We start from the raw sequence: 144,179 nt of genomic DNA on the forward strand, positions 1-144,179 counted from the left end.
CCGTCGAGGGCTCTCCGGCGGCCGACGCTCCCTTCTACCGCTCTATCATCGGTGCGCTTCAGTACCTCACACTGACGCGTCCGGACATTCAGTATGCTGTCCAACAGGTGTGCCTTCACATGCATGCTCCTTGTGACACCCATTGGGCTCTTGTGAAACGTATACTTCGGTATATACGTGGCACCACAGCCATGGGTCTCACCCTGACGGCCTCGCCAGACACTAACCTTGTCGCCTACTCCGACGCCGACTGGGCTGGGTGTCCCGACACTCGATGCTCCACTTCCGGCTACTGCGTCTACCTCGGACCCTCTCTGATTTCGTGGTCGTCTAAACGACAACCCACGGTCTCACGATCGAGCGCCGAGGCCGAGTATCGGGCCGTGGCTAACGCCGTCGCGGAGTGTTCCTGGCTACGACAGCCACTCCAGGAGTTGCTATGTGAGGTCACCAAGGCGACGCTCGTCTACTGTGATAACGTCTCCGCGGTGTACCTCGGTGCCAACCCTGTCCATCACCGACGGACGAAGCACATTGAGCTCGACATCCACTTCGTCCGGGAGCACGTCACACTTGGTCGTGTTCGTGTTCTCCATGTGCCCACCGATCAGCAGTTCGCCGATGTGATGACGAAGGGACTACCCACCTCGACTTTCGAGGGCTTTCGGTCCAGTCTTTGCGTCACCGGCGACGCTTCGACTGCGGGGGCTGTTGAACATGTGTACATGTACGTCCGGGTTCTGTATGCAGTACCTGTAGTATCTGTCTCCCTCTGTATGTACGTGTATCTTAGGAGACAAGATACCGGTCGCACCCCTTGTACCTATATATATGTGCCTAGTGCACGATCAATCAATTATCGATGCACCAAATCATTCTCTACAGACGGGATGTCGATCCCAAGCTTCTATGAGGATCGATTGAGTCACTGCATGACCTCCGTGAGGGCATCTCCAACGACAACAATTGAAGAAAGGAGTAGGGCATCTCCAACGGTGCCGCCTCTGTGGACACGAATACGAGAGACGATTATCTAACGACGTGTCTGAAATGTTCACCCACATTTCAAAAATGAATTCAGCGAACCAGATGAATTTGATGTAAACTGAATGATTCCCACTTAAAACGGACACAAGTCATGAAAAGTTCCACGTGTTTGATTAAACAAAAGCGGACTTGGCATTTATTTAACATAGCAAAAGTTTGTCATAGTCTAAATTTTCATCGGCCGTGGGCACTTATGCGTCCCACGTCCTACTCTTCCCCGGATGTGGCTGGTTCTGTCTCCCACGTTGCGTTGGAGTTCGCCAGCTGGCCGTGGACAGTTCCGTCTCCCGCATTCTACTCTTCGCCGGAGTCCGTCGCCTAGCCGTGGACATGGACGATTCCGTCTCCCACGTCCTACTTTTCGTCGTAGTCTGCCGCGGTGCCGCCTGGTCGTGGACGGTCTGGCTTCGTGGTCATTGCGCCAAGGCGTGAACGACAAGGAGCTGCCGACGTTGGCAGCGTTCCAGTCCATGATCGCATGTGCCATCGCCGCGTCCACCTCCACTGCGAGCTAGCTGTCGAACAGGACGCCGCATTCCGCTTCCATGATGCGCAGCCGCTATCGCTCAGCGCGGATGGTGCAGGGGTTGCACGTTAACTCGTTGCTTATCCACAAAGGCCAGGTTCTCCGGGACCTCCTTGTTTGCCCGCTCGCCGGTGCTGCTCGAGAAGTTGCAGGCAGGGCGGAGGTGCATAGCCTGACAAGTGGTGAGCGGGTGCCAGTCCCCCCTCCCCCCGGGGCGGATCTAGTGGAGGTGTCGTGGGTGCGTTGGCACCCCCTCCAAAAGTGCATAATTTTTTTACCTAGTAGAGATAGTCCGATGTTATTGTAAATGCCAAGATTGTCACCCCCTGTGGTCAGAATCTACATCCGCCACTGCCGCCCCCTCCCCCCACCCCCAGGTCATGTGGATAACCCAACCAAGTATGACGGCTTGATCTAAAGAAAGTGAATGCCTAGCTAAATTGTGAACTTGGTAATTATTGTTCCTACTTTCAAGACTAAACGTACGTGAAATAAAAGAATGCTTCCAATCTCTAATCTCGTTGATAACCATTCCATGAGCTGCATATGATCCATCTTGGATGTCCTTCACCACCGACTTGCAATCAGATGCGACATATGAATTCTGAATGCCAAGGTCAGGGCACTATAGTTGTAGTATTGGATTGTAACTTGTGATTAATTAGTAGTGTCGGTCATCATTAGCAGACCCGACAACTGGGAAAAAGAAATAAAGAAGAGAAAAAAGGGCTTGCGCGAGGTTCAATCCTTAGAGTTTCAGCCCTTCTAGCCAGTAAGCCATCGCTCAATTCGTGTTAAGTAGGGCGCGAACAACTTGAAGTAACTGGAATTCCACTAGCTTTTCAGGGTTTTTTCTTGTTTTTTACTGGTTTTATTCGTTTATTTTCTCCAATTTACTGGTTTCTTTTTCTTTTCATTGGTATTCTTTGGTTCATTCTCGGTTTTCAATGTGGTTTTTCTTTTCTTTCATTTTTCTCTATTTTTTCTTCAAGATTTTTTGTTTCTTTCTCGGTTTTTCATCTTTTTTTCCCTTTTCCCTAGGTTTCAATGATTTTCCATATACATTTTAAGTATATATCTAATACATGTTTACCATCTTTCAAATACAAGTTTAACATTTTTTTAAATACATGGTCAACCTTTTTTATATACACACTTTTTAACAGTTCTCAAATCCTTCGTTAACATTTTTCAAATACATGATTAACATTTTTGAATTCATAGTCAACATTTTTCTAAACATTTTAACATTGTCCTAAATGCTTGATTAAAAAATTTCAAGTAAAAGATTAACATTTTTAATACATGGTCAATATTTTTCCATACATAGTTCAAATTTTCCAAATGCTTGATTAAAGATATTCAAATACTTGTTCAATATTCAACTGCTTGATTAACATTTTTATATAAATGATAAAAAAAATCATCATTTTTTCTGTCCACATCTAACATTTTTCAAATGCTTGATTAACATTTTTCAAATAGATGTTCAACATTTTTTATCAACTGCTTGATTATCATTTTTGATAATACATGATCAATGTTTCTCAAACACATTGTGTTTTTTAATACATTTTTCGTATACGTGATAAACATCTACTCTACACACATTTAACATTTTCAAATGCTTGGTCAACATATTTCAAATGTTTTTTGTTGACTGTTTTTAATATATATATATATATATATATATATATATATATATATATATATATATAATATTTTAAAGTATAAAAAAGTAAAAAATAAAGCAAAAAACAAAAACAGAAAACAGAAAAACGAGGCTGTGGCCTGCATTCCTGGGCCGGCCAATTTGCTATCCCCTTCAGCGAGGGTTCCCTAGGTCTCGGTCTGGCCGAACGCGAGATATAGGGGCGCCCTTAGTTCCGTTCCGATCACCTTTTCTGCTTTTCTTCGGTTCGTGCTAGGATTAGCCTTGTTCAGTTTGGGCAAACTTCCTCTAGTTGCTTTCTTTTTCCTTATTCTCTTCTTTCCTTCTTTCTGTTCACTTCATTCTGTTAGGTTCGTTCCTTTTGTTTTCAAACAAGTTTTTTTTTTATCATACACCATATATTCAGTACTCCGTCCGTGCTGAATTACTTGTCTTAAATTTGTCTAAATACGGATGTATCTAAACGGAGGTAATATATTTTAGAGATACATGAAAACCTAATTTATCTTTAGTGTTCATGTATTTAATTGAAAAGTGTCCATATGCTCCAAAAATACATTCATGCTTTTTTAGGAAACGTGTATTTTACAGATACATGAAAACCTAATTTATCTTTAATGTTCATGTATTTAAATGGAAAGTGTCTATATGCTTCAAAAATATATTCTTGCTTTCTAGAAAAACATGCATCTTTATAGAAGTGGTCTGTATATTTTAGAAAAAAATGTTATTACATATTTAAAGAATATTCACCAAGTATTACAAAATTGTATGTGCATTGCCGAACTGTTCGTTGTGTGTTAAATATAATTTCTTAAGAAAATATTCATTATTTATTTCAAAACAATTCAGATAATATAATAAAAAACTTTATTTTTCAATGTTCATTGTGTATTTAAAAATGTTATTCATGTGTTTTGGAAAATTCTTAACATGTATAAGAAAATTAGGTTTATACAAAAATGTACAATGTGTATGAAAAAAATGTAATCATGTATTTGAAATTGTTAAACATGTATATTTTTTTCAAATGTATAAAAATGTACACTATGTATAAAAAGTGTAGACATCAAAACTTAGATTTGACAAAAATTCATGTACCAAAAAAAGTTAAACGTGCATAAGAAAAATGTTTCTTTTGTACACAAAAAATGAACAATCGGTATATATGTAAAAGAATCATGTATATGAAAATTTTAGACATGTATAAGAATTTTTTTTCTTATGTATATGAAAAATATACAATGTATATGCAAAAAAGTAGACATAAAAAATACGTGTTTCAAACATATTAACCGTGTATTAAAAATGATCCTAATGTATAGAAATAATGCAGAATGTGGAATCAACAAATTAGATTGAACTAAGCTTTGTTCTAAACCGCGAAACTTATTTTACTTTTTTTTAAAGGAGGATCACCCCGGCCTCTGCATCAATCGATGCATGCAGCCATATTATTAAAACAGAACGAACCAGAGTCATGAGGTCCATAATAGCTCATAAAATGAGCAATAGTCTGACAATAAACTGAAAAGCGCCACAACCGGTGATAAAAGCTGAAAAGTGCCATATCCGGCGATAAAAACAACAAGCTACGATGCCTACACACCTAATCTATTATTAGATCGACATTTATTTTACTAGATTGGAGGAAATACGTTTCAGTCATCTCGCGCGGTGTCCATGCGTTGGGCGCATAGCCACCGGTGCGTGGTCACCTACCCAAGGATCCAGACCATACAGCGCTTCATACGTATGCACGGACATGTCGAAGGTGGAACAGCATGTGAACACGGCAAGGCTGTTCGCGGCAGCACCGACTTGCCACAATCATTCATGGCGATCGACCGACGACGGCACCCTGCCATGCCCTCGCGGACCGACGACGGCCGGCCGGGGCGATCTCTGGTCTACGTACGTTGGCTTCTCGCTGGACGGCATGGTTTGGCATGCATACGTAACGTACCCCGGTGTCGGTCAGCTTAACCGCAAGTACTCCCTCTGTCTCATAATATAAAAACGTTTTTAACATCAAGATCAAAGAAGTACGTAATTTTGCCAAAAGTTTGACTTCAGTTAAAATGAAAAGAACCTTTATAGGTTTGGTTCCGCAAAGTTCTTCAGTGATAAATAATGTGTAACCTCTTTGTTATTGTTTTTTTTAAGATCCGGGGTTGCCGGCTTCATTGATTTAGGAGAAAGCGGCGGGAAAAACATCGGTGATCAAGTGATCATGGTTACAAGAGACGAGAGCAGCGACTGAAAAAGAAATGAAAAAGAAGGAGGAAATAGCCTATGGACTGCTATCTCGCAACATCTTCCCCGAAGAGGGGCTCAAGGCATCGCGCTCCTGCTAGTCGCCACAGTTCCAGCGTGCCCTTGATGGCGTGCTAGACATCTTCAGTTTGTGGCGGTTTCCCTTTGAAGATGCACGCATTTCTCTCTTTCCATAGCTCCCAGGTAATCAGCAGCATCATTGACCTGAAACCCTTTCTAAAGCTTGGTGGCGTCAGGGCAGTTAGCCTTTCACAGTGCCTGAGGGAGTTGTGATGCGTTTCCCGCTTCTCCTTCATTGCTGCACAGCCGGACCTTGAGGACGCCATCTGCAGATCGAGCGAGAGAAGGGGCAGCCCCAGAAGAGATGCGTTGAGCTCTCCAGGTTTCTGTTGCAGCAGACACAAAAGTACCCATTCGTCCATCCACGCCGTTGCAGACGATCGTTGTACCATAGCCTGTCATGGTGAAGCAGCCAGGCAAAGATTTTCACGGAGCCTGGAGCCCAAGCCTTCCAGACTGCTGCTTTGATTCCCGATGATGGGGCTCCATTAATTTGGAGATTGTATGCAGCGCTGACCGAGTAAGAGCTTCCTCCTCCGGCCACCCAGCTGATCTTGTCCTCTTCAGGGGAGAGGACAATGCTTGCCCATCTGCAAGAACTCGAGAACAATTCTTTCTGTCTCTCCATGCCGCAGGTCACGTATCCATCTGTCATCTCTCAAAGCATCCTCAACTGTCCTGTTCTTCCTTCTTGTGTGCTGAAACAAGTTTGGAAATTCACGGTACAATGCCATGCACCCCATCCAAGTGCTTGTCCAGAAACTTGCAGTTTTTCCGTTGCCCAGCTGCACCGAGGTAGCGGATGCAAACAACTCACGGTCCTCTTCGTCACATGGGCCTGGGAAGTTCATCCATGGCCGCCGCGGTTGCTGCCATGCGAGCCACATCCATCGCATCCAAAGTGTCGTACTGAACTGATGGAGGTCCAGTATGCCGAGCCTGTTGGGGAACGTAGCATGCAATTTCAAAAACATTCCTACGATCACGCAAGATCTATCTAGGAGATGCATAGCAATGAGAGGGAGAGAGTGTGTCCACGTACCCTCGTAGACCGAAAGCGGAAGCGTTAAGTTAATGTGGTTGATGTAGTCGAACGTCTTCACGATCCAACGATCTAGTACCGAACGTATGACACCTCCGAGTTCAGCACACGTTCAGCTCGATGACGTCCCTCGAACTCTTGATCCAGCAGAGGGTCGAGGGAGAGTTCCGTCAGCACGACAGCATGGTGACGGTGATGGTGATGTGATCTGCACAGGGCTTCGCCTAAGCACTACGACACTATGACCGGAGGAGTAAACTGTGAAGGGGGGCACCGCACACGGCTAAGAAAACAACTGTTGTGCTTTGGGGTGCCCCTGCCCCCGTATATCAAGGAGGGGAGGAGGAGGCGGCCGGCTAAGAGGGGCGCGCCATGGAGGGGAGTCCTACTAGGACTCCACTCCTAGTAGGATTCGCCAACCTTTTTCCTTTCTCATCGGAGGGGGAAAAGGAAGGAGAGGGAGAGGGAGAGGGAAAGGGGGCCGCGCCCCCTCCTCATTGTCCTATTCAGACTCCCTTGGAGGGGGGCACGCGCCACCCCTTGCGGGCTCCCCTCTCTCTCCACTAAGGCCCATGTAGGCCCAATACTTCCCTCGGGGGGTTCCGATAACCCCTCGGTACTCCGAAATATACCCGAACCATTCCGAAACCATTCCGGTGTCCGAATATCATCGTCTAATATATCAGTCTTTACCTCTCGACCATTTCGAGTCTCCTTGTCATGTTCGTGATCTCATCCAGGACTCCGAACAATCTTCGGTCACCAAAACACATAACTCATAATACTAATCGTCATCGAACGTTAAGCGTGCGGACCCTACGGGTTCGGGAACTATGTAGACATGACCGAGACATATCTCCAATCAATAACCAATAGCGGAACCTGGATGCTCATATTGGTTCCTACACATTCTACGAAGATCTTTACCGGTCAAACCGCAATAACAACATACGTTATTCCCTTTGTCATCGGTATGTTACTTGCCCGAGATTCGATCGTCTGTATCATCATACCTAGTTCAATCTCGTTACCGGCAAGTCTCTTTACTCGTTCCGTAATGCATCATCCCGCAACTAACTCATTAGTCACATTGCTTGCAAGGCTTATAGTGATGTGCGTTACCGAGAGATCCCAGAGATACCTCTCCGATACTCGGAGTGACAAATCCTAATCTTGATCTATGCCAACCCAACAAACACCTTCGGAGACACCTGTAGAGCATCTTTATAATCACGCAGTTACGTTGTGACGTTTAATAGCACACAAGGTGTTCCTCCGGTATTCGGGAGTTGCATAATCTTATAGTCAGAGGAATATGTATAAGTCAGAAATCAATAGCAATAAAACTTAACGATCATTATGCTAAGCTAACGGATGAGGCATGTCCATCACATCATTCTCTAATGATGTGATCTCATTCATCAAATGACAACACATGTCTATTGTTAGGAAACTTAACCATCTTTGATTAATGAGCTAGTCAAGTAGAGGCATACTAGGGGCACTCTGTTTTGTCTATGTATTCACACATGTACTAAGTTTCCGGTTAATACAATTCTAGCATGAATAATAAACATTTATCATGATATAAGGAAATATAAATAACAACTTTATTATTGCCTCTAGGCATATTTCCTTCAGTCTCCCACTTGCACTAGAGTTAATAATCTAGATTACATTGTAATGATTCTAACACCCATGGAGTCTTGGTGCTGCTCATGTTTTGCTCGTGGAAGAGGCTTAGTCAACGGGTCTGCAACATTCAGATCCGTATGTATTTTGCAAATCTCTATGTCTCCCTCCTTGACTTGATCGCGTATGGAGTTGAAGCGTCTCTTGGTGTGTTTGGTTCTCTTGTGAAATCTGGATTCCTTCGCCAAGGCAATTGCTCGAGTATTGTCACAAAAGATTTTCATTGGACCCGATGCACTAGGTATTACACCTAGATCGGATATGAACTCCTTCATCCAGACTCCTTCATTTGCTGCTTCCAAAGCAGCTATATATTCCTCTTCACACGTAGATCCCGCCATGACGCTCTGCTTGGAACTGCACTAACTTACAGCTCCACCATTCAATATAAATAGGTATCCGGTTTGCGACTTAGAGTCATCTGGATCAGTGTCAAACTTGCATTGACGTAACAATTTACGACAAGCTCTTTGTCACCTCCATAAATGAGAAACATATCCTTAGTCCTGTTCAGGTATTTCAGGATGTTCTTGACCGCTGTCCAGTGATGCACTCCTGGATTACTTTGGTACCTCCCTGCTAAACTTATAGCCAGGCACACATCCGGTTTGGTACACAGCATTGCATACATGATAGAACCTATGGCTGAGGCATAGGGAATGACTTTCATTTTCTCTCTATCTTCTAAAGTGGTCGGGCATTGAGTCTGACTCAACTTCACACCTTGTAATACATGAAAGAACTCTTTCTTTGACTGATCCATTTTGAACTTCTTCAAAACTTTATCAAGGTATGTGCTTTGTGAAAGTCCAATTAAGCGTCTCGATCTATCTCTATAGATCTTGATGCCCAATATATAAGCAGCTACACCGAGGTCTTTCATTGAGAAATTCTTATTCAAGTATCCTTTTATGCTATCCAGAAATTCTGTATTATTTCCAATCAACAATATGTCATCCATATATAATATTAGAAATGCTACAGAGCTCCCACTCACTTTCTTGTAAATACAGGCTTCTCCAAAAGTCTGTATACAATCATATGCTTTGATCACACTATCAAAGCGTATATTCCAACTCCGAGAGGCTTGCACCGGTCCATAAATGGATCGCTGGAGCTTGCACACTTTGTTAGCACCTTTAGGATCGACAAAACCTTCTGGTTGCATCATATACAACTCTTCTTTAAGAAATCCATTAAGGAATGCGGTTTTGACATCCATTTGCCAAATTTCATAATCATAAAATGCGGCAATTGCTAGCATGATTCGGACACACTTCAACATCACTACGGGTGAGAAAGTCTAATCGTAGTCAACTCCTTGAACTTGTCGAAAACCTTTCGCAACAAGTCGAGCTTTGTAGACAGTAACATTACCGTCAGCGTCAGTCTTCTTGAAGATCCGTTTATTCTCTATGGCTTGCCGATCATCGGGCAAGTCAACCAAAGTCCACACTTTGTTCTCATACATGGATCCCATCTCAGATTTCATGGCCTCAAGCCATCTCGCGGAATTTGGGCTCATCATCGCTTCCTCATAGTTCATAGGTTCGTGATGGTCTAGTAACATCACTTCCAGAACAGGATTACCGTACCACTCTGGTGCGGATCGCACTCTGGTTGACCTGCGAGATTCAGTAGTAACTTGATCTGAAGTTTCATGATCATCATCATTAACTTCCTCACTAATTGGTGTAGGCATCACTGGAACTGATTTCTGTAATGAACCATTTTCCAATTCGAGAGAAGGTACAACTACCTCATCAAGTTCTATTTTCCTCCCACTCACTTCTTTCGAGAGAAACTCCTTCTCTAGAAGGATCCATTCTTAGCAAAAAAATGTCTTGCCTTCGGATCTGTGATAGAAGGTGTACCCAACAGTTTCTTTTGGGTATCCTATGAAGACGCACTTCTCCGATTTGGGTTCGAGCTTATCAGGTTGAAGCTTTTTCACATAAGCATCGCAGCCCCAAACTTTAAGAAACGACAGCTTAGGTTTCTTGCCAAACCACAGTTCATATGGTGTCATCTCAACGGATTTAGATGGTGCCCTGTTTAACATGAATGCAACCGTCTCTAAAGCATAACCCCAAAACGATAGTGGTAAATCGGTAAGAGACATCATAGATCGCACCATATCTAATAAAGTACGGTTACGACATTCGGACACATGGTTACTGAGGGAAATATACCCTAGAGGCAATAATAAAGTTATTATTTATTTCCTTAGTTCATGATAAATGTTTATTATTCATGCTAGAATTGTATTAACCGGAAACTTAGTACATGTGTGAATACATAGACAAAACATAAGTGTCCCTAGTATGCCTCTACTTGACTAGCTCGTTTATCAAAGATGGTTATGTTTCCTAGCCATAGTCATGTGTTGTCATTTGATGAACGGGATCACATCATTAGAGAATGATGTGATGGACAAGACCCATTCGTTAGCATAGCACTATGATCGTTTAGTTTGTTGCTATTGCTTTCTTCATGACTTATACATGTTCCTCTTACTATGAGATTATGCAACTCCCGAATACCGGAGGAACACTTAGTGTGCTATCAAACATCACAACCTAACTGGGTGATTATAAAGATGCTCTACAGGTGTCTCCGATGGTGTTTGTTGGGTTGGCATAGATCGAGATTAGGATCTTGTCACTCCGTGTTTCGGAGAGGTATCTCTCGGCCCTCTCGGTAATGCACATCACTATAAGCCTTGCAAGCAATGTGACTAATGAGTTAGTTGCGGGATGATGCATTACGGAATGAGTAAAGAGACTTGCCGGTAACGAGATTGAACTAGGTATGATGATACCGACGATCAAATCTCGGGCAAGTAACATACCGATGACAAAGGGAACAACGTATGTTGTTATGCGGTTTGATCGATAAAGATCTTTGTAGAATATGTAGGAGCCAATATTAGCATCCAGGTTCCGCTATTGGTTATTGACCGAAGATGTGTCTCGGTCATGTCTACATAGTTCTCGAACTCGTAGGGTCCGCACGCTTAACGTTCGATGATGATTTGTATTATGAGTTATCTGATTTGATGTATCGAAGGTTGTTCGGAGTCCCGGATGAGATCACGGACATTACGAGGAGTCTCGAAATGGTTGATACGTAAAGATCGATATATTGGAAGGCTATATTCGGACATCGGAATGGTTCCGAGTGATTCGGGTATTTTTCGGAGTACTAGAGAGTTACGGGAATACGCCGGGGAGTTAATGGGCCTTCATGGGCCATGGTGGAAGAGAGGAGGAGGCGGCCAAGTGGTGGGGTGCGCCCCCCAAGCCCAATCCGAATTGGGGAGGGGGGCCGGCCCCCCTTTCCTTCTCTCTCTCCCCTTCCTTCCCCCTCCTAGTTGGACTAGGAAAGGGGGGAAACCTACTCCTAGCAGGAGTAGGAATCCCCCCTTGGGCGCACCCTAGGAGGCCGGCCGTCCCCCTCCTCCACTCCTTTATATACGGGGGAAGGGGGTACCCCATAGACACACAAGTTGATTTTAGTCGTGTGCGGTGCCCTCCCCCCTCACAAAAACACACCTCGGTCATATCGTCGTAGTGCTTAGACGAAGCCCTGCGCCGGTAACTTCGTCATCACCGTCACCACGCCGTCGTGCTGACGGGACTCTCCCTCGGCCTCAACTGGATCAAGAGTACGAGGGACGTCATCGAGCTGAACGTGTGCTGAACACGGAGGTGCCGTACGTTCGGTGCTAGGATCGGTCGGATCGTGAAGACGTACGACTACATCAACCGCATTGTCATAACGCTTCCGCTTTCGGTCTATAAGGGTACGTAGACAACACTCTCCCCTCTCGTTGCTATGCATCACCTAGATAGATCTTGCATGATCGTAGGAATTATTTTGAAATTACTGCGTTCCCCAACAGTGGCACCCAAGCCAGGTCTATGCGTAGATGTTATATGCACGAGTAGAACACAAAGAGTTGTGGGCGATAATAGTCATACTGCTTACCAGCATGTCATACTTTGATTCGGCGGTATTGTTGGATGAAGCGGCTCAGACCGACATTACGCGTACGCTTACGCGAGACTGGTTCTACCGACGTGCTTCGCACACAGGTGGCTAGTGGGTGTCTGTTTCTCCAACTTTAGTTGAATCGAGTGTGACTACGCCTGGTCCTTGTTGAAGGTTAAAACAGCAAACTTGATGAAAAATCATTGTGGTTTTGATCGTAGGTAAGAACGGTTCTTGCTAAGCCCGTAGCAGCCACGTAATACTTGCAACAACAAAGTAGAGGACATCTAACTTGTTTTTGCAGGGCATGTTGTGATGTGATATGGTCAAGACGTGATTATATAAATTGTTGTATGAGATGATCATGTTTTGTAACACAATTATCGGCATCTGGCAGGAGCCATATGGTTGTCGCTTTATTGTATGAAATGCAATCGCCATGTAATTGCTTTACTTTATCACTAAGCGGTAGCGATAGTCGTAGAAGCAATAGTTAGCGAGACGACAACGATGCTTCGATGGAGATCAAGGTGTCAAGCCGGTGACGATGGTGATCATGACGGTGCTTTGGAGATGGAGATCAAAGGCACAAGATGATGATGGCCATATCATATCACTTATATTGATTGCATGTGATGTTTATCATTTATGCATCTTATTTTGCTTATTTGGCGGTAGCATTATAAGATGATCATTCACTAAATTTCAAGGTATAAGTGTTCTCCCTGAGTATGCACCGTTGCGACAGTTCATCGTGCGGAGACACCACGTGACGATCAGTGTGATAAGCTCTACGTTCACATACAACAGGTGCAAGCCAGTTTTGCACACGCAGAATACTCGGGTTAAACTTGACGAGCCTAGCATATGCAGATATGGCCTCGGAACACTGAGACTGAAAGGTCGAGCGTGAATCATATAGTAGATATGATCAACATAGTGATGTTCACCATTGAAAGCTACTCCATCTCACGTGATGATCGGACATGGTTTAGTTGATATGGATCACATGATCACTTAGATGATTAGAGGGATTTCTATCTAAGTGGGAGTTCTTAAGTAATATGATTAATTGAACTTTAATTTATCATGAACTTAGTCCTGGTAGTATTTGCATAACTATGTTGTAGATCAATAGCTTGCGATGTAGCTCCCCGTTTATTTTTGATATGTTCCTAGAGAAAAACTATGTTGAAAGATGATAGTGGCAATGATGCGGACTAGGTCCGTGATCTGAGGATTATCCTCATTGTTGCACAGTAGAATTATGTCCTTGATGCACCGCTAGGTGACAGACCTATTGCAGGAGCAGATAACAGACGTTATGAACGTTTGGCAAGCTCGGTATGATAACTACTTGATAGTTTAGTGTACCATGCTTTATGGCTTAGAACCGAGACTTCAAAAACGTTTTGAATGCCATGGAGCATATAAGATGTTCCAAGAGCTGAAATTGGTATTTCAGACTCATGCCCGAGTCGAGAGGTATGAGACCTATGACAAGTACCTTGCCTACAAGATGGAGGAGAATAGCTCAGCTAGTGAGCATGTGCTCAGAATGTCTAAGTACTACAATCACTTGAATCAAGTGGGAGTTAATCTTCCAGATAAGATACTGATTGACAGAGTTCTGTAGTCACTATCACCAAGTTACTAGAACTTCGTGATGAACAATAATGTGCAAGGGATAACGGGAACGATTCCCAAGCTCTTCGTGATGCTAAAATCGACGAAGGCAGAAATCAAGAAAAGCATCAAGTGTTGATGGTTGACAAGACCACTAGTTTCAAGAAAAGGGCAAAGGGAAGAAGGGGAACTTCAAGAAGAACGGCAAGCAAGTTGATGCTCAAGTGAAGAAGCCCAAGTCTGGACCTAAGCCTGAGACTAAGTGCTTCTACTACAAAGGGACTGGTCACTGGAAGCGAAACTGCCCCAAGTATTTGGCGGATAAGAAGGATGGCAAAGTGAACAAAGGTATATTTGATATACATGTTATTGATGTGTACTTTACTAGTGTTTATAGCAACCCCTCAGTATTTGATACTAGTTCATTTGCTAAAGATTAGTAACTCGAAACGGGAGTTGCAGAATGAACAGAGACTAGTTAAGGGTGAAGTGACGATGTGTGTTGGAAGCGGTTCCAAGATTGATATGATCATCATCGCACACTCCCTATACTTTCGGGATTAGTGTTGAACCTAAATAAATGTTATTTGGTGTTTGCGTTGAGCATGGATATGATATGATCATGTTTATTGCAATACGGTTATTCATTTAAAGTCAGAGAATAATTGTTGTTCTGTTTACATGAATAAAACCTTCGATGGTCATACACCCAATGAAAATAGTTTGTTGGATCTCGATCGTAGAGATACACATATTCATAATATTGAAGCCAAAAGATGCAAAGTTAATAATGATAGTGCCACTTATTTGTGGCACTGCCGTTTAGGTTATATTGGTTTAAAGCGCATGAAGAAACTCCATGCTGATGGGCTTTTGGAATCGCTTGATTATGAATCTTTTGATGCTTGCGAACCATGCCTCATGGGCAAGATGACTAAGACTCCTTTCTCTGGAACAATGGAGCGAGCAACTGAATTATTGGAAATAATACATACTGATGTATGCGGTCCGATAAGTGTTGATGCTCGCAGTGGGTATCGTTATTTACTAACCTTCGCAGATGATTTGAGCAGATATGGGTATATCTACTTGATGAAACACAAGTCTGAAACATTTGAAAAGTTCAAAGAATTTCAGAGTGAAGTGGAGAATCATCGTAACAAGACAATAAAGTTTTCTGCATTTGATCGCGGAGACGAATATTTGAGTGACGTGTTTGGCCTTCAAACAATGTGGAATAGTTTCACAAACTCATGCCACCCGGAACACCACAGCGTAATGGTGTGTCCGAACGTCATAACCGTACTTTATTGGATATAGTGCAATCTATGATGTCTCTTACCAATTTACCACTATCATTTTTGGGGGTTATGCATTAGAGACAACTACATTCACGTTAAATAGGGCACCATCTAAATCCGTTGAGATGACACCGTATGAACTATGGTTTGGCAAGAAACCTAAGCTGTCGTTTCTTAAAGTTTGGGGTTGCGATGCTTATGTGAAAAAGTTTCAACCTGATAAGCTCGAACCCAAATTGGAGAAATGCGTCTTCATAGGATACCCAAAGGAAACTGTTGGGTGCACCTTCTATCACAGATCCGAAGGCAAGATATTCGTTGCTAAGAATGGATCCTTTCTAGATAAGGAGTTTCTCTCAAAATAAGTGAGTGGGAGGAAAGTAGAACTTGATGAGGTAATTGTACCTTCTCCCGAATTGGAAAGTAGTTCATCACAGAAATCAATTCCAGTGATTCCTACACCAGTTAGTGAGGAAGCTAATGATGATGATCATGAAACTTTAGATCAAGTTACTACTGAACCTCGTAGGTCAACCTGATTATGGTCCGCACCAGAGTGGTACAGTAATCCTTTCTGGAAGTCATGTTACTAGACCATGACGAACCTACGAACCATGAGGAAGCGATGATGAGCCCAGATTCCGTGAAATGGCTTGAGGCCATGAAATCTGAGATGGGATCCATGTATGAGAACAAAGTGTGGACTTTGGTTGACTTGCCCGATGATCGGCAAGCCATAGAGAATAAATGGATCTTCAAGAGGAAGACATATGCTGATAGTAGTATTACTATCTACGAAGCTAGAATTGTCGAAAAAGGTTTTTGACAAGTTCAAGGTGTTGACTACGATAAGATTTTCTCAATCGCAACGATGCTTAAGTCTGTCTGAATCATGTTGGCAGTTGCCACATTTTATGAAATCTGGCAAATGGATGTCAAAACTACGTTCCTTAAGGGATTTCTTAAAGAAGAGTTGTATATGATGCAACTAGAAGGTTTTGTCGATCCTAAAGGTGCTAACAAAATGTGCAAGCTCCAGCGATCCATCTATGGACTGGTGCAAGCATCTCGGAGTTGGAATATATGCTTTGATGAGTTGATCAAAGCATATAGTTTTATACAGACTTGCGGTGAAGCCTGTATTTACAAGAAAGTGAGTGGGAGCACTACAACATTTCTGATAAGTATATGTGAATGACATTGTTGATCGGAAATAATGTAGAATTTTCTGGAAAGCATAAAGGAGTATTTGAAAGGAGTTTTTCAAGAAAGACCTCGGTGAAGCTGCTTACATATTGAGCATCAAGATCTATAGAGATAGATCAATACGCTTAATTAGTTTTTTCAATGAGTACATGCCTTGACAAGATTTTGAAGTAGTTCAAAATGGAACAGTCAAAGAAGGAGTTCTTGCCTATGTTACAAGGTGTGAGGTTGAGTAAAGACTCAAAACCTGACCACGACAGAAAAATAGAAAGAGAATGAAAGTCATTCCCTATGCCTCAGTCATAGGTTCTATAAAGTATGCTATGCTGTGTACCAGACCTATTGTGTACCTCACCATGAGTTTGGCAAGAGGGTACAATAGTGATCCAGGAGTGGATCACTGGACAACGGTCAAAATTAACCTTAGTAGAATAAGGAAATATTTCTCGGTTATGGAGGTGATAAAGAGTTTATCGTAAAGAGTTACGTCGATGCAAGCTTTGTCACCAATCTGGATGACTCTAAGTCACGATCTAGATACATATTGAAAGTGGGAGCAATTAGCTAGAGTAGCTTCGTGGAGAGTATTGTAGACATAGAAATTTGCAAAATGCGTACAGATCTGAATGTGGCAGACCCGTAGACTAAAACTTCTCTCACAAGCAAAACATGATCACAGCTAAGTACTCTTTGGGTGTTAATCACATAGAGATGTGAACTAGATTATTGACTCTAGTAAACCCTTTGGGTGTTTGTCACATGGCGATGTGAACTATGGGTGTTAATCACATGGTGATGTGAACTATTGGTGTTCATCACATGGTGATGTGATCTAGATTATTGACTCTAGTGCAAGTGGTAGACTGAAGGAAATATGCCCTAGAGGCAATAATAAAGTTATTACTTATTTCCTTATTTCATGATAAATGTTTATTATTCATGCTAGAATTGTATTAACCGGAAACTTAGTACATGTGTGAATACATAGACAAAACATAAGTGTCCCTAGTATGCCTCTACTTGACTAGCTCGTTTATCAAAGATGGTTATGTTTCCTAGCCATAGACACATGTTGTCATTTGATGAACGGGATCACATCATTAGAGAATGATGTGATGGACAAGACCCATCCGTTAGCATAGCACTATGATCGTTTAGTTTGTTGCTATTGCTTTCTTCATGACTTATACATGTTCCTCTGACTATGAGATTATGCAACTCCCGAATACCGGAGGAACACTTAGTGTGCTATCAAACGTGACAGCGTAACTGGGTGATTATAAAGATGCTCTACAGGTGTCTCCGATGGTGTTTGTTGGGTTGGCATAGATCGAGATTAGGATTTGTCACTCTGTGTTTAGGAGAGGTATCTCTGGGCCCTCTCGGTAATGTACATCACTATAAGCCTTGCAAGCAATGTGACTAATGAGTTAGTTGCGGGATGATGCATTACGGAACGAGCAAAGAGACTTGCCGGTAACGAGATTGAACTAGGTATGATGATACCGACGATCGAATCTCGGGCAAGTAATGAAGGAAATATGCCCTAGAGGCAATAATAAAGTTGTTATTTATATTTCCTTATATCATGATAAATGTTTATTATTCATGCTAGAATTGTATTAACCGAAAACTTAGTACATGTGTGAATACATAGACAAACAGAGTGTCACTAGTATGCCTGTACTTGACTAGCTCGTTGAATCAAAGATGGTTAAGTTTCCTAGCCATAGACATGAGTTGTCATTTGATTAACGGGATCACATCATTAGAGAATGATGTGCTTGACTTGACCCATTCCGTTAGTTTAGCACTTGATCGTTTAGTATGTTGCTATTGCTTTCTTCATGACTTATACATGTTCCTATGACTATGAGATTATGCAACTCCCGAATACCGGAGGAACACTTAGTGTGCTACCAAAAGTCACAATGTAACTGGGTGATTATAAAGGTGCTCTACAGGTGTCTCTGATGGTACTTGTTGAGTTGGCATAGATCGAGATTAGGATTTGTCACTCCGATTATCGGAGAGGTATCTCTGGGCCCTCTCGGTAATGCACATCACTATAAGCCTTGCAAGCAATGTGACTAATGAGTTAGTTGCGGGATGATGCATTACGGAACGAGTAAAGAGACTTGCCGGTAACGAGATTGAACTAGGTATTGAGATACCGACGATCGAATCTCGGGCAAGTAACATACCGATGACAAAGGGAACAACGTAAGTTGTTATGCAGTTTGACCAATAAAGATCTTCGTAGAATATGTAGGAACCAATTTGAGCATCCAGGTTCTGCTATTGGTTATTGACCTAAGATGAGTCTCGGTCATGTCTACATAGTTCTCGAACCCGTAGGGTCCGCACGCTTAACGTTCGGTGACGATCAGTATTATGAGTTTATGTGTTTTGATGTACCGAAGGTAGTTCGGAGTCCCGGATATGATCACGGACATGGCGAGGAGTCTCGAAATGGTCGAGATATAAAGATCGATATATTGGATGACTATGTTTGGACATCGGAAAGGTTTCGAGAGAGTTCGGGCATATACCGGAGTACAGGGGGGTTACCGGAACCCCCGGGAAGTATATGGGCCCTAATGGGCTTTAGTGGAGAGAGAGAGGGGCAGCCAGGGCAGGCCGCGTGTCCTGTCGGTGTCAAAACCGGCGGATCTCGGGTAGGGGGTCCCGAATTGTGCGTCTAGGATCGATGGTAACAGGAGACGGGGGACACGATGTTTACCCAGGTTCGGGCCCTCTGTATGGAGGTAATACCCTACTTCCTGCTTGATTGATCTTGATGAATAGGAGTATTACAAGAGTTGATCTACCACGAGATCGTAACGGCTAAACTCTAGAAGTCTAGCCTATGGGAATATGGTAATGAGTATATGTGGTATCCTTTCCGGACTATCCCCTTCAGTTTATATAGACACCGAGGGGATCTAGGGTTTACATGGAGTCGGTTACATAAGAAGGAATCTTCATAGTTGGTCGCCAAGCTTGCCCTCCACGCCAAGTAGAGTCCAATCCGGACACGATGCAGTCTTCGGCCTTCACGTCTTCACAGCCCATCAGTCCGGCCCATGGATAACATGCCGGACGCCCGAGGACCCCTTAGTCCAGGACTCCATCAGTAGCCCCCGAACCAGTCTTCAATAGCGAGGTGCTCGGCACACATATTGTCTTCGGCATTGCAAGGCGGGTTCCTCCTTCGATGATCTCCAAGTAATGTATTCGGCCATTGATCCAATGCCGCCTCCTTGGCTCCTGCGCGTTTTAAATAATCTTCATCCTCCACGTGTCGAGCGAATGTCGAAAGTCAGGGTATTTTTGCGAATAACACCCCATCTATGCAAGGAAGAGCGCCTATTTAAAGAGATTGGATCCTAGATCCATTCAGCGCTACGCAGAAGAAATCCCCAGAGACTGCTTAGGAGAGACCATTCCAGCATGGCCAGCGTTCCCAGCTCCTCCGCTCGTCCCAACCCAGAGAAAGGCGAGTGGGAGAGGTGTTCTGTGTCTCATAGCCAATTGATGAAGTTGCAAATGCAGGGATTCCTTCCCCCTACAGATCTAGTCCCTGTTCGGACGGGGTTAGCTTCCTTCAATGAGGGGACTCAGGCAGAGGACTTCCCCAATCCGTCCGGGGGAGAGCGAGTGTGTTTTGTCCCCTATCTGCTAAGAGGCGTTGGATTTCCAATCCATCCGTTCCTTCGAGGGCTTCTGGAGTACTACGGCCTCCAGCTGCACAACCTCACTCCGGCCTCTATACTGCACATTGCGGGTTATGTCGCTTTGTGCGAACTATTCCTGGGCGTCGAGGCTCATTTCGAGTTGTGGAGGAAGTTGTTCTGTCTCGTCCCGCACAATCATGAAGGGTCAATATTTGAAGTGGGCGGAGCCGAAGTATGGCGCGTCGCCGATACCGGATATCCATCCGGCACACCAAGGAAGGCACCTGATGGATGGCCCTCCGAATGGTTCTATATTGAGGACGTCCCACTTCCCGACCCGGTTCGAAAGGGTCTTCCCGAATTTGCAGGCGTCCCACTGAAGAAACGCCATAGTTGGCGTCCCCGGAGTCTTGAAGAGGAAGATGGTGCGGAGGTTCGTCAGCTGATGAGCAGGATAAAAGAGCTCACTCAGTCCGGACTCATAGTAATCGAGGTTATGGCGATCTCCATAGTGCGAGGGGTTCAGCCGCTCCAATACAGAGGGCTTCCAATGTGGCACTACAATGGGGAGGACGACGCCTCCCGCTGCGGCCGGAAAGGTCTGGGTACTCCTGCCGCTTTGGCTAAGATATTAGCCGAACTGTTCAAAGGGGAGGAAAAGGAATTTCTTCGCATCAAACTCAGAGACGGGTACTCTGTGTATAACCCTCCCAGTTGGGTAAGGCCCGACCCCTCTGTTTTTACTCCTTCCATCTCTTAATTGCCTTTGATAAATTTCTAGTTTGTTTGCTTATGACAGCACTGGTGAAAGGTCACCGAGGGACCTTATAGTCCCGCCTCACAGCCGGAGGACCACAACCGGGAGCTTGATCCCGGGTTTGAAGAGGATCCGGATATATTTGGGGTGCTCCCGGAGGGGGTGTTTTACCAGACGAGCTATGATGGCACAGAAGTGGCCATCATCGCCGACTACCCCGGTCTTCTTCCTGCTTCACAGGTAAGTAATCAAGAAACACCTCCTTTGAAAGGGTGCTCGTACCCTGCCTCACCCACCGCATTGTCGCGCATTCTATAGGGGAGGCGTTTGACGATACCGAGGAAACAGGTTCCTGCGTCGGGCAGGCCTCCGGTGCAGGCACCGCCAAGCCTTCATCGAGGAGGTACGGATAAATATATTTTTCAGTGGCCGGATCCCACTGCGACCTATGCGCCTGTTTGATCACAGGAAAAAGATTCGCCGAACTGTGTCCGGGGGTCCGGCCGGCCGCGCTCCCAACAACCAAGATTTAGATCCAGTCGGGGAGACGGGGGCCGATGTAGGAACAAAGCCGGACTGCCCTTCGGCCGAGGGTTCGGACAATATGTCTGTTACCAACTCGAAAGTAAAGAGCGCCATGAATCATTGGCGCTGCAGAGCTGTTTTACGAGACCCGAAGTTCTCGGACGAGGCATTTAATGCATTTAGCTCGGGCGACGCATACATCCGAGCTGCTCGAGACGGGCTTAGAAAAGCCACGAGGCAATATCTGACAGATGTGAAGGTAAGTTTTCTTTGTCCAAAAAAGATAGCCATATACCCGCAGCCCCCAAGACTGAAAGCAGTTGGCGCAACTGATTTGAGGATTGTTAAACAACCAGGTCCTCGCAGAGAAGAATAGTCTGCTAGCCCAAGAGCTGAAGCAGTGTCAAGCGCAGCTAAAAGCTGCTACTGCTGAACTGGGAGACTTGAAGAAGTCGTCCGCTGGTAACGTTCCCCTCCTTTGAGGAACAGTAAATGTATACCAACTGTGCTAATACTACCACTGATCGTATAATAGGGTCACCTGATCAACTTGAAGAGAAGTTGAAGATCGCCCAAGAGGGAGAAAGAGAGGCAAAGAGGCAACACGCCGCAGGCGAGCGTGTGCTGACCCGCGTCAGGGACGAGAAAAACAAGCTACAGGATTCCAACACTAAGTTGGGTGAAGAGTTGAAAGATGTGCGGGCCCAGCTAGCCGACTCCGTAAAGGAGAACAAAAACCTGCGGGGCGGTATCTTCAGTATGTGTCCGAACTATTTGTGGATTAGCTCAGAAAATAGATGGGACTGATATAGTCATGTTTGCAGGTGTACTGACGGGCCGTCCTGAAGAGGAGGTGTCCGTATCATCAAGTGATCTGCTGCAGAGGCTGTCACAGGTGCATGAGCATGCTCGGCTAGCCATGCGGAGCGTGCTAAGGCCTTATGGCCGTCCGACTCCCCTCCAGGAAGTATGGAGGAGCTTGTAGAGCTGTTCAAGGGAGCACGACGGCGTATCCGACTATGGAAGATATCGGCCTGCCGAGAGGGTGCGCGGGAAGCCTGGGCCATGGTGAAAACGCGATATACCAAGCTGGACCCGAATCACATGGCCAGGGTTGGACCACTAGGGTCAAATGGGGAAGAAATTCCCGTTAGTTTAGTGTATGACCAAGTAGAGGTGGCCGCCAAATATTCCCAACAGGATTGTAAGTTAGACCGCTGTTGGACGGTATAGAGAAGGAAGTGTTTGAGTCCCAGTGACTATGTACTTTCCTTACCCTATGTAATTCTAGCTGAATTGTATAGCATTTGTCATGGCAGACCTTTTCGCTTCAACCTCCAGACTCGATGGTGCGGAGTGTTTCCGAATACCCTCGCGGCCGAATAGACCGGGGTATGCTTGGAAAACTAGGCGTAGGGGTCATAGTTGCTTGAACAGACAAGTTGTATCCGGCTAGTTATGTTATATTACATTGAGATTGTAAGAAACATCTTCCAGGGAGAATAGTTCCGTTAAGGGTTCCTTTCCCTGGGTGTGCATGCATTAGTAGACATGTCCGAATTGTGATGTAAAAATCACAGTGTGTATAGCTTCTGGGGGTTCACAATAGAGTGAGTGCAAAGAGTATTTTTCATCCACCGACCGAATATTCCCTTAAGAACGCTAGCTTTCGGCTTCACCCAGTCTGAGGTACACATCCGGATAACCCGGCAGTAACAATCGCAGAGGTGCTCCCTTTACCACCTAGCCGAACAATCGGGAACGTAGGGGTAAGCACAGGAGCCAGGCAACCCAGCTTGGCCAAAACTTAAGTCATATCGATGCATATAATGGTGAAGAAAAGACATACGGGAAGAACGCGTATGTATGATGAGCTTGATGCTCGGAAAATAGTATTAACAAGCTTCTGTTAAAGAAGCCCCCAGGTATGATGGGCGTACATATGTAAAATGTGTACGTCAGCAGTGTTCGGTCAAGCCGAATGAGAGCTTTAAGGCGAAAAGAAGAATTGTGTAAAATGGAGAAAAAGGAATGGAAACTATAGGGGAGAAGGAGACTAACAAAGAGTTCGGCGCTAGGCATAGAACCTTCGGAGTCTGGCCGCGTTCCAGGGGTTCGGCTCTAGGCGATTGTCTGATGCGTCACGAAGACGGTACGCTCCTCCGGTAAGAACTTCGTCAATTATGAAGGGACCCTCCCATTTGGGCTTGAGTTTGTCCTTTTTCTTCTCCGGCAAGCGTAGAACGAGTTCGCCAACATTGTAAGTCTTGGCCCGTACTTCTCTGCTTTGATATCTTCGAGCCTGCTGCTGATAACATGTTGAACGGGCTTTGGCGACGCCGCGCTCCTCCTCCAGGGCGTCTAGGCTGTCCTGCCGATCCAACTCGGCCTCTTTCTCTTCGTACATACGCACTCGAGGTGAGTCATGTATAATATCGCAGGGCAATACAGCCTCTGCACCGTACACCATGAAGAAAGGTGTGTATCCGGTAGTACGGTTGGGCGTGGTCCGCAGCCCCCAGAGTACGGAGTCAAGCTCCTCGACCCAGTGTTTGTCTGATTCTTTCAAAGACCGCACTAGCCTGGGTTTGATGCCGCTCATAATAAGACCATTAGCTCGCTCGACTTGACCGTTTGTTTGCGGGTGGTAGACAGAGGCGTAATCGAGCTTAATGCCCAGATTAGCACACCAGGTTTTCACCTCATCAGCTGTGAAATTGGAACCGTTATCAGTGATGATGCTGTGCGGTACACCATAGCGGTGCACCACATCGGATATAAATGCGATCACCGTTCCGGACTCGGCCGTTTTGACTGGTCTAGCCTCTATCCACTTGGTGAATTTGTCCACCATGACCAGCAGATATTTTTTCTTATGGCTTCCCCCTTTAAGGGGTCCAACCATGTCCAAGCCCCAGACCGCAAAGGGCCATGTAATGGGGATTGTTTGTAGGGCGGTTGGGGGCATATGGCTTTGGTTGGCGAAGAGTTGGCATCCAACGCAGCGCTGGACGAGGTCCTGTGCGTCTGCCCGGGCCGTAGGCCAATAAAATCATGTCCGGAAGGCCTTGCTGACGAGTGCCCGGGCTGCGGCGTGGTGCCCACCGAGACCGGCGTGAATTTCTGCCAAGAGTTGCCGCCCCTCCTCCTCGGAGATACACCTTTGAAGGACTCCGGTGGTGCTTTTCTTGTAGAGCTCTCCCTCGTGAACTTTATAGGCCTTCGAACGCCGGACGATGCGGCGAGCCTCGTTCTGATCTTCTGGGAGCTCCTTCCTATTAAGTAGGCCAAGAATGGTTCGGTCCACGGGGCAATTACTGCCATGATGAGGTGGGCCGATGGTGTTATTTCGGTGGCTGAGCCTCCGATGATATCGGCGTGTTCGCTATCTGTGTTTGTGTTCGGAACGGGACTGTCGTTGCTGTCTCCCCCTTGCCACACCACGGATGGCTTAAAGAGCCTTTCGAGGAAGATGTTAGGTGGGACGGGGTCGCGCTTAGCGCCGATGCGAGCAAGGACGTCTGCCGCCTGATTACTTTCGCGGCGACGTGATGAAATTCGAGCCCCTCGAACCGAGCCGACATCTTCAAGACGGCATTGCGATAAGCTGCCATCTTTGGATCTTTGGCATCAAAGTCTCCATTAATTTGGGATATTGCGAGGTTTGAGTCCCCGCGCACCTCCAGGCGTTGTATGCCCATTGATACGGCCATCCGAAGGCCATGTAGCAAGGCCTCGTATTCGGCTGCGTTGTTGGAGTCTGTGTATAATATTTGGAGTACGTACTGGACGATATCTCCTGTGGGGACGTTAATACGACGCCCGCCCCTAGCCCTGCCAACATTTTGGAGCCGTCAAAATGCATCACCCAGTTGGAATATGCGCCGTACTCTTTAGGGAGTTCGGCCTCTGTCCATTCGGCGACGAAGTCAGCCAGTACCTGGGATTTGATGGCTCGACGTGGTTTGTATGTGATGTCAAATGGTAGGAGCTCGATGGCCCATTTGGCAATCTGGCCCGTTGCATCCCGGTTGTTGATTATATCATTGAGGGGCACTTCAGAAGCCACCGTGATCGAGCACTCCTGAAAGTAGTGTCGCAATTTTCGAGATGCCATGAAGACTGCATATGCTATCTTTTGATAGTGAGGGTACCGGGATTTGCATGGTGTGAGGACGGTGGATACGTAGTATACCGGCTTTTGGAACAGGAATTTGTGTCCGTCCTGTTCTCGTTCGATGACGAGCACGGCGCTCACCACTTGATGTGTTGCCGATATGTATAGCAACATGGGTTCGCCTGCGTTTGGTGCAGCCAAGATTGGATTGCTTGCTAGGAGGGTCTTTATTTCCTCCAGTCCGGCAGTCGCCGCGTCTGTCCATTCGAAGTTATCCGTGCGCCGTAAGAGGCGATAGAGTGGGAGTGCCTTTTCTCCTAGCCTGGAGATAAAGCGGCTTAGTGCTGCCACGCATCCTGCCAGTTTTTGGACCTGTTTGAGGTCTGTTGGTGTAGCTAACTTTGACAGAGCTCGGATTTTAGCCGGATTTGCTTCGATTCCTCTATTGGAAACTATGAAGCCCAGCAGTTTTCCAGCGGGGACGTCGAAGACGCACTTCTCCGGGTTGAGCTTAATGTCATATCCCCGGAGGTTGTCAAATGTGAGACGTAAGTCGTCTATTAGTGTTTCGACGTGCCTAGTTTTAATGACGACGTCATCAACGTAAGCTTCTACCGTTTTGCCGATTTGTTTCTCCAGGCATGTTTGGATCATGCGTTGGTATGTTGCGCCGGCATTCTTGAGCCCGAAGGGCATAGTATTGAAGCAGAATGGCCCATATGGGATAATAAATGTTGTTGCAGCTTGATCGGATTCCTTCATTTTGATTTGATGGTATCCGGAATATGCATCGAGGAAACACAGTGAGTCGTGTCCTGCGGTGGCGTCAATGACTTGATCAATGCGGGGGAGGGGAAAAGGATCCTTAGGGCAGGCCTTGTTGAGATCCTTGAAATCGACGCACAGGCGCCAGGATTTATCTTTATTTGGTACCATCACCGGGTTTGCCAGCCAGTCCGGATGCTTGATTTCTCTAATGAATCCGGCCTCGATGAGCTTGGCCAGCTCCTCCCCCATGACTTGTCGCTTGGGTTCGGAAAAGCGCTGCAGTGTTTGCTTGACTAGTTTAAATCCTTTTAATATGTTGAGGCTATGTTCGGCCAACTTGCGTGGGATCCCTGGCATATCTGAAGGGTGCCAGGCAAATATGTCCCAGTTTTCGCGCAGGAACTCTTGTAGTGCGGCGTCAACTGTTGGTGTCAGTTGAGCTCCGATAGATGCTGTCTTCTTGGGGTCCGTTGGGTGGACCTGGAATTTGACTATTTCTTCCGCTGGTTTGAATGAGGTGGATTTGGGGCGTTTGTCGAGGATCACGTCGTCCCTGTCCACTGTGGAGCGTAGTGCAGTTAATTCTTCGGCCGCGAGGGCTTCAGATAGCGCCTCCAGGGCCAGGGATGCGGTTTTGTTTTCAGCGCGGAGTGCTATGTCCGGATCACTGACGAGAGTGATTATACCGTTTGGTCCGGGCATTTTGAGCTTCATATATCCGTAGTGAGGTATAGCTTGGAAGCGTGTGAAAGCATCCCGCCCCAATAAGGCGTGATATCCGCTGCTGAAAGGGGCCACTTGGAAGGTTATTTCTTCGGACCGATAGTTCTCCGGCGTGCCGAATACCACGCAAGTGTAATTTTGCCCGTGCACCGAGCCTCCCGACTAGGAATAATTCCCCGGAAGGTTGTGTTACTTTGTTTGATGCGGCTCATGTCTATTTCCATTTTGTGGAGTGTGTCCTCATAAATGAGATTTAGTCCGCTGCCACCGTCCATGAGGACCTTGGTGAGTCGAAACCCATCCACGATGGGGCTGAGGACTAACACGGCTGGTGCTCGTACTGTTCTGTACGGTTCGGCACCGGCGTTAAATGTTATAGCCGTGTCGTTCCATGGGTTTATTACAACAATTTGGCATACTTCGTTTAGCTCGCGAAGTGCCCTTTTGCGCTTGTTATTTGAAGCGAATGTCTCGAAGACTGTCAATACTCTTGGGTTGTCATCTTCTGGGGGTACTGTTCCGGGGCGTCCTTTATAAGGATGTCCTCTCCGCTCTTGGCTACCTGACGTAGTATCCAACATGCTCAAAGGCTGTGGGTTGCCACGGTATCTATTGTTGCATGTATTTTGCATGGGCCATCGAGCCACCCCTCCAGAATGGTGCCGTGCCGTATGGTGGCTTTGTGTTTTTTGACTGTTGGACTGGTTGTGCCACGAGGGTACGCCCTTTTCGCCTGTAGGGGGAGTTGGGTTGGGGCTGGTGGTTCCCAGCGAGCTGCCCGAGTTTCTCAGGCGCTTTCCATCGCGCAGTACTTTTGTACGATGGTTGCTAAGTCAGCAAATTTCAGTATGCGGCGGCGATTGATGGCGTTGAGGATACCTTCGTCCACGCAGTTGTTGCGGAATGCCGCTATCACGTCTTCATCGCGGCAATCTTTTACCTTATTTTTGACAAGGAGGAATCTGGCCCAGAAGTGGTGGACCGTTTCCTGAGACTTTTGTTTGATGCTCATGAGAGCGTCTATGTCCGGGTGGGTGGGTGGAGCGAAATCCGAACCCTAACCCGATTTTGGATCCGGAGTTTGAAGATCTACCGAACCTAGTAGTTCGGGCTCCGGGACATCGACTGATTTTTTAGGCTCATCGTCCGAGTCCATGTTCGGGGGACGGGACACGCCTTTCTGCCGAAGAATATCCGGCCCTTCAAGATCAGAGATCCGAACATAGTTCGTCTTCAATATAGTAGAAGAGTTGCTCCGCTCCTCGACTACCTCTATCTGATGGGTGATCGACGGAGTTTTGATTTCTCTCTGGTCGGGTTTAAGCCCAACCCGATCGTAGTTTGTAGCGACCCCCAAGGCGGCCATGCGATCCAGGAGTTCATTTAACAATGACAACTCCATTGGATCCATGCGGGCGCAGTATTCGGGATCGACGCGGAGGCGATTTTTGATGACTTGAGAGGTCACCGTCGGCTTAAGGGCCGACCCGGCGGTCATGACGAATCCGCCCAGCCGGAGAGTTTGGCCTGGGGCCAGGACTCCTCCGGAGATGATATTATCCTTGAAAACAAGGCGAGCCATCAATCCTCTTGGCCACGGCATAGCGGAACTCTCAATAAAAGCACCAATGTCGGTGTCAAAACCGGCGGATCTCGGGTAGGGGGTCCCGAACTGTGCGTCTAGGATCGATGGTAACAGGAGACGGGGGACACAATGTTTACCCAGGTTTGGCCCCTCTCTATGGAGGTAATACCCTACTTCCTGCTTGATTGATCTTGATGAATATGAGTATTACAAGAGTTGATCTACCACGAGATCGTAACGGCTAAACCCTAGAAGTCTAGCCTATTGGAATATGGTAATGAGTATATGTGGTATCCTTTCCGGACTATTCCCTTCGGTTTATATAGACACCGAGGGGATGTAGGGTTTACATGGAGTCGGTTACATAAGAAGGAATCTTCATAGTTGGTCGCCAAGCTTGCCCTCCACGCCAAGTAGAGTCCAATCCGGACACGATGCAGTCTTCGGCCTTCACGTCTTCACAGCCCATCAGACCGACCCATGGATAACAGGCCAGACGCCCGAGGACCCCTTAGTCCAGGACTCCCTCATGCCCCACCCCCTCTTGTCCGAATTGGACTAGGAAGGGGGGCGGCGCCCCCCTTTCCTTCCTCCCTCTCTTCCCCTTCCTTCTTTCCTAGTCCAACTAGGGAAGGGGGGGGGTAATCCTACTCCCGGTGGCAGTAGAACTCCTCCAGGGTGCGCCATAGAGGGCCAGCCCTCCCCCCTCCTCCACTCCTTTATATACGGGGGAGGGGGGCACCCCATAGACACACAAGTTGATCATTGATCTCTTAGCCGTGTGCGGTGCCCCCCTCCACCATAATCCACCTCGGTCAAATCGTTGCAGTGCTTAGGCGAAGCCCTGCGCCGGTAGCTTCATCATCACCGTCATCACGCTGTCGTGCTGACGAAGTTCTCCCTCGACACTCAGCTGGATCGAGAGTTCATGGGACATCACCGAGCGGAACGTGTGCAGATCGCGGAGGTGCTGTACTTTCGGTACTAGGATCGGTCGGATCGTGAAGACGTACAACTACATCAACCGCGTTGTCATAATGCTTCCGCTTACGGTCTACGAGGGTACATGGACTTCACTCTCCCCTCTCGTTGCTATGCATCACCATGATCTTGCGTATGCGTAGGAATTTTTTTGAAATTACTGCGTTCCCCAACAGTGGGATCCGAGCCAGGTCTATGCGTAGATGTTATATGCACGAGTAGAACACAAATGAGTTGTGGACGATAATAGTCATACTGCTTACCAGCATGTCATACTTTGATTCGGCGGTATTGTTGGATGAAGCGGCCCGGACCGACATTACGCGTACGCTTACGCGAGACTGGTTCTACCGACGTGTTTCGCACACAGGTGGCTGGCGGGTGTCAGTTTCTCCAACTTTAGTTGAATCGAGTGTGGCTACGCCCGGTCCTTGTTGAAGGTTAAAACAACACACTTGATGAAAAATCGTTGTGGTTTTGATGCGTAGGTAAGAACGGTTCTTGCTCAGCCCGTAGCCGCCACGTAAAACATGCAACAACAAAGTAGAGGACGTCTAACTTGTTTTTGCAGGGCATGTTGTGATGTGATATGGTCAAGACATGATGCTAAATTTTATTGTATGAGATGATCATGTTTTGTAACAAAGTTATCGGCAACTGGCAGGAGCCATATGGTTGTCGCTTTATTCTATGAAATGCAATCGCCATGTAATTGCTTTACTTTATCACTAAGCGGTAGCGATAGTCGTAGAAGCGATAGTTGGCGAGACGACAACGATGCTACGATGGAGATCAAGGTGTCGCGTCGGTGACGATGGTGATGATGACGGTGCTTTGGAGATGGAGAACAAAGGCACAATATGATGATGGCCATATCATATCACTTATATTGATTGCATGTGATGTTTATCCTTTATGCATCTTATTTTGCTTAGTTCGGCGGTAGCATTATAAGATGATCTCTCACTAAATTTCTCCCTGAGTATGCACCGTTGCGAAAGTTTGTCGTGCCGAGACACCACGTGATGATCGGGTGTGATAAGCTCTACGTTCACATACAACGGGTGCAAGCCAGTTTTGCACACGCAGAATACTCGGGTTAAACTTGATGAGCCTAGCATATGCAGATATGGCCTCGGAACACTGAGATCGAAAGGTCGAGCGTGAATCATATAGTAGATATGATCAACATAGTGATGCTCACCATTGAAAACTACTCCATCTCACATGATGATCGAACATGGTTTAGTTGATTTGGATCACGTGATCACTTAGATGATTAGAGGGATGTCTATCTAAGTGGGAGTTCTTAAGTAATATGATTAATTGAACTTTAATTTATCATGATCTTAGTACCTGATAGTATTTTGCATGTCTATGTTGTTGTAGATAGATGGCCCGTGTTGTTGTTCCGTTGAATTTTAATGCGTTCCTAGAGAAAGCTAAGTTGAAAGATGATGGTAGCAACTACACGGACTGGGTCCGTAACTTGAGGATTATCCTCATTGCTGCACAGAAGAATTATGTCCTAGAAGCACCGCTAGGTGCCAAACCCGCTGCAGGAGCAACACCAGATGTTATGAACATTTAGCAGAGCAAAGCTGATGACTACTCGATAGTTCAGTGTGCCATGCTTTAAGGCTTAGAATCAGGACTTCAACGACGTTTTGAACGTCATGGAGCATATGAGATGTTCCAGGAGTTAAAGTTAATATTTCAAGCAAATGCCCGGATTGAGAGATATGAAGTCTCCAATAAGTTCTACAGCTGCAAAATGGAGGAGAATAGTTCTGTCAGTGAACATATACTCAAAATGTCTAGGTATAACAATCACTTGATTCAACTGGGAGTTAATCTTCCTGATGATAGTGTCATTGACAGAATTCTTCAATCACTACCACCAAGCTACAAGAGCTTTGTGATGAACTATAACATGCAAGGGATGGATAAGACAATTCCCGAGCGCTTCGCAATGCTAAAGGCTGCGGAGGTAGAAATCAAGAAAGAGCATCAAGTGTTGATGGTCAACAAGACCACCAGTTTCAAGAAAAAGGGTAAAGGGAAGAAGGGAAACTTCAAGAGGACTGGCAAGCAAGTTGCTGCTCAAGTGAAGAAGCCCAAGTCTGGACCTAAGCCTGAGACTGAGTGCTTCTACTACAAACGGACTGGTCACTGGAAGCGGAACTGCCCCAAGTATTTGGCGGATAAGATGGATGGCAAGGTGAACAAAGGTATATGTGATATACATGTTATTGATGTGTACCTTACTAATGCTCGCAGTAGTGCCTGGGTATTTGATACTGGTTCTGTTGCTAATATTTGCAACTCGAAACAGGGACTACGGATTAAGCGAAGATTGGCTAAGGACGAGGTGACGATGTGCGTGGGAAATGGTTCCAAAGTTGATGTGATTGCAGTCGGCACGCTACCTCTACATCTACCTTCGGGATTAGTTTTAGACCTGAATAATTGTTATTTGGTGCCAGCGTTAAGCATGAACATTATATCTGGATCTTGTTTGATGCGAGACGGTTATACATTTAAATCAGAGAATAATGGTTGTTCTATTTATATGAGTAATATCTTTTATGGTCATGCACCCTTGAAGAGTGGTCTATTTTTGTTGAATCTCAATAGTAGTGACACACATATTCATAATATTGAAGCCAAAAGGTGCAGAGTTGATAATGATAGTGCAACATATTTGTGGCACTGCCGTTTAGGTCATATTGGTGTAAAGCGCATGAAGAAACTCCATTCTGATGGACTTTTGGAATCACTTGATTATAAATCACTTGGTACTTGCGAACCATGCCTCATGGTCAAGATGACTAAAACGCCGTTCTCCAGAACAATGGAGCGAGCAACAGATCTGTTGGAAATCATACATACTGATGTATGTGGTCCGATAAATGTTGAGGCTCGCGGCGGGTATCGTTATTTTCTCACCTTCACAGATGATTTGAGCAGATATGGGTATATCTACTTGATGAAGCATAAGTTTGAAACATTTGAAAAGTTCAAAGAATTTCAAAGTGAAGTGGAAAATCATCATAACAAGAAAATAAAGTTTCTACGATCTGATCGTGGAGGAGAATATTTGAGTTACGAGTTTGGTCTTCATTTGAAACAATGCGGAATAGTTTCGCAACTCACGTTGTCGGATTTAGGGTTCCGGCAAAACCCTTGAGGTTCGAACACTGGGGTGCGCACGAAGATCTCTCCTCTCCCACGCTCTCATACTCCACGATCTCACGGACTAGCTCGCCGAACCCAAAGAACACGAGGACACAAGATTTATACTGGTTCGGGCCACCATTGTGGTGTAATGCCCTACTCCAGTGTGGTGGTGGTGGATTGCCTCTTGGGCTGAGGATGAACAGTACGAAGGAAGAACAGCCTCCTGAGGAGAGGTGTTCTTGTGCTTGGTGGGTGTGAGGATGAACCGAATGAGTTCGAGACGAGTTGCCTCCTACTATGGTGGCTAGTCCTATTTATAGAGGCCCTGGTCCTCTTCCCAAATATTGAGCGGGAAGGGATGCCAGAACGGCCAATTTGAAAGGGGACAGCTAGTACAAGCTATCCTGACAAAAGTAGTCTTCCCCGCCAAAGGCTCTGGTGGTGACGCCGTCTTGGGCTCCACGGTGACCTTTGTTCTGCCGTCCTGCTGGTCTTGGTCTTGTTGCACTAATATGGAAACCTTTGCCTGATGCCTCAGTACTCTTCGCCTGTGCTTGCCTCCTTAGCACCAAAGGGGAAACGAGGACACTGTGCGCGCTGGCGCCCGCCTGGCCTTGGTCGTCATGGCTTATGTCACGGGAAACCTCGCGAGGTACCCCCTTTGCCTTGATCTCTCCGCCCCTCACGAGCCAGCCTGGTGAGGCCGCTCCCGAGGAGGTCTTGTGTCGTCCGCCTCACGAGGCTTGGCCCCTCGCGAGGGTCTTGAGTGCTTGCTGGCGAAGATGGGTCGTGCGGGCCCGCTTGTGGAGCCACGCCGTGGGCCGCAGGCAGGCAAGTCTGGGGACCCTCGTTCCCAGAACGCCGACAGTAGCCCCCGGGCCCAAGACGCGCTCGAACTTGGCTTTGAGGCGAAGCCAAAGGGCAAGTGCGGAGCGCCGCGGGCCCCAACAGCCTGCGGCCTTGGTCGACGCGTGGCGGTTGATTGGACGTGGGCGTCTCCGCTTCCCCACGCTGCCTTGGCAACTACCCGACTTGACGAGTCCCTGCTGCATGCAAGGAAAAACCATCATTACCTGTGATCATGGGGGGTGCTGGTTGGCCTTCTCCTGCTATAAATGGGGAGGGGGGCAGAGTCCCCGTCGCCCATCTTTCCCATTCCGCTCGCTTCTCCCCCTTTGCTCCATTGCCAGTAGCGACACCAATGGCACCGTCGAAGAGGTTCTCCACCGCGGAGATGGGGAAGGCCCGTCAGGAGGGGCCCGGCTCTCCGGTGCCAAAGCATGGACACGGCCGTCCCGGCAAGCATGGACGCGGTGCCGCTTCGCGTGGTGGGGGTCGCCTCGGTCGTGGCAGCCCTGTCGGTGAAGGGAGACGCGCCATGGTCGTGCGGCCTCCCAGGCTGCGCTTCCACTCGACGGAGGTGCTGCCGGAGTTCGTCGTCTGGTCGGAGAACCCGGCCGGCAACTGGCTTCAGCTCCCGCGCTTCTTCGCCGACGAGCTGTCGGCTGCAGGTCCAAGCGGGCTCTGGCTGCAGGCGGACGGCTACTACAGCAGGGCTTCCTGGGTTGCGGTGGAGGTCTCCGTCACGGGCCTAGCCCTGGATCACGGCTGGCAGACGTTTGCCCATGCGCGTGGCCTGGGCAGGCGGTGCACCCTCCATTTCAAGTACGACGGCGACGCGACCCTCTATGTGAGGGTGTTTGGGGAAGATGGTCGCCGCGCCGGGTGCTGCCCCGAGGTCAACGATGGCGACGAGGTGCTCGGCCTTGGCGATGGTCGTGACGAGGATGAAGGCGAACCCGCCCTTGGTGCCGACCACGTCTCGTCGAGCTACGGCGGTTCTTCCTCTGGCGACAGCTCGAGTAGCGGTGGTTACGACCACCGCCACGCCGCCGTGCCCGCTTCGAAGGCGGCAGCGGGTCGTCTCATCGTCGCGCCTCCGTGAAGCGTGAGGAGGGGTCTGGCTGAGCTCGGGACGGCGTTAAGAGCCCGCCCTCGCGGACTGCTGTGCGGGCACGCACCGCTTTATTTCGTTCTTCCTTTCCTTCCTGTATTAAGAAAGAAACCAGTATGGGGCTCCGGATGGGCGTGCAACGAATTATGATTTCTCAGTTATCATGCTATGTTTATCATTCCTATGTTGTGTCACAGCATAAATGTCTTATATAGGTGCGTAGGAGTAACTTAGCTTGCCGTGTTTGAAGTAGTCTCCGCCTCACGAGGCACGCATTCCTTAGCACCTGGCCAGGCTTTTTGGGAACTGCAAAAAAATTTAGTTAGGGAATTCCGAGCCTTGATCGCATGCGCCGCCACCAGCCATGACTCAGCACCTCGCATCGCGGTACCCGTGGGGCACGGATTAGGGGAGGAGCGCCAGCTTGCGGCTCGAACGAGGGTGCTTCACGAAAAAACAAGACGCTCATGAGGGCACCTGTCCAGCCCCCTCGCAAGGGACGCGCGAGAGAGTATAGGCCAAACAGAGAAAGGAAGGCAGAACAGAGGCAGAAAGTGACAGGACGAGACCAGCAAGAGAACACCAGAAAGAAAATTTCGATTAAAGAGGGGCGAGCCAACTACGGAAAGCAAATGAAAAGCCGCATCTGGTACCTAGTCTAGTCTTCTTGTCTTCTCACCAGCGCGGAGCTAAGTGCTGCCACTAGGACGTGGGAGGGAGCCCTAGAGGCCCGAGGGCGGCACTCCTGAGACTCTGGGGTGTGTACAGCCCGACTCATTATTACGTGAGAGTGTCACGAGCGGAGACCTTCACAGGCACTGGGCCTTCTTCACAGGCGCTGGGCCTTTCTTCATGGGTAGAACTTCTGGAGGTGCTGGATGTTCCAGGCATTCTGGATGGGTACCCCGTCCTGCGTCTCCAGGCGCGTGGCGCCAGACCTGGAGACATGGATGACCTTGAACGGGCCCTCCCACATGGGTGAGAGCTTATGCAGCCCTTCCCTGGAGAGCACCCGCCTCAGGATGAGGTCACCCACCTCGAGCGTCCTGGAGCGGATGTTGCGGCAGTGGTACCGCCGCAGCGCCTGCTGATATCTTGCCGCTCGTAGCGTGGCTTCACGGCAGCGTTCCTCCCCCAGCACGAGGTCGATCCCCTGCATGGCATCCTGCTGCGCCTCATCAAACACCAGGACCCGCGCGGAGCGATGTTTGACCTCGTGAGGGAGAACCGCTTCTGCTCCGTAGACGAGGAAGAATGGGGTCTCACCCGTTGGCTTGGTGGCGGTGGTGCGGATGGACCACAGCATGGACTGGAGCTCGTCGTGCTAGCCCCTGCCGCAGGCCTCGAGCTTCTTCTTGAGGGTCCTGGTCTTGAGGCCCCTCAGGACCTCTGCGTTGGCGCGTTCGGCCTGACCGTTGCTCCTGGGGTGCGCCACCGAAGCATAGCAAATCTGTGTTCGAAGGTTAGCACAATATGTCTTGAAGAGATTACTAGTGAACTGCGAGCCGTTATCGGTGATGATGCGGTTGGGGACCCCGAACCGGCTCACGAGACCCTTGATGAACTTGACCGCGGAGCCAGCTGGGATGGTGCGAACGGCTTCTACCTCTGCCCACTTGGTGAACTTGTCGATGGCGACGTAGAGGTAGCGGTAGCCCCCACGCGCTCGAGGGAACGGGCCCAGGATATCCAGACCCCAGACCGCGAATGGCCATGAGAGTGGGATGGTCTGGAGGCCCTGAGCCGGCTGATGAATCTGCTTGGCGTCGAACTGGCAGGCCTCGCAGGACCTCACCAACTCAGTCGCGTCGTTGAGTGCCGTGGGCCAGTGGAATCCACTGCGAAACACCTTGCCGACGAGGGTTCGTGATGACGAGTGGTGCCCGCAGTCCGCGCCGTGTATGTCGGCCAACAGCTTTCTTCCTTGCTCCCTGGAGATGCAACGCAGGGAAACGCCATTTGGCCGCTTCCTGTATAACTCACCGTCCCGGATGCAGTACGCCGTGGCTTGTCGGGCCACACGCTCCATGTCCTCCTCCCCTTTCGGCAGCGTCCCTTGCGTCAGGTATTCCTTGAATTCCTTGATCCAGCACCCCTCCTGAGGTTCGAGCGCCAAGAGCAAGCGCGCTCCCGAGGTCGGGCCGCAGGCCGGGGCTCCTGAGGCAGGTGGTTGAGGGAGCTCCTCCCGAGGTAGCGCTGTCCTTGAGAGTGGCGGTGTTGCTGATGGTTTGAAGAGCCGCTCCTCAAAGACGCCAGGCTCTTAGGGTAGCCGCTTGGATGCCCTTCTGGCGATGTCGTCAGCTTCCTTGTTGGTGCCACGGGGCACATGCTGCAATTCCAGACCTGAGAACTGCTTCTCCATCTTGCGCACCTCCGCGAGGTATGCCTCCATGTGCTCGTCCTTTGGCTCATATACTTTGTTGGAGAAGTTGACGAGGAGTTGCGAGTCACCCTTGATTGTGAGACGCCTCACCCCCAGGGCCACCGCAGCCCTGAGGCCAGCTATGAGGCCCTCGTACTCTGCTATGTTATTGGAGACCTTCTCGCCCTGCTGGAAGTAGAGCTGCACGGCATAGTAGAGCTTGTCCTGGGTGGGTGAGATGAGCGCCGCTCCAGCCCCCATGCCCTGGCGTGAGAACGCGCCGTCAAAGTACATGGCCCAGCCGTCCGGCGCTTCGCTCCCTGGGGATAGGGATTGGTTCTCGCCTGCTCCGAGCTCTGGGGCGTCAGTCCATTCCGCCACAAAGTCTGCGAGCGCAGCCCCCTTGATGACCCTGGTCGTGCTGAACTCCAAGTCAAACGCTTGCAGCTCGATGTTCCATTCAGCGACTCGCCCTGTAGCATTGGGGCTCCTAAGCACTCTTTCCAGCGGGTAAGCCGAGACGACCTTGATGGGGTGACCCTGGAAGTAGTGGCGCAGCTTGCGCGAGGCCACCGGGAGCGCGAGTAGGATCTTCTGAGGCATGGGGTATCGTGCCCTCGCATCCCGCAGCACTGTGCTGACGAAGTACACCGGGTGCTCGACGAGGGCGGGAGAGTTGACGGAGTCTTCAGCTTCCGGGGGTTGAGGTGTCTCTTCGGGGTCTTCAGCTTCAGGGGCTTGGTGGTCTGTCGAAGTAGCCGCTGCTTCAGGAGCTTCGCCTTGGTGTCGCGCCGCTTCGTCCGGCCCTGAGGTTCCACCTGGCGGGCCCTTGACCTGGTGCTCTTCTCTGAGGGCCACCAGCGCTGCGCTGGCAGAGTGGGGTGTGGCAGACAGGTAGAGCACCAAGGGCTCGAGGGCTCGAGGCGCCACCATCACTGGCGGGCTGGTCAAGTATCTCTTGAGGTCTTGAAACGCTTGGTCGGCCTCCGGAGTCCACTCGAATGGGCCCTTATTCTTCATCAGCTTGAAGAACGGTAGGGCACGCTCTCCCAGCTTGGAGATAAAGTGCCCCAACGCAGTCACACGACCGGCAAGCTTCTGCATCTCCTTGAGGGTCTGTGGTGGGCTCATGTCTTCGATTGCCTTGACCTTCTCTGGGTTCGCCTTGATCCCTCGGTGGGATATGAGGAAACCCAGCAGCTTGCCGGAAGGGACACCTAACACACACTTCTCCGGGTTGAGCCGCAAGTTTACCTGGCGTAGGCTCGCGAAGGTCTCCTCCAGGTCTTGGATCAAAGTTCTCGCCTTCTGAGACTTCAGTCGACGTAGGCCTCCGCGTTTCTCCCGAGCTGCCACCCTAAGGCGATGTGCATCAGCCGCTGGAAGGTCGCACCCGCGTTGCACAGTCCGAAAGGCATGCAAGTATAGCTGTACACCCCACACGGGGTCAGGAAGGCGGTCTTATCCACATATTCTACCGCCATTTTGATTTGGTGATAGCCTGAGAACGCATCCAGGAAGCACAGCAAATCGCACTCGGCGGTGGAGTCGACGATCTGGTCGATGCGTGGAAGCGGGAACGGATCTTGGGGGCAGGCCTTGTTGAGGTCGGTGAAGTCGACACACAAGCGCTCCTTCCCGCCTTTCTTCGGCACAACAACGGGGTTCGCCAGCCACTCGGGGTACCGAACCTCGCGAATGGCACCCGCCGCCTCTAGCTTGCGGGTTTCTTGGACGATGAAGGCCTGCTTCTCCGTGGACTGTCGTCTCGCCCGCTGCTTCACAGGGCGTACGTTGGGGCACACCTTTAAGTGATGCTCAATCACCTCTCTCGGGACCCCCACCAGCTGTTTGGGTTCCCATGCGAATATCTCCTTGTTTCCGCGCAAGAACTTCACCAACGCTCCCTCTTGATCAGGGTCGAGGTCGGCACCTATGGTAAAGGTGGCTCCTGAGGACCCGTCTTCATCAACTAGCACCTGCTTGGTCTCTGCCTTGTCTTGAGTGAACAACTGCTTCTTCTTGGTTGGTGCGGCTCCCTTGGCCTTGGAGGTGTCCGCGTCGGCGGGCTGCACCGTCGCAGCGGTCTTGAGGGCACGCTTGAGTGTCATCAGGGCTTCCTTGGTGTCGCCAACTACTGTGAGGACACCCTTGCTCCTGGGCATCTTCATGAGGTTGTAGGCCGGATGGGTCGCCGCCATGAACTGAGCCAGGGCCGGGTACCCAAGGATGGCGTTGTATGGGAGGCCGATGCGGGCGATGTCGAAGTCGACCAGCTCCGTGCGGTAGTTGTCGCGCGTGCCGAAGGTGACACGAAGGCGGATATGTCCCAGGGAGTGGGCGGTGCCGCCGCCAACTCCTGAGAAAGGCGTGCTGAGGCAGAGCCGCTCGAGTGGTACGTGAAGAAGGCTGAAGGCCTCCACGGAGAGCAAGTTGAGGCCGGCGCCGCCGTCGATGAGGGTCTTAGTGACGGACACATTGTAGATGGTGGGCGTGCAAAGCATTGGGAGCATACCCGAGACGGCGGTGGAGACGGGATGATCCCCTGAGTCGAAGGTGAGGTCGGCCTCAGGCGCGGCCCAGCCCGGGGGAGCCCCCGGGCGCTTGGAAGTGGCACCGATCTGGCGAAGGAACGGCTTGATGTGACGATCCGAGGGCGGCGCTTGCGAGCCACCGAGGAGGGCCGCCACAGCGTGGGGTGCCGGCGCCGCGAAGCGCGCGGTGAAGAGGTCGCGCAACTCCTCCCAAGACGCCACGAAAGATCCTGGGAGGGTGAGTAGCCAGGCACGCGGTGCACCCACAAGGGCCATGGGAAGCCAGTTGGCCATGACCCTGTCGTCGCCGCCACCTTTGAGGACGGGCTCCTCCAATGCCAGCAGGAAAGCCACCGGATCCGCCGTGCCGTCATAGCGCGGCGGCATCTCCGGCTTGAACTTGGGTGGCCACTGCACCTGTCGTAAGGCGGGGGCCAAGGCTCGGAGCCCCCTGGCCCCGCCGCTGGCACCTGTCGTCAGAGCGGAAAGCGCTGCGCTTGCCATGGGGGCGGAGCGCGGTGACGGCGAAGCGCAGATCGACTGAAGGAAAACTCCGGCGCACCCCTACCCGGCGCACCAAATGTCGGATTTAGGGTTCCGGCAAAACCCTTGAGGTTCGAACACTGGGGTGCGCACGAAGATCTCTCCTCTCTCACGCTCTCACACTCCACGATCTCACGGACTAGCTCGCCGAACCCAAAAAACATGAGGACACAAGATTTATACTAGTTCGGGCCACCGTTGTGGTGTAATACCCTACTCGAGTGTGGTGGTGGTGGATTGCCTCTTGGGCTGAGGATGAACAGTACAAAGGAAGAACAGCCTCCTGAGGAGAGGTGTTCTTGTGCTTGGTGGGTGTGAGGATGAACCGAATGAGTTCGAGACGAGTTGCCTCCTACTATGGTGGCTAGTCCTATTTATAGAGGCCCTGGTCCTCTTCCCAAATATTGAGCGGGAAGGGATGCCAGAACGGCCAATTTGAAAGGGGACAGCTAGTACAAGCTATCCTGGCAAAAGTAGTCTTCGCCTGCCAAAGGCTCTGGTGGTGACGCCGTCTTGGGCTCCACGGTGACCTCCGTCCTGCCGTCCTGCTGGTCTCGGTCTTGTTGCATTGATATGGAAACCTTTGCATGATGCCTCGGTACTCTTCGCCTGCGCTTGCCTCCTTAGAACCAAAGGGGAAACGAGGACACTATGCGCGGTGGCGCCCGCCTGGCCTTGGTCGTCATGGCTTACGTCATGGGAAACCTCGCGAGGTACCCCCTTTGCCTTGATTTCTCCGCCCCTCACGATCCAGCCTGGTGAGGCCCCTCCCGAGGAGGTCTTGTGTCGTCCGCCTCGCGAGGCTTGGCCCCTCGCGAGGGTCTTGAGTGCTTGCTGGCGAAGATGGGCCATGCGGGCCTACTTGTGGAGCCACGCCGTGGGGCGCAGGCAGGCAAGTCTGGTGACCCCCATTCCCAGAATGCCGACACATGCCACTCGGAACACCATAGCGTAATGGTGTGTCCGAACTTCGTAATCGTACTTAACTAGATATGGTGCGATCTATGATGTCTCTTACTGATTTACTGCTATCGTTTTCGGGTTATGCTTTAGAGACGGCTGCATTCACGTTAAATAGGGCACCATCTAAATCCGTTGAGATGACACCTTATGAACTGTGGTTTGGCAAGAAACCAAAGTTGTCGTTTCTTAAAGTTTGGGGCTGCGATGCTTATGTGAAAAAGCTTCAACCTGATAAGCTCGAACCCAAATCGGAGAAATGTGTCTTCATAGGATACCCAAAGGAGACTGTTGGGTATGCCTTCTATCACAGATCTGAAGGCAAGACATTCGTTGCTAAGAATGGATGCCTTCTAGAGAAGGAGTTTCTCTCGGAAGAAGTGAGTGGGAGGAAAGTAGAACTTGATGAGGTAACTGTACCTGCTCCCTTATTGGAAAGTAGTTCATCACAGAAATCTGTTCTTGTGACTCCTACACCAATTAGTGAGGAAGGTAATGATGATGATCATGTAACTTCAGATCAAGTTACTACCGAACCTCGTAGGTCAACCAGAGTAAGATCCACAGCAGAGTGGTATGGTAATCCTGTTCTGGAGGTCATGTTACTTGACCATGATGAACCTATGAACTATGAGGAAGCGATGATGAGCCCAGATTCCGCGAAATGGCTTGAGGCCACGAAATCTGAGATGGGATCCATGTATGAGAACAAAGTGTGGACTTTGGTTGACTTTCCCGATGATCTGCAAGCCATCGAGAATAAATGTATCTTCAAGAAGAAGACAGACGCTGACGGTAATGTTACTACAAAGCTCGACTTGTTGCAAAAGGTTTTCGATAAGTTCAAGGAGTTGACTACGATGAGACCTTCTCACCGGTAGCGATGCTTAAGTCCGTCCGAAGCATGTTAGCAATTGCTGCATTTTATGATTATGAAATTTGGCAAATGGATGTAAAGACTGCATTCCTGAATGGATTTCTGGAAGAAGAGTTGTATATGATGCAACCCGAAGGTTTTATCGATCCAAAGGATGCTAACAAAGTGTGCAAGCTCCAGTGATCCATTTATGGACTGGTGCAAGCATCTCGGAGTTGGAATAAACGTTTTGATAGTGTGATCAAAGCATATGGTTTTATACAGACTTTTGGAGAAGCCTATATTTACAAGAAAGTGAGTGGGAGCTCTGTAGCATTTCTATTATTATATGTGGATGGCATATTGTTGATTGGAAATGATATAGAATTTCTGGATAGCATAAAAGGATACTTGAACAAGAGTTTTCAATGAAAGACCTCGGTGAAGCTGCTTATATATTGGGCATCAAGATCTATGGAGATAGATCGAAACGCTTAATTGGACTTTCACAAAGCACATACCTTGATAAAGTTTTGAAGGAGTTCAAAATGGATCAAGCAAAGAAAGGGTTCTTGCCTGTGTTACAAGGTGTGAAGTTGAGTCAGACTCAATGCCTGACCACTTCAGAAGATAGAGAGAAAATGAAAGTTGTTCCCTATGCTTCAGCCATAGGCTCTATCATGTATGCAATGTTGTGTACCAGACCTGATGTGTGCCTTGCTATTCGTTTAGCAGGAAGGTACCAAAGTAATCCAGGAGTGGATCACTGGACAACGGTCGAGAACATCCTCAAATACCTGAAAAGGACTAAGGATATGTTTCTCGTTTATGGAGGTGACAAAGAGCTTGTCATAAATGGTTACGTCAATGCAAGCTTTGACACTGATCCGGATGACTCTAAGTCACAAACCGGATACGTATTTATATTGAACGATGGAGCTGTCAGTTGGTGCAGTTCTAAGCAAAGCGTCGTGGCGGGATCTACGTGTGAAGCGGAGTACATAGCTGCTTCGGAAGCAGCAAATGAAGGATTCTAGATGAAGGAGTTCATATCCGATCTAGGTGTCATACCTAGTGCACCGGGTCCAATGAAAATCTTTTGTGACAATACTGGTGCAATTGCCTTGGCAAAGGAATCCAGATTTCACAAGAGAACCAAGCACATCAAGAGACGCTTCAATTCCATCCTCGATCAAGTCAAGGAGGGAGACATAGAGATTTGCAAGATACATACGGATCTGAATGTTGTAGACCCATTGACTAAGCCTCTCTCACGAGCAAAACATGATCAGCACCAAGACTTCACGGGTGTTAGAATCATTACTGTGTAATCTAGATTATTGACTCTAGAGTAAGTGGGAGACTGAAGGAAATATGCCCTAGAGGCAATAATAAAGTTGTTATTTATATTTCCTTATATCATGATAAATGTTTATTATTCATGCTAGAATTGTATTAACCGGAAACTTCGTACATGTGTGAATACATAGACAAACAGAGTGTCACTAGTATGCCTCTACTTGACTAGCTCATTGAATCAAAGATGGTTATGTTTCCTAGCCATACACATGAGTTGTCATTTGATTCATGGGATCACATCATTAGAGAATGATGTGATTGACCTGACCCATTCCGTTAGCTTAGCACTTGATCGTTTAGTATGTTGCTATTGCTTTCTTCATGACTTACACATGTTCCTATGACTATGAGATTATTGAACTCCCGAATACCGGAGCAACTCCCGAATATGAGCATCCAGGTTCCACTATTGGTTATTGACCAGAGATGAGTCTCGATCATACCTACATAGTTCTTGAACCTGTAGGGTCCGCACGCTTAACGTTCGGTGACGATCGGTATTATGAATTTATGTGTTTTGATGTACCTAAGGTAGTTCAGAGTCCCGGATATGATCACGGACATGACGAGGAGTCTCGAAATGGTCGAGACATAAAGATCGATATATTGGATTACTATGTTTGGACATCGGAAAGGTTTCGAGAGAGTTCGGGCATATACCGGAGTACCGGGGGGTTACCGGAACCCCCCGGGGAGTATATGGGCCCTAATGGGCTTTAGTGGAGAGAGAGGGGCAGCCAGGGCAGGCCGCACGCCCCCTCCCCCTCTGGTTCGAACTGGACTAGGAAGGGGGCGGCGCCCCCATTTCCTTCCTGCCTCTCTCCCCCTTCCTTCTCTCCTAGTCCAACTAGGGAAGGGGGGGGGGAATCCTACTCCCGGTGGGAGTAGGACTCCTCCAGGGCGCGCCATAGAAGGCCGGCCCTCCCCCTCCTCCACTCCTTTATATATGGGGGACGGGGGCACCCCTTAGACACACAAGTTGATCATTGATCTCTTAGCCGTGTGCAGTACCCCCCTCCACCATAATCCACCTCGGTCATATCGTTGCAGTGCTTAGGCGAAGCCCTGCGCCGTTAGCTTCATCATCACCGACATCACGCCGTCGTGCTGACAAAGCTCTCCCTCGACACTCAGCTGGATCTAGAGTTTGTGGGACGTCATCGAGCCGAACGTGTGCAGATCGCGGAGGTGCTGTACTTTCGGTACTAGGATCGGTCGGATTGTGAAGACGTATGACTACATCAACCGCGTTGTCATAACACTTCCGCTTACGGTCTACGAGGGTACGTGGACTTCACTCTCCCCTCTCGTTGCTATGCATCACCATGATCTTGCGTATGCGTAGGAATTTTTTTGAAATTACTGCGTTCCCCAACAAGTAACATACCGATGACAAAGGGAACAACGTATGTTGTTATGTGATTTGACCGATAAAGATCTTCGTAGAATATGTATGAGCCAATATGAGCATCCAGGTTCCGCTATGGGTTATTGATCGGAGATGTGTCTCGGTCATGTCTACATAGTTCTTGAACCCATAGGGTCCGCACGCTTAACGTTCGAGGACGATTTGTATTATGAGTTATGTGATTTGATGTACCGAAGGTTGTTCCGAGTCCCGGATGAGATCACGGACATGATGAGGAGTCTCGAAATGGTCGAGACGTAAAGATCGATATATTGGAAGGCTATATTCGGACATCATAAAGGTTTCGAGTGATTCGCGTATTTTTCGGAGTACCGGAGAGTTACGGGAATTCGCCGGGGAGTTAATGGGCCTTCATGGGCCATGGTGGAAGAGAGGAGGAGGCGGCCAAGTGGTGGGGCATGCCCCCCAAGCGCAATCCGAATATGGGAGGGGGCGCCCCCACTTTCCTTCTCTCCCTCTTCCCTTCCTTCCCCCTCCTAGTTGGACTAGGAAAGGGGGGAAACCTACTCCTAGTAGGAGTAGGAATCCCCCCTTGGGCGCACCATAGGAGGCCGCCCCCTCTCGGTCAGATCGTGAAGATGTACGACTACATCAACCGCGTTGTCATAACGCTTCCGCTTTCGGTCTACAAGGGTACGTAGACAACACTCTCCCCTCTCGTTGCTATGCATCACCTAGATAGATCTTGCGTGATCGTAGGATTTTTTTTGAAATTACTGTGTTCCCCAACAATTACGTACAGACCAAACTCGTAACTCAAATATTCGCCTCTGCGATTAGATCGTAGAAACTTTATTTTCTGGTCACGATGATTTTCCACTTCACTATGAAATTCTTTGAACTTTTGAAATGTTTCAGATTTATGTTTCATTAAGTAGATATACCCATATCTGCTCAAATCATCTAGGAAGGTCAGAAAATAACAATACCAGCCGCGAGCCTCAACACTCATCGGACCGCATACATCAGTATGTATTATTTCCAATAAGTCAGTTGCTCGCTCCATAGTTCCGGAGAACGGAGTCTTAGGCAGTTTGTCCATGAGGCATGGTTCGCAAGTATCAAGTGATTCCAAAAGCCCATCAGCATGGATTTTCTTCATGCGCTTTACACTAATATGACCTAAATGGCAGTGCCACAAATAAGTTGCACTATCATTATTAACTTTGTATCTTTTGGCTTCAATATTATGAATATGTGTATCACTATGATCGAGATTCAACAAAAATAGACCACTCATCAAGGGTGCATGACCATAAAAGATATTACTCATATAAATAGAACAACCATTATTCTCTCATTTAAATGAATAACCGTCTCGCATCAAACAAGATCCAGATATAATGTTCATGCTCAACGCTGGCACCAAATAACAATTATTCATCTATAAAACTAATCCCGAAGGTAGATGTAGAGGTAGTGTGCCGACGGCGATCACATCGACCTTGGAACCATTTCTGACGTGCATCATCACCTCGTCCTTAGCCAATCTTTGTTTAATACGTAGCCCCTGTTTCGAGTTGCAAATATGAGCAACAAAACTAGTATCAAATACCCAGGCGCTACTACGAGCATTAGTAAGGTACACATCAATAACATGTATATCAAATATACCTTTCACTTTGCCATCCTTCTTATCCGCCAAATACTCGAGGCAGTTCCGCTTCCAGTGACCAGTCCCTTTGCAGTAGAAGCACTCAGTTTCAGGCTTAGGTCCAGACTTGGGCTTCTTCCCGGGAGTAGAAACTTGCTTGCTATTCTTCTTGAAGTTCCCCTTCTTCCTTTTGCCCTTTCTCTTGAAACTAGTGGTCTGGTTAACCATCAACACTTGATGCTCCTTCTTGATTTCTACCTCCGCAGCTTTAAGCATCGCGAAGAGCTCGGGAATTGTCTTTTCCCTCCCTTGCATGTTATAGTTCATCACGAAGCCTTTATAGCTTGGTGGTAGTGATTGAAGAACTCTGTCAATGACACTATCATCAGGAAGATTAACTCCCAGCTGAGTCAAGTTGTTATGGTACCCAGAAATTCTGAGTACGTGATCACTGACAGAACTATTCTCCTCCATCTTGCAGCTATAGAACTTGTTGGAGACTTCATATCTCTCAATTCGGGCATTTGCTTGAAATATTAACTTCAACTCCTGGAACATCTCAATGATGGTAAGTTCAAAGATGATGGTAGTTAATATTTCAAGCAAATGCCCGAGTTGAGAGATATGAAGTCTCCAACAAGTTCTATAGCTGCAAGATGGAGGAGAATAGTTCTGCCAGTGAACACATACTCATAATGTCTGGGTACCATAACCACTTGACTCAACTGGGAGTTAATCTTCCTGATGATAGTGCCATTGACAGAGTTCTTCAATCACTGCCACCAAGCTATAAAGGCTTCGTGATGAACTATAACATGCAAGGGATGGAAAAGACAATTCCCGAGCTCTTCGCGATGCTTAAGGCTGCAGAGGTAGAAATCAAGAAGGACCATCAAGTGTTGATGGTTAACAAGACCACTAGTTTCAAGAAAATGGGCAAAGGGAAGAAGGGGAACTTCAAGAAGAACGACAAGCAAGTTGCAGCTCAATTGAAGAAGCCCAAGTCTGGACCTAAGCCTGAGACTGAGTGCTTCTACTGCAAAGGGACTAGTCACTGGAGGCGGAACTGCCCCAAGTATTTGGCGGATAAGAAGGATGGCAAAGTGAAAGGTATATTTGATATACATGTTATTGATGTGTACCTTACTAATGCTCGTAGTAGCGCCTGGGTATTTGATACTGGTTCTGCTGCTCATATTTGCAACTCGAAACAGGGGCTACGGATTAAGCGAAGATTGGCTAAGGACGAGGTGACGATGCGCGTGGGAAATGGTTCCAAGGTCGATGTGATCGCCATCGGCACGCTACCTCTACATCTACCTTCGGGATTAGTTTTAGACATGAATAATTGTTATTTTGGTGCCAACGTTGAGCATGAACATTATATCTGGATCTTGTTTGATGTGAGAAGGTTATCCATTTAAATCAGAGAATAATGGTTGTTCTATTTATATGAGTAATATCTTTTATGGTCATGCACCCTTGATGAGTGGTCTATTTTTGTTGAATCTCGATCGTAGTGATACACATATTCATAATATTGAAGCCAAAAGATACAAAGTTAATAATGATAGTGCAACTTATTTGTGGCACTGCCGTTTAGGTCATATTGGTGTAAAGCGCATGAAGAAACTCCGTGCTGATGGGCTTTTGGAATCACTTGATACTTGCGAACCATACCTCATGGGCAAGATGACTAAGACTCCATTCTTCGGAACTATGGAGTGAGCAACTGACTTATTGGAAATAATACATACCGATGTATGCGGTCCGATGAGTGTTGAGGCTCGCGGAGGGTATCGTAATTTTCTGACCTTCACAGATGATTTGAGCAGATATGGGTATATCTACTTAATGAAACATAAATCTGAAACATTTGAAAAGTTCAAAGAATTCCAGAGTGAAGTTGAAAATCATCGTACCAAAAAATAATAAAGTTTCTACGATCTGAATCTGATCGCGGAGGCGAATATTTGAGTTACGAGTTTGGTGTTCATTTGAAACAATGTGGAATAGTTTCACAACTCACGCCACCTGGAACATGATACGTCTCCAACGTATCTATAATTTATGAAGTATTCATGCTGTTATTTTATCATTCTTGGATGTTTTACAATCATTTTATAGCAACTTCATATCATTTTTTGGGACTAACCTATTGAACCAGTGCCGAGTGCCAGTTGCTGTTTTTTGCTTGTTTTTTACATCGCAGGAAATCAATACCAAACGGAGTCCAAATGCAACGAAACTTCACGGAGATTTTTTATGGACCAGAAGACCAACAGTGGGACAAAGAAGCACCTGGGGGGTGCCCCGAAGAGGGCACAACGCACCAGTGTGCGCCTGGGGGCCCAGGCGCGCCCAGGTGGGTTGTGCCCACCTCGGTGGCCTCCCGCACCCCCTCTTTACCCTATAAATTCACAAATATTCCAAAACCCATCGAGGTTAACCTAGATCAGAAGTTCCGTCGCCGCAAGGCTCTGTAGCCACCGAAAACCAATCTTGACCCTTTCCGGCACCCTATCGGAGGGGGGGAATCATCACCGGTGGCCATCTTCATCATCCCGGCGGCCACCATGATGAGGAGGGAGTAGTCCACCCTCGGGGCTAAGGGTTGGTACCAGTAGCTATGTGTTTAATATCTCTCTCTCATGATCTATATCATGGGCTTTGTTAATATAGATGGATCATATGATGTTTCTCCTCTCTATACTCTTGTTGTGATGAATTGAATCTTTACCCTTTGAAGTTTTGTCTTGTCGGATTGAATATTCAGATATGAGAACACATGATGTATGTCTTGCGGTATGAATACTTGAGGTGACAATGGGGTATCGTATTGATTCACTTGATATATGTTTTGGCACTCAACTTGCGGCTTCCCAAGGTGACATTGGGGTAATCTATGCATAGGGGTTGATGCACGATTTTATTATCTTTTCTCCGATAGAAACTTTGGGGTCTCTTTGTAGTTCTTTGTGTGGATTGAGTATTATGAATATGAATTTGCTTTGGTGTTATTTTAGTACGAACTCTTGATTAGATCGATCGGAAAGAATAGCTTGCGTTATTTTAGTACGAACTCTAGGATAGATCGATCGGAAAGAATAGCTTTGATGTGGTTTTGTACCCTACAAACATTTTCTACCTTTTGCTCTCCGCTAATAGGAACTCGGGAGTGATTCTTTATTGCACTTTGAGGGATGATCTTATGATCCAACTATTTTAGCATTGTTGAGAGATTGCACTAGCGAAAGTACGGACCCTAGGCCTTGTTTTCAAGCATTGCAATACCGTTTTTGTGCCCGTTTACTATTTGCTACCTTGCTGTTTTTATTTATTCAGATTATAAAAATATATTTCTACCATCCATATTACACTTTATCACCATCTCTTCGCTGAACTAGTGCACCTATACAATTTGCTATTGTATTGGGTGTGTTGGGGACACAAGAGATTTCTTGTATTTGGTTGTAGGGTTGTTTGAGAGAGACCATCTTCATCCTACACCTCCCACGGATTGATAAACCTTAGGTCATCCACTTGAGGGAAAATTGCTACTGTCCTACAAAACTCTGCGCTTGGAGGCCCAACACGTGTCTACAAGAATAAAGTTGCATAGTAGACATCAAGCTCTTTTCTGGCACCGTTGCCGGGGAGGTGAGTGCTTGAAGGTATATCTTTAGGTGTTGCAATCGAATCTTTTAGTTTCTTGTTTTATCACTAGTTTGGTTCATAAAAGAAAACTAAAAAATGGAATTTAGGTTGCATCATATTATTGATCATCTTTATAATATCTTTCCTGAAAATGATGGTTTGGAAAATTGTGCTCAATTGTTAGAAGAAGAAGTCATTTAAATGCTTGGCACAAATTTTTTGAATGATGAGCATGATTGCAATGTTGTTAGTGTGAATTCTTTGAATATCCAAAATGCTAATGATGATTGCACAAGTCATGACAAAAATGTTTCTTATAAGCATGTAACTTTTTGTGGAGTGAATTGGGAGTGCAATTGCACACCAAAAAGGGAAGATAGATTTTGTAAGAAGCATAAATATTTAGAAACAAAAAAGTTGCAAGAGAGGCTAGATGATTGTGCTGAAAGATTTAATTTTTTTCGCCATCCTTGTGAACTTTGCAATGTACGTGGTCATTTAAATCTCCAATGCAAATTCTTTCATGGTCAAATCGTATCCAAAAATTGTGATAACTTGATTACCCTTGAGCATCATAAAGAGCTTAGTCTTCTTTTGGGGTATGAAGAAATGAAACGTATAGCTGAGGGTATTCCAAAATTTAATCTCGAGAGATTTCTTGATTTTGATCTAGAGGAAATTTATATGTTTTGTGCGGTAAATTGCATTGATAATCCTTATATTGCCAACTATCCAAAGTCAAGAAAACAAATAGAATACTAAGATAGTACTAATGAAAGGGAAAATATTTCCCAATACCCTCCTAGTGTTTATTATGATGAATCAGGTAACGAGGAGGAGCTTCGTATCCAACCAATCTCATCAATAAGAAGCTTGAAAAGATTAATTAAACCCACACATGATGTGGTGAAGAAGAAGAAAATAAGAAAGAATAGAGGTAAAAAGGTATCTCTCCCAAATAACGTTGCTCCTATTATTGTTGTGCCTCATGAAAATGAATCAAAAATAATTGTGGAAGATGATGCACTTGATGATGATTTTCTTATGCCTATTGCTTGTTGTGATGATTATGATTGGGAAGATAATGATACTTCTTATAATCTTGTAAATCTTTTTGGCACCAACTTTGGAAATTATGATGATAGCTATTGTTATACCATTGGTGCTATTCATACTATTAATGATGAGAGTGATTATGCTTATGATATGCCAAGCCACAAGCTTGGGGATGATATGTTTGATAAGACTGACATGTTTGAGAATTTATTTGCTGCAATTAATGTTTGTCCCAAGCTTGGGGATGATATGTTCAATGAAGATGATCTTTCTAGTCCCCCTACTTTGAATGATCAAGCTTTCTATGATGCTTGCATGCCTCCTATCTATGATGAGAACAAAGTTGCTACTTATGATGATTATTGTGATGATACTTATGTTATAAAAAGTAGTGATAATTATTGTCATAATTTTGAATATCCTTTTACTGAACATTACTCTTTTAATGTGGGAACAATTTATAGTATTCGAGTTTCCTATGATACTCCCACTATTATGAATGAGAATAAAATTGATTATGTGGAGAGTAAGAAATTTTCTATGCTTGTGGATCATGAAAAGAATGCTTTATGTAATGGTTATATTGATGAATCTATTCACTACTGAAAATTATTATGAGAGAGGAACTTATGACTCATGATGCTCTCTTTATGTTTCAATTCTTATCTTTTATGCGAGCATCATTGAAATCATCATGCCTAGCTTAAAAGGCATTAAAGAAAAGCGCTTGTTGGGAGACAACCCAACACTTTTACCTACTGTTTTTATGTGTTAATATGATTAAGCTACTGTAGTAATCATGTTTTATTGCTTTTGTTTCAATAAAGTGCCAAGTAAAGCCTTTGGGATCATGTTGGGTGATAGCTGATTTGACCCTGCTGAAAAACAGAAACTTTTGCGCTCACGAAAACAAGTCTCATTTTTAACAGAAGAGTGCTTTTGAGTTCATTCTTTTTGCATAAGTTTAATATACAAATTTATCACACGGTACAAATTTTTTCATAATTGTTTGAGTAGCAGAAGTATGGTTTTAGGACAGATTACTAAAGACTGTTCTGTTTTTGACAGATTCTGTTTTCAATGCATAGTTTGCTTGCTTTCTAGTTTCTATGGCTTATATTGCTCAATATAAATTGTTGAAATGATATGTAACAGTAGGCATTGTGTGTAAACAATTATGAATCTTTTCTTTGACAGTACCAAAGTGAAATGGTTTGCTCTTTATCATACTAACCTATCTCACGAAGTTCCGTTGAGTTTCGTGTGATTGAAGTTTTCAAGTTTTGGGTGAGATATCGATATGAGGAGAATAAGGAGTGACAAGACCCTAAGCTTGGGGATTCCTGAGGCACCCCCAAGGTAATATTCAAGGAATATCTAAGCAACTAAGCTTGGGGATGCCCTGGAAGGCATCCCCTCTTTCGTCTTCAACATTATCGGTAACCTCACTTGGAGCTATGTTTTCGTTCGTCACATGATATGTGTTTTGCTTGGAGCGTCAATTTATTTTGTTAGGATTTTCTTGCTGTTATTTAGAATAATGTTTTGCATCTTTTATTTCAATAAAAGTGGCATTGATAGCCTTTGCCATGCTTATCTTGCAAGTATACATGTTGCTGTTTGAAAACAGAAAGTTCATCGATGTTGCAAAAATTTCCGAGGGAAGTAAGAATGTGATAAAATGTTGAAACTTTTTGCGTAATAAGCTCTGATGAATTTTCTACAGTGTGGTAGAATTTCATAATGTTTGGAGTTGAATAAGTATAGATACTCTTGCATTCTTTACAGACTATACTGTTTTGGCAGATTGCTGTTATGTTTGCATTGTTTGCATATGCTTGCTTGTTTAATGAATCTATTTGAGGATAGGAGTATTAAATATGCAGAGGCATTTAGTATGAAATGTTGAATAATAATTTTAGTGATTTGCTACAGTAGAGATTGATAAGGTTTTTGCACTAGTTTATACTAATTTATCTCACGAGTTCTTGTTGAGTTTTGTGTGGATGAAGATTTTGAGATTTAGGAAAACCGTGATATAAAAGGAATTAAGGAGACACAAAAGCTCAAGCTTGGGGATGCCCAAGGCACCCCAAGATAATATTTCAAGAAGTCTCAAGCATCTATGCTTGGGGATGCCCCGGTAGGCATCCCACCTTTTTTCTTCAACAACTATCGGTTAGTATCGGTTTAGCCTAAGTTTTTGCTTCTTCACATGAGTTGTGTTATCCTTGAAATGTCATTTTGTTTTGTTTTGCTTGCTGTTTTAATAAAATACTTAGAAATGAAAGTTTTTAAATAAAATAGAATCCTCAAATGGTTGCCAAGGAGGCTAAGTAAGCAACATTCACATCCCGTCAACGAAGCTCTTTTCTTTGGAATTGCTCTAGTGCTTCACTTATATATTTTTGAGCACGGTGTGCTTTAGTATTTTTGAAGAAATTCTCTCTTGCTTCACTTAAATTAATTTGAGAGAAATAAATATTATGCTCATTGTAATGCCCGGATAATTATGCTATAGTGAATCTATGCTAATGATGCCACGTCACCTCCGTTACTGTCGCTAATCTCACGTTAGTTCAAAACGAATCGAACTCAAAATTGAATTTTTGACAAACAATAAAAGTCTTCAAATATCGAAACAAAAATGTTCAGAATGTGACATGATTAAGTTTACAAAATTAGGTGCAACCTATGTAGTTTTCCCAAAACTAAATGTTTAGGAAATGTGAGAAAACAGAAAAGGAAATAAATAAAAAGGAAAAGAACAAAACAAAACAAAAAAATAAAAAGGAAACCCCACCCCCACTGGACCAGACGGCCCAGCTGGCCGACCCACCTGGCCCAACCCCTCCTCCATAACCCCCCACTACCCAAACCCTAGTCCCCCCGTCACCCCACTCCCCCCACGTTGCCAATCCCCCTCCCAATCCGATCTAGATCGGGATCGATCCCCGGCACCCCTCGCCCGAGACCACCGCGCCACCCGACGCCGCTGGACCATGTCGCTGTCGCCCGGAATGCCGCCTCGACCACGCCTCCCCGCCGGACTGCCTCCCCGTCCCCGACGCCGCCGTCCCCGTCCTCCTCCCCCTGCCCAGTCCCCTACGAACCCCCCCCCCGTGAGGCCCCCCTCCTTCTCCTCTTCCCCGCACCACGCAGGTCGCCGTCGCCGCGGACACCGCGCCCCTCATCCGTCCGCCGCGCTCGCTCGCATCACCCCGCGCCGGCCGCTTCCGGCCCCGCGACCACGCGCCGCTGTGACCCTGCTGTCGTTCCTCGCGACGCTCGATTCCCCACTCCCGCTCGGCGACCGCGCCCCTCCCTCCCCCCGCAGCGCGTCGCCGCTCGCGAATCCTGCCGCAGCCCCACGACGTCGCCAACCGCCGTCGCCCCCCTCCAGCTGGCCATGCGCCTACGGCCACGCCCTGGCCGTGCTTACGCACGCCACCGTGCCGGCCTACGCCCTCCTCGCCTCGCATCTGCTTCGCCGCGCGAGCACGTGCCGCCCGCGCCACGCTGTGCCCTGCTGCCGCTCGCCGCGCCGTTCCGCCGCCGCATCGCCGTGCGGCCCCGCACAGGCCCGGCCGCATCACCACCTCCAGTCGACCCCGCGCCGCCTTGCTCCGGTCCGCCGCCGTGGCCGGCGCCCCATTGGGTGGCCACGGGCGCACGCGCCCACTGCGCCAGATCGGGCTGCGCCCGACGCCCGCTAGCGCCCGAACCCACTAAGGCCCCTCTGGGCCGCTGACATGGGGGCCCACGCCCTGGAACGTTTACAAAAAAAGAGATAAAAATAATAATTTTATTAATTAATTAATTAGTTAACTAAATTAATTAACTTAATTAATTGTGATTAATTAACTAATTAATTGTTAGTTAAATAGTCAATGACATGTGGACCCCACACGTGAGCGACCCAGTCAACACCTCTGTTGACTGCTGACATCATGCTGATGCAGAAATGCTATTTTCGAATTAAATTAATAACAATAATTTAAAAAATGATTAAATCCTTTTTAAATTAATATAAAATAAACCGTAGATCGGATGGAGAAACTTTGTACATGATAGTTGCTCGGAACGACGAGACGATTCCGAATATGTAGCCCATTCGCCCGCCACACATCCCTAGCATGGCGAACATGCAACTTTCCCCCTCCGGTTCATCCGTCCAAAAACTCGAAAGACCGGGGATACTTTCCCGGATGTTTCCCCTCTTCGCCGGTATCACCTCCTACCGCGTTAGGGCACACCTAGCACCGTTACTTGTCATGTCATGCATCGATATACATCTCTTTGCATTGTATTCATTGTTTCTTCCCCCTCTTCTCTCCGGTAGACTACGAGACCGACGCCGCTGCTATCCCTGTCGACTACGGTGTTGACGACCCCTCCTTCTTGCCAGAGCAACCAGGCAAGGCCCCCTCCCCTTGATCACCAGATATCGCCTATTCCTTCCCTCTACTGCTTGCATTAGAGTAGTGTAGCATGTTACTGTTTTCGGTTAATTCTATTCTGTTGCATAGCCTGTCATTGTTGCTACAGTTGTTGATACCTTACGTGCAATCCTAAATGCTTAGTATAGGATGCTAGTATTCCATCAGTGGCCCTACATTCTTGTCCGTCTGCCATGCTATACTACTAGGCCGTGATCACTCGGGAGCTGATCACGGGTATATACTTATATACATAATACATGATACATGCGGTGAGTAAAGTCGGGTCGGCTCGTCGAGTACCCGCGGTTGATTCACGGATTGGGGGCTGAAAGGACATACTTTCCCGACGGCCCTCTGTGTGGATCTTTGTGGTGGAGCGACGGGGCAAGTTGAGACCACCTAGGAGAGAGGTGGGCCTGGTCCTGGTCGGCGTCTGCGGTTGCTTCAAAATAACACGCATAACGAGATCTTGGTATTTGATCTGAGTCTGGCCACTGGCCTATACGCACTAACCAACTACGCGGGAACAGTTATGGGCACTCGACGTCGTGGTATCAACCGAAGCCTTCTTGGCGTCAGCGACTGAGCAGCGCTCGCCGGATTGGACCGTAAGCCTGCGCTTGTACTAAGGGGGCTAGGTCTCACTAGTAGAAAAAGGGTGAAATGTGAAGCACATTAGTGCCGGTTTGATTTTGAGCCGGCACTAATGTGTCCATTAGTGCCGGTTCCAATGGCTAGGCGGGAGGAGCTCTTTAGTACCGGTTCGTGGCGAACCTTTAGCACCGGTTCGTGCCACGAATCGGTACTAATGAGGCCGTGGCCCCACAAGCACCTTTAGTACCGGTTCGTGGCATGAACCGGTACTAGAGTTTCTTACTAAGCTGTTTTTAGTCCCACCTCATGAAGAGAGAGGCACTAGGAGCGGTTTATAAGCCCTGAGTGCAGAGACGATGAAGTAGAGGCGCAATGCTCACCTTCACGTTGCTTAGCTTCAAGCCTTGAGGAATAGGGTAGACTGCATGGAGCTATGTGCAGTGCAGTCTACACTATTCGGAAAGGCTTGAAGCTAATTAACGAGCATTGCGCCTCTTTTTTATTTTTAATAACTTATTACAACTCCGGACATCTTGTGTTACGGCAAAAACTGGATGCACTTCGTGTACAAACTAGACAATACGGCAAAAACTGGATGCACTTCGTGTACAAACTGGACAATCTCTTTCGAAGTATCAGGGCCGGTTTCGGCCGAAAACTCATCTGTTACACCCCACTTCATTTTTTAAACTTATTACAACTCCAGACTATTTTTGCGTTTAGTACGCAGCATTCAAAGCGACGTAATCAATTTTCAACACTTTCTGACATCATTTGCTATTTTTCAGTCATTTACCGATTTGTTTTCAGAGCTAAATGACCGTGAAATTGAAAATCGCCAAAATGAACTCTGAAAATGTTGAAACTTGGCATGGTATCATCATTTCACCCACATAGCATGTGCAAGAGAGTAGAGGGGGTTACAGCAAAAACTGGACGAACTTCGTGTACAAACTGGACAATCTCTTTCGGAGTATCAGGGCTTCGGACGAGAACTCATCTGTTACACCGGCACTTCATGTTTTTTAAACTTAATTGAACTCCAGACTATTTTTGCGTTCAGTACGCACCATTCAAAGCGACGTCATCAATTTCCAACACGTTCTGACATCATTTGCTGTTTTTCAGTCATTTACCCATTTGTTTAGGGAGCTAAATGACCGTGAAATTGAAAATCGCTACAAAATGAACTCTGAAAATGTTGAAACTTGGCATAGTATCATCATTTGAGCCACATAGCATGTGCAAGAGAGTAGAGAGGGTTACGGCAAAAACTGGCCGCACTTCGTGTACAAACTGGACAATCTCTTTCGGAGTATCAGGGCTTCGGACGAGAACTCATCTGTTACACAGGCACTTCAATGTTTTTAAACTTATTTGAACTCCAGCCTATTTTTGCGTTCAGTATGCATCATTCAAAGTGACGTCATCAATTTCCAACACGTTCTGACATCATTTGCTGTTTTTCAGTCATTTACCGATTTGTTTAGAGAGCTAAATGACGGTGAAATTGAAATCACTACGAAATGAACTCTGAAAATGTTGGAACTTGGCATGGTATCATCATTTCACCCGCATAGCATGTGCAAAAGAGTAGAGAGGGTCACGGCGAAAAATGGACGCACCTCGTGTACAAACTGGACAATCTCTTTCGGAGTATCAGGGTTTCGGACGAGAACTCATCTGTTACACGGGCACTTAAATGTTTTTAAAACTTATTTGAACTCCAGCCTAATTTTGCGTTCAGTATGCATCATTCAAAGCGACGTCATCAATTTCCAACACGTTCTGACATAATTTGCTGTTTTTCAGTCATTTACCGATTTGTTTAGAGACCTAAATGACGGTGAAATTGAAAATCACTACAAAATGAACTCTGAAAATGTTGGAACTTGACATGGTATCATCATTTCACCCGCATAGCATGTGAAAAAGAGTAGAGAGGGTCACGGTGAAAACTGGACGCACCTCGTGTACAAACTGGACAATCTCTTTCGGAGTATCAGGGTTTTCGAACGAGAACACATCTGTTACACGGGCACTTCAATGTTTTTTAAACTTATTTGAACTCCAGCCTATTTTTGCGTTCAGTATGCATCATTCAAAGCGACGTCATCAATTTCCAACACGTTCTGACATCATTTGCTGTTTTTCAGTCATTTACCGATTTGTTTAGAGAGCTAAATGACGGTGAAATTGAAAATCACTACAAAATGAACTCTGAAAATGTTGGAACTTGGCATGGTATTATCATTTCACCCGCATAGCATGTGCAAAAGAGTAGAGAGGGTCATGGCGAAAACTGGACGCACCTCGTGTACAAACTGGACAATCTGTTTCGGAGTATCAGGGTTTTCTGAGGAGAACTCATCTGTTACATGGGCACTTCAATGTTTTTTAAACTTATTTGAACTCCAGCCTATTTTTGCGTTCAGTACGCATCATTCAAAGCGACGTCATCAATTTCCAACACGTTCTGACATCATTTGCTGTTTTCAGTCATTTACCGATTTTTTTAGAGAGCTAAATGACGGTAAAATTGAAAATCACTACAAAATGAACTATGAAAATGTTGGAACTTGGTATGGTATCATCATTTCACCCGCACAGCATGTGCAAAAGAGTAGAGAGGGTCACGGCGAAAACTGGACGCACCTCGTGTACAAACTGGACAATCCCTTTCGGAGTATCAGGGTTTCGGACGAGAACTCATCTGTTACACGGGCACTTCAATGTTTTTTAAACTTATTTGAACTCCAGCCTATTTTTGCATTCAGTATGCATCATTCAAAGCGACGTCACCAATTTCCAACATGTTCTGACATCATTTGTTGTTTTTTAGTCATTTACCGATTTGTTTAGAGAGCTAAATGACGGTGAAATTGAAAATCACTACAAAATGAACTCTGAAAATGTTGGAACTTGGCTTGGTATCATCATTTCACCCGCATAGCATGTGCAAAAGAGTAGAGAGGGTCACGGCGAAAACTGGACGCACCTCGTGTACATACTGGACAATCTCTTTCGGAGTATCAGGGTTTCAAACGAGAACTCATCTGTTACACGGCCAGTTCAATGTTTTTTAAACTTATTTGAACTCCAGCCTATTTTTGCGTTCAGAATGCATCATTCAAAGCAACGTCATCAATTTCCAACACGTTCTGACATCATTTGCTATTTTTCAGCTAGTTACCGATTTGTTTAGAGAGCTAAATGACGGTGAAATTGAAAATCACTACAAAATGAACTCTGAAAATGTTGGAACTTGGCATGGTATCATCATTTCACCCGCATAGCATGTGCAAAAGAGTAAAGAGGGTCACGGCGAAAACTGGACGCACCTCGTGTACAAACTGGACAATCTCTTTCGGAGTATCAGGGTTTCGGACAAGAACTCATCTGTTAGACGGGCACTTCAATGTTTTTTAAACTTATTTGAACTCCAGCCTATTTTTGCGTTCAGTATGCATCATTCAAAGCGACGTCATCAATTTCCAACACGTTCTGACATCATTTGCTGTTTTTCAGTCATTTACCGATTTGTTTAGAGAGCTAAATGACGGTGAAATTGAAAATCACTACAAAATGAACTCTGAAAATGTTGGAACTTGGCATGGTATTATCATTTCACCCGCATAGCATGTGCAAAAGAGTAGAGAGGGTCATGGCGAAAACTAGACGCACCTCGTGTACAAACTGGACAATCTGTTTCGGAGTATCAGGGTTTTCTGAGGAGAACTCATCTGTTACATGGGCACTTCAATGTTTTTTAAACTTATTTTAACTCCAGCCTATTTTTGCGTTCAGTACGCATCATTCAAAGCGACGTCATCAATTTCCAACACGTTCTGACATCATTTGCTGTTTTCAGTCATTTACCGATTTTTTTAGAGAGCTAAATGACGGTAAAATTGAAAATCACTACAAAATGAACTATGAAAATGTTGGAACTTGGTATGGTATCATCATTTCACCCGCACAGCATGTGCAAAAGAGTAGAGAGGGTCACGGCGAAAACTGGACGCACCTCGTGTACAAACTGGACAATCCCTTTCGGAGTATCAGGGTTTCGGACGAGAACTCATCTGTTACACGGGCACTTCAATGTTTTTTAAACTTATTTGAACTCCAGCCTATTTTTGCATTCAGTATGCATCATTCAAAGCGACGTCACCAATTTCCAACATGTTCTGACATCATTTGTTGTTTTTTAGTCATTTACCGATTTGTTTAGAGAGCTAAATGACGGTGAAATTGAAAATCACTACAAAATGAACTCTGAAAATGTTGGAACTTGGCTTGGTATCATCATTTCACCCGCATAGCATGTGCAAAAGAGTAGAGAGGGTCACGGCGAAAACTGGACGCACCTCGTGTACATACTGGACAATCTCTTTCGGAGTATCAGGGTTTCAAACGAGAACTCATCTGTTACACGGCCAGTTCAATGTTTTTTAAACTTATTTGAACTCCAGCCTATTTTTGCGTTCAGAATGCATCATTCAAAGCAACGTCATCAATTTCCAACACGTTCTGACATCATTTGCTATTTTTCAGCCAGTTATCGATTTGTTTAGAGAGCTAAATGACGGTGAAATTGAAAATCACTACAAAATGAACTCTGAAAATGTTGGAACTTGGCATGGTATCATCATTTCACCCGCATAGCATGTGCAAAAGAGTAAAGAGGGTCACGGCGAAAACTGGACGCACCTCGTGTACAAACTGGACAATCTCTTTCGGAGTATCAGGGTTTCGGACAAGAACTCATCTGTTACACGGGCACTTCAATGTTTTTTAAACTTATTTGAACTCCAGCCTATTTTTGCGTTCAGTATGCATCATTCAAAGCAACATCATGAATTTCCAACATGTTATGACATCATTTGCTATTTTTCAGTCATTTACCGATTTGTTTAGAGAGCTAAATGACGGTGAAATTGAAAATCACTACAAAATGAACTCTGAAAATGTTGGAACTTGGCATGGTATCATCATTTCACCCGCATAGGATGTGCAAAAGAGTAGAGAGGGTCACGGCGACAACTGGACACACCTCTTGTACAAACTGGACAATCTCTTTCAGAGTATCAGGGTTTCGGACGAGAACTCATCTGTTACACGGGCACTTCAATGTTTTTTAAACTTATTTGAACTCCAGCCTATTTTTGCATTCAATATGCATCATTCAATGCGACGTCATCAATTTGCAACACGTTCTGACATCATTTGCTGTTTTTCAGTCATTTACCGATTTGTTTAGAGAGCTAAATGACGGTGAAATTGAAAATCACTACAAAATGAACTCTGAAAATGTTGGAACTTGGCATGGTATCATCATTTCACCCGCATAGCATGTGCAAAAGAGTAGAGAGGGTCACGGCGAAAACTGGACACACCTCTTGTCAAACTGGACAATCTCTTTCGGAGTATCAGGGTTTCGGACGAGAACTCATCTGTTACACGGGCACTTCAATGTTTTTTAAACTTATTTGAACTCCAGCCTATTTTTGCATTCAGTATGCATCATTCAAAGCGACGTCACCAATTTCCAACATGTTCTGACATCATTTGTTGTTTTTTAGTCATTTACCGATTTGTTTAGAGAGCTAAATGACGGTGAAATTGAAAATCACAACAAAATGAACTCTGAAAATGTTGGAACTTGACATGGTATCATCATTTCACCCGCATAGCATGTGAAAAAGAGTAGAGAGGGTCACGGTGAAAACTGGACGCACCTCGTGTACAAACTGGACAATCTCTTTCGGAGTATCAGGGTTTTCGAACGAGAACACATCTGTTACACGGGCACTTCAATGTTTTTTAAACTTATTTGAACTCCAGCCTATTTTTGCGTTCAGTATGCATCATTCAAAGCGACGTCATCAATTTCCAACACGTTCTGACATCATTTGCTGTTTTTCAGTCATTTACCGATTTGTTTATAGAGCTAAATGACGGTGAAATTGAAAATCACTACAAAATGAACTCTGAAAATGTTGGAACTTGGCATGGTATTATCATTTCACCCGCATAGCATGTGCAAAAGAGTAGAGAGGGTCACGGCGAAAACTGGACGCACCTCTTGTACAAACTAGACAATCTCTTTCGGAGTATCAGGGTTTGGCACGAGAACTCATCTGTTACACGGGCACTTCAATGTTTTTTAAACTTATTTGAACTCCAGCCTATTTTTGCGTTCAATATGCATCATTCAATGCGACATCATCAATTTCCAACACGTTCTGACATCATTTGCTGTTTTCAAGTCATTTACCGATTTGTTTAGAGAGCTAAATGACAGTGAAATTGAAAATCACTACAAAATGAACTCTGAAAATGTTGGAACTTGGCATGGTATCATTATTTCACCCGCATAGCATGTGCAAAAGAGTAGAGAGGGTCACGGCAAAAACTGGACGCACCTCGTGTACAAACTAGACAATCTCTTTCGGAGTATCAGGGTTTCGGACGAGAACTCATCTGTTACACGGGCACTTCAATGTTTTTTAAACTTATTTGAACTCCAGCCTATTTTTGCGTTCAGTATGCATCATTCAAAGCGACGTCATCAATTTCCAACACGTTCTGACATCATTTGCTGTTTTCAGTCATTTACTGATTTGTTTAGAGAGCTAAATGATGGTGAAATTGAAAATCACTACAAAATGAACTTTGAAAATGTTGGAACTTGGCATGGTATCATCAGGGTTTCGGACGGGAACTCATCTGTTACACGGGCACTTCAATGTTTTTTAAACTTATTTGAACTCCAGCCTATTTTTGCGTTCAGTATGCACCATAATAAAACAGAAAATAAATAAAACAGAAAAGACAAAAACTATATAAAAAATTACTCAAAAATAAATAGCAGAAAATAAATAATGCAGAAAAGAAAAAAACTATATAATAGAGACATCTGGGTCGATGTGCAGATGCCTCCAGTTCTACCATTATGTGAGTTTCTCAACCATATTTATGTCTTTGATATTGTTTATTCAAAAATAGTTGACAACTAATTTCTATTGACAGCTTATTTCCATTCAAGCAAACATGTCCGGCGCTTGGTAGAGAGGACCTACTACTGTCCCGGAGCTGAACCAAACTGCGAGGAGATAAGTCATTATGTTTCATGGCTTGAGGATCTTCATACTTGTTAAGACAATTTTTCTTCCTGCACTCACTACAGGAATCAGCTACTTTGCCGTCTGTCGCGGACGGCAAAAGGCTTCAGCAAAGTAGGCATCAGTAAAGAGCCTCTTTGCCGTCTGCTTTTTGAAGCGGACGGCAAAGGGGCCTTTGCTATCAGCGGCTGACGGCAAAGAAAGCCGACGGCAATAAATGCACTGTTAGTCCGTTAGGCGGCTAACGGCAGCCTTTGCCGTCCGCCGCTGACGGCAAAGAGCATCCAGCCTTTGCCGTCCGCCGCTGTAGGCAAACTGACCAAATGGGTCAGCTCCCAGGGAGCACAGGTGGCCGCCGCGTGGCTTCTTTGCCGTTCGCGGCAGACGGCAAAGGAGCCTTTGCCATCAGCGGCTGACGGCAAAGGTGCCTCTTTTTCTGTTTTTTTAATCCAGCAATTTTCACAGCAAATATATGACATATATATATATATATATATATATATATATATTTCACAGGGCTATTTAACAGCAAACATAACATATCCAGCACATAAGTTTCATCATGCATACATACATAGTTCCATCCATTCATACATAGCAAGTTGCACATACACATTGTTCCATCCATACATATTACAATGCAAAGTTTCATCAAGATAGCAAGTTCCATCATAGCAAGCTAGAAGAATACTAGAGGAGAATGAAAGAAAAAACAAGCACTCCATCATAGCAAGCTAGCTTCCGTGAAGTGAATGAAATCTGCAAAATGGCAAATAAGAAAGTTAGAAAAAGGTGACTAGAAGAAGAAGTATATGCCATTTATGAGCTAACTTAGGTGAAATGGATCATTTATGAGCTAACTTAGTTGAAATGGATCGTTTATGAGCTAACCTAGGTGAAATAGATCGTTTATAAGCTAACTTAGGTATAATGCATCATTTTAGAGCTAACCTAGGTAAGATGGGTCATTTTGGAGCTAACCTAGGTGAAATGGATCGTTTTTGAGCTAAGTTAGGTGAAATGGATCGTTTATGAGCTAACCTAGGTGAAATAGATCGTTTATGAGCTAACTTAGGTAAAATGCATCATTTTAGAGCTAACCTAGGTGTGATGGGTCATTTTGGAGCTAAACTAGGTAAAATGGATCGTTTGTGAGCTAACCTAGGTGAAATGGATCGTTTATGAGCTAATCTAGGTAAAATGGGTCATTTTAGAGCTAACTTGGGTAAAATGCATCATTTTGGAGCTAACGTAGGTAAGATGAGTCATTTTGGAGCTAACCTAGGTAAAATGGGTCATTTTAGAGCTAACATAGGTAAAATGGATCATTTTGGAGCTAGTCTAGGTAAAATGGGTCATTTTAGAGCTAACTTGGGTAAAATGGATCATTTATGAGCTAACTAAGGTAGAATGGGTCATTTTAGAGCTAACTTAGGTAAAATGGATTGTTTATGAGCTAACTAAGCTAATTATGCCAGTTTTGACATAAGTAAGCTAAGTACATGTCATTATTGAGCAAACCTAGTTAACTAAGCATATTAGAGCTAACTTAGGTCATTTTGGAGGAAACAAAGCTAAGTATAGAACGTTTTAGAGCTAACTTAGATAAAATTGATGGTTTTGGAGGTCAGTAAGCTTATTAAGTCATTTTGGAGGAAAAGAAGCTAACTCTAGGTCATTGTGGTAAGCATATTGGAGGAAATAAGGCTACGTCTAGGTCTTTATGCATTTGTTAAGCAAAACACTAGAGAAACTTACCATGATCATGGAGGTGTAGGAGCGGGCTGGCTCGTGCCGGTAGCTGGAGAAGGATCGTGCGATGCTTGTCTGGAGTTACGCTGCACCAAAGATCATTTCCAATGTCTCGTTAGCATGATGACACTCAAATGTTAAGACTAGCAAGTAATGTCCATTCAAATTAAACTCACCGTGGTCCCAGGAGCAATCACTGGCATAGGCGGAGCGGTCTGACCGGTCTTCTCGCACACAGACTGCACATTTGGTTTTGACGACTCAGTCATACTAGTTAGTAATGAGACAAACACTACATGAATGTTTTGGCTAATCTGTAGAAGAAACTTACCACAAGGAGCTCGTACATGGCCCTTGCCTGCATGTCATTCCGTGCCCTCTCGGGGGTCGGGGTGCCGTGTCGGGGGTCGGGGTGCCGTGTCGGGGTCGGGGTGCTGTTTCGGGGTCGGGGTGGTCGGGGTCGGGGTGTGGTGTCGGGGTGTCGGGGGTCAGGGGTCGGGGTGTCGTGCCGGGGTGTCGGGGTGTCAGGGTGTCGGGGTCGGGGTGTGGGTTGGGGTGTGGTGTCAGGCTGTCGGGGTGTCGGGGTCGGGGTGTCGGGGTGTCGGGGTCGGGATGTCGGGGTGTCAGGGTATCGTTTTCTTCTTCTTCCTTTTTCCTGTTTTTTCCTTTTCTTCTTCTTCTCTTCTTCTTCTTCTTTTCTTCTTCTTCTTCTTCTTCTTCTTCTTCTTCGTCTTCGTCTTCTTCCTCTTCTTCTTCTTTTCTTCTTCTTCTTCTCCTCCTCTTCCTCTTCCTCTTCTTTCTTGCTCTTCTTCTTCTTCTTCATCTTCTTCTTCTTTCTTCTTCTTCTTTTCTTTCTTCTTCTCCCTCCACCTCTTCCCCCCTCCTCCTCCTCCTCCTTCTACTCTTCTTATTCTTCTAAACTAAAACTAATCTAAAATAAACTAAACTAAAACTAAAACTAAAACTAAAGTAAAACTATAACTAAAACAGAAACTAAATTAACTAAAACAAACTAAACTAAAAAACAGGGGGAAGATCACTCACCTGCAGGGGATCGCCGGTGGAGGGGGAGGCGGCGGCCCGATGGAGGGGGAGGCCGCGACGGGTGGGGGCGGCGGCGGCCCGGTGGAGGGGAGTCCGTGGCAGGTGGGGGCAGCGGCGGCCTGGTGGAGGGGGAGGCCGCGACGGGTGGGGGGCGGCGGCGGCCCGATGGAGGGGGAGGCCGCGGCGGGACGGGGCGGGGATGACCACGCAGGGAGGGGAGGGGGTGGCTGGCCGGCCGCGGCGTGGCTGGCCGGCGTGGAAGGGGCACCGCAGGGGAGGGGTGCGGGGCGACGGACCGAGGGGGCGGCGGCGGGTGGTGGGCCGACGGGGCAAGGGGGCGGCGGGTGGTCGGTGCGATGGGGCGAGAGGCGGTGGGTGGGCGGGTGGCGACGGCGGGTGGTGGGGGTGGCGGCGGGTGGCTGGTGGCGGGGGCGGCGGCGGGTGGCAGTGGTCTCGTCGGGGTGGGGAGGACAGAAAGAGAGAGAGAGAGAGAGAGAGAGAGAGAGAGGGAGGGAGCGGGGTGGGGACCCGGCCGTTAGTTAGGTTATCTCTTTGCCGTCCGCCCCCCTTTGCCGTCCGCTTTTCTCCTCTTTGTCGTCTGCTAGCAGACGGCAAAGAGGGGGCCGTTAGGTTTTTTTCTAAGCAGCTCGTTAGTGGGGCCCACCTCTCTCTTTGCCGTCCGCTAGCTGACGGCAAAGATTCTTTGTCGTCCGCTAGCAGACGGCAAAGAAATGGCTGATGGCAAAGACCTTCTTTGCCATCAGCCAGTTCTTTGCCGTCCGTTTTCTGTAAGCGGACGACAAAGACCTTCTTTGCCGTCAGCCAGCAGACGGCAAAGAAATGGCAGACGACAAATAAGCTAATTCCAGTAGTGACTTAGAAATGTTACTACTCAAAATGTGCGACCAATAGTGATCTTATTGAACTACGGTCTCATCTATTTACGAAAGATGGTAAGATTTTTACTATTTGTCCTCAGTGCATCTTTTGCATACATTATATTTTTGCTAAACTTTCATTGCTAAGTATATTAATTACTATACGATGTTCTTCAACAGGGACTCCCGATGACAATTGTGCCTCAGTGGATCGAGCCTAATGGTCACATATCAATGGTTAGCTTACGGCCAAGATATCCTACATTGCACATGAGTGCATTCAGGATTTCTAAAAGCGATGAATGCTTAATAGTGAAAGATTGGAGCAAAATTGTTAACGATCCCAGCAGAGAAGTACTAGGGGGCAGCAATGAGAAGCGCAGCCCACGATTAGGAGACAGGTTCATCTGCATGCTCCAGTATGATGAATCAGGAGAGCTATACATGTTCTATGCTATTTTACCTGAGAGAGAGCAGCAGGAGTGATTTAGCTACTTCATGCTCTTAGTACTTTTGTCCTCTCATGTCCGTGTTCTTCGTCCTGAACTTAATCTCAAAGGGTGATTTGCTTTTGTGGTGTTATGAACGCTTATAATATGATGACCATGTTGAACTCGATGATATCTTTGCTTCTGGTACAAGTGAATGTTTTTTCTTTAAGCTAGTGTTGGTGCTGATTAGATAGCGGTAATGACTATGATGATTAAACAGTGGTAATGATGACTATGATGATTTTTAGCTAGCTAATTTACTGTTGTTGATGATATGATGCAAGAATTTTTATATTAATATGATGATGATGAGTTATTATATCATTTATAAAAGAAACCGCAGATTAGTTTCAGCTGGATGGATCCTAGCTAAGTGATCAAGTATATGCCATATCCATATTATACTTGATCACTTAATTATAGGTGATCAAGTATAATATGGATATGGCATATACTTGATCACTTAGCTAGGATCCACATGCATCCAGTCGAAACTAATCTGCGGTACTTTCACCTAATGATTTAACAACTAAAATAATCACTAAATTAAATTGAAAACACAAAATTAAAGGAAAAATAAAAAATAATACCAAAACACCCCCAAACATTTAGTACCGGTTGGTGTTACCAACCGGTACTAATGTCCTGCACGCACCCGGGCCTGGCTCGTGCCACGTGGTGGCACTTTAGCGCCGGTTCATGATGAACCGGTACTAAAGGGGGGGACCTTTAGTCCCCACTCTTTAGTGCCGGTTGTGGAACCGACACTAAAGGCCCTTACGAACCGGCGCTAAAGCCCGGTTCTGAACTAATGTCTGCTTCCGGCCGCGTTTACAACGTGCAGGTATGCGATGGGCAATGGGCCCAGACCCCTCCGCGCTTAGGATTTAGACCGGCGTGGTGACCTCTTTGTTGTGCCTAGGTGGGGCTGCGACGTGTTGATCTTCCGAGGCTGAGCGTGACCCAGGAAAGTGTGTCCGGCCAGAGGGATCAAGCGTGTTGGGTAATGTGGTGCACCCCTGCAGAGAAGTTTATCTATTCGAATAGCCGTGTCCCTCAGTAAAAGGATGACCCAGAGTTGTACCTTGACCTTATGACAACTAGAACCGGATACTTAATAAAACACACCCTTTCAAGTGCCAGATACAACCCGGTGATCGCTCTCTCACAGGACGACGAGGAGAGGATCGCCGGGTAGGATTATGCTATGCGATGATACTTGGTGAACTTACCATCTACTCTCTTCTACATGCTGCAAGATGGAGGCTGCCAGAAGCGTAGTCTTCGAGAGGACTAGCTATCCCCCTCTTATTCTAGCATTCTGCAGTTCAGTCCACCGATATTGCCCCTTTGCACAGATACCCATGCATATGTAGTGTAGATCCTTGCTTGCGAGTACTTTGGATGAGTACTCACGGTTGCTTTGCTCCCTCTTTTCCCCCTTTTCCTCTTCTTCTCGATTGATGTTGGAGCCCAGGAGCTAGACGCCATCGTCGATGACGACCCCTACTACACCGAGGGTGCCTACTACTACGTTCAGGTCGCCGATGAGCAGGAGTAGTTTAGGAGGATCCAGGCAGGAGGCCTACGCCTCTTTTGATCTGTATCCCAGTTTGTGCTAGCCATCTTCTGGCAACTTGTTTAACTTATGTCTGTACTCAGATATTGTTGCTTCCGCTGACTCGTCTATGATCGCGCACTTGTATTCGAGCCCTCGAGGCCCCTGGCTTGTATTATGATGCTTGTATGACATATTTTTTTAGAGTTGTGTTGTGATATCTTCCCGTGAGTTCCTGATCTCGATTGTACATGTTTGCGTGTATGATTGAATCGGGGGCATCACAAGTTGGTATCAGAGTCGACTGCCTATAGGAATCCCCCTTCCACACTCCTTGGCCGAAGTCGAGTCGAGACATTGCAAAAAATTTGCTAACATGGTTGTGTGTCTTACGGGCCCACGTCGCCATTTGGGTGGTATTAGGATCTTTTACTCCTCGATCTTTACTCCGGGACTCTGAACTCTCTTCTTCTTGGGTTAAACGAATTTACTAACTCTTAACATTAGGATCCCGTGACCACATTCACCCCAAAGTTGGATAAGTCGTAGTTATTCCTTAGAATAGATTTTTGAACAATACCGACACTGTCATTTGACTCCTTTGAAACATCTTTGTGTTCAGATGGAATCCCCGAGGCAGGTCGTGCACCACATGACGGCCATTGGTGCCCACGTTGACCTGCTGTGTTAGCTGAGATGATGACCTATCTAGGTTATTGCTGGCACCCTGAGTACACAGTGTACGAGCAGTACCAGGACTTTAACCAGGAGCAGTACCGTGCCATCGTCCACCTCTACTCTCGGGAGTATGACTCCACTACTGTGCTACACACCGCTCATGGTGTTGGAGTGACCATCGACATGGCGGTCCACGATGCTGCTTATGCTGCTCTGACACGTCTTCGTGGAGAGTATCAGGCGTTGGACACCTCCCCTTTCAGGCACATTGCTATCGCATCCGATGATGGTGCAGAGGGATACTACACTGCTGCCTACTCCACTGTCACCCGAGAGCCCTTCCACCATCAGAACCTGGTTCTGCATGCTGATGGGTTGGATCGAGCTAACCGAGCTCTTCGCCACAAGTTGTACACCACCCGTCAGCACCTTTACCGTGCTCTGACGCTGTTGCACCCCTTGGTCCAATCTGGTGAGCTGTCGCAGTCTGCGATCTACCCAGCCAGGACCGTGATGCCCCAGGGTGTCGGCTGGCCAGATGTGGTAGGCTACTCTCCCGCACTTGGTCCTCTTCTACCACCTGAGCATCGGGTTCTGCACCAGAGTATCTGCGGACCCCAAGCTACTGACGTGGAGGACTTCCCGTCGCGTCACTACCAGCTGTCAGGCTACACCTACCTCCATAGTTCCTCCTGGGACTGATGTAGGCTTGCTTATTAGTATTAGATGCATTCGCCGCGAGCCTGCGTGCCGCCTATGATGTCTTTAGTCTATGCACTGAACTCTGTGTACTGAACTCTATGCATGATCCCTTTTGTAAGATATGCCGACTACTATGTAGTATCTATCGTGCTCTTTTCATTGTGCATGTTTCATCATGAATGATTCTTGTCTTTGCAAATTTCTCAATACTGAACTACCCTATTATATATTAGCAGGATGGTTAGGCCAAGTGGTCATGGTAATGGTGGCGATGCCCCACCACCGCCTGAGTACATGGCTGGTATGATCCAACAGTTTGAGCTGAACAGGCAGTTCATGGAGAATATGATGACTCGGTTCCCTCGCCCCAATATGAACCAGTAGCCAACCCCAATGACTATGCAGGATTTCATGTGCCTCAACCCAACCATCTACCGCAGCTCAACTCAGCCTCTGGATGCTGATGACTGGCTCCGTGACATCACCTATGAGATGGAGTCTGCCAGCTATGTCACCTTTGCTTCCTTCTTTCTGAAGGGACCCAATGCTCAATGGTGGGACAGCCACAGGCGTACTCTACCGGTTGGAACAATCACCTGGCCAGACTTTCAGGGTGTTTTCCGTGCATGTTTCATTCCTCAGGGAGTCATGGACTGGAAGAAGCGTGAGTTTTGCAACCTCACCCAGGGCAACAAAACTGTGGAAGCTTATCAGTGGGAGTTTCTGGACTTGTCCCGCTATGCTGAAGAGGAGATTGAAACTAATGCTCGCAAACAGGAGAAGTTCCATGATGGCCTTCAAGCTGACATCAAGCTCGCACTTCTAGTGCATGACTTTGCCGATTTCGCCACCTTGGTGAACAAGGCCATCAATGTCGAAACTGGTGTGCAGGAACACCAGAGCTCTCACAGGCGCAACCGTCACACGGGCTCATCTTCGGGCCCGCCCTCGCAGAAGCGTATGATATGGATTCCCAACAACATGTACCAGCCAATTCCACCTGCCCCAAGGCAGTCTTATGCTGCACCGTGTCTGCCTCCCCCACCATCTAGGCAGCCAAGACTTCTAGGTCCACCACCCCGAGCTCCTGTTCCCACTCCCAATAATGGTCTGTGCTACAAGTGTGGTCAACTAGGTCACCGTGCCAGGGACTGCTACCAGAACCAGAATTAACTGGCCCTTCCCGCAGCTGGCCGTGGAAGCAACAAGCCCCGCAACAACAATGCCAAGTCTTATGGTCGTGTTCATGCCAACCACATTGATCTCAATGGAGCTCAAGACCAGCCTGCTACTGTGATGGGTACACTCCTCGTAAATTCAGTACCAGCATCCGTTTTATTTGATATAGGAGCATCGCATTCGTTCATATCAGCAGAATTTGCATTCATGCATGGCATTAAATACGAAGAGATGAACACTCCGCTAGTGGTACACACCCCTGCGGGCCAATGTCAAACCTCTATGGTTAGTCATAACGTCCCCGTTGAAATCGAAGGACACGAATTCCTTGTCTCTCCCATCGTACTGAAGTCCTGTAGCATTGATCTCATTCTAGGAATGGACTGATTGAAAGCGCATACTACTTCTATAGTTTGCACCACTAAGACCGTCCATCTGCTACACCCTTCTGATGAAATAATAAGCTACAACGCTCGTCTGGTTCAGAATGCCGAGGCACGGCTTTATGCGTTGAATGCATTGAACCCTGCACCACTCAAGGGCATTGAAAACATTCCCGTCCTTCGTGAATTCCAAGACGTCTTTCCTGAAGAACTTCCAGGGATTCCCCCTGCTGGAGCTGTCGAATTCATCATCGACTTGAAACCAGGCACCACTCCTATAGCCAAACGACCCTACAAGATGCCACCGCATGAACTCATTGAGCTTAAGGAGGAAATCGACAAATCTCTTCGCAGTGGTTTCATTCGCCCAAGTTGCTCTCCTTGGGGAGCACCTTCTCTCTTTGTTAAGAAGAAGGATGGGACAAACCGATTGGTCCAAGACTATCGCCCTATTAACCAAGCTACCACTCGGAACAAATATCCTCTCCCTCGGATCAATGATATGTATGATCAACTGGCTGGTTCATCAGTGTTCTCCAAACTCGACTTGAGGTTGGGTTACCATTAGATCCGTGTTCGAGAAGAGGATATCCCAAAGACTGCCTTCGTGACTCGATATGGTTCATACGAGTACACCGTCATGTCATTCGGCTTAACCAATGCTCCAGCCACCTTCTCACGTCTGATGAACTATATATTCATGGAATACCTCGACAAGTTCATCGTGGTTTATCTGGATGATATCCTGGTATTTTCCAGGAACAAAGAGGAGCATGTTGAACATCTTCGTCTTGTGCTGGAAAAGCTACGAGAGCATCAACTATATGCCAAGTTCTCCAAGTGTGAATTTTGGCTTCCCGAAGTAACCTATCTTGGGCATGTCATCTCTAAGGATGGTATTGCCGTCAACCCAGAACGAGACCAGGCTATTCTCGATTGGACTCCTCCGAAGAATGTCAAGCAAGTCAGAAGTTTTCTCAGACTCGCCAGCTATTGCCGTCGATTCGTCGAGAACTTCTCCAAGATCTCCTTGCTCCGATCCGCCGCCGTGGCCGGCACCCCACTGGGTGGCCACGGGCGCACGCCCGGGCGCCCGTGCCCGTTGCGCCAGATCGGGCTCCGCCCGACGCCCGCTAGCGCCCGAACCCACTAAGGCCCCTCTCGGCCACTGACATGGGGGCCCACGCCCCTGGAACGTTTACAAAAAAAGAGATTAAAAAATGATAATAAAATTAAAAATTTATTTATTTATTTATTAGTTAACTAAATTAATTAACTAGATTAATTGTGATTAATTAATCAAATTAATTGTTAGTTAAACAGTCAATGACATGCGGACCCCACACGTCAGCGACCCAGTCAACACCTCTGTTGACTGTGACATCATGCTAACGTCATGCTGATGCAGAAATGCTATTTTTGAATTAAATTAATAATAATAATTTAAAAAATTATTAAATCCTTTTTAAATTAATATAAAATAAACCGTAGCTCGGATGGGAAAACTTTGTACATGATAGTTGCTCAGAACGATGAGACGAATCTGAATACGTAGCCCATTCGTCCGCCACACATCCCTAGCATAGCGAACACGCAACTTTCCCCCTCCGGTTCATCTGTCCGAAAATGCGAAACACCGGGGATACTTTCCTGGATGGTTCCCCCTTCGCCGGTATCACCTCCTACCACGTTAGGGCACACTTGTCACCGTTACTTTTCATGTCATGCATCGATATGCATCTGTTTGCATTATCTTCATTGTTTCTTCTCCCTCTTCTCTCCGGTAGACTACGAGACCGACGCCGCTACTGCCCAGGTCGACTACGGTGTTGACGACCCCTCCTTCTTGCCAGAGCAACCAGGCAAGCCCCCCCCCCCTTGATCACCAGATATTGCCTATTCCTTCGCTCTACTGCTTGCATTAGAGTAGTGTAGCATGTTACTATTTTCGGTTAATCCTATTCTGTTGCATAGCCTGTCATTGTTGCTACATTTGTTGATACCTTACCCGCAATCCTAAATGCTTAGTATAGGATGCTAGTATTCCATCAGTGGCCCTACATTCCTGTCCGTTTGCCATGCTATACTACCGGGCCGTGATCACTCGGGAGTTGATCACGGGTATATACTTATATACATAATACATGATACATTCGGTGACTAAAGTCGGGTCGGCTCGTCGAGTACCCGCGGTTGATTCACGGATTGGGGGCTGAAAGGACATACTATCCCGACGGCCCTCTGTGTGGATCTTTGTGGAGGAGCGACAGGGCAGGTTGAGACCACCTAGGAGAGAGGTGGGCCTGGTCCTGGTCGGCGTCCACGGTTGCCTAAAAATAACACGCATAACGAGATCTTGGTATTTGATCTAAGCCTCGCCACTGGCCTATACGCACTAACCAACTACGCGGGAACAGTTATGGGCACTTGGCGTCGTGGTATCAGCCGAAGCCTTTTTGACGTCAGCGACTGAGCGGCGCGCGCCAGATTGGACCATAAGCCTGCGCTTGTATTAAGGGGGCTAGGTCTGCTTCCGGCCGTGTTCGCAATGTGCAGGTGTGCAACGGGCGATGGGCCCAGACCCTTGCATGCTTAGGATTTAGACCGGCGTGCTGACCTCGCTGTTGTGCCTAGGTGGGGCTGCGACGTGTTGATCTTCCGATGCCGGGCATGACCCAGGAAAGTGTGTCCGGCCAGAGGGATCGAGCGTGTTGGGTAATGTGGTGCACCCCTGCAAGGAATTTTATCTATTCGAATAGTCGTGTCCCTTGGTAAAAGGACGACCCGGAGTTGTACCTTGACCTTATGACAACTAGAACCGGATACTTAATAAAACACACGCTTTCAAGTGCCAGATACAACCCGGTGATCGCTCTCTCACAGGACGAGGAGAGGATCGCCGGGTAGGTTTATGCTATGCAATGATACTTGGTGAACTTACCATCTACTCTCTTCTACATGCTGCAAGATGGAGGCTGCCAAAAGCGTAGTCTTCAACAGGACTAGCTATCCCCCTCTTATTCTGGCATTCTGCAGTTCAGTCCATCGATATTGCCCCTTTGCACAGATACCCATGCATATGTAGTGTAGATCCTTGCTTGCGTGTACTTTGGACGAGTACTCACGGTTGCTTTGCTCCCACTTTTCCCTGTTTTCATCTTCTTCTCAGACGTCGAAACCAGATGTTGGAGCCCAGGAGCCAGACGCCACCGTCGACGATGACCCCTACTACACCGAGGGTGCCTACTACTACGTTCAGGCCGCCGACGACCAGGAGTAGTTTAGGAAGATCCCATGCAGGAGGTCTGCGCCTCTTTCGATTTGTATCCCAGTTTGTGCTAGCCATCTTATGGCAACTTGTTAACTTATGTCCGTACTCAGATATTGTTGCTTTTGCTGACTCGTCTATGATGCTCGTATGACTTATTTTATTTTAGAGTTGTGTTGTGATATCTTCCCATGAGTCCCTGATCTTGATCGTACATGTTTGCCTGTATGATTAGTGTACGATTGAATCGGGGGCATCACACTCATGATCTTCATTTATATCTTTTTGGAGTAGTTTGTCATTTACTATTGTGCTTCACTTATATCCTATGAGTAAATTGTTGAATAAATTGAATGTCATGAAGTTGAAATCATATCATGCCTAGTGGTAGCTTCACATTGGGTTTAGAAAGTGAAATCTTTTGAGGCTTGACAATCACAATTTTGGTCATACAAACAATTCACGAATAATTAGTATGAGGAAGAGAACTTTCACATGCAAATACACTATCTTGGAAATCTTTTGTGATTGTGAGCCCCCATCGAAATATTATATGCGAAAATTGTTGACATTGGACAAGGAAGACAACGTAATGATTTATGTGTGTTCATATTCACATAGAAGTTATATTGTCATAGATCCTTCAACATGTGGTGCTTGCCCCCCATCTTTGCTAGCCAAAAATTCTGCACCAAGTAGAGATACTACTTGTGCATCCAAAAACCCTTAAACCCAAATCTTATTTTCAGGAGTCCACCATACCTACCTAAGGATTGAGCAAGATTCTTCAAGTAAGTTGTCATTGGTGCAATAAGGCAATAAGAATTGCTTCTAAAAGTGTGAGATCATTTAGTGTAAGAGAAAATTGAGCGTTGTACAAACTTGTGATGGCATAGAATAGAAGCGACAGACTGCATAATAAAGGTTGCTATTATAAGGGGCAATATAACGCGACGTTGTTTTGCACTAAGGGGTTGAGCATACAAACAAATAATCACATAGCAACCTCTGCTTCCCTCTACGAAGGGCCTATCTTTTACTTTTCAGTATTTACTTTTATGCAAAGAGTCAAAGTTTTTCTCTCTATTCCTTTTTATTTTTCTCTTTTGGCAAGCATCATGTGGTGAAGAAAGATCTAGGCACATATGTCCAGTTGAATATGGGTAGCATGAGTTATTATTGTTGACATCACCCTTGAGGTGAATACGTTGGGAGGCAAAACAATAAGCCCCTATCTTTCTATGTGTCCGGTTGAAACGTTTTTCTCATGTGTATGTGGTGAGTGTTAGCAATCATAGAAGACTATATGATGGTTGAGTATGTGGAGCTCTTACTTAAACTCTGTTGAATAAGTTGAATTGCAATTGCTTGGTGACTAAGAACATAGGTTGTTGAGTTTCAAGAGAGTTCATTGTTTGAACTTTAACATGTGAATTGGTTGCTACTATAACATGAGAAGTTTTATAAGAAAGAATTGCTGTTATGATGCTAGGAAAAGTGATTGAAATTGTAATTGATCAAACTTGTGCACTTTGCTAGTATTCACACTTCATAAATTATTTCTTTTATCATTTACCTACTCGAGGATGAGTAGGAATGAAGCTTGGGGATGCTGATATGTCTCCAACGTATCTATAATTTATGAAGTATTCATGTTGTTATTTTATCATTCTTGGATGTTTTACAATAATTTTATAGCAACTTTATATCATTTTTTGGAACTAACCTATTGACCCAGTGCCAGTTGCTATTTTTTGCTTTTTTTACATTGCAGGAAATCAATACCAAACGGAGTCCAAATGCAATGAAACTTCACGAAGATTTTTTATGGACCAGAAGACCAACAGTGGGCTAAAGAAGCACCTGGGGGGTGCCCCGAGGGGGGCACAACCCACCAGGGCGCGCCTGGGGGCCCAGGCGCGCCCAGGTGGGTTGTGCCCACCTCGATGGCCTCCCGCACCCCCTCTTTACCCTATAAATTCACAAATATTCCAAAACCCATCGGGTTAACCTAGATCAGTAGTTCCACTACCGCAAGGCTCTGTAGCCACCGAAAACAAATCTAGACCCTTTCCGGCACCCTTCCAGAGGGGGGAATCATCACCGGCGGCCATCTTCATCATCTCGGCTGCCACCACGATGAGGAGGGAGTAGTCCACCCTCGGGGCTGAGGGTTTGTACCAGTAGCTATGTGTTTAATCTCTCTCTCTCATGATCTATATCATGGGCTTTGTTAATATAGATGGATCATATGATGTTTCTCCCCTCTATACTCTTGTTGTGATGAATTGAATCTTTACCCTTTGAAGTTTTGTCTTATCGGATTGAATATTCAGATATGAGAACACATGATGTATGTCTTGCAGTATGAATACTTGAGGTGACAATGGGGTACCATATTGATTCACCTAATATATGTTTTGGCACTCAACTCACGGATTCCCGAGGTGACATTGGGGTAATCTATGCATAGGGGTTGATGCACGCTTTTATTATCTTTTCTCTGATAGAAACTTTGGGGTCTCTCTGTAGTTCTTTGTGTGGATTGAGTATTATGAATATGAATTTGCTTTGGTGTTATTTTAGTACGAACTCTTGATTAGATCGATCGGAAAGAATAGCTTGCGTTATTTTAGTACAAACTCTAGGATAGATCGATCGGAAAGAATAGCTTCGAGGTGCTTTCGTACCCTACAAAAAATTTCTATGCTTTGCTCTCCGCTAATAGGAACTCGGGAGTGATTCTTTATTGCACTTTGAGGGATGATCATGTGATCCAACTATGTTAGCATTGTTGAGAGATTGCACTAGCGAAAGTACGGACCCTAGGCCTTGTTTTCAAGCATTGCAATACCGTTTTTGTGCCCGTTTACTATTTGCTACCTTGCTGTTTTTATTTATTCAGATTATAAAAATATATTTTCCACCATCCATATTACACTTTTATCACCATCTCCTCGCCGAATTAGTCCACCTATACAATTTGCTATTGTACTGGGTGTGTTGGCGACACAAGAGATTTCTTGTATTTGGTTGCAGGGTTGTTTGAGAGAGACCATCTTCATCCTACACCTCCCATGGATTGATAAACCTTAGGTCATCCACTTGAGGAAAAATTGCTCTGCCCTACAAAACTCTGCGCTTGGAGGCCCAACACGTGTCTACAAGAATAAAGTTGCGTAGTAGACATCAGAACACCATAACGTAATGGTGTGTCCGAACGTCGTAATCGTACTTTATTAGATATGGTGCGATCTATGATGTCTCTTACTGATTTACCACTATCGTTTGGGGTTATTCTTTAGAGACGACAGCATTCACGTTAAATAGGGCACCATCTAAATCCGTTGAGGCGACAAGAAACCTAAGCTGACGTTTCTTAAAGTTTGGGGCTGCGATGCTTATGTGAAAAAGCTTCAACCTGATAAGCTCGAATCCAAATCAAAGAAGTGCGTCTTCATAGGATACCCAAAAGAAACTGTTGGGTACACCTTCTATCATAGATCCGAAGGCAAGACATTTGTTGCTAAGAATGGATCCTTTCTAGAGAAGGAGTTTCTCTTGAAAGAAGTGAGCGGGAGGAAAGTAGAACTTGATGAGTTAGTTGTATCTTCTCTCAAATTGGAAAATGGTTCATCACAGAAATCAGTTCCAGTGATGCCTACACCAATTAGTGAGGAAGTTAATGATGATGATCATGAAACTTCAGATCAAGTTACTACCGAACCTCGTAGGTCAACCAGAGTGCGATCCGCACCAGAGTGGTACGGTAATCCATGACGAACCTACGAACTATGAGGAGGCAATGATGAGCCCAGATTCCGCGCAATGGCTTGAGGCCATGAAATCTGAGATGGGATCCATGTATGGGAACAATGTGTGGACTTTGGTTGACTTGCCCGATGATCGGCAAGCCATAGAGAATAAATGTATCTTCAAGAAGAAGACTGGCGCTGACGGTAATGTTACTGTCTACAAAGCTCAACTTGTTGTGAAAGGTTTTCGATAAGATTAAGGAGCTGACTACGATGAGACTTTCTCACCCGTAGCGATGCTTAAGTTTTTCCAAATCATGTTAGCAATTGCCGCATTTTATGATTATGAAATTTGGCAAATGGATGTCAAAACCGCATTCCTTATTGGATTTCTTAAAGAAGAGTTGTATATGATGCAACCAGAAGGTTTTGTCGATCCTAAAGGTGCTAACAATGTGTGCAAGCTCCAGCAACCCATTTATGGACTAGTGCAAGCCTCTCGGAGTTGGAATATACGCTTTGATAGTGTGATCAAAGCATATGGTTTTATACAGACTTTTGGAGAAGCTTGTATTTACAAGAAAGTGAGTGGGAGCTCTGTAGCATTTCTAATATTATTTGTGCATGACATATTGTTGATTGGAAATAATATAGAATTTCTGGATAGCATAAAAGGATACTTGAATAAGAATTTTTCAATGAAAGACCTCGGTGTAGCTGCTTATATATTGGGCATCAAGATCTATAGAGATAGATCAAGACGCTTAACTGGACTTTCACAAAACACATACCTTGATAAAGTTTTGAAGAAGTTCAAAATGGACCAGTCAAAGAATGGGTTCTTGCTTGTATTACAAGGTGTGAAGTTGAGTCAGACTTAATGCCCGACCACTACTGAAGATAGAGAGAAAATGAAAGTCATTCCCTATGCCTCAGCCATAGGTTCTACCATGTATGCAATGTTGTGTACCAGACCTGATGTGTGCCTTGCTATAAATTTAGAAGGAAGGTACCAAAGTAATCCAGGAGTAGATCGCTGGACAGCGGTCAAGAACATTGTGAAATACCTGAAAAAGGACTAAGGATGTGTTTCTCGTTTATGGAGGTGACAAAGAGCTTGTCGTAAATGGTTATGTCGATGCAAGCTTTGACACTGATCCGGATGACTCTAAGTCACAAACCGTATACGTATTTATATTGAATGGTGGAGCCGTAAGTTGGTGCAGTTCCAAGCAGAGCGTAGTGGCGGGATCTACGTCTGAAGCGGAATACATAGCTGCTTCGCAAGCAACAAACGAAGGAGTCTGGATGAAGGAGTTCATATCCGATCTAGGTGTAATACGTAGTGCATCGGGTCCAATGAAAATCTTTTGTGACAATACTGGAGCAATTGCCTTGGCGAAGGAATCCAGATTTCACAAGAGAACCAAACACATCAAGTGACGCTTCAACTCCATCCGCGATCAAGTCAAGGAGGGAGACATAGAGATTTGCAAAATACATACGGATCTAAATGTTGCAGACCCGTTGACTAAGCCTCTTCCACGAGCAAAACATGATCAGCACCAAGACTCCATGGGTGTTAGATTCATTACTATGTAATCTAGATTATTGACTCTAGCGCAAGTGGGAGACTCAAGGAAATATGCCCTAGAGGCAATAATAAAGTTGTTATTTATATTTCCTTATATCATGATAAATGTTTATTATTCATGCTAGAATTGTATTACTTAGTACATGTGTGAATGCATAGACAATCCCTAGTATGCCTCTACTTGATTAGCTCGTTAATCAAAGATGGTAAAGTTTCCTAACCATAGACATGTGTTGTCATTTGATGAACGGGATCACATCATTAGAGAATGATGTGATGGACAAGACCCATCTGTTAGTTTAGCATAATGATCGTTAAGTTTTATTGCTATTGCTTTCTTCATGACTTATACATATTCCTCTGACTATGAGATTATGCAACTCCTGAATACCGTAGGAACACCTTGTGTGCTATCAAACGTCACAACGTAACTGGGTGATTATAAAGATGCTCTACAGGTGTCTCCGAAGGTGTTTGTTGGGTTGGCATAGATCAAGATTAGGATTGGTCACTCCGAGTATCGGAGAGGTATCTCTGGGCCCTCCCGGTAATGCACATCACTATAAGACTTGCAAGCAATGTGACTAATGAGTTAGTTATGGGATGATGCATTATGAAACGAGTAAAGAGACTTGCCGGTAACGAGATTGAACTAGGTATGATGATACCGACGATCGAATCTCGGGCAAGTAACATATCGATGACAAAGGGAATAAGGTATGTTGTTATTGCGACTTGACCGATAAATATCTTCGTAGAATATGTAGGAACCAATATGAGCATCCAGGTTCCGCTATCGGTTATTGACCGGAGATGTGTCTCGATCATGTCTACATAGTTCTCGAACCCATAGGGTCCGCACGCTTAACATTCGATGACGATTTGTATTATGAGTTATGTGTTTTTGTGACCGAATTTGTTCGGAGTCCCGGATGAGAGGGACTTGACGAGGAATCTCGAAATGGTCGAGAGGTAAAGATTGATATATTGGACGATGATATTCAGACACCAGAATGGTTTCAGAATGGTTCGGGTATATTTCGGAGTACCGAGGGGTTACTGGAACCCCCCGGGGACTTGTTGGGCCTACATGGGCCATAGGGGAGAGGGGAGGCAGCCCACAAGGGGTGGTCGCGCCCCCCTCCCATGGGGAGTCTGAATTGGACTAGGGGAGGGGGCGCGCCCCCCTTTCCTTCTCCTCTTCCCTCTCCTCCCCCCTTTTCCCCCTCCATGAGAAGGAAAAAGAGGGGGGGAATCCTACTAGGAGTGGAGTCCTAGTAGGACTCCCCCCCTTGGCGCGCCCCTTGGTGGCCGGCCTCATCCTCCCCTCCTTTATATACGTGGGCAGGGGGCACCCCAAAGTACAACAGTTGTTCTCTTAGCCCTGCACGGTACCCCCTCCACAGTTTACTCCTCTGTTCATAGCGTCGTAGTGCTTAGGCGAAGCCCTGCGCGGATCGCATCACCATCACCGTCACCACGCCGTCGTGCTGACGGAACTCTCCCTCGACCCTCTGCTAGATCAAGATTTCGAGGGACGTCATCGAGTTGAACGTGTGCTGAACTCGGAGGTGTCGTACGTTCGGTACTAGATCGGTTGGATCGGGAAGACGTTCGACTACATCAATCGCGTTAACATAATGCTTCCGCTTTCGGTCTATGAGGGTACGTGGACAGAATCTCCCCCTCTCGTTTGTATGCATCTCCTAGATAGATATTGCGTGATCGTAGGAATTTTTTTGAAATTGCACGCTACGTTCCCCACAATATCTACTATATGATTCACGTTCGACCTTTCGGTCTTAGTGTTCCGAGGACATATCTGCATAAGCTAGGCTCGTCAAGTTTAACCCGAGTTTTCTGCATGTGCAAAACTGTTTTACACCCGTTGTATGTGAACGTAGAGCTTATCACACCCGATCATCACGTGGTGTCTCGGCACGACGAACTGTAGCAACGGTGCATACTTAGGGAGAACACTTATACCTTGAAAATTAATGAGGGATCATCTTATAATGCTACCACCGTACTAAGAAAAATAAGATGCATAAAAGATAAACATCACATGCAAACAAAATATGTGACATGATATGGCCATCATCATCTTATGCCTTCGATGTCCATCTCGAAAGCACCGTCATGATCTCCATCGTCACCGGCTTGACACCTTGATCTCCATCGTAGCATCGTTGTCTTCTTGCCAACTATTGCTTCTACAACTATCGCTATCGCATAGTGATAAATTAGAGCAATTACATGGCGATTGCATTTCATACAATAAAGCGACAACCATAAGGCTCCTGCCAGTTGCCGATAACTTTTACAAAACATGATCATCTCATACAATAACTTATATCACATCATGTCTTGACCATATCACATCACAACATGCCCTGCAAAAACATGTTAGACGTCCTCTACTTTGTTGTTGCAAGTTTTACGTGCCTGCTATGGGCTTCTAGCAAGAACCGTTCTTACCTACGCATCAAAACCACAACGATTTTTCGTCAAGTGTGCTGTTTTAACCTTCAACAAGGACCGGCCGTAGTCAACTTCGATTCAACTAAAGTTGGAGAAACAGACACCCGCCAGCCACCTGTGTGCAAAAACACGTCGGTAGAACCGGTCTCATGAACGTGGTCATGTAATGTTGGTTCGGTCCGCTTCATCCAACAATACCGCCGAATCAAAAAAAGACGTTAGTTGTAAGCAGTATGACTATTATCGCCCACAACTCTTTGTGTTCTACTCGTGCATATCATCTACGCATAGACCTGGCTCGGATGCCACTGTTGGGGAACGTAGCATGCAATTTCAAAAAAATTCCTACGATCACGCAAGATCTATGTAGGAGATGCATAGCAATGAGAGGGGGAGAGTGTGTCCACGTACCCTCGTAGAGCGAAAGCGGAAGCGTTATGTTAACGCAGTTGATGTAGTCGAACGTCTTCACGATCCAACTGATCTAGTACCGAATGTACGGCACCTCCGAGTTCAGCACACGTTCAGCTCGATGACTTCCCTCGAACTCTTGATCCAGCAGAGGGTCGAGGGAGAGTTCCGTTAGCACGACGGCATGGTGATGGTGATGGTGATGTGATCCGCGCAGGGCATCGCCTAAGCACTACGATGCTATGACCGGAGGATTAACTGTGGAGGGGGGCACTGCACACGACTAAGAGAACAACTGTTGTGCTTTGGGGTGCCCCCTGCCCCCGTATATCAAGGAGGGGAGGAGGAGGAGCCCAGCCAAGAGGGGCATGCCATGGGAGGGAGTCCTACTAGGCTCCACTCCTAGTAGGATTCGCCCCCCCCCCTTTCCTTTCTCATCGGAGGGGGAAAAGGAAGGAGAGGGAGTGGGAGAGGGAAAGGGGGCCGCCCCCTCCTCCTTGTCCTATTCAGACTCCCTTGGAGGGGGCCGCGCGCCACCCCTTGCAGGCTCCCCTCTCTCTTCACTAAGGCCCATGTAGGCCCAATACTTCCCTCGGGAGGTTCCGGTAACCCCTCGGTACTCAAAAATATACCCGAACCATTCCGAAACCATTCCGGTGTCCGAATATCATCGTCCAATATATCAATCTTTACCTCTCAACCATTTCGAGACTCCTCGTCATGTCCGTGATCTCATCCGGGACTCCGAACAATCTTCGGTCACCAAAACACATAACTCATAATACAAATCGTCATCGAACGTTAAGCGTGCGGACCCTACGGGTTCGAGAACTATGTAGACATGACCGAGACATATCTCCGATCAATAACCAATAGCAGAACCCGGATTCTCATATTGGTTCCTCCACATTCTACGGAGATCTTTATCGGTCAAACCGCAATAACAACATACGTTATTCCCTTTGTCATCGGTATGTTACTTACCCGAGATTCGATCGTTGGATTCATCATACCTAGTTCAATCTCGTTACCGGCAAGTCTCTTTACTCGTTCCGTAATGCATCATCCCGCAACTAACTCATTAGTCACATTGCTTGCAAGGCTTATAGTGATGTGCATTACCGAGAGGGCCCAGAGATACCTCTCCAATACTCTGAGTGACAAATCCTAATCTCGATCTATGCCAACCCAACAAACACCTTCGGAGACACCTGTAGAGCATCTTTATAATCACCCAGTTACGTTGTGACGTTTGATAGCACACAAGGTGTTCCTCCGGTATTCGGGAGTTGCATAATCTCATAGTCATAGGAATATGTATAAGTCGTGAAGAAAGCAATAGCAATAAAACTTAACAATCATTATGCTAAGCTAACGGATGGGTCTTGTCCATCACATCATTCTCTACTGATGTGATCCCATTCATCAAATGACAACACATGTCTATGGTTAGGAAACTTAACCATCTTTGATTAATGAGCTAGTCAGGTAGAGGCATACTAGGGACACTCTGTTTTGTCTATGTATTCACACATATACTAAGTTTCCAGTTAATAAAATTCTAGTATGAACAATAAACATTTATCATGATATAAGGAAATATAAATAACAACTTTATTATTGCCTCTAGGGCATATTTCCTTTAGAGCCCCCCCTTGGCCATGGGTAGACATACTTTGTCCCAGGCCAGTTTGCATTTGGCGCCAGTAATGTTTTCATCCTGTGCCAAAGGAATTGCCGTCGCGTTTTATCCACCTCCTTGAGTATTTTCTTTGGCACCTTGAGGTCTGTCATAGCGAAAACTGGCAAAGCTGTTAACACTGCACGCACCAGCACCCGCCAGCCAGCCATGCTCATCAATCAGCCTTTCCATCCCGCGAGCCTCGAGCGGACCCGATCAATGATGAATTGGTAATGAACCAGTCACGGCTTCGTTGGAGAGATCGGCAGGCCTAGATATGTTGTTGGGAAAGCATACTGTTCGCCCCCAAAATTTTGCTCTTTTTTATTGTTGCTATCATACTCGCACGGTCGCACCATGACAAAGCAGAAGGAGAAAAAAGCACGATCAATCTATTGTACAGGAGCCACTTGTAGTAACAGTAGCACTGTCGAGTTCGGCCGCTCCACCGAAAACAAGTTGCATACGGATCTATATGTGTCAAGCCGGCTAGACAGATCGGTCTGTTAGGCCTGGTACCCAACCGCCGTCCATGTACCACAGCAATGCAGGCATGCAAAAATACAGAGACCAGATGGATCCCGCCGGCCATATCGCTTTGCAATCTAGCATCAATCCGAGGGAGGCAGACAGGGAAACACGGAGGTCATGCAGCGACTCGATCGATCTACTCTTCTGGTGTTTCGGCTCCGTATCGGGTGTGCAGCAGACGGGTTGTCGATCCCAAGCTTCTATACCTGGCCACCCTTCGTTGGAGTTTGCCGATTGCACTACAAAAAAAGACACATCCGTGACATTTTGGGTCGAACGAAATTTTTTTCTGTCATACTTATGACACTTCTATGACGATAATTGTGACAAAACATGGTATCATCTAAGATGTGGTGGGGTCCTACTTCTATGACAAAAAATCATGACAGAAAATGGGCTTTTCGTCCTGGGCGGGCCGGAGACGCAGCTGCATGACATTCTTTGGGCCGTCCATGACGGAAAAAACCGTGGTAGAAGCGAGGGCGAGGAAAATATTGGGGTGTTCCCGGTTACGGTGGGTGGTCGGGGCCGAGCGATGTGCGTTTCTCTCGTACACGCACGCGCGTGGGTGCGAGGCATTGGGCTCTAACTGAACCCGAGCGAGGCGTTGGGCTCTAACTGAACCCGAGCGATTGCACTGCAGGCTACGCGTTACTGAACCCGAGCGATCGATCGATGGCTGTTAAATGAACCCGATCGAGCGATTCCTTCGCTACTACTGCTAACTGAAGCCGATCGATGCTGCCTCTGGATGAACAGTGAGTGTTGTTGGGGGGGTTTGGATGAACAGTTCCCGATGGGGCTGGATCAACAGGACCCCGTGGCGTTGCCTCTGGATGAACAGGACCCCGATCGTTCGAGCTGGTTGGGGCTGGAAGAACAGGACCCCGTGGAGGGAAGGATGAACAGGACCACCCCGTGGAGGGAAGGATGAACAGTAGGCGGTGGAGGGTTGGATGAACAGTAGCCCGTGGAGGGGTGGTTGAACAGGAGCCCGTGGAGAGGGCCGGTTGAACAGTAACCGGTGGAGTAGGGCGCAGTGGAGGCTGGATGAACAGGAGCCCGTGGATGAACAGTCGCAGGTGGAGGCTGGAGGAGGTCGACGGTGGATGAACAGTAGCCCGTGGAGGCTGGAGGGGGTCGACGGTGGAGATGAACAGTATCCCGTGGAGTCCCGTTTTGCGGTATGCCACACCCCTCTCGATGAACAGGACCCCCGTTTCGACCGTAGTGCTCCAACACAAGTCCGTTTCCTCCGTTTTCCGGTACGCCACACCCCTCCCGATCAACAGGACCCCCGTTTCGACCGTAGGAGGTCCACTTCCTCCGTTTTGCAGTACGCCAGACCCCTCCCGATGAACAAGATCCCGTTTCGAACATGGTCGGTCGAACACAAGGCCGTTTCCTCCGTTCTGCGGTACGCCACACCTCGTTTCCATCGGCTGTCCCGTCCAAGCCCTCCCGATGAACACGACGACGCATTCCGTTCCGACCAGCCGGTTGGCTCCCCATGAACACGACGACGACGCTGTTTCTCCGTTCCGACCCAGCCATGTACACGAGCCCTGGCCGTACGTACGCGCGAGTAGGCGTTAGAGACCCCACCCGTATGTACGTACGTGGCCGTTTTTACTTTCTTGCACCCTGGCCGCTGTATGTACGTGTACATGCTACGTGCGCGCCTCTACTACGACACGTGCGCGCCTCTACATCGACCAGTATGTACGTACACGTTCGCAACCAGAATGACAACGCTACGTACGCTTCGACCAGGTGGGTCCCGACTGTCAGGCACTTCCTTGCCTGCGAAGATGTAGCTGGTGGGTCCCAGCAGTCAGGGGGCGAATCGTTTTTTTTTGCCCAGACGCACTTCCTTGCGTGCGAAGATGTAGCTGGTGGGTCCCAGCAGTCAGGGGCAAACGTTTTTTTCGTGAAATACGATGGCCCTTCCGGTGGGTCCCCGCTGTCAGGTGGAGGAATAATTATTTTGCGCGTAATAAGGAGGCACTTCCCATCCGCGGCCGTGGACCCAGCTGTCAGCCTCTCCACGTACAGTCCACGTCCGATGGAAGCCGCTCCTTAACCATGTTGACCATGCCGCGCCGAGAGCACCAGGGCGGTGGACGACAACGAGGCCTAGGAAGGGGACGACGCAGAGCCGGGGAAGACGCGGCAGTGGAAGCCCGCGCGGAGAGGAGTACGAGGGTTCACTGGTTCGGCTGCGGTGTGAGGCTGCCGTCGCCGCAGGGCCTGGCCAGCGGTGGGAATAGTAGGGGGCGGTGAGGCCTCCGCGGCAGCACATCCGGCCACGGGAGGTAGGAGCGTGCGGCACGACCGGCGCTGCTTTGGGCGGCTGGAGCAAGAAGACCAGAGGTTGAAGAAGCACTACAGCCGTTGTGTGGATATCGTACGGTCACTGGAGCTAGAATCGTTCATATTGACTAAGTTTACAAAGTTCTCCGTCCCCGTCAACTTAGTATGCCCACAAGTCAGCCTCCCACCAAGGTGGGTCCCAACTAGTAGGGGGAGTATTCATTTTTTGTGCGTAATAAGGAGGCACCTCCGGTGGGTCCGAGCTGACAGCTGGGGGAACGTTTTTTTCGTGAAATACGTTGGCCCGTCCGGTGGGTCCCAGAAGTCAGGGGGAAACATTTTTTTTGCCAAATATGGTGGCCCGTCCGGTGGATCCCTGCTGTCAGGTGGAGGAATAATTATTTTCCGCGTAATAAGGAGGCACTTCCTTGCGGCTGCCGTGGACGCAGCTGTCAGCCTCTCCACGTATAGTACTCTTCCGATGGAAGTCGTTCCTTGACCACGTTGACCACGCCGCGCCGAGAGCACCAGGGCGGTGGACAACGGCGAGGCCTAGGAAGGAACGACACGGAGGCAGGGAAGACTCGGCAGTTGTTTCCCACGCGAAGGGGAGTACGACTGTACGAGGGTTTACTGGTTCGTCTGCCGTCGCCGGAGAATAACAGCAGGTGTGGGTGAGTAGAGGGATGAATAGCCCAGTGATGGGAGTACGGTGGGGCGGTGAGGCCTGCGTGGCAGCATAGCTGGCCGCGGGGAGGAGGGAGCAGGCGGTCCCGCCGGCGCTTGTTTGAGCGGCTGGAGCAGGAAGAGCAGAGATTGAAGAAGCACGACGGTCGTTGGATGGACATCCAATAGTCACTGCTTGTGCATCAACCTTTTTTTTAGGAAAGCCTCAAATCTGTGGAAAATAGCATACAGCCCATCTGTCATTATTTCTAATATTTATAGCCCATTTGCTAATTCTTAAGGTTTTTTTGGAGCCCATATTCTTTTTGTTAGCATTACAGCCCATATTGTGGCCACGGTTAAAAAATTATACGAAATTTTGCATATTTCGGTGCGGTCCGAATTGTTTTTAATCCCAAAATTTTGAGTCACATTCAAACTGATTTTAAAAATAAATGTATATCAATATAAAATCCAACAAATTGTCCACACATAAAAATTAATGCAATTTAAAATCTCGAAATGAAAAAAAGAAATTTGAAACTAATTGCCGGTTTGATGTGTTTTAAAAATGTACAACCCATTTCTCATTACTGATAGGCCATTTTCTCGGCCAGCCGAATGAAGCTCTCCTCGTCTTGAAAGATTTGCAGCCCAACAGGCATGACAAAGTGACTTACTTGGCAAATCACAAAAAAACTGGGTTGCGGCCGTGGACCCAGCTGTCAGCCTCTCCACGTACAATACTCTTCCGATAGAAGTCGGTCGTTGACCACATTGACCATGCCGCGCCGAGAGCACCAAGGCGGTGGACGACGGCGAGGCCTAGGAAGGGGACGACGCGGAGCCAGGGAAGACGCGTCAGTGGATGCTCACGCGAAGAGGAGTACGAGGATTCACTGGTTCGGCTGCGGTGTGAGGCTGCCGTCGCCGCAGAATAACAGGGGGTGTGGGTGTGTAGAGGAATGGCCTAGCGAGCGGTGGGAGTAGTAGGGGCGGTGAGGCCTCCGCGGCATCACAGCCGATGACGGGAGGCAGGAGCACGCGGCACGACCAGCGCTGGTTTGGGCGGATGGAGCAAGAAGACCCGAGGTTGAAGAAGCACTACTGCCGTTGGATGAACATCGTACGGTAACTGGAGCTAGAATCGTTCATATTGACTAAGTTGACAAAGCCCTCCGTCCCCGTCAACTTGGTAGGCCCACAAGTCAGCCTCCCATGATGCTGGGTTCCAGCTGGCAGGGGGAGTATTCATTTTTTTGTGCGTAATAAGGAGGCACTTCCTTGCATGCGAACATAGCTGGTGGGTCCGACCTGTCAGCGGGGGGCACGTTTTTTTGTGAAATACAGAGACCCTTCCGGTGGGTCCCTGATGTCAGGTGGAGGAATCAAAGACTTGAGAAGGCGTACAGAACAAGCTAGTGTACCAGTAAAGAGACGTTGCTGAGTTTTAGAAAAAAGAGAGACGTGCTCCTGTAGCTGGTTCGAATCCAAACCTAGACTATGACTATATATGGTGCTATGCTACTCTGCAAGTAATGAAACTGGCATATCCAACGTTCGCTTCTCCTGTTCTCTACTTACTCTACCTAGCATCAGAAGCTCTGGCCGCAGCAACCATGTCCGCTGGCTGCTCGTCCACCTGCTCTTCAGCAGGCAACAACCAAATATGCGCCAAGTCGACACCCGTACCATCGCCTGCGGGTCTCATCACACCCCCGCCGGCACGCGCACCGCAACCGGTTGCTCATCGCAACCCGCTGTCGTTGGTGTGGTGCCACTGCTGCAAATCACGAAGAGTCATCTGTCGCGTCTCAACCACAATCCTCAACCCTGGCCGAGTCTTCTACAAATGCCCGAATCATGGGGTAATAATATGTTTAAGTGTTGTTCTGCTGTTTTCAGTTGCTGATTTTTTTAATAGTTTGGTTGATGATCTTCCAATTTGATTCGTGCAGAAAAGGGAAGATTCGTGTGATTTGTATTTCTGGGAAGTTGCTGATGTGGGGGAGTGCCACTACGCTGATTATTTGGTTAGCCGAGGAATCCCAATACTAGCAGGTTGGGGTGTTGGACAAGTAACTGAAGGAACGACAGAAGAGGAAGATGCAGAGCAGAAGGTTAAAGATGCAGTTCCTCTGATCATGGCCAAGCAACAGCTGCTGAACGGCCTTGGCAGCAATGAGGAGATGAAAGAGCTTGTGAAGATAATGGGCAAAATCTATGTGCTCTGTAGGATTATTGTCTCTTTATTTGCAGTGTATGTAGCACTCGTGATGTATTCAGTGGCTATGACATGAGCACTTTGCTAAAACTAGTAATGAATGAAACTTGTGTAGCAGGTTGGGCGTAGTGTTGTGAACATCTAATGATTTCTATTAACGGAAATCAGGGGGTATCCCCTTTTGCTCATAAATAAATAAATAGCAGAGGCCCTTTTGGTAATAAATAAATAAATTAGCAGAGGACCTGTCGGGTCAGCTTTGTTCTCATTCGAAGACGTCGAGCAAATTACAGTCGAACAGCAAACTATGTCATCAAATTCAAGTTTCACAGCCAAATATGAGTACAACTAAACAACAATGTCATCATGTTTTAGTCGTCATACAATCACCAAACACAAATCAGCATACATAACAAGTGATGTTCTCACAGGAAAATACTAAAAAACATGTTCATCAGGTTTCAGTTGTCACAGCAAACACAATTTCACATAGTAGATAAAAAACGTCTTCTGACAGGTAAATACGACAAAAGCAATGTAATCATCATCCGCAGAAGCAGCGTCAACATCTTCGCCATGTGTATCAGTCTGAATCATAATTCCCCATGGTGTCATCATCTTCTTCGTCCTCAACGTCCTCGAACGTTGGCTTCTTCTTGATCAACTCTTGTATGTCCACAGCACAACAGGCAATCTTTTCGCCAGCGTCATTGACGTGATGGTTCTCAAAGATATTAGGAACATATGTGTTATCTTGTACATCAGGAGCAGTGTAAGCATCATCTTGTTGTGCAACTTCATTAAACGAATTCCTCTGCTCAAACCTTTGCACTACTCTCCAATCATCGCTACATGCAAATGTGTCTTCCAAGAAAAATATATGTGTTGCTTGATTTGCCAAAATAAAAGGCTCGTTGGTCTAGTATGCCGCCTTGACATTGATGGATTTCAAATAATCGTCAGCTCTGGGTTTTGCGATCCTGGAAAACAGGTTATACCAATGACAGCACAACAGAACCACACACCGATGATCCTCGAAACTGGAGATATAATGTAATTGAACAATGTCTGTTACGTTAGCATACATTTCAGTTGTGTCTTTGTCATACGTATCCGTGCTCATGATGGCACTGTTTTGTGTCTTCCTGCCTTCGTCTCGTGCAAGGGTGTTGTAGCGCACATCTCCAACAACGCAAGATTCATAATGTCTTACCCGAGTATCAGGACCCATTGCTAGTGAGTAAAGGGCATCATCAACTGCCTGCCCATCCTCCCGCATCTTCTTAACCTATGGTTAGAAAATAGAGAAGCTGATCGTCTTATGTACTCAATATATTAAAAAAACTGACAGTGCAATTCAAAAGCTTACATGGCTCTTGAACCATTTCGCAAATCCTGTCATAACTAGTTTGTCAATGTTTCTTGGATTTTGCGACAGTAACTCCTTTTTGTAGATGCTACACAACATAGTGATCATGTCAAACATCTAAATATATAAGAATGTGCTACAAGTTTAGTAGATTACGATGTATAAGCTGCAGTACTTAGCACTTACTTGATATAAGGTAGTATCTCAGGACAGTTATTCAACACATACCAAACCATTTTGTCCAAATCTTTAGGTTTGTCCTCTTGTCGACTCTTCCCTGTAACTCGAACAGAATAATCGAAAACATTGAGCCCGGGATTGTCTTCATCCACGTCTTTGCTAAGCTAATCAGCTGTTTCAATGTATTTTGAGCAGAATGTCAACGCTTTTGTAGCAATGTAGGCCTGTGCAATGGAACCCTCGGGTCTAGCTCTGTTCCTAACATAGCCCTTGAAAGTGCCTAGCCACCTTTCAATAGGGTACATCCAGCCATACTGTACTGGACCTCTAAGTAGTGCCTCATCAGGTAGATGAACAGCCAAATGCACCATCACATCAAAGAAGGCTGGAGGATATATCTTCTCAAGGTCGCATAGGATAGTTGATATCTTGTCTCTAAGACGCTCCAAAGCATCTATCCTGGTATTTCTACTGTAGAGTTCCCTGAAGAATTGTCCCAACTCTGCAACTGCTCTGTATAAGTCAGGGCGGCCCAATCCTCTAAGGATAATAGGTAAAACCCTTTGAAGTAGGACGTGGCAGTCATGAGTTTCAACCCTTGTACCTTGTCTCCATCTGCACTGACTCTCCTTTCAGGGTTGGAAGCAAATCCATGTGGGAATCTCACACGTGACAGGACCTTGTAGAATTCTTTGCTTTTTACCTTGTCCAAGACGTACACAGTTGGTGCCATATCCCGTGGTTTACCTTCATCTTGCACCTGCAAATTCTTTTTGATACCCAGGTGTGTCAAATCAATCCTAGATTTTAAGGTATCTTTCGTCTTGCCTTCAATATTAAGAAGTGTTCCGATAATGCTGTCACATATATTTTTCTCGATGTGCATCACATCAAGATTATGCCGCAGATCCAAATCTTTCCAATACTCCAAGTCCCACAAAGTGGACCTGCGGGTAAACAATAATCTATCTTCTTCCCTGCCAAGCTTCCTTTTCCCGCTACCATTATCAGGATGGTTTCCTGGTGTAATATGCCTGACGGTTTTCATGCTTTGCATTGAACACATGTCTTCGGTATTTTCTAGGATGCGGCTTGTCCTTGGCAAGGAAACGGCGGTGTCCAATGTAACAGATCTTGCTAAGTATTGCGTATGACAGTGGATTCCTATCATAGCGAACACATGCATGTAACCATGTGTCGTTCGCCCTGACATAGTGCCCAAAGCCGGATAATCATGGATGCACCAAATTATAACAACACGCAGAAAGAAATCAGCTGGTGGGCTGCTATATAGGTCTCGAGTGAGAACACCCCTCCATAGCTGTTGAAGTTCCTCCACAAGAGGCTCCATGAACAAATCAAAATCCTTTCTAGGACTTTTTGGACCTGGGATGAGCAAGGCCATCATGTAGTTTGATTCTTTTGTGCAGACATTTGGAGGCATGTTGTAAGGGATAACAAGCACTGGCCACATGCTATATGTGGCGCTCTGGTGGCCAAATGGGTTAAATCCATCTGAAGCTAAGCCAAGTCTAATGTTTCTCGGGTCAGCAGCAAACGTTTCGTGCTTCTGATTGAAGCTTTTCCACTCACTACCATGTGATGGATGGCTCATTACATTCTGATCTCTGAAATCCTAGTTCCTAGAATGCCACAGTACATCCTCTCTTGTTTCAGCATCATGACACAACCTATGCAATCTTGGTGTAATTGGAAAATGTCTCAGAACATTATGAGGAATCATCTTCACAGCATCGCCATCTTTCCATCTTGATGATTTGCATTTCGGGCATTCACTTAAGTTGGCATAATCCTTCCGGAACAGAACACAATTATTCTTACAAACATGGATCATATCATATCCAATTCCAACTGCACGAAGGAAATTCTTCATTTTACTGTAGGTGTGTGGCAGCTCAGACGCATCTGGGGAAGCTTTGCGGAAAGCAGCCAACATCGCAACGAATGATTTGTTGGTCATCTGCTCAGATGTCTTCACCTGAAGAAAGGTGACCGTAGCTGAGAATACTGACAGCTTATTTCCTGGGGTGACAGCCATGTTGCATTGTTCCAACATGCGGGCCCATCATTTGTCTTGTGCGGGTGAAAGTTCACGGAATGCACGAGCATTTCGTAGCATTGTTTCAATGTTGGTCAAACTCACTGGCTCCGCCACCACCTCCTCCTCCTCCTCTTCCACCTGAGCATCAAGCAGATCAAGATGGTGATCTGCTGCTTCCAAGTAGTCAATAACATTGACGTTCACAGCTTCACCATGATGAACCCACCTAGTATATGTGACCGACATCCCATACAAGTGTAGATGATTTTGCACAGTTGACTGGGGTCTTGTAATTGAATTCATACAACTGCTACACGGGCAGAGCACATCTGATTTCGGACCACCGTACTCAGCTCTGATAAAGTTCATGAAGTTTTCAACCCCTCGACATATGCAGCGGAGAATCTTCGAGCAGAAGTTATCCAAGTCCTGTCCATCTATTAGACATACAAATTAGTTCTTCTACTAGATATTACAGGAAAAACATATATGCTTTTTTATGAAGTCCAGAAGAAAATACCTAGGTCGATGTCTAAAGCTATGGCAAGATATTTGGACGAGCAGATCTAAGTAATGAAATATATGTAAAGCTAATTCAGCAAGCAGATTTGAGTGCTAAATTATGGCAGCCTATTTCAACAGTCAATGAGGCCGAGCACACAGCCATCGAACTATCGAAGGCCATCGCAGCAACAAAGATCGAGTATAAAATGGTGTAGAGCTATTTCACCTAACAGATTGGCTACCAGACCATGGCAACCTACGTCACAATAAATATATGGCAGGATATTTTAGCAACTAATCGGCCTTGGCATGCCATCTCAGCTAAGCAGATTGAGTGCAGAACAGGGCAAGAAAGCTTCTTAAGCAGAGCATATTGACTGTAAACTATTTCGGCAAACAGTGGGATTAACAGCGTCTATCAGCTAACATTCAGCGCTACACCGACATGCACGGGGCCTCAGTCTAGAATGCGCGTACCGTGGGAGAAGCTGACCGTCGTGCGTCTCCACACGAACATCGCCAGCGGTGGCGGCGCTGACCGCCGTGCGCCTCCACAAGAACGTCGCCAGCGGTGGCGGCGCGGCTAGAGGACGGCAGTCTATGAGAGCGTACTGTGGGAGCGAGAGGATCGCCGTGCGTCCCCTCGACGGCGTGGCGGGGAGGGCGGCTTGGCGGAGCGAATGGAGTGGAGGGGGACGAGGGGAGGGGGGTTTGAGGAATATTATTGGCTAGTTGGCCGAAGGGCGGTTGAATCTAGGATTTGGGGGAATTTTTGGGTGGGGGAGGATTTTCGCGCGGTGGGCGGGGGGAGTTGGCGCATGGTCGGTTTCTCCAAGTGCAGTCCCACGTGTCAGTGAAGAGGCAAGCCGAAGCGCGTTCCGTTTGCGTGAGCCGTGTGCAGGACCGAACGTGTGTGGGGTGCAATGCGACCGCGACAGGGGTGCTGTGAGTGTACCGCCTTTTTTCCTTTTAAACTAGGTGCTTCGCCCCCTCAAAAAAAACTTGTTACTTCGCGCGATCCATCGATACTACTACTCGTAATCCGATAATCCCGACTAAAACGGCGCGGTCGGGTCTTTTCCCGTGCGATATGCTGGGAGGTTGGCTTAGTTGGGTTTTTTAGGACGAGTAATGCTACACCTACGTAGTCCCAGTTACGTAATTAACATAATGTGTAATGTGTGAGCTGTTGATTGTAGATTGGGGGGAGGGAGGGGCCCACCACCATGAAAATCAGGGGAGGAGAGAGAGAGGCAATTTACGTTAACCCTTTCATAGGTTCCCGTAGATGTAGAAAAATGTGAAATGCATGAATGTGCATTTGCAGATAAGGCCTTCCCTCATTCATCCTTTTCTCCCACAAGATCTTGATCTTCCGTGCAACGCACGGGCATCTTGCTAGTACTCCTACAATATACTATATTATTGTGAAAGTTCATATACACCGGCCGAGATTAATGCAAACACGGCAGATTTTCATTACATTTCGAACTTTTATAGGACAGGAAAATAAAAGAAACCCGACCCTAAACCTATTCTACGGCGGCGACCGACGTCCTCCATCTGTGATCTCCATGTATGGGGGCGGGCTTCAAGACCCGTGAAGTGAAGGTGCGGTCTCCGGCGAGGAAAAGTAGAACACGGGAGACGGACCGGCCAGTTGGGACACCATGCCCTGCCGCCTCCCATGCCCTACTCATCCTCGGAGGAGCCCCCGACCTCGGCGGTGCCGGACGTTGGGCGGTGGCAAGTAGGACGCGTGGCTGACGGTGCTCCCGTCGTCGGCCGCCAGCGTGGCCACCGTGTGTGCGGCGACTTGAGCGAGGGCGGCGACCTCGAGCTCCATCCCCGAAGACAAGCTCTCCCGCAGAGCGTTCGCGCTTGCGGTCATGGCGGATGTGGTGCCAGGTAGGAGGACGATGCGCTATGGTGTGGAGGTTAGCTGGGCGTTGCCGCTTTAAGTAGCGCATTCCGGTGAGGCCAAGCGTCCTGGTGCGTCATTAAGTCGCCGGAGTTGGTTCGTCGGGCACCGAGCCTCTTAACGACGACATACGGACGGACGACATGAATGCGGGCAGCTGCGCCGGCTGGGAATGCACCACGCGACGGCGCGAGGGACGAGGGTTTTTGGTGTGCCAGGGTAGTCAGCTGCAGTCGTGCCAACGTTGGAGATGCCCTTTGCTCACATGCGATCGACGCATGTCATTGAAGAAGCAAGATGACCCGGCATGGTCTCAGGTCCTGAGGATGCAGTTGGCCGCGCTACACCACTCCGTGAACGCGTCCCGGCGCCCCGTGCATCCTCGACGAGCCGGGTGTTGGGGTGTGTTTGGATTGTGGCCAAAGTGCGCCTTACCAAAATTTTGGTCATGACCAAAAGATTGGTCTTCGTTTGGATGGTTGCCATTTTTTTGAGGTTTTGGTCATGACCCAAAAATGGATGGTTGCCATTTTTTTGGCATGCCAATGAACTCTAGCCAACTCCAGTTCATTTTTCTTGCCGATGTCGGCCAAATCATGGGCAACCAAAACCTCAACCAAAATTTTGGCTACCCAATGCTTTGATGGGGCAACCTTGGGCACAAACCAAACATACTAGCTGTTGGTCGTGCCACAGCACTAACGCCACCCTCGGCACACTGAAACCGACCGTGTCTAGCGACGATGAGCGTGTCGCTCACCGCGGTCGCCGTGTCTAGAGGCGGTGCCGGAGCTGCGCCACGTTGTTGGCCCCCACGACCCACATGAACGGTTGCCGGTGGCGAGCTAGGAGATCGTGGGCCAGCTCCTCCATTGGACTAGTTTGCGCTACGTCATCCCGACAGGTGTGCCCCACATGTCAGTTTCCCTGTTTTCCCGGCCATATTCGAGCGTCAGTGCTCCGCGTTGCGCATTAGGCCTTTCACTATGTAGGCCAAGCGAGACAACTTATTGTTTATTTGAGCCGGTCAAGTATAATCATGTGGCGTTTGCTTATTTCTCATTCATCTCCAACCCTCTTCTCCATCGATCATGTCGCCCTCCGGCCGAGTCCATCCTCCCGCATGCCTCATTTGAACATTCTGCCAAGTATCATTCGCATGTGGGCCTAGACTATGCTTGTATTTCCAATGTTTACTTGTAATTTGTCCGACATGCATACAAACAAACGGTTCGTTTGAAGTTTCACTTTGCCTCCACTACGTGTCGCTTCGCGTCTTAGTTTGGAGGAGAGAGATGTGAAAAAGTAAGGGGAGTGAGCTCTCATGCAAGAGCCTAGCTATATACGCATTCCTAGTTAAATACGTACAATAAATATGAAGAAAGAGATGGAGAGGAGATGGAAAAAAAAGTACTAATACAATAGCCAACCTTATAATTTTTTTTGCGGGAATTAGCCAACCTTATAGCCCACACTACTGTATGAGTGCATATAATAGATGATGGCTATAGATGACATGGCAGTTCCTTATAGCCATCGACTGGCTATATTATTAACCATGCTCTAATGCGTTTTTCGAAACCGCATTTGACTATGGACAAGATTAATAGTATATGAGATGTATAATGTGAAAATTATATCATTGGAAGCTCCTTTCACATACGTATCCCTGCCTTACCCTCCCTTTCGGTCACTTACTCGAGGACCCCATGCTTGCTAGGCCCCGCATGTCAGTTACTCAATGGGTTCGGCCACGTCAGGGGATCCTCATCCGTAGTATACTCCCTCTGTTTTTATTTACTCCGCATAAAATGACGCAGGCAGGGGAGGGGGAGGGACGTCAGTTTGCTCTCAACTGCGGTCCCACAAGCGAGCGAAAACGCAAGACGAAGCGCGTTCCATTCGGTGAGCGACGTGGAGGGTCCAGCGTGCTGGGCTGCAACGCGAAGGCGACAAGAGCGATGTACAGTCAAAACCGATTGACCGGTCGTCACCGGAACCACTATTCACACCAGAACCTTCGTTGCTCGGCCTACGCCAGCCACTGCCCTAAAACCACACCAAATCTCCAGCCCCTTCCCCCACCTTTCGATCCCCTAGCCCGCATCAAGCGTCCCCTAGTTCCCCGGAAAGCCATGGTGCGCCGCAAGATCACGTACTACAAGATGCTGACACCGGAGCGCCGCGCAGAAATCGCGGCGGCGGTCGGTGCCAGAGACCTCCGTTCCCAAGCTCGCTTTGCGGCGGGCCAATCCCCGAGTTCTCTGGAGCCAAGCTACGAGGAGGAGGAAGCCGGTCCAATGTTCATGGCGGAGGTCGCGGCGCAGAAGGCCCCCGATGGGTATGAGACGATGGACGTCGACTTCGTGTCGGCGTCCGAGTCCCCCATGGTGCAGGCGGACCAGCGGTTCAACCTGGCGATACTAAAGGAGGACCGGGAGGTAGAGGTTCAACTCGACGCGGAGCGCGCGCATGCCGCTGCCATCGGGGCTCTCCTGCAGGCGGAACCGGATGTCGTGGATGTGAACCGGGCAGCAGAGGCTCAACTTGAGGTGGAGCGCGCGGATGCCGCTGCCATCGAGGCCCTCCTGCAGGCGGAACCGGACGTCCTGGACTTGAACCGGGCGGCAGAGGCTCAACTCGACGCAGAGCGCGTGGATGCCGCTCTCATCGAGGCCCTCCTGCAGGCGGAACCGGACGTCCTAGACTTGAACCGGGCGGCGGAGGCTCGACTCGACGCGGAGCGCGCGGATGTCGCTGCCATCGAGGCCCTCCTGCAGGCGGAACCGGACGTCCTCGACTTGAACCGGGCGGTGCTCTCGTCCGTGCAGAGCGCCCGCACGCTCCGCGTGAACGAGTAGCTGGAGGCCGGGGACAACCACGGTGCGGAGACACACGTCGACAGCTATGGCTGGTTCGCGCCGGCAGCCAAAGACGACGAGGCCGTCTCGTTCCGCGAGCAGTGATAGTTTTTCTTTATGTTGTTGTTTTTATGGATCTTTTGCTGTGTAAAAACATATATTGTTATGCAAGTCGCCTGACTTTGGTCAGTATACCATTTCAGGCGGTTGGATGAATATCCTACTTCTCCTAACCCTTCTTCCACACCTCTTCTTCTTCCCCAACAGACCACCGCATGGGCCGTACGCATACTCCCCAACATGCGGTTGGATAAACATACTCTATGAACGAAAATTATGTGTCAGCGGTAGGATGGCTGAGTTTGGTTTGTTCACATGCGACAGCACGTGTCAGTGAGGGTGCGTTCCCTTGGTTGGGTTTGCGGCGTGCAGGAGCGAGTGTGCATGTGAGGGTGCGGTGCGACCGCGACGTGCAGGAGCGACCGTGTGAGGGTGCGGTGCGACTGCGACTGCCGTGCGCAAGTGTACCTCCTTTTCATTTTCAAAACTTTAGGCAAGCTTGGCAAAAATGTGTGGCGAAGTATGGCAATGCAAGGCCTAGACCCAAACAGGATAAGTACGTAGTACTACGTACTAGGAGTACTAGTGTTAAAAAAGAAAGGCGGGGTTTTCCTTTGCGGGATTAATCGATACAAATCCTCATTTCACGTGTCAATTAATGCGTATTTTTTTCTCCAAAGCCCAAAGAGCTAACCATCTCACTCCTCATCGCTTGATGCAAACCAATCTTCTCACTTCCGCATGCATGCAGGGGATATTAATGTCCTTGGTTGCTAGTACGAGGCAAACCCCATCAATTTTGCCTCGATTAGTGTTAGTGGCCTTTTGCAAATTGTAATTTTGATATACTGGCCCTGTGTACAAAAAAAATGGACGTAGTAACTATATTTGACTTCCTTCCCCATTGCGGTGACGTCGATGATATCTTGAACGTTGTGGTTTGGCGAAGTGCGTTCGACGGAGAACACCATTGAGGGAGACCATGGTAAGTCGTTCGCAAGTGCCGCCTGCAAGCCGAGACAACCACCTTATTTGCATCCAGGAAGTCCGTTGAACCAAAGGACGCGTAAATGTACTAGTACTACTCATACACAATAGCGTCGTCCGTCCAGCTTAGTGCGGTGAGATGGTTTCTCGAAGAAGACGATGGAGAAGCGGAGTCAGCGAAGAGTGAAATGATGGTTGCTTCGTCCGTGCTTTGTGATTTGACGCCTCACTGCTTTGTGATTTGTGATAGAAGGGACAGGGGAGTAGACTCTGTCCTCTATACTGTACATGCGTCCAAGCACGGGAGAAAGAGGAGAGACGTTGCATTTTTCTATTCCTTCAATCAATCAATCAGGGAGCTTCGGTTCCATCCTTTTGGCTTTGGCAACACCGTCCACAATGGTTCCCACGATGCCAAAAGCTATTTTCACATTTGGCTACACATTGTGGATGCCCTTAACCATACCACTTGGTTTTGCTCCTGTGTGCTATCTATACAAATCTCAATTATATTGATCTAAAAAATTATAGAATCAAGATTAGTAAAAAGGAGGTGATTTTGCCGCGCGGATGGCGGGGGAGGTTTCTTATTTTTAGAGGACGTTGTCCTGGCGGTTTGCTAACATGCGGTCCCATGTGTCAGTGCTTTACCAAGCCGATCCGCTTCCCACATGAGGCAGAACAACGGCAGAAGCAACACGTGGTTAACTTGAAGAAGATGAGGGAGAAGCGGATTCAGCAACGAGTGAAATGATGGTTGCTTCGTCCCTCCAACTTCTTTTTTTAGCATTATTACTTCGTCCCTCCAACTTAACTGCGGGAAAGGTGCAGCTTTGTGATTTGACGCCTCATTGCTCATTACTACGCCGGCGCCATGACTGGGTGCTTCACCCCGGCTGCTCTGCACTGTATTCCGGTATGGCACGTGGACCCGGTAGCTTGATGCCCCACATGTCGGCGAAAGGGACTAGAAGATTTATGAAAGCGAGCGCTCCACTCTTACGACGGAGGAGTACACGACACGACGGCCCAGTGAACTGTCACTTGTACTGTATATAGTACTATAGTTTTGTTGTTTCGCACGATCCATCGATACAAACCCGATTAAACAGGAAAGGGCGGGATTTTTCCCGCGCGGTATATGATACTGGCCATACATTTCAAAGGCAATTTTAATGTATGCAAACTGAATAATTAAGTAACAATATGATATCTAGTAAAACTAAAAACACATATGATTTATTGTGTTAGAGTGTAGTAGTAGTGTTGTATTGCATAGTTGTTAGATGTAACATGCGAGAACGTGTAGAGATGTAGTTTTGGAGGGCCTACAGAGAGAAAAGCGTAATACGTTCACCGAACTTCAGAATAAGCTGATTACGGTCAGTATATACGTTTTGCGTGATTATACGGTCACTTGCTCACGGTTCAGCATCGGATTGCACTCTATTGACCGGCCAAATAGTCTGCGTGGCACCATGTTGACTAGTTAAATTGACCATGTTCCTTGTGTGTCCCACCTGTCAGTTCGCATAGGGAAAAGGTCAGATAAACACAAATTTACGCAGGCGGGACAAGACTCCACCCCATGCGCGGGAATCACCTGGTTGTGTATGTGTCTGTCAGGGCCTGATGTGTGCGCATGCACGTGTAGGTTGAGCACTTGAGCGTGAGAGTGTGTGTTGGTCGTGTGGTGTACTGGTGTGTGCATGCGTGTGTGCGTGTGAGTGTTGTGTGCGTGCGTGGCTGCGTGTGAGTGTTGCGTGCATGCGTGGATGCATGTGTTCGTGTGAGTGTTGCATGCATGCAGTTCGTGTGCATGCGTGCGTGTGTGTATAATCACCACACCAGCTCCTGTGTGTTAAAACAGATGGCTCAGCATACCAATACAAGGCCACCTTGTCTGTTGTGCCCACGGTCATGACTTCGAACAACCGTCCAATATTTTTTTGTCGTTTGTTTTCATTCTTACTAGCAAGATTCCCGTGCGTTGCACGTAACATCAAGATGCATTTGTATGACTAGTTTATCTTGTGAGAGAAAAGGATGAACGAGGGAAGGCCTTATTTGCAAATGTGGAGAGGTGTGTGGGTACATCTTAGGCAAAATTGTCATAGTTTCTTTCCTATCCGTCAGATATAAATCGGACGGCCTATATTGCAGGATGGCAGGCACACCATCATCACCAACTCTATTTTTTATAAGAGTGTATTTTATCCCTACTCTTATAAAAAGCATAGTCGGTGATGATCGTGTGTCTGCCATCCTGCAATATAGGTCGTCCAATCTATATCTGACGGATAGGAAGGAAACTATGGCAATTTTGCAAAAAGATACCCACACCCCTCTCCACACTTGCAAATAAGGCCTTCCCTTGTTCATCCTTTTCTCCCACAAGATAAACTACTCATACAAATGCATCTTGATGTTCCGTGCAACGCATGGGCATCTTGCTAGTATTTTATAAGAGTGTAGATGTAGAGTAGATATAAGCCGACAGGTGGGCCCGATGGTAGTGAGATAATGTGATGCAACACTAGAGGTGCCACGTGGAGCGTTTAACTGGTCAACTAGTCGTGTCTTGAGCAAATACAGAGTTGTACAGTGAGCCCGTGACTGTATAATAACCACAAAACGTAAATGGTGACCGTAATGAGTGGATTCTGAAGTCCAATGTACGTATCGTGCTTTTGCTTCAAATACAATGATCGTCACTGTATATATCGCGAGAGAAAGATGAAACATGTGTGAATGTGCTGGGGGCTTACTTTTAGAGGACCTAGGGATAGTTTGGGTGCGTACGTGAAAGGGGCGTAGAGGGGGGGTATTCTTCGTTTCTCTTTATTATGACTAACTTTATATATAGTATAAAAATATATAAATTCACAGTGCGGAATAAATATCATTGTGGGCACCATGCAATGCAAGCGTTCGTACTCCTCCATATAACTTTGTAATGTTGTATATATGTAGAAATTCTAAAATATTTTTTTGGCCACACTTTATTCAAAAGGAATGTTGTATGCGAAATAAACGTGAAGAGAGGGCTTTTTAGATAAATGGGGTACGTGATGTAACCTGTGTGAATGTGTAGTTGATGCATTTGGCAGGGCCTAGAGAGGTATGTGTGTGTATTACGTATTCGAGAGAGGCATGGGTAGAGGGGCCGACAGGGGGGCGTGGGAGAGATAGCACGAGAAATGAGAGTGGTCTAGAGAGAGAGACGAATATGACGTCATGGCGAGAGATTCCCTTGAGTGTGTATATGCAAGGGGGAGTGGATAGAGGCACCGGGAGAATATATTTTTTGTGTGTGGTGTCTGTGTTGGTATGTGTGGGTGTGAGAAGATAACGAGACATGGGGGCAGAGGGTGTGTCACCGCGTGAGGTCTGGTGGGTCGAGGCGAGGCCCTTCGTTCGGTTCCATCCTGTGTCACATTGGTCGGCCCGTGACGCATTTTGGGAGACCCATGGATGACTAGTCGTACAAGACAAAGATAGCATAATTGTGAAGTACTCTATGTCCACTGACAAAGCCGGCTAGGATTTGTAACCCTAGGTTCTCGGACTAAGGTAACCCCTTTATCTCTGATATTACTATTCATCCAACCTAACTTTAAGGGGCATCCTACAGAATGCTCTGCTAGAATCATACTCGTCGATTAGGAAGAGAGGTGTGAGACAATGCGTGAGAGACAGGCCTAATGATAATGTGCGTACAGGAGACACGTAGGCAGGTCTATGTATATAGAAAGGGTCGATGGGTATTGTGCGTGTGTATGCTTGCGAGAGGAAGAGTGCTTGTGATAAAGGTTAGTGAAAACAATCGTAAATGGTTACGAGAGGGAGGGAGGGTGTAACGCCCCGGATCCGATGCGCCAGGTGTCTTCCAGTTATTCGCCGTCGTTGCCATGACATTTGCTTGCGTGTTGCATTTTGCCATGTCATCATCTACATTTCATCTCCATGTTTTTCAAAACTTGCATTCGTTCGGGTTCCGCCGGTTCTCTCCGTTGTCTGTTCTGAGCCCCGACACTCTCGCACGAACCCGTCGCCGGACCTCTCTTCTCAGCCCAATGCCTCTACACAGCGCTCCAAGGCCTAACCCCTCTCGCGATCGGATCCGTCGGATCGAGATCCGATTCCCGAAAACAGATGATAACCCCCCTAACCCTAGCCCCCTTGCTATATATAGGCCCCTCCTTTCAAATTTTGGCCATTCCTAGCTAAAACCTATCCCCTAGCCTTCCCTAACCTTCCAACCGCCACCACCTAGAATTCTGCGCCGGCCAAACCCCTCCCCGCCACTTGGCGCCGCCGCCACCGCGCCCGGACCAACCAGCGCGCGCCACATCAGCCCCCAGCATCCCTCCAGCCACTCTTGCTGCGCCACCTATCGCCTCCACGTCGCCCCCCCCCACCACCACCAGCGGCACCGGGCCCACCCGAGCCCATCCGCGGTCCGCCCCGGGCCGATCTGGGCCCGAGGCACCCGCACCGCGCCGCCCCTGCTCCCCGAGCTCCAGATCGGGAGAGGAGCTCCCGATCCAGGAGCCCGCCGCCGCAGTCCCTCCGGCGACCCCGCCGTTGAGCGCCGTCGTCCCGTGCATCGTCCACCTCCTCCTCGCAGACCTCGCCGGTGGCTGCTCGACCTGCGTCCTAAGCCGTTTCTGCCCCGAGCTCCAGCGCCTCCGTCCCCATCCTCGCAGATCCGCCGCTGATCATGGAGATCGCCGCTGCCGTCCTCTGTGTGCTCGGATCCGGCCGGGAACCATGCGGATCCTCGGCCTCCACCCGGTTTCCCCTCGCCGCCGGCCTCCCTGCTCCTCCCTCCTTCGCCATGGCGCCGCTGCCGCCGCCCTGCCTCCTGCTCGTGCCTCGGGCACGAGAGGAACGAGGACCGCGTCGGCCACGTGGGCCGACCCGACCTCCCCTCCGGCCCAGCGCGCCTCCCAGGCCCAAGCCGGCCTGCCTCCAGCCTCCTCGCGACCTGGGCCGAGCCCATGGTGAGCAGCTCGACTAACCCTCGCCTCGTGCGCAATTTTAGTTTTTTTACGCATGTCATGTTTTCTTTGAAAAATCGGCTAAGTCCCTGAATTGCTACATAAAGTGTGCATGTTCGCATGGTCATAACTTCGTGCATCTGGCTCCGTTTTGCATGTATAATATATCAAAATGTTCACTGTGAGATACTCTACATTTAATTCCACTGAGACATGCTTGTTTGAGTTCATCTTGATGCCCGAATCATTGTTGCAAAAGTGCTATACGATGTTAACTTCTGTCTGTTTACAGAACTTGCTGATTTGTTATTTTCTTTGCATTTTGTGTGTGCATCCTATGAGCATGAGATCTACATTTGTTTTTAACTACATCATGCCGTCTTTACATAGGTGCTTTTCTTGTATTTTTGTGATCTATGTGGCGACTAGCACAAGCATGCAAAGTAGCCTTCGTGATGTTGCTGATTTCTATGACTTAGTCATTTCTGCCAAGTCTGTAGCTGCAACATTGTGATGCCATGTAAGCCTACTGTCACCATGAGTTCTATGCATAATCTGGAGATGTTCACTAAGGATGTTTTGTTATACATATTATGCTCTATCCATAAATGCCCTTTTTTGCATTTATAGTCTGCTGTAGCTTGTTGTAATCTTGCTCTCAAATTGCTAAATAATGCTGCTGTCAGCCTGTTAACATGAAGTTCAGTTTTGCCATGTGTTTTGCTAGTGATCCATGCATCCTATGAACTTTATCTTGCCATTCTTAGCTTCAAACTTATGCCATCTTACTGTTGGATGCCTTCACATGCCATGAAATACTTTGTGATGAGTGATTTGATCTCGCAAAGATGCCTTGATAATTCTGTTTATGCCATGCTCAGTTTTTCTGCGAAGTCTGAATCTGTTTATGAAACTTGCTATGTTTACATGGGTGCCATCATATCTTCTGTGCCTTTTTGGCTCGTGATCAGTAAGTTAATTTTGTTCTATGCAATTAGTAGATTCATGACATGCCTTTTTTTGCTATGATCTGTTCCTGTACCATGTTGTTTGATAGCTCTAAACTTAGCAACCTGATGTTAATTCTGCCATGTCAAGTGATATTCTGCTAAGTCTGTGAAACTGTTATTATTTGCTATCTTGCCATGTCCTTTTGAGCATGTCATATTGTTTTATGGAGATAGATCAGTGTTCATGTTTTGTAATGCTTTACCTGTGCATCATGTCCATGCCTTTTGTTATCATGTTGGGGTGCTGTAGCATATTTTCATGATGCTTGCAAGATGCCTAGTTGCTGTTTTGGACAGATTGTTGCTATATCTTGTTTGGAGTGTATGTGTTGCACCGTTGCTCCGTTTTGAGCATGCTCTATATGAAACTTGCGTAGTTTTGCATGCAGTTTCATGTTACCTTGTTGCATCCTTGTTTTGAGAGTGTTTGCTTGATGTTTGCATGCATTTTGCATCAATGCCATGTTTAACTTGTTTTGCTCATATCTTCTAGGGCGTAGCTCCGAACTAAATGAACTTTATATGTAACTTGACTAGAATTTCGTGTAGATCATCTTGGTGCATCTTAACTTGCTGTTTAACAACTTGAACATAAGTTTTATTCAGATCTGGACCAATTTTCTAAATCTTCATATGAGGACTTACCGGACTTGTTATATGTTGTTTCCGGCCTCATTTAAACTTGCTTTGATGTGTTGCTCTTGTATGCATCATCTCTTGCCATGAGTAGCTTCATGTAGCCTTGTCATGCATCATGCTTGGTTGTGCATCATGTCATGTTTATGTGTTGTGTGTTTACCTTGTTGTTTGCTTCTTTCCGGTTGTGCTTCTTCTTGATAGTTCCTGTTTCGTTGCGATCGTGAGGATTCGTTCGTCTACGCTTGGTTCGTCTTCGTGGCTTCATCTTATTCATGGACTCGTTCTTCTTCCTAGCGGGATTCAGGCAAGATGACCGTTACCCTGGATCTCACTACTATCATTGATATGCTAGTTGCTTCGTTCTATCGCTATGTTGCGCTACCTATCACTTGCTTATCAAGCCTCCCAAAATGCCATGAACCTCTAACCTTTGTCACCCTTCCTAGCAAACCGTTGTTTGGCTATGTTACCGCTTTTGCTCAGCCCCTCTTATAGCGTTGCTAGTTGCAGGTGAAGATGAAGAAGTTTGTTCCATGTTGGAACATGGATATCATGAACTTTGTTGGGATATCACAATATCTATTATTTAATTAATGCATCTATATACTTGGTAAAGGATGGAAGGCTCGGCCTTATGCCTGGTGTTTTGTTCCACTCTTGCCGCCCTAGTTTCCGTCATACCGGTGTTATGTTCCTTGATTTTGCGTTCCTAACACAGTTGGGTGTTATGGGAACCCCTTGACACTTCGCTTTGAATAAAACTCCTCTAGCAAGGCCCAACCTTGGTTTTACCATTTGCCTATCACCTACTTCTTTTCCCTAGGGAGTCGCGCTCCCGAGGGTCATCTTTATTTTAGCCCCCCCCGGGCCAGTGCTTCTCCAAGTGCTGGTCCAAACCGAGCGATGTCCGGCGCCCCCTGGGCAACCAGGGTCTATGCCAACCCGACGTCTTGCTCATCCGGTGTGTCCTGAGAACGAGATACGTGCGACTCCTATCAGGATTGTCGACACATCAGGCGGCTTTGCTGGTCTTGTTTTACCATTGTCGAAATGTCTTGTAAACCGGGATTTCGAGACTGATCGGGTCTTCCCAGGAGAAGGAATATCCTTCGTTGACCGTGAGAGCTTATAATGGGCTAAGTTGGGACACCCCTGCAGGGTATAAACTTTCGAGAGCCGTGCCCGCGGTTATGTGGCAGATGGGAATTTGTTAATGTCCGGTTGTAGAGAACTTGACACTTGACTTAATTAAAACGCGTCAACCGCGTGCGTAACCGTGATGATCTCTTTCCGGCGGAGTCCGGGAAGTGAACACGGTTTTTGGGTTATGTTTGACGTAAGTAGGAGTTCAGGATCACTTCTTGATCATTGCTAGTTTCATGACCGTTCTGTTGCTTCTCTTCTCGCTCTTATTTGCGTAGGTTAGCCACCATATATGCTTAGTCGCTGCTGCAACCTCACCACTTTACCCCTTCCTTACCCATTAAGCTTTGCTAGTCTTGATACCCATGGTAATGGGATTGCTGAGTCCTCGTGGCTCACAGATTACTACAACACCAGTTGCAGGTACAGGTTTTGCGATGATCATGACGCGAGAGTGATGTTACTTGTTTTGAAGTTCTTCTTCTTCTGCTTCTTCTTTGATCAGGGGATAGGTTCCAGGTCGGCAGCCTGGGCTAGCATGGTGGATGTCGTTTGAGCTTCTGTTTGTGTTTCATCCGTAGTCAGATGTTGATCTTTTGTATGATGTATTGATGTATTCTTGCGGCATTTGTATGCCTTGTATGTATCCCCATATATTATGTAATGTTGATGTAATGATATCCACCTTGCAAAAGCGTTTCAATATGTGGGTCTATTCTTGGTGGGACCTTCGAGTTCCTCTTGGATAGGGTCGCATATTTGGCGTGACAGAGGGTTATATCGAGAGCATGTGTGCGAGAAAGACACCTCGGGAGAGAGTGTGTGAGCATGTGTGAGAGACCACCGATGGAGACTGAAACTACACGTACAAGACTGTTGTACACATTGATTAAAGATATAAATTGTATCCAAATATTAGGATGGGATCATGATATTTGCATTCGCGTAAGGAACGGTCATTGATCCATCAGACATATAGATTCTATCGAATTTGAGCATGTCTATGTTATTATTCGACACAATGGATCCACATAGTTAGTATTTTTGAACTCCAGACAATGCATCGCTTTAGCAATCGAATATAAACGTGAGTATAGTTCATGTTGTGTGTGTAAAGCACATTATGCATACGAAAGTTACACAATGAACACTATAAATAGCTACCTATGAACTAGCATACATTTGAATTCAACTTAAGGTGGTTTAAAAAAATCAAATTCAACATGAAGTCCATTCAATTATTTGAATTTGATATCATTGCATTTGTAAATCATACCTAAATTATGGGGGCACCAATCTTTGCTCTGATTTTATACATAATAGCATATGTAGTCATGTACAAAATAGATTCTAATTTAGCTCCTCCATTCCAAAATAATCGTAGTTATAGGATTTTCAAGTGTCAAAATTTCAAAAAGAAGCGGATAATTTAATGAGGTTTTCAAACATACAAGGTCAAATTTAACGTTGTCTATTTAGGTCAATCCTCAAAGTTCAAGAGTACTCTAAACATGAATGCTTGTGTTTCAAAATTTCGAACGAAGCGCCAAAAGAGCCTCTACTCGCCCGAAGCCGCATGAGACCGATGTTTGGTAGTACAAGGAAATTACTTTTCTAATAACTCCGACCCGTGAAACCTACCGGCCCGACGTCCAAAGGTCTAAACCGGGGTAGGTTTGTAGCTTCATCTAGACGCCACGCAACCGCCTCCGAAAAACATTCATACACAATGGCCGCCTAAGCACACATGTGCGCGGCCGAAATCGCTCCCGCCCACTATTTGGGACACCTGGGATTACCATCCTACCCCCAACCCGCAGTAGGCCCGAAATTTAAGAGGGGGGCAAAGTTTGTACTTCCCCAAATTTCAAACAACCGCGTCCCATCTTCTGTTCAAAAAAGCCAAAAACAAGCGCGTCCCAGACCGAAACATGGTTCTCCCCCCCACCCGTCCGATTCCCCATTCGTACTCCGTGGGCGCAAAAATTACCTCTCCACCAGCCGCGAAATCCCGGCGTCCTCCGTCCGCCACCCCATTCCACCCATCAACCGCCGCCCTCCTCCATTACGCCGGAGCCGATACCCCGACGTCGTCGTCCACCGCAACCTCAACCGCAACGCCCTCCACGGCTAGTAGTTGAAGCCGAGGCCGAGCCGTCCGTACCCGAGCAATTTCAACCACGCCGTCCTGCGCCTCACCGCTGTCGCTCCAACTTTGCCACCCTCCACCGCACCGGAGCTGTTCCTGCTACGCCGTCCTTCGCCGCCTCAGATCTGCTTCCCCTCCGCCGATATACGGCCACAGCAACATAGTCAACAATTTGGCCATGGGTTTGTCCAAGAATCCACGGTTCTCCAATACATCGGTTCCCCCGGGAGAAAAAAGAAGATCGCCGCGACATATGGAGGAGACCACACTGGCAACCGATAAGGGTACTCCTCTTCCCTTATTCATGCAAATCTTACGTGTCTGCTTGCACGGTATTCATCCCACAGAAGACGCTGGTTGACCGCTTCTTCTTGATACTAGATGTTCCTAGTAACTCGCGATGCACAAGGTTTCTCCTCATATACTATGTCACCTTAGCTAGAGGTCCGTCGCCCCCCTGAATTTCAATTCCTGGTCAGTTGATTCCCAATTAACGGAAGCATTCCCCGACGTAACAGGCGCTAGTCCGCCTATTACGCCAGGGAAGCAGCGCCTCGATGTTTATCTTAGGGGCGTGTGGGGCCTAGAGCTACTGGCGCCCGATCTGGAGGTCGGCCGGGATTAAAGGGATCGCCTGGGGGCGCTGCCAAGCACGGCGGTGGTGTGAGGTCGAGGGGAGGGCGGGGCGACGGAGGCAGGGGTCTGGGCCGGTGGTCGCTGGCGATTCGAGAAAGATCGTCAACAGTGACTGGCGGGAGATAGACGAAGGCCATCTGCCCGTTCCTTATAGATCGGACGGTTCATTAAAAAATCGACTGACCTATTTATTCTCAGTCGACTGTTATCTTGACATGACCACATGTGGTGGTGTGCTAGAGGAGTACCTGCATTTCCCAGCCATCCCTGTGCTCATATATTACAAAATCATACGGAGTAGAATCTAATTTTGTTTGCCAGGCAATGTTGTAGAGCTATCATATGTCTCTTGTCATTTATTTTTCAGCCACCTGATCTCTGCTACTTTTACAGTGCTTTAGTTCTGCACACACTTCACCCATACTCTCACTATTGTTTTTTTATGCATGGGTATTTCAGACTCTGCCAATCAGTTGATAGAAGCACGAAATAAAAGAGAGAAGCAGCTCCAGATTTCTTCGGGCTTAGGCAAGACACGTTTCAGTGTTATAAAGGGTGCAGTGTCAGTAGACGGAGACGGTAAAAGTAGCTCTGGAGTTGATGATCTCGCTCGCCATGAACCACCATCCCAGGTGCTTTCTTTAACTTCGCGGTGTCATATGTGGTTGCATGTTGCATATGGTGTCTAGCTTGTATTCAAAAGGCCGAAGTCGGTCTTTATTAAGATAAGGAAAGATAATTTTTACATGAACCACCATCCCGTGAGCCATTGTTTTAAGGCGTCCCTAAGGCGTCGCTTAGGCGACGCCTAGGCGTCAGGGCGCCCCCAGGAGCCAAGGCGTCGGCCTTGCCTTACCTGTGTGTCTAAGGCGTCCGCCTTAGTCCATAAGGCGTCCAAGGCGTCCGCCTAGGCGCCATTCTGCCTACCTTAGGCAAATGAGGACGCCTTAGACAGGGCTGGGAGGTTCAGGCGGGAACAGAGATCTGGGAGGGAAGAAAAGGGCGGGAAAGTCTGTTTTGGTGCCAACAGTTACTAGCAGGGAGAGGAGAGAGAGCTGTAACCAATTTCAGCTTCCCCCCACCCCCACCTCAGGCTGGATCTGAGCTTATCCCCCTCCTCTACATCAGCATCCCCCTCCTCTACAGCGGATCCCCCTCCCCTTCCTCTCTTGCAATTCCTCCTCCCCATCCTCTCCTGCAGTACCTCCTCTCCTGCAGCTTCTCCCTCCTCCAGGACAACAAGCAAGCAGCACCTCTCCAAGACAGCAGACAGCAGCAAGCTGTGTATGGTTGTATGCCTAGTTGCCTAATACCTACCAAATTCTACTTAATTCTGTTGCATATAACTCTCTAAGGCGTCGCCTCGCCTTATGCCTTAGCGCTTAGGCAGTGAGGCGCCCCCCAGCGCCTCGCCTCGCCTTACCGCCTTAAAAACAATGCCGTGAGCACTAGAAGACAAATAGCTAGTCAGGGCACTGGTCGAGCCAGTAACAAGCCCACCAAATAGAGGCATCACCTGAAACCCAACTAAAAAGCCGCGATGGTGGCGAAGTAGCCCGCCTCCCACCAAGCTCTCAGGTCCTAGATGATCATGCTCACCACTCCAGCCGGATGTCTAGCTTGTATTGCTTCCAATTTGGTTAAATTGCATCCGCTTAGCTTACACATTATACCTTTGAATATGACATGCCTTTCTGTTTTTGGTACATACTAGTACATCTGTGTATTAACCATGTTCTTACCTACCAAATATGATGAGGCAGTCAGGCAAGTGGAATACTCCTCATTTAAAGAATGCAGCGTTAGCCTCCCGACATGATTCTCAAGAAACAGCAAGGCTAGATGAAGATAGTGAACGTAGCTCTGTAGTTGATTACCGCATTTCCCCTACACTAGCATCGCAGGTGCTTGCTCTAACTTGGCAGCGTGATATGTGGTTGCATGTTGCATATGGTGTCTAGATTGTAATTCTTCCAATCTGGTTAAACTGCATGTGCTATTCTGCTTAGCTTATACATTATACCTGTTAATGTGACATGCCTTCCTGTATTTAGTACATAGTACATCTGTCTATTAAGCATGTCCTCACATAAAACTATTGTTTTTTTGTATCCCGCATAAATCAATATGACAAGACACCTTCAGTATATGCAGTGTGATATTAGTTTCATCTTTGATATGATTTATAGCATGCGCTGCTTCTAATTTGTTGAAATGCCATTTATGATGGGACACTTTCAACTTGGCAGAGTCATATTGGTTGCATCTTTTACGTGGTGTCTAGCTTGCATTGCTTCTTATTTGGTGAAATGGTTTCTACTTAGTTTACACAAACAGTTGTGAATATGCCATGCCGTCCTGTTTTTCGTATTATTCCATCATGGAATCATGTGTTTGCCTTACATCAAAGTAGTGATTGTCAGTATCATGCACGAATGAGTTCTAAAGAGTGAATTTTATTGCTTTTTCTTGTCGGTTTTACTTGACAATTCAAAATCAATAGAGCGGAAGGAAGTTAGCAAGGCAGCAGATGAAGGTGCTCCTTCCAAATGGAGGGCCTCTACAGATTCTACTCCTCCATCCCCCCAAGATGATTTTCAAGACAACACATGCATAGACACTCAATGTAGCTGTGTTGGTGATGAGCACGTCTCCCCTAGTGCACCATCAAAGGTGCTCCCTCTAACTTGGCACTGTTATATGTGGTTGCATGTTATATATGATGTCTAGCTTGTATTGCTTCTAATTTTGTTGAATTGCATCTGCTTACTTTACACATTATACTTGTGAGTAAGACACGTGTTCCTGTTTCTAGAACATACAATATCTGTCTATCACACCATGTTCTTACATCAAAGTACATTTGTTCTGAAGAACTAAACTATTATTTGTTTTTCTTGTTGGCTTGACTTAACATGGCACAGAGAAAGAGGAAGCAAGACAGAACGACAGGGAAAGGGAAGAGCAACAATCCTGCAGATTCTGCTGGTACTGATGGTGCAATAGAAGGTCAAAGTCCAGCGGAAAATTGTACCAACAGGGTTATCCCATGCTACACGAGCTGCAGAACAAGCCAAACAGAAACACATAGCTGCCACCAAACAAGCAGAGACAACCCTAGTTGTTGCAACACCTTCCACAGTACCACCAGCTGCACGATTTACTCGTTCGTCAACTCAGCTAGCAGCACATTCCCACGCTCCCTTGCCACCTGACACTACTTCCGAAGCACTCTTGACACAAGATGAGTTGGCAAGATCAAATGAACTTTGTGAGCTTCAACAGCAAGAAGGTAGTTGCTGGAGTCAAGTTATAGTTGCATGCTTCTTTATATGTAGTCTCACAGTTTGATGTACACTAACACTTCCTATGTTTGTTGTTGGACTAGCACCTAGGCGCAAGAGGAAACAAACATCAGGGATAATGCTCGGTAGGTTAACTAAATCTAGAGGAGGAAGAATGGAGATCCGTTTTGAGGCAGGTTTAAAAAAGGCCACGTGATGCTACAGAGTCAGCCAAGTTAGTATCAGAGGCAGCGGTTGCTGTTAGGTGTCATGTACGTATCCTCCCAACATGGATTCAGTACAGGAATGACAAAGACGAAACCCAGTTCAACACCTTCCTCGACCATTTATCTGTAAGTATGGTTATGTATGGAAACTAGTAATATCGTCTTGCTCTGTCCAATACTTTCTAGGTTGCTGATAATGAGACTCCCATAATTTTCAATAGATGAGGTTCAAGTTGGATAGCCAAGATGATGCAACTAGACAAGCTTGCACCCATGTTTTCAAGTCTGCTCTGCGACAGTATCGGTATAACTTGAGGAAAACTAACTTTGAAGGCAAGGCTAAAAGTGAACTTGCCCAAACATCTCCAGTGGAAAATATATCTGATGAAGACTGAGAGGCCTCGTTAAACACTGGTCTGATCCGAAGTATCAGGTACATTATATACTCCCTCCGTTTCTTTATATAAGGTGTATTTGTTTTTTGAAAAGTCAAACGAGTGCAAGTTTGACTGAGTTTTTAGAAAAAATATATCAACATTCACAATTCAAAATTTATATCATTTGATCCACCATGAAAAGTAGTTTCATATTTTATCTACTAGGTATTGCAGATGTTGTTATTTTATTCTAAAATCTTGGTCAAACATTCAAATGGTTGACTTGCACGGAAACCAATACACCTTATATTCTGGAACGGAGGGAGTATATGTCATCAGATCACATGTTGAAGTCCTATTTACGCATGTGCCACACAAATCTATCTTCTTGTAGGTGAACTGTTCAAAGAACAAGGCCAACCGTACGAAAGTGAAATTCCAACAGACGACAGGATCTCGTAGCTATATTGCACACTGTGAGGCTCTTGTAATTAGCTGTTGTTTCACCCTTTTCGCTGTACCATATTATCATATCTATATTGACTTGTTCCAAATGCAGAGGAAAGCCCGCAAGGACCAAAAAGTACCTGAACCAAATGTTGTGGAAATCTTCAAGGACTGTCACACCAGCAAGAAGAAGGGCATGACTACACCAGTCAAAGCCGTTGTTGTAAGTCCTTAATCCTCATGCCTTTTAATTACTACTTACTCTGACTTGTGCCTTGAACTGCATGGTTTGCAGCCAATGTCTATTACTCTTTTCAATTTTATACACAATTGTCTTAGCGTATCATTGCACCTTACAAGTTTTAAAAGAGAGGAGTGACGTTCCTTTGATCTTAACCTGTAATCTAGTTCCGTGCTGGACTTGCCCACACAACGTTACAATTGCCTATTTGTCTATTCTCAGTTGTTTTGTAATATGAATGATGTCATACTATGCTTACCGTATTATAAACTTCGTCTCTTTATCCTTAGCCCTCAATACAATGTGAAGAAATAGACAATACATTAGCGATGGTACATGGTCATATGTTTGGAACCTGGTTTTATTATGTACTTTGCAATAAAATACAACTATTATTTTACATGGGTTCACCAGAATAAGTTCTGTATATAGACCAAACCTATTTTGTTTGGTTTTGCTGCCTCCTTAATATCTTCTGTTCTGGTACTACTAATGTAAAACCACAACTTTTCAGCGAGCTATGGAAAAAATGGTGGAACCGCCACCTTCTGAAGGTGGCGAGGCAACTATAACCGCAATGTCAGCTCTTGCTGCAGTGGGTCAGTACCTGTCCACTAACAGTGCCAAAAGCACGTTCCTGCGTAATACTGGGTTGGTTGTTAAGGCAATCTCGTCCAAACTGCCTCATGATCAAGATATGCAAGCTCAAAACAATGTTGTATCTGCGCTCCAGACACAAGTCCATTCCCTAACAGAGACCGTTTGTGAAACAAGGAGCGACATTGTTCGATGTTGTCAAGATATGCATGGTTTTGAAACCAGACTATCAGACATTTGCTATGTTTTTCAGGAGTCTAGAAGAACTGAAGGCGAAGGTTATGGTGCTCCATCGGACAATACAGTATGAAAACGTAACAGTCAGGTCAAATGAACTGAGCTTCTGAACTTCTGGTGGTGCATTTATCTGTTAGACGGTTAACTTTTATGCCAACCTTCCTTTTGTTTTATAGTTGTAATTTGTTTTGGTGCGATACAAAATTTGTTCTTAACGTGCAGCCACCGGCTGAAGAAAACAGCAAGCCATTTTTGTATAGTGTAGGGTGTTCCCTATATTTGCACTGGTGGTGAACTTTGATGCCCATCGGCTGTAGTTAACATGGGCCTCCTACGGGCCGTAGAAACAATGGGCCTTCTAAGGGCCGTAGAAACAATGGGCCTTCTACGTGGCGTAGAAACAATGGGCCTTATACGGGTCGTAGACACAATGGGCCTTCTATGGGTCGTATCATCAATGGGCCTTCTACGGGCTTATGATCGGTTGGCCAAACATGGGCCAATAACAGCCCACATTATGGCCGTATATGGGCTAGAGTTGAAATTGTCTGTTCATGGGCCAACCATAATGGGCCATCGTTAATCGGCCGTATTTTGATGACGCTATGAAAACGGCCCAACGTATTAACGGGCCACAAACGGGCCGACTGTAACCACGGGATGAATTTGGCCCACAAGCAGAAAATGACAGTAACGGGCCGTAAGTAAATGAATGTGGAAATGAGCCCAAGAATAAATGGGCCCCGAGAAGGCCGAAAGATAACATGGGCTGGAAACGGCCCAACGGAATAATGGGCTGTAATGGGTATAAAGTGATACACTGTTCATTACGGGCCAGTTTCACCACGGGCCGTACACTGTTCATTACGGGCCAGTTTCACCACGGGCCGTTAATGGGTATAAAGTGATACACTGTTCATTACGGGCCAGTTTTACCATGGGCCGTTAATGGGCTGAGAGTAATAAGGGCCTCATATGGGCCGAAAGACGTCATGGTCCATACATGGGTCGGAAGTTAAAACGGGCTAGAATTATATTGGACGGCCCAGATGACGCTACTGGGCCTAATTCGGTTAGGCCGTAAACGGGCCCTGGGTTAGCGGCTGTAAATCGGCTATATGCGAACATGCCGTTAACAGGCTTGCCAAGGGCCGGCCCGCCACCTTTTGACCAAGTCAAACGGGCCGGCCTTTTCACAGGAATGGGCCTCTGTTGGGTCGTGCCATGTGTCGACGTATCGTAGGCGCTTTGTGTCCAATGAATGGATGACATCTGTCCCAACGGTGAGCCGACACGTGTTTCCTCCAGCCAATGATGATTTTACACGTGGAAAATCCCCATTGGTCGGGGCTGTTAACGGGTTATCGGATCCAAAACCGGACCTGATAGCTTAACGGCGTTCCGTTACGGTGGATGCCCTTGACGAAAGCACTTCTATGACGCGTGATTTATCGTCATGGAAGTGGACACTTCGGTGATGATAATTTTGGTAATGTCATGGAACACTTCTACGACAGCACAGGTATGACTATCTTGATTCTGTCATAAATTTGTCATGGATGTACATGCATGACAAAAAATGCGACCTACTGTGACAAACACGTATCATCACGGAAGTGTATTTTGTAGTGTTGGCCATGGACGTGGACAGTTCTGTCTCCCGCATCCTACTCTATGAGTCCATCGCCTAGCCGTGGACATGGACGATTCTGTCTCCCATGTCCTACTTTTCGTCTTAGTCTACCGCCTGGTTGTGGACGGTCTGGCTTCGTGGTCGTTGCGCCCAGGCGCGAACGACATGGAGTTACCGACGTTGGCAGCATTCCAGTCCATGATCGTTCGCACCGTCCTCGCGTCCACCTCCATCGCGAGCTAGCTGCTCGAACAGGATGCCACACTCTGCTTCCATGATGCAAAACCGCTACTGCTCACCGCGGATGGTGCAGGCGTTGCACGTGAACTCGTATACCGCTCGTTGCTTATCCACGAAGGCCAGGTTCTCCGTGACCTCCTTGCTTGCCTACTGGCCAGTGCTACACGAGAAGTTGCAGGCAAGACTGAGGTGCATAGCCAGTAGGGAGGCGAGCGTCACCCCCCCCCCCCTCGGCCACCCTGAAGCTAGACTTTATTACTAAATAACCAATGTTCAGGTCATGTGGATGACCCACTCAAGTGTGGCCGCTTGATCTAAAGAAAGTGAATGTCAAGCTAAATTGTGAGCTTCGAAATTATTGTTTGTGCTTTCAAAACTAAACGTACATGAAATAAAAGAATGCTTCCAATCTCGTTGATAACCATTCCATAAGCAGCATACGATCCATCCTGGATGTCCTTCACCACCGACTTGCAATCAGATGCGACATATAAATTTTAAATGCCAAGGTCAGGGCACTATAATTTCAGTACTGGATTGTAACTTGTGATTAATTAGTATTGTCAGTCATCATTAGCAGACCCAACAGCTGGAAAAATTGAAATAAACCAGAGAAAAAAGGGCTTGCGCGGGGTTCGATCCTTAGATTTGTTGCGCCGCTAGCCAGTAAGCCATCACTAAGTTCACGTTAGGTAAGTAGGACGCGAACAACTTGAAGTGACCGGATTTCCACTAGCTTTTCCGGTTTTCTATTTTGTTTTTTCTTGTTTTTACCGATTTTATCCGTTTATTTTCTCCGCTTTACAGGTTTCTTTTTTTTCATAGGTTTTCTTTGGTTCTTTATCGTTTTCAATGGTTTTTTATTTTCTTTAATTTTTCTCTATATTTTCTTTTGTATTTTTTGTTTCTTTCTCATTTTCATCTATTTTTATTTTTTCTTTCAATGATTTCTAATACATTTTTATTATATTTCCAATACATTTTTATACATGTTTATCATTTTTCAAATACAAGTTTAACATTTTTTTAAATACATGATCAACATTCTTTCTATACATATATTTCTTAGCATTTCTCAAATTCTTGATTAACATTTTTCAAATACAAGATTAACATTTTTTTAATACATAGTCAACATTTCTCCTATACATTTTTCACATTTTCCTAAATGTTTGGTTAAAACATTTCAAATAAAATATTAACATTTTTTAATACATGGTCAATATTTTTCTATACACAATTAACATTTTCCAAATGCTTGATTAAAGATTTTCAAGTACGTGTTCAATATTCAAATGCTTCATTAACATTCCTGTATACATGATCAAATTTTTTTCATCATTTTTTAATACATGGTCAACATTTTTTCCCTACACATTTAACATTTTTCCAGTGTTTGATTAACATTATTCAAATACATGTTCAACATATTTTTCAACTGCTTGATTATCATTTTTTTCAAATACATGATCAATGTTTTTCAAACACATTGTGTTTTTAATATATTTTTCGGACACATGATAAACATTTTCTCTGCACAGATTTTGAAGGAAATATGCCCTAGAGGCAATAATAAAGTTGTTATTTATATTTCGTTATATCATGATAAATGTTTATTATTCATGCTAAAATTGTATTAACCGGAAACTTGATACATGTGTGGATACATCAACAAAACACCGTGTCCCTAGTAAGCCTCTACTAGACTAGCTCGTTAATCAAAGATGGTTAAGTTTCCTAGCCATAGACATGTGTTGTCATTTGATGAACGGGATCACATCATTAGATGGACAAGATCCATCCGTTAGCTTAGCATGTTGATCGTTCAGTTTTATTGCTATAGCTTTCTTCATGTCATATACATATTCCTTTGACTATGAGATTATGCAACTCCCGGTACCGGAAGAATACCTTGTGTGCTATCTAACGTCACAACGTAATTGGGTGATTATAAGGATGCTCTACAGGTATCTCCGAAGGTGTTCATTGGGTTGGCATAGATCAAGATTAGGATTTGTCACTCCGAGTATCGGAGAGGTATCTCTGGGCCCTCTCGGTAATACACATCATAAGAAGCTTGCAAGCAATGTGACTAATGAGTTAGTTACGGGATGATGTATTACGGAACGAGTAAAGAGACTTGCCGGTAACGAGATTGAACTAGGTATGAAGATGCCGACGATCGAATCTCGGGCAAGTAACATACCGATGACAAAGGGAATGACGTATGTTGTCATTACGGTACGACCGATAAAGATCTTCGTAGAATATGTGGGAACCAATATGAGCATCCAGGTTCCGCTGTTGGTTATTGACCGGAGATGTGTCTCGGTCATGTCTACATAGTTCTCGAACCCATAGGGTCCGCACGCTTAACGTTCAATGACGATTTTGTATTATATGAGTTATGTGATTTGGTGACCGAATGTTGTTCGGAATCCCGGATGAGATCACGGACACGACGAGGAGTCTCGAAATGGTTGAGAGGTAAAGATTGATATATAGGACGATAGTGTTCGGACACCGGAAGTGTTCCGGGGGTACCGGGTACGTATCGGGACACTAGAAAGGGGTTCCAGGCACCCCCGGCAAAGATATGGGCCGAATGGGCCAAGAGGGGAAACGCAGCAGCCAACTTGGGCTGCTGCGCCCCGCATATAGGCCGAACCTGGAGGGGAAGGAAAGAGGGGAAGAGAGAAAGGAAGGGGAGGGATCCGGCCTCCCCCTTCCTTCCCTCCTCCCTCATCCTTCCTCCCCCCTCCGGAAATTATGGTAAGGGGGGCCAAATAGGACTAGGGCCCCAAGTAGGATTCCTCCTACTTGGGCGCCCCCTTGGCTGCTCCGTCTCCCTCCCACCTATATATATGAGGGGGGAGGCGCCTAGAACACACAACAACATTTGTTAGCCGTGTGCGGCGCCTCCCTCCATAGATTACACCTCTGGTCATATCTTCGTAGTGCTTAGGTGAAGCCCTGCGTGGATCACTTCACCATCACCGTTACCACACCGTCGTGCTGACAGAACTCTCCCTCGACACTTTGCTGGATCAAGAGTTCGAGGGACGTCATCGAGCTGAACGTGTGCAAAACTCGGAGGTGTCGTACGTTCGGTGCTTGATCGGTCGGTACGAGAAGAAGTTCGACTACATCAACCGCGTTGTCAAACGCTTCCGCTTTCGGTCTACGAGGGTACATGGACACACTCCCCCTCTTGTGTCTATGCATCTCCTAGATAGATCTTGCGCGAGCGTAAGAATTTTTTGAAATTGCATGCTACGTTTCCCAACAGTGATATCCGAGCCAGGTCTATGCGTAGATGATATGCACGAGTAGAACACAAAGAGTTGTGGGCGGTGATCGTCATACTGCTTACCACCAATGTCTTATTTTGATTCGGTGGTATTGTTGGATGAAGCGGCCCGGACCAACCTTACATGGCCACCTTCATGAGACCAGTTCCACCGACAGACATGCAACTAGTTTTGCATAAATGTGGCTGGTGAGTGTCCGTCTCTACAACTTTAGTTGAATCGAATTTGACTACGGCCGGTCCTTGTTGAAGGTTAAAATAGCGAACTTGATAAATCACCGTTGTGGTTTTGATGCGTAGGTAAGAACGGTTCTTGCTAGAAGCCCGTAGCAGCCACGTAAAACTTGCAACAACAAAGTAAAGGACGTCTAACTTGTTTTTGCAAGGCATGTTGTGATGTGACATGGTCAAGACATGATGTGATACACATTATTGTATGAGATGATCATGTTTTGTAAAAGTTATCGGCAGCTGGCAGGAGCCTTATGGTTGTCGCTTTATTGTATGAAATGCAAACGCCATGTAATTGCTTTACTTTATCACTATGCATTAGCGGTAGTTGTAGAAGCAATAGTTGGCGAGACAACCACGACGCTACGATGGAGATCAAGGTGTCAAGCCGGTGACGATGGAGATCATGACGGTGCTTTGGAGATGGAGATCAAAAGCACACGATGATGATGGCCATATCATTTCACATATTTTGATTGCATGTGATGTTTATCTTTTATGCATCTTATTTTGCTTAGTACGGAGGTAGCATTATAAGATGATCCCTTACTAAAATTCAAGGTATAAGTGTTCTTCCTGAGTATGCACCATTGCGACAGTTCGTCGTGCTGAGACACCACATGATGATCGGGTGTGATAGGCTCTACGTTCACATACAACGGGTGCAAGACAGTTTTGCACATGCGGAATACTCGGGTTAAACTTGACGAGCCTAGCATATGCAGATATGGCCTCGGAACACTGAGACTGAAAGGTCGAGCGTGAATCATATAGTAGATATGATCAACATAGAGATGTTCACCATTGAAGACTACTCCATCTCACGTGATGATCGGACATGATTTAGTTGATTTGGATCATGTATCATTTAGATGACTTGAGGGATGTCTATCTGAGTGGGAGTTCTTAAGTAATATGATTAATTGAACTTAATTTATCATGAACTTAGTCCTGATAGTTTTTGCATATCTATGTTGTACATCAATGGCGCGTGCTACCGTTCCCTTGAATTTTAATGCATTCCTAGAGAAAGCTAAGTTGAAAGATGATGGTAGAAACTACATGGACTGGGTCCGTAACTTGAGGATTATCCTCATTGCTGCACATAAGAATTATGTCCTTGATGCACCGCTAGGTGAAAGGCCTACTGCAGGAGCAGATGCTAATGTTATGAACGTCTGGCAAGTTCGGTATGATGACTACTCGATAGTTCAGTGTGCCATACTTTACGGCTTAGAATCGGAACTTCAAAGACGTTTTGAATGTCATGGAACATATCAGATGTTCCAGGAGTTGAAGTTAATATTTCAAGCAAATGCCCGAGTTGAGAGATATGAAGTCTCCAACAAGTTCTATAGCTGCAAGTTGGAGGAGAACAGTTCTGTTAGTGAACACATACTCAGAATGTCTGGGTATCATAACCACTTGACTCAGCTGGGAGTTAATATTCCAGATGATAGTGTTATTGACAGAGTTCTTCAATCACTGCCACCAAGCTACAAAGGATTTGTGATGAACTATAATATGCAAGGGATGGATAAGACAATTCCCGAGCTCTTCGCTATGCTCAAAGCTACGGAGGTAGAAATCAAGAAGGAGCATCAAGTGTTGATGGTTAACAAGACCGCTAGTTTCAAGAAAAAGGACAAAGGAAAGAAGGGGAACTTCAAGAAGAATGGCAAGAAAGTTGCCACTCCCAGGAAGGAGCCCAAGTCTGGACCTAAGCCTGAAACTGAGTGCTTCTACTCCAAAGGGACTGGTCACTAGAAGCGGAACTGCCCCAAGTATTTGGCGGATAAGAAGGATGGCAAAGTGAATGAAGGTATATGTGATATACATGTTATTGATGTGTACCTTACTAATGCTCGTATTAGCGCCTGGGTATTTGATACTGGTTCGGTTGCTCATATTTGTAACTCGAAACAGGGGCTACGAATTAAACGAAGATTGGCTAAGGACGAGGTGATGATGCGCGTCGGGAATGGTTCCAAGGTCGATGTGATCGCCGTTGGCACGCTACCTCTACATCTACATGCGGGATTAGTTTTAGACCTGAATAATTGTTATTTGGTGCCAACGTTGATCATGAACATTATATCTGGATCTTGTTTAATGCGAGACGGTTATTCATTTAAATCAGAGAATAATGGTTGTTCTATTTATACGAGTATTATCTTTTATGGTCATGCACCCTTGAAGAGTGGTCTATTTTTGTTGAATCTCGATCATGGTGATACACACATTCATAAAGATGCAAAGTTGATAATGATAGTGCAACATATTTGTGGCACTGCCATTTAGGTCATATTGGTGTAAAGCGCATGAAGAAACTCCATGCGGATGGACTTTTGGAATCACTTGATTATGAATCATTTGATAATTGCGAACCATGCCTCATGGGCAAGATGACTAAAACTCTGTTCTCCGAAACAATGGAGCGAGCCACTGACTTATTGGAAATAATACATACCGATGTATGTGGTCCGACGAGTGTTGAGGCTCGCGGCGGGTATCGTTATTTTCTGACCTTCACAGATGACCTTAGCAGATATGGGTATATCTACTTGATGAAACACAAGTCTGAAACGTTTGAAAAGTTTAAAGAATTTCAGACTAAAGTGGAGAATCATCGTAACAAGAAAATATATTTTCTACGATCTGATCACGGTGGCGAATATTTGAGTTACGAGTTTGGCCTTCATTTAAAACAATGTGGAATAGTTTCACAACTCCCGCCACCTGGAACACCACATCGTAATGGTGTGTCCGAACGTGATAGCCGTACTTTATTAAATATGGTGCGATCTATGATGTCTCTTATCGATTTACCACTATCGTTTTGGGGTTATGCATTAGAGACAGCTGCATTCACGTTAAATGGGGAACCATCTAAATCCGTTGAGACAACTCCATATGAACTATGGTTTGGCAAGAAACCTAAGCTGCCGTTTCTTAAAGTTTGGGGTTGCGATGCTTATGTGAAAAAGTTTCAGCCTGATAAGCTCGAACCCAAATCGGAGAAGTGCGTCTTCGTAGGATACCCAAAAGAAACTGTTGGCTACACCTTCTATCACAGATCCGAAGGCAAAATCTTTGTTGCTAAGAATGGATCCTTTCTAGAGGAGGAGTTTCTCTCGAAAGAGGTGAGTGGGAGGAAACTAGAACTTGATCAGGTAACTGTACCTTCTCTCAAATTGGAAAGTAGCTCATCACAGAAAACCATTCCCGTGATTCCTACACCAACTAGAGAGGAAGCTAATGATAATGATCTTGAAACTTCAGCTCAAGTTACTACCAACCTCGTAGGTCAACCAGAGCACGTTCCGCACCAGAGTGGTACGGTAATCCTGTTCTGGAAGTCATGTTACTAGACCATGACGAACCTACGAACTATGAAGAAGCGATGATGAGCCCAGATTCCGGTATAGCTTGAGGCCATGAAATACGAGATAGGATCCATGTATGAGAACAAAGTGTGGACTTTGGTTGACTTGCCCGATGATCGGCAAGCCATAGAGAATAAATGGATCTTCAAGAAGAAGACTGACGTTGATGGTAATGTTACTGTCTACAAAGCTCGACTTGTCGTGAAAGGTTTTGATAGGTTCAAGGAGTTGACTACGATGAGACTTTCTCACCCGTATCGATGCTTAAGTCTGTCCGAATCATGTTAGCAATTGCCGCATTTTATGATTATGAAATCAGGCAAATGGACGCCAAAACTGCATTCCTTAATGGATTTCTTATAGGAGAGTTGTATATGATGCAACCAGAAGGTTTTGTCGATCCTAAAGATGCTAACAAAGTGTGCAAGCACCAGCGATCCATTTATGGACTGGTGCAAGCATCTCGGAGTGGGAGCTCTGTAGCATTTCTAATATTGTATGTGGATGACATATTGTTGATTGGAAATGATATATAATTTCTGGATAGCATAAAGGATACTTGAATAATAGTTTTTCAATGAAAGACCTCGGTGAAGCTGCTTATATATTGGGCATCAAGATCTATAGAGATAGATCAAGACGCTTAATTGGACTTTCACAAAGGACATACCTTCATAAAGTTTTGAAAAGGTTCAAAATGGATTAGTCAAAGAAAGGGTTCTTGCCTATGTTACAAGGTGTGGAGTTGAGTCAGACTCAATGCCCGACCACTTCAGAAGATAGAGACAAAATGAAAGCCATTCCCTATGCCTCAGCCATAGGCTCTATCATGTATGCTATGTTGTGTACCAGACTTGATGTGTGCCTTACTATAAGTCTAGCATGGAGGTATCAAACTAATCCAGGAGTAGATCACTGGACAGCGGGCAAGAACATCCTGAAGTACCTAAAAAGAACTAAGGATATGTTTCTCGTTTGAAAGTGACGAAATTAGCAAAGTAGCTCCGTGCAGTCCAATTGGTTACATAGAAATCAAAATGCATACGGATTCTGAATTTGACAGACTGATCATGCGGACTAACTCTCTCACAAGTCAAAACATGAAATTAACCGTTTGAATCACATATAGATTATGATTCTAGTAAACCTTGATGTGGCACATGCGATGACTATGGTATTATCACATGTTGATGCCTATTGGTGTTAATCCATGCGAGGACTAATATGACTCAGTGCAGGGAGACTGATGAAATGTGCCTAAGGCATAATAAGTATTATTATTTCTTGTTTCATGAAAATGTATTATTCATGCTAAATTGTATTAAGGAACTTAGTACATGGATACATAGAACGAGTTCATAATGCCGTCTAGTGACTAGTTGTTGGGGAACGTAGTAATTTCAAAAAATTCCTACGCACACGCAAGATCATGGTGATGCATAGCAACGAGAGGGGAGAGTGTTGTCCACGTACCCTCGTAGACTGACAGCGGAAGCGTTATCACAACGCGGTTGATGTAGTCGTACGTCTTCACGATCCGACCGATCAAGTACCGAACGTACGGCACCTCCGAGTTCTACACACGTTCAGCTCGATGACGTCCCTCGAACTCCGATCCAGCCGAGTGTTGAGGGAGAGTTTCGTCAGCACGACGGCGTGGTGACGATGATGATGTTCCACCGACGCAGGGCTTCGCCTAAGCTCCGCAACGGTATTATCAAGGTGTAATTTGGTGGAGGGGGGCACCGCACACGGCTAAGAGATCTCAAGGATCAATTGTTGTGTCTATGGGGTGCCCCCCTGCCCCCGTATATAAAGGAGCAAGGAGGAGGCAGCCGGCCAAGGGAGAGGCGCGCCAAAGGGGGGAGTCCTACTCCCACCGGGAGTAGGACTCCTCCTTTCCTTGTGGGAGTAGGAGAAGGGAAGGGGGAAGGAGAAAGAAGGAAGGGGGCGCCCCCCTCCCTAGTCCAATTCGGACTAGCCCATGGGGAGGGGTGCGGCCACCCTTTGGGGTCTTTCTCTCCTTTCCCGTATGGCCCATTAAGGCCCAATACGAATTCCCGTAACTCTCCGGTACTCCGAAAAATACCCGAATCACTCGGAACCTTTCCGAAGTCCGAATATAGTCGTCCAATATATCGATCTTTACGTCTCGACCATTTCGAGACTCCTCGTCATGTCCCCGATCTCATCCGGGACTCCGAACTCCTTCGGTACATCAACATACATAAACTCATAATAAAACTGTCATCGTAACTTTAAGCGTGCGGACCCTTCGGGTTCGAGAACTATGTAGACATGACCGAGACACCTCTCCGGTCAATAACCAATAGCGGGACCTGGATGCCCATATTGGCTCCCACATATTCTACGAAGATCTTTATCGGTCAGACCGCATAACAACATACGTTGTTCCCTTTGTCATCGGTATGTTACTTGCCCGAGATTCGATCGTCGGTATCTCGATACCTAGTTCAATCTCGTTACCGGCAAGTCTCTTTACTCGTTCCGTAATACATCATCCCGTAACTAACTCATTAGTCACAATGCTTGCAAGGCTTATAGTGATGTGCATTACCGAGTGGGCCCAGAGATACCTCTCCGACAATCGGAGTGACAAATCCTAATCTCGAAATACGCCAACCCAACAAGTACCTTTGGAGACACCTGTAGAGCACCTTTATAATCACCCAGTTACGTTGTGACGTTTGGTAGCACACAAAGTGTTCCTCCGGTAAACGGGAGTTGCATAATCTCATAGTCATAGGAACATGTATAAGTCATGAAGAAAGCAATAGCAACATACTAAACGATCGGGTGCTAAGCTAACGTAATGGGTCATGTCAATCACGTCATTCTCCTAATGAGGTGATCCCGTTAATCAAATGACAACTCATGTCTATGGCTAGGAAACATAACCATCTTTGATTAACGAGCTAGTCAAGTAGAGGCATACTAGTGACACTCTGTTTGTCTATGTATTCACACATGTATTATGTTTCCGGTTAATACAATTCTAGCATGAATAATAAACATTTATCATGATATAAGGAAATATATAATACTTTATTATTGCCTCTAGGGCATATTTCCTTCAGTCTCCCACTTGCACTAGAGTCAATAATCTAGTTCACATCGCCATGTGATTTAACATCAATAATTCACATCACCATGTGATTAACACCCATAGTTCACATCTCTATGTGACCAACACTCAAAGGGTTTACTAGAGTCAATAATCTAGTTCACATCGCTATGTGATTAACACCCAAAGAGTACTAAGGTGTGATCATGTTTTGATTGTGAGATAATTTTAGTCAACGGGTCTGTCACATCCAGATCCGTAAGTATTTTGCAAATTTCTATGTCTACAATGCTCTGCACGGAGCTACTCTAGCTAATTGCTCCCACTTTCAATATGTATCTAGACCGAGACTCAGAGTCATCTAGATTTAGTGTCAAAACTTGCATCGACGTAACCCTTTACGATGAACCTTTTGTCACTTCCATAATCGAGAAACATATCCTTATTCCACTAAGGATAATTTTGACCGCTGTCCAGTGATCTACTCCTAGATCACTATTGTACTCCCTTGCCAAAATCAGTGTAGGGTATACAATAGATCTGGTACACAGCATGGCATACTTTATAGAACCTATGGCCAAGGCATAGGGAATGACTTTCATTCTCTTTCTATCTTCTGCCGTGGTCGGGCTTTGAGTCTTACTCAATTTCACACCTTGTAACACAGGCAAGAACTCTTTCTTTGACTGTTCTATTTTGAACTACTTCAAAATCTTGTTAAGGTATGTACTCATTGAAAAAACTTATCAAGCGTTTTGATCTATCTCTATAGATCTTGATGCTCAATATGTAAGCAGCTTCACCGAGGTCTATCTTTGAAAAACTTCTTTCAAACACTCCTTTATGCTTTGCAGAATAATTCTACATTATTTCTGATCAACAATATGTCCTTCACATATACTTATCAGAAATGCTGTAGTGCTCCCACTCACTTTCTTGTAAATACAGGCTTCACCGCAAGTCTGTATAACACTATATTCTTTGATAAACTTATCAAAGTATATATTCCAACTCCGAGATGCTTGCACCAGTCCATAGATGGATCGGTGGAGCTTGCATATTTTGTTAGCACCTTTAGGATTGACAAAACCTCCTGGTTGCATCATATACAACTCTTCTTTAATAAATCCATTAAGGAATGCAGTTTTGTTTATCCCTTTGCCATATTTCATAAAATGCGGCAATTGCTAACATGATTCGGACAGACTTAAGCATAGATACGAGTGAGAAACTCTCATCGTAGTCAACATCTTGAACTTGTCGAAAACCTTTTTGCGACAATTCTAGCTTTGTAGATAGTTACACTACTATCAGCGTCCGTCTTCCTCTTGAAGATCCATTTAATCTCAATGGCTCGCCGATCATTGGGCAAGTCAATCAAAGTCCATACTTTGTTCTCATATATGGATCTTATCTCAGATTTCATGGCCTCAAGCCATTTTGCGGAATCTGGGCTCACCATCGCTTCTTCATAGTTCGTAGGTTCGCCATGGTCTAGTAACATGACCTCCAGAAGAGGATTACTGTACCACTCTGGTGCGGATCTTACTCTGCTTTACCTACGAGGTTTGGTAGTAACTTGATCTGAAGTTACATGATCATCATCATTAACTTCCTCACTAATTGGTGTAGGAGTCACAGGAACAGATTTCTGTGATGAACTACTTTCCAATAAGGGAGCAGGTACAGTTACCTCATCAAGTTCTACTTTCCTCCCACTCACATCTTTCGAGAGAAACTCCTTCTCTAGAAAGGATCCATACTAAGCAACGAATGTCTTGCCTTCGGATCTGTGATAGAAGGTGTACCCAACTGTCTCCTTTGGGTATCCTATGAAGATACATTTCTCCGATTTGGGTTTGAGCTTATCAGGATGAAACTTTTTCACATAAGCATCACAACCCCAAACTTTAAGAAACGACAACTTTGGTTTCTTGCCAAACCACAGTTCATAAGGCGTCGTCTCAACGGATTTTGATGGTGCCCTATTTAACGTGAATGTAGCTGTCTCTAATGCATAACCCCAAAACGATAGTGGTAAATTGGTAAGAGACATCATAGATTGCACTATATCCAATAAAGTACGGTTATGACGTTCGGACACACCATTATGCTGTGGTGTTCCAGGTGGCGTGAGTAGTGAAACTATTTCACTTTGTTTTGACTGAAGGCCAAACTCGTAACTCAAATATTTTACCTCTGCGATCATATCGTAGAAACTTTTATTTTCTTGTTACGATGATTCTCCACTTCACTCTGAAATTCTTTGAACTTTTCAAATGTTTCAGACTTGTGTTTCATCAAGTAGATATACCTATATCTGCTCAAATCATCTGTGAAGATCAGAAAATAATGATACCTGCTGCGAGCCTCAATATTCATCGGACCACATACATCTGTATGTATGATTTCCAACAAATCTGTTGCTCTCTCCATAGTTCCGGAGAACGGCGTTTTAGTCATCTTGCCCATGAGGCACGGTTCGCAAGCATCAAGTGATTCATAATCAAGTGATTCCAAAATCCCATCAGTATGGAGTTTCTTCATGCGCTTTACACCAATATGACCTAAACGGCAGTGCCACAAATAAGTTGCACTATCATTATTAACTTTGCATCTTTTGGCTTCAATATTATGAATATGTGTATCACTGAGATCCAACAAACCATTTTCGTTGGTGTGTATGACCATAAAAGGTTTTTATTCATGTAAACAGAACAACAATTGTTCTCTAACTTAAATGAATAACCGTATTGCAATAAACATGATCAAATCATATTCATGCTCAACGCAAACACCAAATAACACTTATTTAGTTTCAACACTAATCCCGAAAGTATAGGGAGTGTGCGATGATGATCATATCAATCTTGGAACTACTTCCAACACACATCGTCACCTCGCCTTTTACTAGTCTCTGTTTATTCTGCAACTCCGTTTTCGAGTTACTACTCTTTAGCAACTGAACCAGTATCAAATACTGAGGGGTTGCTATAAACACTAGTAAGTACACATCAATAACATGTATATCCAATATACCTTTGTTCACTTTGCCATCCTTCTTATCCACCAAATACTTGGGGCAGTTCCGCCTCCAGTGACCAGTTCCTTTGCAGTAGAAGCACTTAGTCTCAGGCTTAGGACCAGACTTAGGCTTCTTCACTTGAGCAGCAACTTGCTTGCCGTTCTACTTGAAGTTCCCCTTCTATCCCTTTGCCCTTTTCTTGAAACTAGTGGTCTTGTTAACCATCAACACTTGATGTTTTTCTTGATTTCTACCTTCGTCGATTTCAGCATCACGAAGAGCTTGGGAATTACTTTCGTCATCCCTTGCATACTATAGTTCATCACGAAGTTCTACTAACTTGGTGATGGTGACTAGAGAATTCTGTCAATCACTATTTTATCTGGAAGATTAACTCCCACTTGATTCAAGCGATTGTAGTACCCAGACAATCTGAGCACATGCTCACTAGTTGAGCGATTCTCCTCCATCTTTTAGCTATAGAACTTGTTGGAGACTTCATATCTCTCAACTCGGGTATTTGCTTGAAATATTAACTTCAACTCCTGGAACATCTCATATGGTCCATGACGTTCAAAACGTCTTTGAAGTCCCGATTCTAAGCCGTTAAGCATGGTGCACTAAACTATCAAGTAGTCATCATATTGAGCTAGCCAAACGTTCATAACGTCTGCATCTGCTCCTGCAATAGGTCTGTCACCTAGCGGTGCATCAAGGACATAATTTTTCTGTGCAGCAATGAGGATAATCCTCAGATCACGGATCCAATCCGCATCTTTGCTACTAACATCTTTCAACATAATTTTTCTCTAGGAACATATCAGAAATAAACAGGGAAGCAACAACGCGAGCTATTGATCTACAACATAATTTGCAAAATACTATCAGGACTAAGTTCATGATAAATTTAAGTTCAATTAATCATATTACTTAAGAACTCCCACTTAGATAGACATCTCTCTAATCATCTAAGTGATTACGTGATCCAAAGCAACTAAACCATGTCCGATTAACACGTGAGATGGAGTAGTTTCAATGGTGAACATCGCTATGTTGATCATATCTACTATATGATTCACGCTCGACCTTTCGGTCTCTGTGTTCCGAGGCCATATCTGTACATATGCTAGGCTCGTCAAGTTTAACCTGAGTATTCCGCGTGTGCAACTGTTTTGCACCCGTTGTATTTGAACGTAGAGCCTATCACACCCGATTAACACGTGGTGTCTCAGCACGAAGAACTTTCGCAACGGTGCATACTCAGGGAGAACACTTTTGTCTTGAAATTTTAGTGAGAGATCATCTTATAATGCTACCGTCAAACAAAGCAAGATAAGATGCATAAAGGATTAACATCACATGCAATCAATATAAGTGATATGATATGGCCATCATCATCTTGTGCTTGTGATCTCCATCTCCGAAGCACCATCATGATCACCATCGTCACCGGCTCGACACCTTGATCTCCATCGTAGTATCGTTGTCGTCTCGCCAACTTATTGCTTTTACGACTATCGCTACCGTTTAGTGATAAAGTAAAACTATTACATGGCGATAGCATCTCATACAATAAAGCGACAACCATATGGCTCCTGCCAGTTGCCGATAACTCGGTTACAAAACATGATCATCTCATACAACACATTATATCACATCATGTCTTGACCATATCACATCACAACATGCCCTGCAAAAACAAGTTAGACGACCTCTACTTTGTTGTTGCATGTTTTACGTGGCTGCTACGGGCTTAGCAAGAACCGTTCTTACCTACGCATCAAAACCACAACGATAGTTTGTCAAGTTGGTGCTGTTTTAACCTTCGCAAGGACCGGGCGTAGCCACACTCGGTTCAACTAAAGTGAGAGAGACAGACACCCGCCAGTCACCTTTAAGCAACGAGTGCTCCGAACGGTGAAACCAGTCTCGCGTAAGCGTACGCGTAATGTCGGTCCGGGCCGCTTCATCTCACAATACCGCTGAACCAAAGTATGACATGCTGGTAAGCAGTATGACTTATATCGCCCACAACTCACTTGTGTTCTTCTCGTGCAAACCATCAACGCATAAAACCAGGCTCTGATACCACTGTTGGGGAACGTAGTAACACGAGAGGGGAGAGTGTTGTCCACGTACCCTCGTAGACTGACAGCGGAAGCGTTATCACAACGCGGTTGATGTAGTCGTACGTCTTCACGATCCGACCGATCAAGTACCGAACGTACGGCACCTCCGAGTTCTACACACGTTCAGCTCGATAACGTCCCTCGAACTCCGATCCAGCCGAGTGTTGAGGGAGAGTTTTGTCAGCACGACGGCGTGGTGACGATGATGATGTTCCACCGACGCAGGGCTTCGCCTAAGCTCCGCAACGGTATTATCAAGGTGTAATTTGGTGGAGGGGAGCACCGCACACGGCTAAGAGATCTCAAGGATCAATTGTTGTGTCTATGGGGTGCCCCCCTGCCCCCGTATATAAAGGAGCAAGGAGGAGGCAGCCGGCCAAGGGAGAGGCGCGCCAAAGGGGGGAGTCCTACTCCCACCGGGAGTAGGACTCCTCCTTTCCTTGTGGGAGTAGGAGAAGGGAAGGGGGAAGGAGAAAGAAGGAAGGGGGCGCCCCCCCTCCCTAGTCCAATTCGGACTAGCCCATGGGGAGGGGTGCGGCCACCCTTTGGGGTCTTTCTCTCCTTTCCCGTATGGCCCATTAAGGCCCAATACGAATTCCCGTAACTCTCCGGTACTCCGAAAAATACCCGAATCATTCGGAACCTTTCCGAAGTCCGAATATAGTCGTCCAATATATCGATCTTTACGTCTCGACCATTTCGAGACTCCTCGTCATGTCCCCGATCTCATCCGGGACTCCGAACTCCTTCGGTACATCAACATACATAAACTCATAATAAAACTGTCATCGTAACTTTAAGCGTGCGGACCCTTCGGGTTCGAGAACTATGTAGACATGACCGAGACACCTCTCCGGTCAATAACCAATAGCGGGACCTGGATGCCCATATTGGCTCCCACATATTCTACGAAGATCTTTATCGGTCAGACCGCATAACAACATACGTTGTTCCCTTTGTCATCGGTATGTTACTTGCCCGAGATTCGATCGTCGGTATCTCGATACCTAGTTCAATCTCGTTACCGGCAAGTCTCTTTACTCGTTCCGTAATACAGCATCCCGTCACTAACTCATTAGTCACAATGCTTGCAAGGCTTATAGTGATGTGCATTACCGAGTGGGCCCAGAGATACCTCTTCGACAATCGGAGTGACAAATCCTAATCTCGAAATACGCCAACCCAACAAGTACCTTTGGAGACACCTGTAGAGCACCTTTATAATCACCCAGTTACGTTGTGACGTTTGGTAGCACACAAAGTGTTCCTCCGGTAAACGGGAGTTGCATAATCTCATAGTCATAGGAACATGTATAAGTCATGAAGAAAGCAATAGCAACATACTAAACGATCGGGTGCTAAGCTAACGTAATGGGTCATGTCAATCACGTCATTCTCCTAATGAGGTGATCCCGTTAATCAAATGGCAACTCATGTCTATGGCTAGGAAACATAACCATCTTTGATTAACGAGCTAGTCAAGTAGAGGCATACTAGTGACACTCTGTTTGTCTATGTATTCACACATGTATTATTTTTCCGGTTAATACAATTCTAGCATGAATAATAAACATTTATCATGATATAAGGAAATATATAATACTTTATTATTGCCTCTAGGGCATATTTCCTTCAATACTTAGTGCATCGGGTCCAATGAATTTTTTTGTGACAATACTAGAGCAATTGCCTTGGAGACGGAATCCAGATTTCACAAAAGAACCAAACACATCAAGAGACGCTTCAACACCATCCGTGATCAAGTCAAGGAGGGAGACATAGAGATTTTCAAAATACATACGGATCTGAATGTGGCGGACCCATTGACTAAGCCTCTACCACGAGCAAAACATGATCAGCACCAAGTCTCCATGGGTGTTAGAATCATTACAATATAATCTAGATTATTGACTCTAGTGCAAGTCGGAGACTGAAGGAAATATGCCCTAAAGGCAATAATAAAGTTGTTATTTATATTTCCTTATATCATGATAAATGTTTATTATTCATGCTAGAATTGTATTAACCGGAAACTTGATACATGTGTGGATACATAAACAAAACACCGTGTCCCTAGTAAGCCTCTACCAGACTAGCTCGTTAATCAAAGATGGTTAAGTTTCCTAGCCATAGACATGTGTTGTCATTTGATGAATGGGATCACATCATTAGGAGAATGATGTGATGGACAAGATCCATCTGTTAGCTTAGCATGTTGATCGTTCAGTTTTATTGCTATAGCTTTCTTCATGTCATATACATATTCCTTTGACTATGAGATTATGCAACTCCCGGGTATCGGAAGAATACCTTGTGTGCTATCTAACGTCACAACGTAATTGGGTGATTATAAGGATGCTCTACAGGTATCTCCGAAGGTGTTCATTGGGTTGGCATAGATCAAGATTAGGATTTGTCACTCCGAGTATCGGAGAGGTATCTCTGGGCCCTCTCGGTAATATACATCATAAGAAGCCTTGCAAGCAATGTGACTAATGAGTTAGTTGCAGGCTGATGCATTACGGAATGAGTAAAGAGACTTGCTGGTAACGAGATTGAACTAGGTATGAAGATACTGACGATCGAATCTCGGGCAAGTAACATACCGATGACAAAGGTAATGACGTATGTTGTCATTACGGTACGACCGATAAAGATCTTCGTAGAATATGTGGGAACCAACATGAGCATCCAGGTTCCGCTGTTGGTTATTGACCGGAGAGGTGTCTCGGTCATGTCTACATAGTTCTCGAACCCGTAGGGTCCGCACGCTTAATGTTCGATGACGATTTTGTATTATATGAGTTATGTGATTTGGTGACCGAATGTTGTTCGGAAACCCCGGATGAGATCACGAACATGACGAGGAGTCTCAAAATGGTCGAGAGGTAAAGATTGATATATAGGACGATAGTATTCGGACACCAGAAGTGTTCCGGGGGTACCGGGTACATATCGGGTCACCGGAAAGGGGTTCCGGGCACCCCAAGCAAAGATTCGGGCCTAATGGGACAAGAGGGAAAATGCAGCAGCCAGCATGGGCTGCTGCGCCCCCCATATAGGCCGAACCTGGAGGGGAAGGAAAGAAGGGAAGAGAGAAAGGAAGGGGAGGGATTCAGCCTCCCCCTTTCTTCCCTCCTCCCTCCTCCTTCCTTCCCTCTTCGAAAATCTCTACTCCTAATGTCTCAGTTGGTAGTCTCCGCGGTTAAATTTCGTCCTAGCAGACCCGGTTTTTTTCGTCCTCATTCCCACCTCCCACGTATCAGCGATCCCGCCCTGGTTCCAGCGCCGAACAAAAAAACGATTCCTCCGTGGAGGTAGCGATGCCTCCAGCCTCCCGGTAGCGAGCGAGGCCTCCCCGTCAAAAAAAAAACCCTACGAAAATAAACCTACGAAAGAAAACCATCGAAAAAAACCACGAGCGAGGCCTGCGGGGTGCCCTCGAGCGAGAACCATGCCAGCCGCCCTCGCACAGTCGCACTCCATCCCTTCGCCGCCGGCCTCGCGCTCGCAGGATCGAGGCCTCCCCTCGATCCCTACGCTACTTCCGTTCCCCGCCACCGATCCTTTCACCGCCGCCGATCTCATCGCTACGATCCCCTTGGGGAGCCGCCGCCGATCTCGTCGGTACGATCCACGACCGAGACAATGAAAACAGCACCCAAGTCGCCCACCCGTGCCCACTCCCAGCCTTTCCTCTGGACGCGATGCACAGGATCGGCGGAGCACCACCGAGTGTAGCACCGACCACGACCTCCATTTTTCTTTGTGGGCTAGAGAAAATATTCTGCCAGATCTCTCCTAGCGCGTCCACTTTCTTCCGTGGCCAGCAGCAGCGACAAAAAATCTGGGCACTTAGGGTGAGATAGACAAGCATGATTTTCCTTTTTGTGATGATATTTGCATTCCAGAAGTAGTTCTTGCTTCATGAGATTCTGCTTATGTTTATTTTCAGATTTCAGGACTGACGTAGAGGATATGATTAGTACTTTGAGCTGATCGTGGACCTGTGGTAGTTGATATGCTTGATTGTTCTGCTCTAGATAGTTATACTATTGTTCTGTATATATAGAGATCGGAGAAGAGAGCAGCAGCCTATTACTACTGATTTTGTTCAAGCTGCTACTTGCTTACTGTTACACATCTACACAGGCAAGGCTGCTGCTTGCTGATTGCAATCCATTCATGATATGTAGATATGTATGCTTCTGCTAGGTACTTGTGAACAGGGAGACAATGAATGGACGCTTCAGTGCTAGCCGGCCGGTGGCCACGCATTGACAGCCACTGCTTGGATACATAACTCCAGCCAGCTATGGTGAGCAGACTTTGATCTTGATATGTTAGTCTGAGTGGATAAACATTACTAGATGTTCAATGTGATGTGACTGTATTGATTTTTTTTCCAGTTGCCATATGATAGAAATCAGTAGCTTGATTTGCTGTTCAACAAACGTTCATGGTACATGTGTGTGCTTGCTTTTGCCGATTCTCAAGAAAATGCTCGCTTTTTGGATGTGGTTCTTAGTTGTGGGTATTTGGTACTTATGACATTGAGAACAAAAATTGATCCTATGATCTTGTACCTTTAAATAAGAAGTTTTGGCTGTGATTAGGAGTAATCAGATTATTTACAAATCATGTGCAGAAAACTTGGATCGGTTATGGTAAAACCTCTCATGCCATATGTATCATGTGGAGACCTATGCATGATATTTTTTTCCAGTGCTATTAGAAAAGATGTTGCTTTTGAACCTTCCATCTTGAGAAACTAAAAATAGTATTTCTGTGTTTTACCTTGCTCTAATATTTGTTCCCCAGGTTGAGAATGGCAAGAAGATGCTTATACTCCATGGTACAAAGTGCTATTGGTGCAGTTTTGAACTCCTTGCTGACGGATCATTTTCACCTGATGCACGATCGTTATGTGAAGTGCGCCAACAATAACATCATCAAGCCATTTGAGTGTAATGGTGGAACTCCCTGGAGGTATTCTCCCTTAAATCTTATTGTAACCCTTATTCACATTTCCTATTGTGTAGTTGGTGACAATAAGGAATTGTTATTCACTATGTTAAAGATTAAATCGATGTTGCTACCTAAAGTAAAATGACTTCATGAGCTAGATAGTGAATTTCTGAGCACCAATATAGAACATATCTGAATCCTTTCCCATATCTGTCATAATGATATTTTCATTTTTCTAGAGAATATTATTCTACATTATTTTCAACCGCTACCTTTTATCTGTTTGCAGTATGACTGTATGGTTTTCATTCAAAGAAGAGGCCCAACAATATCTTTTGGGACTTTTTATCACCACATATATGATCTTATTGAACTAGGAGTCGAGAATTACAGTTCCCCGAAAGATCATATATGCTTGATGTGTGTGAACATATTGCAGGCAGACGGTTCCAGTGATGACTCAGTTCCCTGCACAGCTTCACCAAGAGGCATCTGTTGCATGAGATGTTGTATTCTCACCTCTCAAACTATCTGTATTCTGATTTTCTCACTAGGTGTTTGATAAAATGCCCGCCCGAGCAAACAATTTGTTGTGTGCTACCTAAGAGATGCAAGTTGGATGTGGAGGAGAATCATGTACAATCCTTAGGTTCTATGGTTAATCTGTTTAACCTAGGAGGTGGTCATCAAGTTTGAGATGGCAAGTGTAGGTGCTATATGCTGTTTTCCATGAACCAATAAAATGCATTGGCTATTTTTCTACTCAGATTTGTTTGTTATTTCTGATGGAACATGAAAATACTTCTGAAAGGATTATAATTTCTACCTGAGATTTCAGTTGTTTTTGTAGACAGTAAAACTCCAGCTGTTATTTTGCTAGATGGGTCGGTATCATCCCAACATTGAACACGGAAGTTAAGGAATTGAGGTGATGTTGCTTCTTCCCAGTTACTTATAGGGTGATATATAAGTATGCCTATGCTTTCCAAGTATGCTCATATGTTTGAACCAATAAATCTTCCAACTACTGATAGCTATATTTGGCTAAGTAGCACAGCATGATAGCAGGCAGTAAAAGGAGTACTGCTACCATAGATATATGGAAATTTGTGGTTGTATTTTGTATGACCAGTGGAAAAAAAATACTGGGAATAATCATGTACGCAATGACGGCGTACGTTCTTTAGTTTTGAAATGGTTCTCGAGATGGGCGTCTATACGATGAGACATCGTGTAACACCCACGATGCGGCCATATCTCCCATGTGTCGAGGCACGACTTAGAGGCATAACCGGATTGTGGTTTTGTCGCAAGAAGGGCCATCTTCACACAATCCCAAGTAATGAACAAGAAAGGGATAAAGAGTTGGCTTACAATCGCCACTTCACACAATACATAATAAAAATCATACATCAATCAGAGTACACACATGGACCGACTACGGTCAAAGCCAAAAGAAAAGAAGATAACCCCAAATGCTAGATCCCCGATCGTCCCAACTGGGCTTCACTACTGATCAACAGGAAAACGAAACACAGTAATGGCCAAGGTCTTCATCGAACTCCCACTTGAGCTCGGTTGCGTCATCTGCACTGGTATCATCGGCACCTGCAACTGTATTGGAAGTATCTGTGAGTCACGAGGACTCAGCAATCTCACACCCGCGAGGTCAAGACTATTTAAGCTAATAGGAAGGATGGGGTAATGAGGTGGAGCTGCAGCAAGCACTAAGCATATATGGTGGCTAACATACGCAAATAAGAGCGAGAAGAGGAGCAACGGAACGGTCGTCAACTAGTAATGATCAAGAAGTGATCCTGAACTCCTACTTACGCACAACCATAACACAAGAACCGTGTTCACTTCCCGGACTCTGCCGAGAAGAGACCATCACGGCTACACACGCGGTTGATGTATTTTAGTTAAGTCAAATGCCAAGTTCTCTACAACCGGACATTAACAAATTCCCATCTGCGACATAACCACGGGCACGGCTCTCGAAAGTTTATACCCTGCAGGGGTGTCCCAACTTATCCCATTATAAGCTCTCACGGTCAACGAAGGATAAACCTTCTCCCGGGAAGACCCGATCAGTCTCGGAATCCCGGTTTACAAGACATTTCGACAATGGTAAAACAAGACCAGCAAAGCCGCCCGATGTGCCGACAAATCCCGATAGGAGCTGCACATATCTCGTTCTCAGGGCAACACCGGATGAGACATCCTACGAGTAAAACCAGACCTCGAGTTTCCACGAGGGGGCCCCGCAGTCTACTCAGTTCGAACCAACACTCGAAGGAGCACTGGCCCGGGGGGTGCTAAAATAAGATGACCCTTGAGTCTACAGAACCCAAGGAAAAAAGAGATAGATGGTAGCAAATGGTAAAACCAAGGTTGGGCCTTGCTGGAGGAGTTTTATTCAAAGCGAACTGTCAAGGGGGTCCCATAAATCACCCAGCCGCGTAAGAAACGCAAAATCAAGGAACATAACACCGGTATGACGGAAACTAGGGCGGCAAGAGTGGAACAAAACACCAGGCATAAGACCGAGCCTTCCACCCTTTATCAAATATATAGATGCATTAATTAAATAAGAGATATTGTGATATCCCAACATAACCATAATCCAACATGGAGCAATCTTCATCTTCTCCTGCAACTAGCAACGCTATAAGAGGGGCTGAGCAAAAGCGGTAACATAGCCAAACAATGGTTTGCTAGGAAGGGTGACAAAGGTTAGAAGTGGTTTCATGGCAATTTGGGAGGCATGATATAGCAAGTGGTAGGTAGTGCAGCATAGCAATAGAGCGAACAACTAGCAAGCAAAGATAGAAGTGATTTCGAGGGTATGGTCATCTTGCCTGAAATCCCGCTAGGAAGAAGAACAAGTCCATGAAGAAGACAAACGGACGAAGTCGAACAAATCCTCACAACTCCGGAACGAAACCGAAGCTAACGAGAGAAGCAAACCGGAAAGAAACAAACAACATAGTAAACAAACAATCATAAACATGGCATGATGCACAATCAAGTATGATGCATGTCCAGTTTAAAGAGGCATGGCATGGCAAAGTGCACAAACGAAACTACAAATTAAGTGGAGCTTAATATGCAACGAGTTGCATATTGACGAAACACCACATCAATTATTTAGTTCTCTCTCATTATGTACTCGACCATATTAAATGTTGATTAACATGGCAAGAGGGTGAAGCATAAATAAACTAACTATTTAGGCAAGTTTAAATGAGGCCGGAACAACAAACAACAATTCCGGAAAAATCCTCATATGCATAAAGCAATCTAAATGCAAACACGATTTTAAACATTTAAATGTTTTTATCATGATGCGAATGACATATGCAGGTTTTATGCAATTTTATGAAAATGTTGACATGAGCATGTTATGAAGCATTTGACACCGTGGTGGAAGAAAGGGGTGCCACGGCAACGAATCCGAAAATGATGCCACGGCAACATATCGGTTCCGATAGCTCATGGAGATACCGGTGCAAAAGAAGTGGGCGTGAGCGTGTCATGCAAGGATGGTGGGGTGCTCCCGGATTCCGGGTACCCACGGTACGGCGGCATGGCAATCGAGGAACGTGCAAAGACCTCTCTCGGACACGGTGCACACACGAGCAACTCATACAACACATGCATTCGTTCTCGGGCGGCGTCTCGGGGTTATACCTTTGAAGCGTGCGTTTCGGAACGGATCAAGTCGGTGCGATGTAGAGGAAGTAGACGTTCTCGGAACGGTCGTAGGAAGTAGTTGTACACGTTTCGTAGATGAACTTGGCGTAACCGTGCGGTAGTCGAACTTGGCGACGGTAGTGGTACACGTTGTCTTGTCGAAACCGAGCGACGGTAGTCGTACACGTCGTCTTGACGAATCCGAGCGACGGTAGTCGTACACGACATGTTATGGAAGTAGTGGTACACATATCATAGAGGAACTTGACAGAATCCAGTCCCCGGGGTCGTCGCGGTACTTGTAGCTCGTGTAACTCCACCGTTCGTTGCGTAATCGTACATGGGTCTCGGGTCTTGGTCCTTCTTCTTCTGCTTGCTTCCGTCGGACTTGGCATGCTTGGACGATGGCAGTGGAGCCTGCAGCTCTAGGTCGAGGGAGGGGTTGCAGGGGGCGCGGTTCCGGCGAAGCGGAGGCAGCGGCGGCGAGGCCTTTTGGCTGGCGACGAGGATCCGGGCGAGGACGACGTCCAGCAGAGGCCAGCGGCAGCGCACGTCCATGGCCCACGCGAGGACGAGCAGGACGTCGAGGAGGGCAGCTGAGGCGACGGGCGAGGCCGAGACGAGGTCAACGACGGCCGGGACGGAGGGTAGCGTGCGGCGGACGGAGCAGCGGCGGGGCGGGCGGAGCAGCTCCGGCGGTGGCGGGGTACACGGCGAGGACGAGCAGGCCGTTGTGTTGGAAATATGCCCTAGAGGCAATAATAAATGGTTATTATTATATTTCTTTGTTCATGATAATTGTCTATTATTCATGCTATAATTGTATTGTCCGGAAATCGTAATACATGTGTGAATACATAGACCACAACGTGTCCCTAGTAAGCCTCTAGTTGACTAGCTCGTTGATCAACAGATAGTCATGGTTTCCTGACTATGGACATTGGATGTCATTGATAACGGGATCACATCATTAGGAGAATGATGTGATGGACAAGACCCAATCCTAAGCATAGCATAAAAGATCGTGTAGTTTTGTTTGCTAGAGCTTTTCCAATGTCAAGTATCTTTTCCTTAGACCATGAGATCGTGCAACTCCCGGATACTGTAGGAGTGCTTTGGGTGTGCCAAACGTCACAACGTAACTGGGTGACTATAAAGGGGCACTACGGGTATCTCCGAAAGTGTCTGTTGGGTTGGCACGAATCGAGACTGGGATTTGTCACTCCGTGTGACGGAGAGGTATCTCTGGGCCCACTCGGTAATGCATCATCATAATGAGCTCAATGTGACTAAGGCGTTAGTCACGGGATCATGCATTGCGGTACGAGTAAAGAGACTTGCCGGTAACGAGATTGAACAAGGTATTGGGATACCGACGATCGAATCTCGGGCAAGTAACATACCGATTGACAAAGGGAATTGTATACGGGATTGATTGAATCCTCGACACCGTGGTTCATCCGATGAGATCATCGTGGACATGTGGGAGCCAACATGGGTATCCAGATCCCGCTGTTGGTTATTGACCGGAGAGGCGTCTCGGTCATGTCTGCATGTCTCCCGAACCCGTAGGGTCTACACACTTAAGGTCCGGTGACGCTAGGGTTGTAGAGATATATGTATGTGGAAACCCGAAAGTTGTTCGGAGTCCCGGATGAGATCCCGGACGTCACGAGAGGTTCCGGAATGGTCCGGAGGTGAAGAATTATATATAGGAAGTCCAGTTTCGGC

General features: G+C 46.2%; 1 long non-coding RNA gene across 1 annotated transcript; it reads left to right on the plus strand.

Moving 5' to 3' along the window:
* The first annotated feature begins 137,198 nt into the window (after positions 1 to 137,198).
* LOC123141336 (uncharacterized) lies at positions 137,199 to 139,590 on the plus strand. Its single transcript, XR_006470228.1, has 4 exons — positions 137,199 to 137,644; positions 137,740 to 138,102; positions 138,606 to 138,773; positions 139,042 to 139,590. It is a non-coding gene; the product is annotated as an uncharacterized lncRNA (long non-coding RNA).
* The last annotated feature ends 4,589 nt before the right edge of the window (positions 139,591 to 144,179 follow it).

This window comes from Triticum aestivum, chromosome 6D (assembly GCF_018294505.1).
Source record: "Triticum aestivum cultivar Chinese Spring chromosome 6D, IWGSC CS RefSeq v2.1, whole genome shotgun sequence".
Lineage (NCBI taxonomy): Eukaryota > Viridiplantae > Streptophyta > Magnoliopsida > Poales > Poaceae > Triticum > Triticum aestivum.